Source organism: Sorex fumeus, unplaced genomic scaffold (genome assembly GCF_029834395.1).
Source record: "Sorex fumeus unplaced genomic scaffold, SorFum_2.1 ptg000095l, whole genome shotgun sequence".
Lineage (NCBI taxonomy): Eukaryota > Metazoa > Chordata > Mammalia > Eulipotyphla > Soricidae > Sorex > Sorex fumeus.
In genome coordinates this window covers 3097181-3199807 of record NW_026606152.1, presented here as the reverse complement: position 1 = coordinate 3199807, position 102627 = coordinate 3097181, and the positions used below count along the sequence as shown (strand labels likewise).

The following is a 102627-nucleotide window of genomic DNA, read 5'->3' as shown; positions in this document are numbered from 1 at the left end:
GAGGGACCTTGTGCTGCTGGGATCAAGCCCTAGACTCAGGTGAGCAAAGCATGAGCTCAACAGTTAGAGCTCTCTCTTCAGTCAGCCTTGGTGCTTTGTTTTTGGGATATACCTGGTCGTATGTGTTCAAGGCTTAATGCTGGCTTTGCACTCAGGGATCACTCCTGGCAGGGGAACCATGTGGGGTGACGGGGATTGAACACTGGTAGGCCATGATTCAAGGCAAGAGAGCACCCAGCCTGCTGTGTTCTGTCCAGGCCCCCTACTGCTTTTTGAAAGGTAGTTCTTTGACTTCATTTATTCCTTTGAAATTAGTTTGTTCACTTTTTTTTTTTTTTTTAGATTTTTGGATCACACATGGCGATGCTCAGGGGTTACTCTTGGCTCTGCACTCAGGAATTATTCCTGGCGGTGCTTGGGGGACCATATGGGATGCTGGGAATCGAACCTGGGTCAGCCATGTGCAAGGCGAATGCCCTACCCGCCCTTCTACCACTCCAGCCCCATCTGTTCACATTTTTTGTACTTCAACCGCACTTATTTTTTTTTTTTAAATTTTTATTAGTGAAACACAGGCTCCACTTTCCCACCTTGGGCACTGTGCTGAGTTTTGCAGGCAGCCACTGGAGAGCATCACCCGGAGGGTATCCGCCAGAGCACCATGATCCTGCCATTCCTCCAGCCCTGGGTGCTCCTCCTCCACCTTGGATACCAACATGCCCCAGTTGGCACACCAGCCACAGAGCTGGCTGTCAGGGAAATTCCTCAGTGTACTTCAGAGGTGGTGGGCAGCTATGGCTGGCCACAGACTGGCATCGCCATCTGGAAAGCCCCCATAGCATGGGAGAAAGGAGTACTCAGGCTGGGATTCAGTCCCATGGCATCACATGGGAAGGGAGATGAGAAACAAGAACAACAATAGGGGGACGCCCCCACCCCCAGAGGCCAACCCCCACTCCCAACGTGGTAGGGTTGCTGCCTGCGTGTTTCTCAAGCTGCCACAAGCTGTCACACCTCGGGGTTCCTGGGGTCCCAGCATCTACCCATGGCTTGTGCTTCAATGGAGGTGTCAGGGGAGACAGTTTGTATCCCTGGGGAAACAGTGGAGACTCAGCAGACTTGGAGCTGGGGCACATGTTTATTTTAAGTCACCATGAGGGCCTTTCTGGGAGGGTCAGTCTCTTGTTGCTCTGCAACTTTGTCTTCTTGGGGCAGGGGCTAAGGCAGTTCTGCAATTGGGCAGAAGCAGGGCAGTCACGGACCTGGGCAGGACCTCAGCCCCCCTTCCCAGCTGGGGCAGCGGAAACAACTGTGGGTTAACTTGACTGTTTTTAGTCCATTTAACTTGACTAACGTGACAACAAACAACTATTTTAATTCAGATGCAGAGGTCCTCAAAAAGATCCAATGCCACTGGGTCCCGGGACCCTCTGCCCTGGTGTCATCTGCATAGCCGTCAGAGGGGCGCCCAGAGAAGGATGAACCCACTCTGAGCAGGACATGCTGCGGCTCCATGTGTGGTACCACCGAGGAACAGACCACCCTCAGAAACTGGCAGGACAGACACCAGGTTCCCTGAGAAAATGTGGGCTTGTAAAAGAGCCAGAGATTTTCATCCCTGAGGCTTGGCTTTTTATTCGGTTTTGATTTTTGAACTGAAGTGTTCTGGGCCATTCCAAGCTCAGTGCTGGGGACAAAACGGAAGCATGTGGTTCCAGAGATCCTGCCCGGGGTTCCCACACGTAAAGCAGATGCTCCAACACCTTCCTGGCCATGAAGTTAGGCTTTTATGCTGTAGAAAGATAAGACTAGGGACAGAGAGATAGTAAAGGGTTTAGGAATTTGAACACAGCTGACCCAGGTCCCATCCCTAGGACCACACATGGTCCCCCAAGCACAAGGGGTCGCTCCTGAACACAGAGCCAGGAATAAATTAAGTACCTCCCAGTGTGGCCCTAAAACCAACCCACTTACACCCATAGCCCCAGTTAAAAAAAAAACAAAACCCTAGGGTGTTAATGGACAACCCTGAATACATACATGGAGAATGGACAGAGAACAACTTGGCATGAAAGGAAAAATTCCTAAGGTTAAGGCTGTTGTATAGTCTGTGCAAAACATCTTTCTATCCTGGAAGGAATCAGCACTTTACTGCAAAGGCAGTGAGACAAGGGGAAAAACTGGAACATACAGTAGAGCGATCTAGATAATGGAGGCTTTCGATCATTCTTAAAGATATGATTTCTGAGTCTAAAGTGCTTTTGGGTCACGCTAGCAGTGTTCTGTGGCTCTTTCTAGTTTGGTGCATGAGATCTGCTTCTGTGCAGTGCTGGGGACCAAAGCCAGGTTTCTCCCTGCAGAGGCTGCACTCTATCTGGCCCTTGAGCCATGTCCTGTGCCTTGTCATTGGCAGATGAATGTTCGCTAAAGCTAGTGAGTCTTCATACCAAAAGGAGCAACATGTGAGCATTTTTCTGGCTGAACTCTCCACAGTGTCTGCGGGCTGGCTCCTAAATCATGGCCAGTGCCTACCACAAGCAGCATGGCAGCAAGGAGGCGACTCAAAGACTTGAGCACAAACTTCACAGGCTGGAGGCCCCTAGTACAACTTAGTCCTCCAGGCACTGCTGAGAGTGGCCCAAATTTTTAAAAATAGTAAAAATAAGGTGCTGAAATAAAAAACATTCTTACTTTGGAAAATGTTACTTCTAACAAATTAAATGCACAAGACAACAAAACATGTGTGATGCTTACTCTACTTCTGAAGAATCTATAGAAGAAGCCTTTCTTTGATGAGGGAGATGCATATTTGTTCTCATCATCCAGGCCTTTCTCATTGTAGAGTTCATTTATGTCCTTGAAGCATTCAGATTCGATCATCTGCACCCCCAGGAGAGCAGAGAAAGGCCACATACGGTCAGGTGTGCACTCCAGTCACCCACCTGCTGCTTCTCTGTGCTTTTCTGCCACACCCAATGGTGCAGGAGCCACTCTGTGGCTGAGTTCTCAGGGCCACACCCAGTGTTGCTCAAGGACCATGAGGACAGCCCCCTGAGCCCCCTCTCTGGTCCCTGACCTCTTCTGTGGCTATCCTCTCCCTGAGGGTAACCCCAAAGCTGTTAACTGAGAGGATGCTGGGTGCTGGTCCACCTGCTTGGGGAACAGGAGTCAGAGACCAGAAAGCTCCCATCAGACTCAAGATGGTACCTTTTGTACAGGGACCGGAAGCAACTGCGGGCAAAACCTCATTTTCTTTGGATACAAACACACGGTCACCCCACATGGTCATATAATCACCCACGTGATCCCCACATAGTCCCAGAGTCACACAGTCACTGTCACACCCACAGTGCGTGGCCGTCCCCATGAGAAACGACAACAGCCGGGAAGGACACTACCTCATTCTGCCAGGGGATGGAGACAGAGCCTGTGGCAAACTGGGCGTAGAAGCTGGTGTCGGAGGAGTCAAGGTGGACGCCTTTCACTGCGGAGAACTGGTCGATGTCCAAGACATTCTTACAGTACACGGCTTGTGGCTGTGTGGCAAGAACCCAGAGGGCTGGGGGGCCTTTCCGGGCTGCAACCCCCCTACCGCACTTGAGCCCCACAACATGCAGCCGGAGCGAGATCCATGTGCGAATGCCCTGTTCTCATGGCATTCCCCCCTCTCCTCTCAGAGGGTCTCAGCTGCCAGGCTGCCCATTGCTTCCTGAGCCCCATTTTTCAGAAACTTTCCCAGTGCTTCCTGCCACCTAGCATGCTCCATGGATACCCACTGACCCCTGCAGGGTCCCCCCAGGCAGCCAGGACCAAGAGAAGTGAAGGGGCAAGTGTGTGGGGTGTGGTGTCAGGACACTTACATCAGGACAGAAAGGGGGCTCAAGCATATGTGCTTCCAGCCTCTTGAAGTTGATGTTCTTGAAGATGGGGTGTTCTTTCACTTCAGCTGCCCCTTTGCCCTGGCACCCCAGGCGATTCTTGGGATTCTTGGTGAGCAACTGCAAGAGGCAATGAAAGTACCATTCCACCACTCAGCTTCAAGAGAAAATGATCCGAGAGAGCTCCAGGGCTAAGCGCAAGCTCAGCATGGGCCTGGGGTGTGCAGGTCCCAGCTTGTCACCTGGGGGCTCACGCGATCTGGAGTAAAAGCCTCCTGCACTTTCTCCCACTACAGAATCACAGCATCAGTGCTGTTACAGTCAGGGCAAGGAACCACATCAATCTAGTCATTAAACAGACTGCTAAGGCCACAGGGAGACAAAGACTGGCAAGGGTCGGAGGCATAGCATGGGGGGCTGGGCTGGTGCTCGCCTTTCATGTGGTCAACCTGGATTTGATCCCTGGCACCACACAGAGTCTCTTGAGCCCTACCAGGAGTGATCTGTGGGCACAGAGCCAGAAGTATGCCCTGATTACTATGAACCAACCCCCCCCCCAAAAAAAAAATATCTATTGGCAAACCAGGGCCTGGGATGGCCCAAACCCTGCCTCCCAAAATATGGCCCTGACCGGGGAGGAGGCAGGGGGGCTTCCTTCCCAGAGGCTGCTGAGGTGGAGCAGAGCCTGTGAAGGCGGGACTTCCCAGAACCCCTGGCAACTGCCAGAGAGTGACAGGTTCCCCTGCCCAGCCTCTGGAACCCGACTCACCATCCTGCAGATGGATTTGGCATTCTCAGAAAACTTCTTGGAATACTCTTCAGTGTCATTCTTCACTCTTTGGTCCACCTCCTCCCGCTGGACTTTCTCTTTGAATTTTCTGAATGGAGAATGTCCCTGAATCATTTCATATATCACACAGCCAAGTCCCCACCAATCAGGACTAAACGTGTACTTTTCATTACTGAGCACTTCAGGAGCTACACAACAGATACAGGAAATCTCAATTAAATTAATGTTGGGGTTAAAAGTCTCCGTAATTAATTCCAGATAATAATACATATGAACTCTGTGAGTGTGAGGGTGTGTGTGTGTGTGTGTGTGCTGGTCATCAAGCCCAGGGCCTACATGACCGAGATGTGTGCTCTACTATATACTCAGACCCAGAAATTTCATATTCATTACAACCTGGAAATGATAGCAACTCAAAGATGCTAGATACAAAAAAGCAAATAGTGTATTATTTTATTGAAATTAAACAAGCACAGGGCCAGAGAGATAGTAAATTGGGGAAGGCACTCTTACACATAGTCGACCTGGGTTCAATACCTGTCATCCCATATAGTCCCCTGAGCCTGCCAGGGGTGTTCCCTGAGCACAGAACCAGGAATATGTCCTAAGCATTGCCGGGGTGGCTCATAAACCAAAATTAATTAATTAAAAAATAAATGTGCACAGGCTGCAGAGATAGGACAGGGATTAAGGTGCTTTCTTTACACTTGGCCAACCTGGGTTTGATTGCCAGCACTATGGATGGTCCCTCCGAGCATAACCAGGAATGATCCCTGAACATAAAACCCAGAATAAGCCTTGAGCACTGCCAGTTATGGCCCCCAAATAAAAACAAATTAAGTGGATTGAGTGTTAAGAATGGAAACAAAGTGAACTGTGGCGTTAGTCCAGGAGGGACAGAGCAATGGACATAGGAGGCTGGTGTCGGGCGTGATGAAATGTCCCAGCATTAGATCAGGACACCAGCCACGCAGCTGAGTATTCTGGGGCCCATGTGACTTCAGATGGTGCATTCTATGGCACTAATGGCAGGTCAGTCCAGAAACACTTTACACGTTCATAACAAACTGAATTGCCATGAGTAGCGAGTATAGGAGGCAGCTCCAGGAAGCCCCCTGGGCATCTAGTCCAACCCCCAGAAGCAGGTGGCAGCAGATACCCCAGTTCCCTCTGATCAGAGGCAAACTGTGGGTGGGGTCACGTACACATGCATCTTCCCTCTGCAGTCGTGCCAAGGCGGTCTCGGCTCCCTGAGGTGGGCATTTATCTCAGGCTCTGAGGCCTGTGAGGGTCAGGAAGGTGAGGCCAGGCCCCTTCTGTTCTCTCTTAACTGCACTGTCTCTGTGAGGCTGGCCGGGAGAGAGGAGGCTGGCCCAGCTGGTTGTGTGCTGGCTCCCAGGTTTAAACACATCTCCAGGCGCCCGCCCGGAGCAGTGTCTCCCTGAAGATGGGTTTCTAGAGAGAAAGTGCTGGTGCCAAAGCTTCCACATACCCATGTAGCCGACGGTTCCAGCTCTTCCTCGAACCATTGACCCCTCTGGGATCTCAATGGCTAACCCAAGATCTGAAATCCGGATGTGTCCTGTGTGTGTTCAAATACATCACACAAATTATGAGGCGGGGTGGGGGGGGAATTGACACTTAAACAACAGCGAGAAAGAGGACAGAAAGGACATGTGAGAAACACCTGATGGCTATGAGGGAACTATCTAGAATCACAGAGAGACATGCAAGTAAATGCTACAATGCGAAAATTAAACCAGGTGCCAGAGGCCAGAGTGACAGTACAGTGGGCAGGGTGCTTGCCTTGCAGTGGCTAAGGTTCAATCCCTGGCACCCCATATGGTCCCTCAAGCCCAACAGGAGTAACCCTGAGCACAGGGTCAGGAGGCAGCCCTAAACACCTCCAAATAAAAACTGGAGGCCATGAGATAGTATTGTGGTTAGGCTCTGTCAAGTTTGAATCCTGGTGTCACATGTGCTGAGGGACAGCCCTGAATCCCAAAGCACCACCAGGTATGGTTTCAGAACCCCCCCAGCACCCTCGGGTATGGTCTCAGAACCCCCCAACACCCCCAAGTATGATCTCAGAAGCCCCCCAGGACCCCCAGGTATGATCTCAGAACCCCCAGCACCCTTAGGTATGGTCTCAGAACACCCCCCAGCACCTCTGGGTATGGTCTCAGAACTGCCCCAGTATCACCAGGTATGTCTCAGAACCCCCCAGCACCTCCAGGTCTGGTCGCAGAACCTCCCAGCACTGCCGGGTGTGGCCCTGGAGCTCCCAGCACTGCAGGGCAGCCCTGATGAGCTGGGCAATGCCAGACCCTGCGGGATGGCAGGGCAGGCCAAGCATCGCAGGTGAGCTGGAGCCATAAGTCAGTGGGGAGGGCACTTGCCTCACATGTAGCCAACCCAATTTCAATCCCTGGCACCCAATATGGACCCCAAGCCTGCCAGAAGTAATTCTTCCGTGTAGGGCTGGGAGTTAGCCCTGAGCACCACTGGATGTAACCTACCACTAAAATTAAAAAAAAAAAAAAAAAAAAAGAATTGTAGGTGGGACCCCTGGACCTCCTGAACACTGCTTGGAAACCCCACCCCAAAAGAAAAAGGAAAAAACCCTTTCATTTCAGGTAAGGCCATGGGCAGGACCCTCGGACATGGTGCCAGCACGAAGCACCCCAGAGAAGCCCCAGACCAGGGAAGAGCCTCCTACTCCACCCAGTGGGACCCAAACAAAACATCCCGTGAACTGTTTCACACTGAGTAAAATCTGCCCAGGGCACTGAAACCCACAGAGCAGGCGGTGAGGCAGCCACACTTGATGGCCGCAGCCTGCAGACACTGCAGAAGCACTAGCAAGAGCTAAGCTGACAGTTCCCTGAAAATCATACTCTAGATTCAATACACTTTCAGCTATGGTCCTGGAACCTGGGAGATCCTGCAGATTGACTAGGGAACTGACAGGGAAGAATGCCAGTGTCGACCTGTGATGACAGCGTGTCCCCAGCTTCCTTCCTTCTCACTGTCCCCACCTCTACCCTCTCTCTAGATATGAGCAAATCCAAATGCATATGATCATCTTCCTTCTTACGCAGAGGCAGCCCCACCCCTGGCCTACTCTATACTCTCCCTTCCACAGCACAGCCGGGCACTGCCCCTTGCTGGTATAGGCCATGCCCCTATCTGTCTGCCACAGTGGCAGCAGGACTGAATGGCAGCTTCAGGGCCACAGCACTACCTTGGGCAAGATCCCAAATTGCGGCTCACCTCCTTGAAGAGAGGATCCTGCCTTTCCCCCCACAAGCCTTTCCCAGTTCCCTGGATGGACTGCGGACAGCAGGAAAGAGGCCACTTGGCCAGGAGGGAGGAATCTGTGCTTCTAAGTGCCCCACAGCCTTCCTCTCCTCGGCAGGAGTGGGTCAGCCTCAGATCACACTGTCTCCTGGACGTCGCCAAGGTTTCGAGACAGTGGGAAGGCCACCAACCAAACCGCTACGGCTGAGTGACCACCAGGCAGGCTGTGAACGCAAAGCCAGCCACAGGGCCCACACAGCCATCTGTAGTGCTGCTTGGAGATGGGTGCCCTGGGAACGGGGACCACCACCTGGGGGCTGAGGCTGAACGTGGATGCCTGGCAAAAAGCAGGAGAGAAAGAGGAGCTCCTGCTGGGTTTTCAACATGCTTCCGAGCGAAAGCAAGAATGTCTGCTGCGTGCCTCACAGAGGTCCCAGGCAGGCCTCGCAGTGGATCCTGTCCAGGAAGTGTACAGACTTCTCTCCAGGCCCTGCATAGCTGGTCTGTTGGACAGACTTACCACGATCATCCAGGAGAATATTCTCGGGCTTTAAGTCTCTGCAAGGAAAGAAGCAACAACGAAAGGCTTGGTTACAGAGGCCGGCACCCAGCAGGCATAGGAACGAATGCCACTGCCCGGCCCCTCCCCCTGCCATCCCACGAGGACAGTGCCAGGGGAAGCGTTGGCCCTACCCCTGCCCACAGTCAAAGACAAGTCTGTGATGAGCTGGGAAGTGCCCAGGACAGGAGGGACCAGTCCTGCGTGAGCGGCCCTCATGGTGTCACTGATACCCTGGGTCAAGACAGCAAAGGCTCCCACATGAGAAGAAGTCAGTTTGGGGGCTCAGGCAGATGTGGATTAAGTCCTCGCTCTCCCACTTCACAGTTATGCGTCCTTCGCCTCACCGGCCACGCTGTCCTTGCCTATAAGAGTGACTGACACCCACCCTCTTCCCAGGCTCTGCAGACTCCGGTGCACCCACCTTCCCCCACCCCCCTGTACTCCCCAACCCCGCAGGAAACACACTGTCAACATTAGTGACCGATTCAGCAAACACCCAATGGACATGCATCACAGAAGACTGAACTGCGGGGATGTCAGCTCTCTAGGGTTAATCATTTCTCTCAGAAGGAAAACACTTCCCAAAGGACAGAGAGACAGGGACTGAGTGTGTTCCAATGCCGGCTCAGCGCATCCGGACCACAGGCACTGAGGTGCTGCCCGCAGGAATGTGAGGAAGGTGCGCAGCCTGTGGGCACGGGGTCTCCCACAGCCTCTTGCATACTCCTGCTCTTCCTGGGCTGGATTTTTTGGTTTTTTTTTTTTAATTCTTTTCTGTGTTGTGAAAAGCTATATAAACGTTATGAAAAAAATGCAGTGGGGCCGAAGTGATAGTCCAGTGGGCAGTGCTCAGAGGTCACTCCTGGCACTGTACTCAGGAATCACTCAGGGTGGTGTTTAGGGGACCTTATGCAATGCTAGGCACATGCAAGCAAATATTACCCACTGTGCTGTCACTCCAGCCCCAGTCCCTAATTTTTACAGGACACCCAAATCAACAGTTTCCTTTTAGACGTTCACAGAATAAAGCAGTAGCATGTAGTGGAGCTGAGAGTAAGTGTTTGGCTGCACTGCACACATCCATACACGCTTGGTTGTTGGCCTTAGTTTTTTGTTTGGGGGGTTACACCCACGTGCTCAGGGCTATTATGAGGGCTTGTTGTCCCTTCCAGGGTGCTTGGATCCACACAGTCCCACTTTGGAACCCGAGGCACACATGTGAGAAGTCAGTGAAGGCTGGCGGGGCCTGGGACAGCAGGTTAGCACCACACCCCATGGCCCACCTACTCTGGAAGGACACCCCTCCCCCATTCCCTCTTGGCTCTCCGTTTCCCATGCATTCCGGCATTCACCCTGGAGGGATGTGCAGGTCAGGCCTTTTGTGGCTCACAAAGGGGGTGTGATGATTTTATACCCTTCCCACTCTGTGCTCTGGAGTCAGGGGTGTGGGGGTCCAAGGGCCTCCCTCATCCCCAAAACAGTTCCAGGCGGCCGCCAGCACCTGGACTCATCAAAGGCCTCCAAAAAATCCCAGACAAAGGAAATCCAGCCCAGGCTGGGCTAGGTTTGAAGCCTGGCACAGAACGGAGATTCCAAGCTCTGCACAGCATCTCCTGATCCCCACCAGGAATAGACCCTGAGCACTGCCAGATATGGCCCCATAGGCCCGTAACATAACAACAAAATCCAGGACACTGGATTTTGTTGTTAACACTGCCCTGGGGCCTTCTGACAAAAGCGGTGGTGGTGGGGGAAGCAGGGGGGGCTCTGGAATAAAGGGGCTGACAGCCATGAGGCCTGCTGGTGGGGACAGAGAGGACGCTGTCCCACAGCACCGCGCCCTGGTTGTCACCTTCAAGCCTTAGGGCTACGGGCACCGAAGCCCTAGCCTGCGCAGTTCCCATGCAGGCTGGGAACGGTGCCCATACTTGGTTCTGGGAGAGAAGTGGGAATCCCAGCGCCACAGACTTATTCCGGGTGAGGCTCGGGGCACCTAGGCCTCTTGAGGGACTTGCCAGACTCCTGCTCCTTGCACTGGGAGCCGTGCCAAGGCATGGGATGGCGAGGCTCCGGTGGGGGCGACCCGGCACAGCAGAAGCACAGACAGCTGCTCCAGGGCAAGCCGAACAGGGCAGAGCTGGGGACGCAGGCGCTAGAAACTCGGGCACAGCCTGAGTTCACTGCTCCTAGACGGCTGCACACAAGGGGCTCAAGGCAGGGCCAAAGCTGAAGGGGCGGGGCTGCCTGTCACCAAACCAGAAGGATCCTGCCCCACCGCTGCTGCCCAGAAACGGTTCCCAGGGCAACGAAGCGGGAGGAGGCAAAGGTCAGAACCCCGCACCACGAGGTCCCCCAGACAAAGCCAGGCGTGGCTCAGGAGCACCAAGAGCAGCACCACCTACCCTCCCTCCGTACCTATACACGATCCGCTCCCTCTGCAGGTCCTCCAGGCCGCAGCACAGCTCGGCCGCATAGAACACAGCACGCTCCTCCTCAAAGCCAGGCTTCCCCAGGTTGTGGATGTGGAACTTGAGGTCACCTCCGTTCATGATGGTCAGCACCAGGCACAAGAAGGCTTTGGTCTCATACGTGTAGGCTAAGCTGACCTAGGGAACAAGAGGCGGAGACTGGGCAGATGCCTGCTCCCCACCGCCGGCCACACTGCAGCCGCCTTGAGACGTGGCTTTGGCGGGGGTGTTTGGGGTGTGGCAGTGGTGCCACAGCCACGGCTGCAGACCAGGCAGTGACCTGGCCTCGAGACCGTCGCTCTGGCTTTGGAAGTCATGTAACTTGACTATAGGAGAGAGGAGGCAGGAGGAAGGGCCTCAGTTGGGGTGCTGGGATCCTGTCTCCCTTCCACAATCCAGAGGACTATTTCTATTGACTATTTTTTGTTTTGGTTTGGTTTTGTACTTTGTCAGTGTTATTTTTTTTTAATATTCTGGCCATGTTCAGCTCTGCACTAAGGGGTCACTTCTGGTTATGCTGGGGGACCCTCTGGGGTGCAGAGGAACAAACCAGGGTTGACCGTGTTCAAATTAATATAAACTGTGAACGAGTGGGAATTATAATATAACAACATATCAACATTTAAAGATATTGGTAATTGATATTTAGTTAAGAAAAATCTGCCTCCAGGTGGGAGCGATAGAACAGTGCGAAGCTGATCCAGGTTCAATATCTGGCATCCCATATGGTCCCCTGAGCACTGCCAGATGGGTGACCCCAAAACCAAAATAAAAAAGGAGAATCAGGAAAATAGAAATGACTGTATACTGATGCTCAAAATAATCAACAAAATGAAAGAATTTCCTGAAGCACTGTGTGTCTTCTAAAGTCCAGTGCGCTCTATCTATCTCCACATTCGGTAGCCTCGAGCCATTTCCCCGACCCCAGGGAGGTTGATGGCGATGGGCAGGCAAAGGAACGAATGAGGACCAGGCTGGTTGGTATCAATTGTAGTTTATTCCAATCTTCAATCTCACCTCTGACTCTGCCCTCTGGAGCCCGAGCTCCCAAGCCCGAGCCTGCGCCTCAGCCTGAGCCTCAGTCTCTGCTCTCTCGAGCCCAAGCCCCCTCCGAGCTTAGGTCTTAGTTTATATCGCAATCACATAGGGTGGTGACACAAAGGTGGGTTGAACATTAGCAAATCAGCAAAGAGAGGTAAGACCACTCCTTACTTTATCCTTGAGGAGACTAACTCAAGGATAAAATTTCATCTAAAGAGATTATTCCAGATTACTAGGAGTTCTGCTCAAGGTGGGATCCCAACAAGGGTGTATTCTTTACTCAGCTAGTAATCTACTTAAATAGTTGTAGTAAATCTACTTCCAATATCAATGGAATGTCATTCTGTATGAGCACAGTAAGAGATATAAACTTAGTTTGGTTCTTCCTGAGGACATCTCACTATGTATTCCACAGTCCTCAGGTCAGGTTAGTCTTCCTAGCCCCAGCAGGCTCTTAGTCTTGTTACTTACTTTTGGATCGTGACAGCATTTGTCCATGATCATGCCCTCAACTTAGAGTTGAGTATCATGGTGCTTTGACCTGGTCCATTTCGATGCCAGGGTAGCTCACAGCTTGCCCTGGGTCCATTCAGTCCCTCGTTGGGACACTGCTTTTGGGGTGCTAGGAACTAAGGGCAACTGAGTCAAGAAAGCAGATGCCCAGCAGTAAATATTATTAGAAATCAATCAACTCCCAAGTTACAAAGCATAATATAGCTATCTTCCTGTGTTCATACAGAAAGGATATTGCTTTAAGGTAAACTATCCAAAGAATATAACTTACAATACAAGTTCAGTGTCCTTAGAAGTATCTGATCTTACAAGCTAACAAAATCTGATTAGGGAGAAAAGGTGATTAGCTGGGGAGGAGAGCACAGAGAAGAGTTTACAGATAAACAGAGGAATGGGAGTGACTGTGATGGGTGTAACCTGATAAACCTAAGCTCACTGTGGCAATGTTATCCTAAAAAGCACAAAAAAAAAAGAACCCCATAAAATCCAGACCATGGAGTTGTTTCAGGTAGATACAAAAGTAGGTTTCACACAACTCTCTGATGCCACTATTTTGTTTTCTTCACTTACTAACGCTGCCTGCCCACGTCTGGCTCTGGCCGGGCCACTCCCTGGCGCCTTCCTGGCCCAGCATAGGGATGGCCAAGGAGGAGGTCCATGCCGTGACAGCGCAGCGGGCAACAGACTGGCCTGCCACTCCCCTGCCAGGGCTCAGAGTGGACAGGGCTGCAGTTGACTGAAGCTGTGCAGGGCAGCAGAGGTGTGAACAGAAGGGGAGGCAGGTACTTACCACAAATCTGCTGTGCACCTTTTCTAGAAGCCTCTTCTCATTCAGAGCCATGGCTTCCCCATTCCTCTGCTTGATTCTCTTTTTCTCTAGTTTTTTACAGGCGTACAGCTTCCCTGTAGCCCTCACTTGGCAGGCACAAACCTAGTCGAGAGAGAAAGGGTGTCGAGGCCTAGACCCAGCTGCCCAGCCGGCCCAGGGGAATGCAGGGGAAGGCAGGAGTGGGGGTGGGGGTGGGGGCGCAGGTGGGAGTGAGGATACAGGTGGGGTGGGGGCACAGGTAGAAACGGGGGTGCAGTTGGGAGTGGGAGTGCAGGTGGGAATGGGGGACAGGTGGGAGTGGGCGCAGGTGGGGGTGGGGATACAAGCAGGAGTGGGGGGTGCAGGTGGGAGGGGGCAGGCAGGAGTGCAGCTCAGCCCCATTCTGCACACACAGCACCGGCATTTTTCCGGTTACCGAGTCTGTGTGTTTAGTGGAGCCCCTTCTCCTTTCTCCCCACTGTGAGAACCAGAGCTAAAGACTCTTGTGGCTGATTACACTGACTGGGGGTTGGGGGAAGACACACCCAGTGGTGCTCAGGGATTACTCCTGGCTCTGCACTCAGGGATGGGGGGACCATATGGGGTGCCAGGGACTGAACCCGGGTCAGCCACATGCAAGGCAAGTGCTGTTCCAACTGTACTATTGCTTGGGAACTTCATTAATTATTTTTTTAAATTTTAACAACTAGAAACTGGAGAGACAGTCCAGCAGGGAGGGCCTTGCCTTGCATGCAGTCAACCCAGGTTTAATCCCGGCATCCCATACGGACCCCCAGACCCCCAGAAGTGACTTCTGAGTGCAAAGACAGGAGTAATCCGGAGCACTGCCGGGTGTGGCCCAGAAACCAAATAAAGAAGTAAATTAAGAATATACAGATATAGATGCCAGAGAACATGCCTCAAAGGGCTGGAGCACCTGAGGCAGGCAGGAGGCCCGGGTTCAACCCCTGCCACACAGCCCCGAGCACCGCTGGGAACGACTCCTGTGCGTGGTCAGGAGTGTGTCCCCAAAGTGATAGCACAGAAATATAAGAACATGTAATTTACGACTTTCCATAATTTTATTCTTAGATCTTTAGAGTAGTATTTACACAATAACTTACACTGAAAAAAGCATCTTTCTAAAAGTACTTTAACTATCTTGGATTGTTATCAGACCATATCTGGCAATACTCAGGGGCTACTCTCTGCTCAGTGCTCACAGTTCTCCCAGTACTAGTTGGGGGGCGTCCATGTGGTACCAGGGATAGACAGGCCTCCACATGAACTTAGCCCATTGAACTCTGCCCTAGCCCCTACAAAAACATTTTACATACACAAAAATGAGTCCCAGGACCCAGGGCCTGCATCACCAGGATAGGCTCCTCCCACCCCCACCCCCTTGGTCACTTTTAAGAGTCAAGAGAAGTACCAGCCCTTCCACTGGGGAATTCCTGGTGGCAGAGCACAGGCCCCCTAACACCTCTGTGTGTAGCCCCTGTAAAATTAAATTTTAATTGAAGAATAAAGCAGAGATGACACCATTTATCCCTCACTGAAAGAAGCTTGAAGGCAAAATACATGACTTGTGGGAAATGCCGTAAGTGCCGATGAATGCAGCGATATAACTCCCCAAGAGGCCTAGGGCTTGGTGGCCACAGCGCCCGAGCCCACTTAGTACATGCCCCTCCCTGAGCGGGCTTGCAAGGAAATCTGCACTGACAGAATCCAAATGGCGACTGCTGGAGGCACCAGAGCATCTTTCGGTCAGACTGACAATGACATTTCCTTCCTCCTCTTTGGCCCTTAAAGAAGCCTCTTCCTTTCGCTGCCCAGGTGCAGCCCACCCAGGTGGATGCTTGCCTGCTGCTCCATGGGAACCTCACTTCCCCAACAGCACTGGCACACCCTGGCGGTGTGCAGTGCTGTCTGTGCTGTGCCAGTCCCTGGGTTGCTGACATTGTGCTTGGGCCTGTGGGTGGCCACTGTGAATCCAAGCATCCCCAATGGTCTCTGGCCCAGAATTCATGTCTACTGATGACCAGTCTGACTGCTGGCGCAGACTCTCCCACCTCTTACTTTAGATCAACTGGACTGTTGGCACAGAATCTCACACTTCTTACTGAAGACCAGTCGTACTATTGCCGCAAAATCACCTCTTACTGAGGAACACTTTACTTGGAAACAGGCGCACATGAAGTGGTCTGTAAGCTGGAGAACACACTGAGTCCGTCACAGCTAAACTGCTGCCATCATGTCACTCACATGTAGCATGCTCTGTCAACACAAGACCCTGGTCTTGGTGCTTTCCATCTCTGTCCTGTAACAGAGCCTGACCCAGAAAGGTAGAAGAGTGGACGGGAAGGTGACTTACTGTCCTGCTTAGTATAAATGTTCAAGAGGTACTGTTCAGTAGTGACGGTGGGCAGAAGAGTGAGAATTTTGTTGTGATTTCGGGGCCAAAACCTGTGGTGCTCAAGGCTCACTCCTGGGGGTTCACAGGGACCCCAAGGGGTCCCAGGGATCAATCCTGAGTCAATTATGTGCAAGGCAAGCACCTTTTCTACTGTACTATCACTCTGGTCCCAAATATATACATATATAGTTTGTTTGTGGGTCACACTCAGTGGTGCTCAGGGGTTACTCCTGGAACATGCCCAGAGATCATGCCTGGCAGGGCTCAGGGGACAGCATGTGAGCATGTGGTGCCAGGGATAAAACTCAGGTCATGGGCATAGCAAGAGTATTACCTCTCTGGCCAGAAATATTCTAAAGACCCCCCCAGGACATGCTGATGTGCCCAATTCTCCTAAAGCAGTGGCTAAGGGGATCAAGTTCTCATGAGGCAGTGAGGCCGACCTCAGAGCACAAGGCCGCTGGGGCTAATCACCTGTCAGGGAGTACTGGTGGCCTTGGCTTCTGGAGAACCTCGGGTCCAGCATGGCTAGATCCCATGGGCCGTGTTGCTCGCTTCTGACTTAACATGCTCTCACATTCCGAGGCTTTGTGGCCTCTAGAAGCTTGAAAATCCTTGAACTGCCCCATTATCCCAGAGAGCCCAGGAGGCCATTTCTGCCTCTTTGATGCCCTGCAGCCACTGGAGTCTCTGCAGGAGCACCACCATGTCATGCCCGAGAGCCTCTCGACAAGCGCTGGCAGCCTCCCCTCCTCCCAGTGGCCGTGGGCCCAGACACCCACGCAGACTCGCAGGAAGGGCACGTGTTCAGTCTAATATTCTGGGCAACATGAACTCTGAGACTCATCTGAACTCAGGGAAATTCGGTACGAGAAGCCCCACAACAGGGACACAGAACAATTTCTTAGTGAGCACAACCTGCCCACAGAGACCTGCTGCCTCATCAGACAAGGGGAAGTGCCATCTTAGAGCAGTTCGAAGTGACAGGTGACACCACAGAGGCCAAGGGCTTTTCCGTACCGTTTGTTGCACCTTACTTTCACTGTGGGTTTTAATTATTTCCAGGAGACACAAGGAAATGCAGCCCCAGTGACGCCTTTCAGAAAGCACCATGATCTGGAGACGTACTGCTCATCAATTCTGGACATTACTTACCTCTCCAAAACCACCTTTTCCTAGAATCCTGTAATATCGAAACGTCTTCTTTGTTATTGGGCGCCTAGTTAGTTGAAAAGAAGAGAAAAATAGGTCTTAGCTCTCCCATCACACCAGTTTGTTTTTCCGCTTGTGTTCTTGGTGCTCAGGACTTACTCCTGGCTCAGTGCGCAGGGATTAGCCCTGGTGGGGCGGGCATAGAGCTTGGGTCGGCCACGTGCATGAGTGGCAGGTGCCCTGCCTGCTGTTCTCTCTCCAGCCTTCCCAGGGGGTTTCTAACAGCCCCCAGGAGCAGGAACTTGCTCTGAGCAGCAGGCAGGTTACCATCACTAAAGGCAAGCCTGCCCACTCTGAAAGATCTCTGCATTCTTCACAGCTTCTGAGCAGGGACTCAAAGTTGTTGGAGGAAAGAATGACTTATTTTCTGTAAGCTTCCCTTGAGAAAAGAAACAGAGTATCTCAAGGGAACATCTGAACTGGAATTCATCGGCAAATATTAGCTAGAATACAAGGTCAGTGGCAGCTATTATATCAGTTAGAATGTCCTGTGCTAAGAGCTGACTCGTTTCGCAGGTGCTTCTAGGGATCTAGTAGGGAAGGTCTATAATAACCTCCACTGCACACATCAGGGCCCAACACTGGTTGAGGCCAAGCAGGCCGTGGTGAGCACGGTGCACTGGGGTCTGGGATACACACTGCCTCCCAGTTCAGCACAGTAGGGCTCCCTGAGTGGAAACAGGGCAAAATCACTCACATCAGGAGGACCACAGCCGACTACCAACTCATAGCACTGCTTTGATAAATAGAAAATTATTTCCATACTATTTTGCCTTAAGAAAAGTTACTATTTTGGGGGCTGGAGCAATAGCACAGTGGGTAGGGTGTTTGCCTTGCACTCGGCCAACCTGGGTTTGATTCCCAGAATCCCATATGGTCCCCTACGCATAGTCAGGGGTAATTCCTGAGTGCAGAGCCAGGAGTAACCCCTGTGCATTGCCAGGTGTGACCTAAAAAGCAAAAAGCAAAAAAAAAGTTACTATTTTGGGGCTGGAAGAATAATAGCACAGTGGGGAGGGCATTTGCCTTGCACAAGACCGACCCAGGTTTGATCCCCAAAATCCCATACGGTCCCCCGAGCACCACCAGGAGTAATTCCAGAGTGCAGAGCCAGTAGTAACCCCTGAACATTACTGAGTGTGACCCAAAAAGAAAAATAAAGCTATCAGTTTGAATTTCAAATACAACATACCTTTCTAGCCATTTCCACTGTAAAAATCGATAAAAATATGCACTTTCTTGGTATTCTTTAAATGGTTCTCCACTTAAATAGTTATGGACAGATCTAGAAAAATATTTTTATGCAATTAAATATACTTGTTTAACTGCAATACAAAAACAATCATACCCAATACATTAACAGGCACTGAGAATGGATGATTCAATCTACACACTGAGCCTTGGACACCGAATAGTGACATTCTAGAACTTTAATGCTTTCATTGAAAATATGAAGGCAGGGGCTGGAGCGATAGTACAACGGGTAAGGCGTTTGCCTTGCATGCGGCCGACATGGGTTCGATCCCCGGCATCCCATATGATCCCCCAGCACTGCCAGGAGTGATTCCTGAGTGCAAAGCCAGGAGTAAACCCTGAGCATCACTGGGTGTGACCCTAAAAAGCCAAAAAAAAAAATGAAGGCAGGAAACTCTATCATTTAGCCACCCTTTTTATGTATATAAAAAGTTCAGAGGTTCTATTTATGTATATGGACATCAGAAAAGAAATGACTTGATAAAAACTCTATGAAAGTTTTTATAAAGCAGAAAGATAACTGCCCACATTCACTCCCAGTGTGTACAAAATGTGCACACAAGCATGGGTTTTAGAAGAGAATGGATCTTGTAACTAGGACTAGAGTGAATGTCTGAATGGAAGAGCCCTTTGGGAGAAAATAAGGGACCTCAGTTTTAATATTGGGATTAGGTAACCAATTATGCCAGAAATTTGTTTTGAGGTCATACCTGGAATGCTCAGGGGTTACTCCTGGCTATGCTTGTGAGACCACATGGGATGCTGGGGATCGAACCTAGGTAGGCTGTGTGGAAGGCAAGTGCCCTATCTGCTGTACTTTCTCCAGCCCCCTATGCTACAAATTTCTTGTTCTTTTTGGGCCACAGGCAGGGGTGCTCAGGGCTGACTCCTGGCTCTTTGTTCAGGGAACACTCTGCTGGTGCTTGGGGGACCACATGGGGTGCCAGAGATTGAACCCAGTTCTGCTGACGCCAGGCAAATGCCCTACTTGTTGTAATATCACTCCGGCCCTGCTACGAATTTCTTGCTGAGGCCTCATGGGCTTGGCCTTGTCTCCCAAGTTTTCCGTATCATATTATGGTAGAAGTAATGAAATTCTTTCTTGGAGAACAGATGCAGGAGGGAAAGATCCCGTTTGCAGGTGAGGAGCTGGGCACCATGTGGAGGAAACGATCCTCTGGGCCTTCTGGCTGGGGCCACTGTTGAGTGTCAGTGTCCGCCCCTAGCATCAGTGGCGCTGTCCCCAGGGGAGTATAAGTGGGGACTCTGGGCACAGCATCCCACTGGGTGGCAGAGCTCTGAGGAGCCCTTGTTCTGATGCTGCACTTCACTTTGGAGAAGGTTTTCTGGACCGCATCCTGACTGGCACCTTGACTGCTGGGACAGGAAAGTGATTTTCGACTGTGCTGCGACTTGGTGCGTGCCGAGACCTCCAGGGGTGTTGGAGAGTGACCCGTGAAATCTTCTGAACCCACCAAAAACCTGGTGCTCTTCGAGCCTCCCAGACCACACGCACCGCTGCTCTGGCACATGCAGGGGTGCAGCCACAGAGCAGGGGCTGGAGTGCCATGGCTCAGCGGGTGCGCACGCATGCGCGCGCACACACACACACACACACACACACACACACACACCCCACTTCCACACACACCACCTCTAACCCAGTATGAAGCCACAGAGACTGAGGGTCCCCTGCCCAGCAAGCACCAAACAAGCCTCCCTCCTACGTTTCCTCTGCACCTCCCCAGCTGCCTCTGGGTCACTCCCCTGGGCCCTCCCTACTCTGAGCCCGGAGAGAGCACTGCATGTCCTCGGGGGAGCGTGAACTAAAGGTCTGCATCCCAGGGCTCCTTGGACACTGGGGGGCACCGTGAGGACTCCTGGATGAGCATGTGGGCTGAGGACTGGGAGCCCGCTGGCCTCCCCAGATGGGGGGCACAGCACAACCCCCCGCCCTGGCCTGCTGCTCCTACTGAGCTCTCCTCCATCGTTGTCATGAACTCAGCTCTACTCTTCTCACACATCCCAGCTCCCATCTCTGGATGCCTCATCTCTGTCCAGCCACTGGGGCAGTGAGAGACAGTGCCCAGAGACCCGGCAGCCCGGCACAGGGTCACTCAAGTCCTTGGCATACTGTGGCCTGAGGTGACGGCAGGGCCAGGAGGCCAAGGCTGCAGTTCTGGAGCCAGGCAATCCCGAGCCCTCAGCCGCCCTGCTTAGACCCAGACTGTCAGAGAATCATGGGGTTGGAGGCTGCAGGAACAGATTCCATCTGCTCATGGCGCCAAGCTCAGGGAGTGTGGCACAGAGTCCATCCGTCCAGTCATTCCAACCCCAGTATCAGTCGTCTCTGAGTTCATGGAGGACATGGCCCTCAGACCGCCTCAGAAACCTCAGAAACCTTCCTCCTCCCTGTGTCCAGAAAGCAGTCAAGTCAGCTAAAGCACTCTGAGACAGAATGTGCCTGTCCAGAAAGCAAAGATGTGGAGGAAAGGCATCGGCAGCAAGGTGACCTCCACAGAAAACCAGTTCTAGAACTCTCCTCACCCCCAACACGGTGTTGAGTGGACAAAGCCATGTGGGGCCCTGACATGCGAGATCTCAACCGACACTTGAGCTTTCTGCTTTCGCTTGGGTGAGCTCTGAGGGAAAGCCGTCTCCAGCACGAAAGCTCTCCCCCACCCAAAGCCCCTTCCTCAGATTTAGCCCAGGAATGGTGCACAGGGCTGGGCCCAAGCCACCCACCTCGCACACTCCTCAAAGACTTCTCTGGAAGGTTTCTCCTTTAGCTTCAATTGACATTTTGACACCACAGGCTGAGGGATTTCTGGTAAAAGAACTGCAGGTGTCTTAGCACAGACAAATATATAGCAATTAGTGATTTCAGAATTTGCCAATTACAAACAGACTTAAGAATTACTATGAACAACTATAGGGCAGAAAACACAGCCTCAAAGCCCCGCCTTCAGACCCACCCCTAGCCTCATCTTCCCGAGTCCAATGTCCTGTCTGGTTTTCAGGCCCCACACTCCCAAATGGACCAGAGAACAAGCAGCTGAGAGACACAGGGACGATGTGCACCCACAGCCAGGCCACCCGTAGGCCTACAGGACAGACACTGCCAGGCGCCACTGCTGCAGTCCCCAGGGACACCTAAGCCAGGGGCAGGAAGGAGCTGGTGGGGTCAATCTCTGGCAAAGAAGATGGCAGTGAGTAAAAGAGGTCGGCAAGATGGGGGCTGATGGAGCCAGAGTGACAGAACAGCAGGCAGGGTGCTTGCCTTGCACACGGCCAACCGGGGTTCAATCCCCAGCACCCATGTGGTCCCCCGAGCACCCCTAGGAGTGATTCCTGAGCACAGATCCAGGAGTAAATCCAAGCACAAAACTGGGCACCTGCTTTGTCGTTCTCAGGCCCTGGATATGCTTTCCGAAGAACATCTGTCCGTGTCAGCTCTAAACCCTACCACCTGGCCTACCTTCTTTCCTGATTCTAGTAGCTTCTTTTGTGTCTGTGTGTGGGGCACCTTAGGGACTTTCCAGATAGTAGTGCTATTGAAATCCTAACCTCCAAGGTGACCAACATCAGGAGGTAGGGTTTCCGGTGCTTAGACAACGAGGATGGACAGTCAAGAACAGGGTTAGTGCCTTACAAAGAGGCTCTGGGTCCTCGCCTCATGCGCCCTGTAAGAATACAGGAAGAAGAGGCTTCCCAGAGCCATCCTGCCCCTTGTCTGAAATACCACCTTCAGAACTGTGCCAATAAATGTCTCTCATATACAAGCTACCCTTTCTGGGGCATTTTCTTCTAATGTCATGTCTGAGCAGGGAACCCAGGAAGATCACATCATCTGTAAGCAGGGCCTTTCATCACTTCCTTTTCAAATCTGACACTTTTCATCTCATTTTCTGCCTACCTGTGCTGATGAGAACTTTCAGTACAAACCCAAATACAAATGAGAAGAGCAAAGATCCCTGTCCTGGGCCTGATCTGAGGGCAATGAAGGCTGCCATTGGGGGCCGAAGAGAGCTCAGGATGCTGAGCACATGCTCTGCAGCAGAAACCCTGGGTTCAATCCCCAGGGTGGCATGATCCCCTGAGCACAGAACAAGGAGAATGCCCCAAGCACCACTGGGTATGGCCTCCAAAAAGTTCAACCAAATAATAGCATAGTGTTGGCTGTGAGTGGGTGTATTTGTCCCTTGTCAGGTTGAGCAATTTCTTTTCATTCCACTCTCCAGCAGGGCGTGGGGATACGTAGCGTCAGGATCAAACCAAGATTGGCTGCGTGCAGAGCAATCGCTATACTATTCTCCAGCCCCTCAGGAAGAAAACCATAGGCTCAGTCCAACAGAGACAAATACAATTGTTCACCTCTATACTCTGTTTGAGAAAAAAGAAGCTTTCACATTCTTTGGTTCAATCTTCTAAGAGACTTAATTGTTAATTTCCTCACTGAACAAAAAGAAAATACAGGGGGCTGGAGCGATAGCACAGTGGGTACGGCGTTTGCCCTGCACGTGGCTGACGTGGGTTCGATTCCCAGCATTCCATATGGTTCCCCCGAGCACCTCCAGGAGTAATTCCTGAGTGCATGAGCCAGGAGTTAACACCTGTGCATCGCCAGGTGTGACCCAAAAAGCAAAAAAAAAAAAAAAAAAGATAAAAGAAAATACATAGAGGATACTCCGGAGAAATTAAAAGATCTTAACAGAATCATAACTTATCCATCAAAGAAAATCTGGCCCTGCCCTCTAATGATTTAAGGGAGTTTATTTTTTACATCATGTTAGCTATGTAAGAAAACATACCTTTTTACCAAAGAAATTATCTAAGACGAACAATCCATAGTCTCTTTGGCTGTCGTCAGCAGTCACTTCATAATCTGCCTGATTGTAGAGATGGGCAAAAAGACAGCGTCAATTTTCTTTTTTAGCTTTTGCTTTTGTTTTTGATCCATACCCAGAAATGTTCAGGGGCTATTCCTGGCTCTGCATGCAAGGATTACTCCTTGGTGCTCAGGGGACCATGTGAGATCCTGGATCAAACCCGGTCGGCCACATGTAAGGCCAACCACTCCCCACTGTCCTAGTGCTCCGGCCTCTGGGGTTAGCTTTACTGAGTAGGGTATACTTCCTCACTGACCTGACCAGGCCTCAGATTCTTCCACTACTGGAGCTGACCTGGTGCCTCACGAGGGCCATGAGCAAGATAAAGGCCTTTAACCCCTTACTATCTCCCTTTTCCCTCATCTTAATTTTTCAACTTTAACATCACAGCAATTGGGTGGCAACAGCCAGGTGACTGGATTACCACTGCGTCCAGGAATTCAATGCAGCTCTTCAAGCCAACCTTGGATTCACAGAACTGCCGGAAGAGAAGGCGTCCTATTGGCTGCTTCTCACAAAGACTGTAATAATCCTTTTCTGGGTGAAGACAGAGAAAAAGCAAACAAATTTTTGGTTAAAACGCAGGGGCAGTGGGTAGGGTGTTTTTTGCCTTGTACACGGCTGACCTGGGTTCGATTCCCAGCATCTCATATGGTCCCTCAAGCACCACTAGGAGTATTTCCTGAGTGCAAAACCAGGAGTGACCCCTGAGCATCACCGGGTGTGACCCAAAAAGCCAAAAAAAAAAAAAAATGCAGGGCCTGGAGAGAGTACAGGGTTGAGGTGCTGGCCTTGCATATAGCTGCCTCTGGTTCCAGTCCCAGCATCACTTATAGTTCCCCCTTGAACACCACCAGGAGTGATCCCTGAGCACAGACCCAGGAAAATCCCCTCAGCACCACAGGAAATGGCCCTGAACTTCCAAATAAGTTCTCAGCCATGAATTTCCTGGACTCCACTTCCTAAGCATTTCCTGGAGGTGCCAGAGCCAGCCCTCCAAACCACGCCACTGACAGCTCTTGTGGACAATAGCCACAAACTCCCTCGGAGCCTTCCTACCCATCCATAATCATCCAGAAGAATGTAACAGGTCCTAACCAAACACACACCCAAGTCAACTTTGCCTGGACCCATGCCAGCATGGGAGAGAGAAAGTATACAACCCTTAGAGGTCACCAGTAAGTCAGGGGACCCTGGTCAGGGCTTTCAGAGACACCCCAAAAGCACAAGCAACAGTCACAAAAAAAAAAAAGAGAAAAAACAAAAACCAAGCAAAGATGAGCAACTGTTTATTAAAACAGTTGACGTTTGTCAGTTGATGTTTGTCAACTGACACCATAAAGAGGGAGGAAGGAGGGCCTGACAGAGGCTCCCCAGGCTGAGTGCAGCTATATGTTTGTAGGATGTGGGGTTCCATGCCCAGCGACCCTCAGTTCCCTAGCACCAATAGGAGCCATGCCCGAGCACAAAGTTGAGTATCCTGAGCACTGGTAGTGCTGAGCACTGAGCAAAGATGCCTCTAGATTGGTGGGTGGGAGGTAAAGGGGGCATTGGTAGATGGAAGTGGATACTGGTAAAGGGATCAGTGTTGAGACACTGTATCCTTCAAACCCAGACAAGAATAATACTGTAATTTCATGGTGACTAAAGGAAAAGGAAAAATGAAGTCACTATATGAAAGGGTTGGAGAGAGCAGATCAGCTTAGGCGTTTGCCTTGCATGCAACCAAACTAGGGTCAATCCTTGGGATGACATATGATTCCCTCAGGAGTGACTCCTGGCCACTGCCAAATGTTGCCCAAACCATCCCCCACACACACACAAAAAAAAAACCACCAAAAAACCCCAGAAGCCAACCAGTATTAGCACTGAAAAAAAATGAATGGGGGGGCATTTTGGGCCACACTCGGCAATACTCAGGGGTTATTCCTGTCTCTGCGCTCTGAGATCACTCCTGATGGAGCTTAGGGGACCATATGTGGATCGAACCCTAGGTGGCCGTGTACAAGGGAAACATCTTACCAGCTGTACTATCCCTCTGGCCCCTGACTTTTTATTTTAGGGTCACACTCAACTATGCTTAGGGCTTACTCTTGGCTCTTTGTTTTAGGGTCTCTCCTGGCAGTGCTGGGTGGGGGATGGGATGTGATGCCAGGAGTGAGGATAGCTGTGTGTAAGGCAAAAGCCATAAATAAAAGATTTGTTTATTGATTTATAGGTTTTTGGGCCACACCAAGATATACTCAGGGCTCACTCCTGACTCTTTGCCCAGGGATCACTCCTAGCGGGGCTTAGGGGACCATAAGGGGTCACAGGATGCAACTCAGGTCAGCTACGTGCAAGACAAATACCCTACCCACTTTACTATCTCTGAAGGGAACACTGGCTATAATTTTCATTTTCCTTCCCTTTTTCTCTGCTTGTAACTCAGGACAGGATTAGTCAGCTAAACTATGTTGGGCTGTGGTGGAACATTCTAGAATCTACAGCCCAGGATTGCCTTTTTAAAATAATCTTAGCGTAGGGCTGGAGAAATAGCACTAGTGAAGCTGATACTGGTTCAATACTTATCACATAAGGTTTCGTCACACACCACCCAGAGTCACTCGTGAGCACAGAATCCAGAATAGCTCCTGGGTGTGGCCCAGTCCCCAGCCCTGATTTAAAATCTAGAAAAAATACTCTAAGCCAAGAATTCTGGGTTCAATCCCCAGCACTCCTTGGTGCTCAGAGTACTGCCAGGGGATTTCTGAGCACAATGTTAGGAGTAGCCCCGTGCATGGCCAGGTACAGCCAGGAAACCAAACAGAAGAACATAACCAAAAAATACAATTCTGACTGAGCTACTGACTTCCTGATGCTTCCGAGGCTCCTACCAGCACCTGGAGCTAATGCTCCACCTCTGGATTCTAGAATGATCCACCATACCCCAACAGTTTAACTAATCCTGGCCTGAGTTACTAGTAATTCAACCCCTTATGCAGAGAAAAAGGGAAGGAAAATGAAAATGGTAACCATTCAGAGGGGGAACTGCTGGTTTACAGAGGAAAAACTTCCTTTCAGAGAGGGTGGACTGCTGGGTTACAGAAGAAATTTCCTACAGAAGGTGACTGCTGGGCTACTGGGAAGGAATTTCCCTTCAGGGTTCTAGGGAGGGAACTTCCCCTCAGATAGGGGACTGCTGAGTTACAGGGAAGGAACATTCCTTCAGTGGGTGCCTGCTGGCTGCCAGGGAAGGACGTTTCAATCTGCCAACGCTTCTGTTATGTGTGGACAATGAAATTACCACTTTAAATTTTTTTGGTGGCTCTTTGGGGCCGGAGAGACAGCTTTTTGGTGGCTCTTTTGGTCGAGAGACAGCAGGGAGGGTGCCTGCCTTGAATGCAGCTGACCCACGTTTAAATTCCCAAAGCCCGTATGGTCCCCTAAGTCATGCCAGGAGGGATCCCTGAGCACAGAGCCAGGGGTAAGTCCTGAGCACAGTCACGTGCGGCCCCAAAATCAAAATCAATAAATCAATAATTTGTGGTTTTGGACAGTAACCAGCAGTGCTACAGGGTCACTTCCAACTTGGTGCTTGGGGTCACTCCTGGTGGTTTTCAGTGATTATGGGTCGCTGGGGAAGATCATACCCTGGCTTCCTGCATGCAAAGCCTGTGCTCCTTCCTGCTGAATCCTGTTTCCAGTCTCTGAAAAAGTCTTAATGAAAGAGTAAATTGCTATATACATTTAACTGCAGAAGAAAAAATGCAGGGTTACTTTTCCTGGGAAAAATCACAAGCCCAATCTACTATACAACTTGGAAACAGATCTGTAAGTTGAAACAAGGACTCTCCAAATGGCACCTCAGCCATCTACTCACCAATGGAATGTCTCAGCTCAAGGCACTGAGACACAGGGGGGAGCTTCAGCATCTCCTTCCACTTCTTACTACGACCAGTTTTCCTGCCAAATGCTCCTAAATTTTAGAAGAGAGGAGGAGAGGCATTTGACTGGTCAGAAACAGTTCTATCAGATCCAGTAGTTTACAGGTATGTAAATCCCACTAAGGGACCTACCAGAAGCAACCACAATCACTAATCCACTGTGATTACTTCAATCCACTTAGAAATGTCCGTATCCATAAACAGTATTTAACTGTATTGGAACCAGATTCTTTGGAGGTGTGGACCACACCCAATAGTTCTTGGAGGCTAAGCATGGCTCTGCTCGGAATCACTCCCGGTGATGTTCAGTGTTGGGATCAAACCAGGCTTAGATGCATTTAAGACTAGCACCTTAATCACTATACTATCTGCCTGACCCTATTGTTGTTTGTTTGGTGCTACACTCAGAGATACTCAGGGGTTACTCCTGACTGCACTCAGGAATCACCCTGGCAGTGCTGGGGGGGGGGGGGGGACCATATAAGATGCCAGGGATCGAACCCAGGTTGGCTATGTATAAGGAAAGTGCCCTATTTTCTTTCTTTCTTTCTTTCTTTCTTTCTTTCTTTCTTTCTTCTTTCGCTTTTTTTGGGTCACGCCCAGCGATGCTCAGGGGTTACTCCTGGCTCTGCACTCAAGAATTACTCCTTGGGGCTGGAGAGATAGCACAGCGGGTCGGGTGTTTGCCTTGCACGCGGCCGACCCAGGTTTGATCCCCGGCATCCCATATGGTCCCCCAAGCACCGCCAGGAGTAATTCCTGAGTGCAGAGCCAGGAGTGACCCCTGAGCATTGCTGGGTGTGACCCAAAAAAGGCAAAAAAAAAAAAAAAGAATTACTCCTGGTGGTGCTCGAGGGACCATATGGGATGCAGGGGATTGAACCCGGGTGGGCCACGTGCAAGGCAAACGCCCTACCCACTGTGCAATCTCTCCAGCCCCTAGCGCCCTATTTTCTGTACCCTCTCTCCATCTCCAAGTTTTAAGGCTTTAAAACTGTGGCTGGAGCGAGAGCACAGCGGTCGGGCGTTTGCCTTGCACGCAGCCAACATGGCCGACCCGAGTTTGATTCCTCCGCCCCTCTCAGAGAGTCCGGCAAGCTACCGAGAGTATCTCGTCCACACGGCGGAGCCTGGCAAGCCACCCGTGATGTATTCGATATGCCAAACACAGTAACAACAAAATCTCCAATGGAGACGTTACTGGGCCCGCTCGAGCAAATCGATGAACAACGGGAGGGCCTTTACCTTTACCTTTACCTAAAATTTTTTTTAAAAGCTCTTCGTCTCTTTTGGATGAGTCATTTATCACATTACCTTTCCCTGTCTGTGACATATTTTATCATCTTTTTATAATATCTACAATAATATATTTAAACCTTTTAGTTCAGTGACATGGGGCGTCAGGAACGAGGCTGTTTCTCATAAACATTGTCTTCGTAAGATTCAGCTGTAGTCCTACCTTTCCACACTCACGGTCAAAGTCAGCCAGCATTTGTGCCGCTTGGCTGATGTTTGATGTTATTAAAACAATGTCATCAGCAAAGCGGAGGTGGTGTAGTTGCCGACCATCTATCTTCACTCCCATTCCTTCCCATTCCAGTCATCGCATGATGTTCTCGAGGGTGGCACTGAAGAGTTTCGGTGAAATGGTATCACCCTGCCGCACCCCTCTCTTGACATCAACGATCACTTCTTTGTAGAATGGTGAGATAGATCCTGGTAGTGAATCCGCAATACAGCTCACGGAGGATCCTGATGTATTGGGCTTGAATGCCCTGATTGGCTAGGGCTTCAATGACCGCTTCCGTCTCAACAGAATCAAAGGCCTTCTTTAAATCAATGAACATTAGACAGAACGGCATCTTGAACTCCCTAGAAACTTCGATGAGCTTGGTTATCGTGTGGATATGGTCGATGGTGCTGAATCCTTTGCGGAACCTGGCTTGCTCGCATGGTTGTCCTTCATCTAGTGTTCTGCCAATCCTATTTAGGATGACTCGAGTGAACAACTTGTAGATGACAGACAATAGGCAGATCGGGCGATAGTTGCCAATGTCATGGATGTCTCCCTTCTTGAACAGTAGTACGGTCCTGCTGGTTTTCCATTGGGACGGAACCTTGCATTCAGACAGGTAACGAGTGAAGAGCCGAGCCAGTGTATTGATGAGTACCGACGGCAGGTTCTTCAGGTGTTCAGGTCTGACCTTGTCTGGGCCGGGTGCTGTTTGTTTCTTTACTGACGAAATGGTGTGTTGGATTTCGGAAGGGAGAACGTTGGGAACGACATATCCATCCTGTGGAATTTGGTATGTAGGCAAGTGTACATGGCTATCAAAGAGATTTGAGTAGAAGTCATGGATAATCTTCTCCATTGCCGTTCTGGAGGATGTGATGGATCCATCAGGACGTCGGAGGGCAGTCATCTTGGTCTTGTAGTTGGTGAAGGACAGGCGGGTGTTACGAATACTTTTCCCGGCTTCTGCCGCATCTACCAGTACTTCTGCTCTTCTCTCTTTGAGGTCTTCCTTGATCGCATCTCTGCACTGCTTTGCAAACTCGGACGTTAGCTTGCGGTTGCCTGAGGCATGCGCCAAACCACGCTGGCGAATTAGCTCAAGAGTTTTCGAAGATAGGCGATTTTTTGTGGCTATCTCTCTCTTGGCGTTCCTCGCACATTCATGGAGGTGCTGAACCAGTCGATCGTATTCCTCGTCAATGTTGTCAACAATGGCATCTTCCCATGTTGCCGCAATAGTACCAAAGAGTTCCCAGTTGGTGGTCATTCTGGGAGTTCTCTTTTTGAACTTTGCAGCCCTTTCTCCCAGCTCTGTGAAGTAGAATTTTGCACGAAGGAGACGGTGGTCCGATCCCGTTCGAAATTTTGGGACAACAGTGACATCAGTCAGGCAAAACCATCGATTGAATATGATGTGGTCTATTTCGTTGTGGAATCGTCCACCGGGAGACTCCCATGTCCATCGTTTAGATTCTGCCTTCTGGAACTGTGAGTTACCATGAATGGTCTTGGTCGACATGATGAACTCAGACAGTCTCTCACTCTGTTCGTTCCATTCTAGGCCATGGGTCCCGTTGTGAAGTTCTTCAGCTGATCTTCTCGGTCCTATCTTTGCATTAAAATCACCCACAATGATCTTGTAGAAGGTGTGGTCTTCTTTATAGAACTTCTCTAGCTCCATGTAGAACTTCTCGATTTCTCTTTCATCATAGTGAGATGTTGGTGCGTAGACAACGAAGATAGAAACTGCAGGCAGTGAGCCACATCTATTCAAATGTAAACGTCCGATTCGGGTTGTTAGGCATTCGAATGAATCAATGCTTTTGGCCAAGTTTGTGTTGACAAGGACACAGACACCTCCAACACCTCTTTTATCGCATGTTCCGAGGAACAATTCTTCTCCAGTGTCGAAAACGGCATGGTGAGATTCGTGTCTTCTTGTCTCGGTCAGACCAATGATGTCGTACTTGATCATTTGCGCTTATACCATCAGGTCCTCGATGGATGCATCTGATGCTAGCGTACGTGCATTGAAAGTACAGACGATCATTTTTGTCTTCCTTCATTGTGGCAGCCTAGTTCGGCCTTGAGATTTTGTCGGCCTCTCCTTTCTCATCCTTCTCAGTGCTGCCATGTCGGTGAAGCCTTCAGGGTCAGGTGAATGAGACCAGTTGCAGTTATTGGTTTTGGCATATCGAATACACAACGGATAGCTTGCCAGGCTCTTCCGTGCGGGAGACTCTCGGTAGCTTGCCAGTCTTTCCGAGAGGGATAGAGGCTTTTGGGGCGGCCTCTAATCACCCTTGTAGGTGTTACCATATTTGAACCCTATCAAATACGGTACGACAATTCCGGAAGATGGGTATTTAGTGTCTTATGATGTGTTGCAGGGCCGCGAAGTGGCCGCACGGGTCCGGAAAGTGTCCTGGAGTGTGGCGACGGCTGGGTAGTGGAAGTAGTGTCGTTAGTAGTGGAAGTTCTCTCAACGGAATGACCATCTCCGAATGCAACAGCTATGTGTACCTAGGTCGAGAGGTCAACATGACAAATGACCTGGCACCCGAGCTGCGCAGGAGGAAGAGAGTGGCTTGGAACGCCTTCAAGAACGTCGAAGAAATAGCTAAGAGGACGAAGAATCTCCGGCTCCGGGCACATCTCTTTGATTCCACTGTTCTTCCTGCATTAACATATGCCTCAGAGACCTGGGCCCTTTGCAAACAAGATGAGAACGCTATTCAGGTCTCCCAAAGAAGAATAGAAAGAGCTATGCTTGGAATATCACGTTTCACTCAAATGAGAGAAAGAATCCGGAGTTCTGACATCCGTCGACAATCAAGAATCAGGGATGCTCTCATTTGCCAAGATATCGAAAATCAGATGGGCTGGTCACGTAATGAGATTTAAAGACGACCGCTGGACTAGAGCTGTTACCAACTGGATTCCACGGGATGTCAAAAGACCGCGTGGCCGCCCACCTACCAGATGGTCAGACTTCTTTGTCAAGATCATGAACGATCGGTTTGAGGCTCTTCATGTTCCCGGAGCAAACAGATGCCATTGGGCTACACTAGCACACGACAGGGACAAATGGAGACGTTACTGGCGCCCGCTCGAGCAAATCGACGACTAACGGGAAGTTAAGTGATTAAGTGTGATTAAGTTCAGTGACATGGTTACAATCAATTATTTCAGTTCTGACAATGTTACTGCATCACCACCAAAATGCCCAACCGCCTCTACCAATGAAAAAACTCAAAATTATTATATTTTAGGTTACATGCTAGCACTAGCATTGACATTTCTGGTTTTGGTATATAGTCAACTCACTTCACCACAACCAAAGTGCCCAAATCCCTCCATCACTGCCCTGAGTCACTTCCAGTACACTTCATTGTCGCCCTCCCAGCCCCGCCCACCAAACTGGTATTCTTGGTTCTATAATTCAGCACTCAGGGTTTATTATCAATGAGTATTTTCTATAACCTTGATTTGTTTCTCTATATACTGCAGATGAGCACCATCACTTCATACTTGTCTGTTTTTCTCTTGTTTACTTCACTCAACCTGAACTACTCCATCTGCATCCAAGGTTCCAAAACCTGCATTTCATCTTTTCTTGGGTCTGCACATCTTACCATTGTGTGTGTGTTTGTGTATTATATAATACGTATAAAATATATATCACAAATTCTTTATGCCTCCCAAAATAGAATGTAGTAAAGTCCAAAGTCCAAGTCAGCCCCCTAATCATCAGAGTACAATCTGCTCTGGGAACAGGTGGGCATGTGGGCAAAGAGCAAGCTCAGGGGGCAGAGTACAGAATCTGCATGCAGGTGGTCACATTCAATCCCAAACTTTGCCCCATCCCCCCAAAAAGATGTGATCCATATCCAGCAGGGCTATGTCGTTGCACAAAAACAGGAGAACATCATGTGACGATGGCAAAAGAGATGGGGTAACAGAACTTCGGTCCCTCAGAGCATATGTCCCGGGCAAGGGGATAGGAAGGGATCACCCCGGGTCACCCCACATGCAGCCTATCACACCCCCAGACACTGTGGATGAATGTGCCAACATTTATTTTTCAAGAGTCACACTGCATCATAACTGTAAGTCTCTGGGTGGAGCTCTGTTCAAGGCATCTGCAAGGTATGAATGAGCATGCCCACAATTTAGCCACAGCCTATCCCATGTTTTGCAGGAATGGGCACAATCCCCAGAAAAGACACAAGTGAAACACAGGGGAAACTCTGCTGGACAGGAAGGGGAACGGCCAGCAGCAGAAAATATTGAGGTGCTCTCTGCAGGAGGGCAAGACCAAAGGGGGCCCAGGTCATGCTCAACTCTGGAACCAATGTAGAGATTAAGGCCAGAGCGTGCTTCATGATGTTTGGCCGGGTTCAGCCGGGTTCACTCCTCAGCACCAACAGAAAAGCCCCCGCAAGTACCAAGCCCAGATGACGTCTGAGTGATACCAGGTGTGACCCCCCACCCCACAAACAGAGAGATGGCAAACTTGCATTTTTTTTTCTGTTTCTGGCTTTGGGGCCACACCCAGCAATGCTTAGGGGTTACTTCTGGTGGAGATTGCATCCGGGTTGGCTGTGTGTAATATAAACACACTCTACACATTGTGCTACTGCTCTGGTCAGCAAATTTTGTATTTAACTTCTTTTTAAAGTATTTTAGCGATAGCACAGCAGGTAGGGCTTTTGCCTTGCACACAGCCGACATGGCCGACCCAAGTTTGATTCCTCTGCCCCTCTCGGAGAGCCTGGCAAGTTACCCGTGACATATTTGGTATGTCAAACACTGTAACATGTCTCACAATGTTACAGGGTCCGCTCGAGCAAATCGATGAACAACGGGAGGGCAGTGACAGTGAAAATATTTTGGGATTTTGGGGTTAGCAGGTAAGGCGTTTGTCTTGTACATGGCCGACCCGGTGGCCCAGGTTCTATTCCTCCACCCCTCTCGGAGAGCCTGGCAAGCTACTGAGAGTATCTTGCCTGCATGGCAAAGCCTGGCAAGCTCCCTGTGACGTATTCGATATGCCAAACACAGTAACAAGTCTTACCATGGAGACGTTACTGGGCCCGCTTGAGCAAACTGATGAACAACGGGAGGAAAGTGAGACAGTGCTACAGCGGGATTATAGCAGGCAGTGTTGGGGGGGGGGGCACACCTGGTGGGCCTAGTTCTAATCCCCTCTGGAGGATGCAGAATCCCGGAGGGGGGCAGTTTGATCCCAAGGGTACAAAATCCCAGCAGGCAGCCCAGTCCCCCAGACGCTGTACCCCTGGGACCCAACTGTCACTCTGATCTCTTGGGAGGCAGAGTCTAGAGCAACTAGAGGAGCAGAGTAGAAGGGCTGTGATCACTTCAGCCTTAGGCTGGCATTCTCGGTGATTCTGCCATCTTGTCACCAAGCAGCATAAAACCCACCAGCCCACACCATAATGTCTGAGTCAACTACAGACCAAGAGGTCTTGTGGAAACCACTCCTAGGAAGCACTGTTGGGGACATATGACTGAAACCCAATCGTGAACCACTTTGTAAGTGTCTCTCAGGGGACTCGAACACACACGAAGACTAGTGGGGGCACGAGAAGGGGGGCAGCTGTGTAGGCACTTGCCCAGAGACACATGGCCAGAACGGATCCCTGACCGCAAGGCCAGGAGTAGGTCCTTCCCTGTGCCCTTTCTGTCCTTCAAAGGGCCAGCGCATGGCTCTCTCCTTCGAGGGGGCGGCTGGAGGCGCCGTGCACCAGGGCCACTCCGGGATGTTCAAGGGACCCACGGCTCCAGGAACTGAGCTCTGCGCCCAGGTCCCCTGCACCGCCTTTTGCCGCCTCACCGGGGGTCGCCCCAGCCTTTCGCTGACTCGAGTTTCCCTCGGGTCTGGGGGTGCCGGCCGGCCGAGGGAAAGGGGGAGGAGTCCTGGGGGCGAAACCAGGCCGCTCCTTCGGTGACGCCCTGGGCGAGGCGGGCCCCTGGGGTCGGGTGCCCGGGGCGCCCGCTCACCCACCTCGGCGCGCTCTCAGCAGCAAGGCGTTGGCCATTAGGTTCTGCAGCTCCAGGGCGCGCCGCCTGCGCCGCCGCCTGCGCCGCCGCCTGCGCCGCGGCGGGGAGTCGCGGGGGGCCTGCGAGGAACGCGGCGGCGGCGGCGGCTCCGGCTCGGGCGGCCGCTTCGGCTCGCGCGGCGGCTCCTCCCGCTCCCGCCGCCGCTCCCGCCCCTTCCGAGGCTTCCGCGGCCACCACCGGGAGAACCATCGCTCCGGCCACGTCAGGGGCCGCTTCCTCCGCCGCCCGCGGCGCGGCCTCCCTACCGGCGGCTCCGGCCCACGTCGCGCAGGGTGTCCGCGCTCAGCGCCGCCGCGCCCAGGCGCCGGGCCGCATCGTGCCGCCTCGGGGCTCGGCTCCCGGGCCGCCCCGAGCCTCCGTGGGGCGCCGCCCCGGGGACGGCTCCCAGGCAGGGTGTCCGCCCCCCGGCGGCCACGGCGGCTTCCCGGGCCGCCGCCGCCGCCGCCTCCCAGACGGGCCGGCGCCCACCAACGGCCGCCCCGCCCACGGAGCTCAAGCTCCGCCCGCGCCGCGCCCCCCGGCGGCTGAGGCGGCTGTGGCGCCGCGCGGGGCACTACAGCTCCCGGCGGCCCTCGCGGCGCCGCAGCTCCCGGGCGGGCGGGCGGGCGGGCGGGGGCCGGAAGCCAGACGCCGCGGAGCGCAGCCTGCTGGGAGATGTAGTCTTCCGGTCTGAGGGCGGGCGGGCGGGGTGGCGCGCAGCGCGCTGGCGCCGGCTGGCCCGGCCCCAGGAAGCGGCGGCTCTCGCGAGACCACGGCGGGCGGGCCGCGCCCCCTTCTTCACGTGTTCGCGGGTTCCGGCTCGCCGCAGCTCGGCCTCCGTTGGCTGCCGGCTCGGGGGGCGGGCGCACGCCATGGGCAAGGCCGGGAGGGCCGGGAGGGCCGGGGCGCCCCGCAAGGGCCCCGGAGCCCCGGCGGCAGCGCGGGCCAAGGCCAACGCCAACCCGTTCGAGGTGAAAGTCAACCGGCAGAAGTTCCCGGTGCTGGGCCGCAAGGCGCGCCACGACGTGGGGCTGCCGGGGGTGTCGCGCGCGCGGGCCCTGCAGAAGGTAGGAGGCTTGGCCTGGCCGCCCCGTCCCCGCCCTCCGCACGGGCCCTGCTCCGGCCGCACTCTCACCTGAACCCAAGCTCCCCCCCCCCAGCTGCTCGGCCTCTCCCCCCCGCCCCCGCCCGGCTCCTCTAGACTTGTCTCTGCTGCCGGCTGTTCCCCGCCACGTGTGGGTGGGACCGCGGGGACAGGTTGCTTTTCTGGGCGCCTGCGCCCAGGCTGCAGGTCAGCTGTGGCTTCTCCTGGGGCAGCCCGGTTTGGTGCCTGCTGGACGCCCGCCCTACCGTGCTAGCCCCTGTCTGCACCCCGCATGCTCAGTGACGTCCCCCTTTTCAGAGCTGCCAGCCTCGCAGCCTGGCGGGGCATGTTCCGGGCTGACTGAGCTGCCAGCGGCCCTGCCCACCCTGAGTGTGTGACGCCTTTCCGCCCCCAGTGCCTGCCTCGGGTGTTCTGCTAGCCAAGATCCCACTTCTTCCTGTCAACCTTGCCACCGCTGTCCACCCCGCCCCTGGGCTGTCCTGTGTGTGGGCTCCTTCCTCATGATGTCCCTGGGTGAGGAGCCGAGGAGTCAGGAGGGAGGCTTGCGAGGTGGCGCGGTACTGGTGGTGGGGCCACCTGGGCCAGGGGCCTTTGGAGGTATTAGATGTTGGAGGAGTGCACAGTAGGACAGCTGGGAGGGTGTTTGCCTTACACGTGGCCAGCCTGGGTTCGATCCCCGGCACCCCATATGTCGCCTGGCATCACCCAGAATGATCCCTGAGTGCAGAGCCAGGAGGAACGCCTGAGTATCGCCAGGGTGGCCCCAACCCCAAAAAAGGTCTGAGGAGTGTTGTGGCCCTAGGCTGGCACCTCCAATCTGGCCCCTTTACCTGCAGCCCCTCCAGTCCCTGGGCTCACTCGGGGGCAGTGTGGTGGGCACAGCTGTTCCTGGCACATCTCTGGAGCCCATGTCCTCGTTCAGAGCTCTCGGCCCTGGGCGTCGCTGTGTCAGCCTGTCTATGCCCCTGCTTGAGACTCGGAGAGACACAACTGGGGTCGGGCCCTGCAGTGTGAATGCCACTGAGAACTGCGAGCACTGCTTTGCACCACATCCACTTCAGAAGTAGGCACGGTGGGCACTCAGCCCCTGGAGCCAGGCTGGCGCTGTGCAGCGGGTGCACGCCCGTCTGGTGCCTCCCTGCCTTCCAGCCTGCCCGAGGACTCCTGCTTTCCCTGTTGGCTTTCGGGCCTGTCCCGGCGTGGCAAGCGAACCCAGACCTAGTTGTCAGTGCGTTAGCCCAGTGGGTGACGGTCAGCTTCCCGCCTGCAGCACAGTGCTCTCTGCGGGTGCGCCCTGTCCGGGCGAGTGCTGGGGACGGTGTGAGACCCCCCCCCCCCCCGCCCCGCTGTCTTTCAGCGCACCCAGACCCTGCTAAGGGAATACAAAGAAAGGGACAAGTCCAACGTGTTCGCAGACAAGCGCTTTGGCGAGTACAGCAGCAGCATGAGCCCGGAGGAGAAGATGCTGAAGAGGTTCGCGCTGGAGCAGCAGGTGAGTAAGCAGCGGGGCTGACGGGCACGGCCTCCTCACTGTGTGTGCTTTTGGGGGCACTCGCCTCTCACCCCCGGGTACCGAGGTGGTTCTAGTCCTGTCCTCGTCCGGCCTCTTGGGAGATGCGCCCTTCTCTGTGCTGTTGGCAGAGTGTGGGCTGACAGGATGGCTGGCACTGCAGCCTGGCTGTCAATTAACTGCCACCTCTGGGTTCTGATCATACTTAACTCAAGGCCACATGTCCCAGAAACTTCAGGCAGAGCGAACTACTCTCGTGTTTGGTGGATGTTGAAAGGAGAATTGGCCTTTGCTATTTCACGCTGTGGAAATATTAGGAAACTAAATGTTCTTTCTCACCAGCGACAACATGAGAAGAGAAGCATTTACAACCTGAATGAGGAGGAGGAGCTGACTCACTATGGCCAGTCTCTGGCGGACATTGAGATGCACAATGACATCGTGGACAGCGACAGTGACACGGAGGGGCAGGGAACACTTTCCGGTGAGGAAAAATGGGAGCGCTGCTAGGGAGGGGCTGGAGTTGTGTCCCGAGAAGGTAGGGAGCACGATCTTGTCAGGAGCACTGTTTGGTGAGGGGTGGGGGCACTGTCCTCTGAGGATGTGCAGAAGTTAACGGTTGGCATCCGCTGCTGAGACCTTGGGAAACATGGTGGGGAAGTGTTAGCTCAGGGACGGGTCTGGGTGTGCTGGGGCAGGTGGTGCTTCCTTTCAGACCGTGCAGGGGAGACGGAGACAGCCGTCTGTCCTGAACTTTTCTTTCTTGCTTTCTGTGCCCAAGAGTGGGCTGATGTGGCCGCCTCACCCAGCCTCATAGCTGGAGCCTGGTGAGGGCAGGGCTGCGGCTCGGGCCCCTGACCTACTGTAGGCAGTGACCAGGGAAAGGAAAGGAAGGACTCCACAGCCTGGTCCCCTTCTTCTTTTTATTTAATAATTATTGGTGGTTTTTTTGCTTTTTCTCTCTTTTTTTTTAATGTAGGAGCACTGCTATTTGGTCCCCTTCTTAAGGCACCTTTTCATTCCTGACTGAGGGAGTCCCGTTTGGGTCTTCTCTCACACAGCCTGGTAACGGGCAGGCCTTTCCCAGCTCCCAAGCCTGGGTCCGAGCTTGTCCATTTTCACCAGCTTGAGCCCAGCTAACTCTTGTCGCTGGTGCTGGCCATTTGCTCAGCTTGGCTAGGTGGAGTTTCTGTCCTGGGGTTTCTTGGGCTGGTCCTCGGATGTGTGTGAGGGGCAGAGAACTGGAGCCCAGGGCCCGCCTCACCTTACAGGGGGTTTCTGTTCTGTCTCCAGCTGAGCTGACCGCGGCCCACTTCGGAGGTGGCGGGTCTGTCCAGAAGAAGGCCCCAGATCAGCCAGGTGGGGAAGGCGACTCTCCGAAGTCCCGCCGAGAGCTGATTGAAGAGCTTATCGCCAGGTCGAAGCAGGAGAAGGTGGGCGTGGCTGCCTCGAGGGCACTGCGGCGGGGCTGTCTGGCATTGGCTGGAGACCTGTGGGGGTCAGTTCTGATGGACTGTTGAGGACTTGGGCGCCTGGTGATGGCACTAGGTGACGCTCTTCTCTGTCCCCAGAGGGAGCGACAAGCTCAGCGTGAAGGTGCCCTGGAGCTGACGGAGAAGCTCGATCAGGACTGGAAGGAGATCCAGGCTCTGCTGTCCCGCAGCATCCCCAAGGCCTGTAGCGCAGAGCGGAAGGAGAAGCCCCAGGTGCGTTGAGAAATGAGCCAGCTTGGCCCAGCCCCCTGTGTCCCCTGGCCAGCTTCCCAGAGTGACCCCTCAGCATCAGGTAGGGTGTTGAAACCAAACCAGACTCGCCCCACAAGTCTCTCCAGAATCTTCCGGACAAGATTTGTGAGAATCAATTTCTGGAAGTGCCTTGGAGAAGGAGCTAGAGAACAAGGATTTCAGAGTCCCTCGAGAGTCACTGGTGGGACCGTCACATGAGTGTCCGGGTCCCTAGCAGGCCCTAAACATCCACTGCACTGACCTTCACCCTATATCCCGTCTCTCAGTTCCTCCCCGGGCTGTGGCCTTCCCACCCTGTGCCCACTCACTCGCAGGCTCCAGGGATTCCCCAGGGCACAGCCCTGGGCACCTGCGGCTAGGCTGGACTCGGCCTTGGGTCGCAGCGCTCTGCTTTCCCACAGAGCTGTCCAGGGCCTTTGATGAGAACCCTGGGCATCTCTCCTCCGCTAGCCTGATGCATATGATGTGACGGTGCGCGAGCTGGGATTCGAAATGAAGGCGCAGCCCTCCAACAGGATGAAGACGGAGGAGCAGCTGGCGAAGGAGGAGGAGGAGCGACTCCAGCGCCTGGAGGTGCGTGCTCGTGTGCGAGGCAGGGACACAAAGCCGTGTGTGGCACTGCCTGTGGCGTGAGAGGCTGGCGGGTTGGACGCATCCTTTTGGACTAAGATTGCAGGTTCTGCCGGTCTGGTGCCAGGTGGAACCCTGGGCACTCACCAGGGGGCTGGGGCTCCAGCCTGGGCCACATACCCAGCTCAGCTGTTTACTAGGAACTCTAAATGGTTTCGGTTATTGAAAATTTCAAACCTGATCTAACACCCAGACACAGTGGGTTTGAAAACAGCATCTGTCTGTTTTCCCTGTCTCTTGAAGACAGCTCCTGTAGCAAGCCCCAGGCGTTCCTGGGCTGCAGGTGGGGCTCGAGTTGGGTTCCAGCACTGTCTGCTCCAGAGAGTCAGCACAGATAAGGCCTCCCTGCACCTACATGTCAGTCAGGATAGTTGAACCTGTTGTCCACAACAGTCACCCTCCACTGTCCACGACCGTCACCTTCCTACTGTCCTTGGTCATCACCTCCCCACTGCCCACAGTGGATGGACCTCCTCTCCCCAACTGCCCGAGGTGGATAGACCATTGCCCACAGCAGGTGGATCTGACTTCTCATTGCGTGTGGACCTTACCTCCCAGTGTCCACAGCAGGTAGATCCCACTCCCCACTGCCCATGGTGTGTGGGTCTCACCTCCCATTGTCCATGACAGTGGGACGTGGACCTGACTCCCAGAGGCTTCCATGGAGCAGGTTTCCCTCCTTTGTGATGGAGAAGCGTTGCTGCCACAGTTCCTTCCACTCTTGGTAGGTAACAAGTCATGATGAGGGTGGAGAGAGAACCCGCAGCCGATCCAGGTTTTATCCCTGACACTACATAAGGCCCACCTCCCCACCAGAAGTATCCACTGAGCACCACCAAGTGTTATCCCAAAACTAAACGACAGTCGCTTTTTGTCATATGTTCTTGCCGTGCCCTGGGGGCTGAGTCGCATGTGACCCCATCCCTGCACTCAGGCTGAGAGACTGCGGCGCATGCTGGGGAAGGAAGAGGGGGAGCACCCCGAGAAACCCAAACACATGTCAGCCGATGACCTGAGCGACGGCTTCATCCTTCCGGGAGATGACCGGCGGCTGCTGTCCTACACGGTACCGGCCCCACTGTCTGTCCACTCACGGGAAAGGAACATACCTGGGCCCTTCTGTGGGGTCACAGTGCATTAGGGTGGCGACTCGGGCCGCAGCAAGTCCCTCTGTGCCGCTCCTCAGTCTCCCCCAGAGCCGGGGTGGGATACTGCAGTCGTGCATCCCCTCCAGGGGCAGCCCCCTCTGGGGCCTCTCTGGCACCTGGGGAGGCGGGGAGGCAGGTGGATGGTGCTGTGGCGTGCGGCCTGGCGTTCCTCACAGAACAGGCCCCTACTGTGTCCTAGGATGGGAAGATGGACATGCAGGCAGAGCCTGACCAGGAGGCCAGTGATGACGCAAGCCAGGAGCCAGAGGGTGAGGACTCAGGCGAGGAAAACTCCAAGGACGGCAGCGGCTCCGACAGCCACTCGGACCTGGACTCTGATGGGGACAGTGAGGACGACGGTCTGAAGCTGAGGGACCAGCCATGCCAGCCTCTCAAGGGGCCAGCAGGCCGCCACCACCCTCAGGCCTTTGCCACAGCAGAGCTGCCCTACACGTTTGCAGGTGGGCACATGGGTTTCCTGTCTTGGGGACAGTTCCGTGGCCTGGACGTGAGGACACTCGCCCCTCCGAGGGGCTGCCTGGGAGGGCTGAGCTCAACCCACCTTTCCCGGAAGCCAAGACACCTCCAGAGATGTGGGGTTCCTCGGCGAGGTGCCTGCGAGGGGAGCCCTTCCTGCCGCCCGTCCCTGCCATGAGACCCTGTGTTGTTGCTGCAGCCCCCGAGTCCTCTGAGGAGCTCAAGGCCCTGCTGTGTGGAAAGTCGACGGCAGAGCAGCTGTTGGTGGTGGAGCGGATCCAGAAGTGCCACCACCCCAGCCTCGCGGCGGGGAACAAAGCCAAGCTGGAGGTGGGCAGGGGCTGGTACCTCCTGGGTGGCTGCCGCCGCCTCCCGAGGCCCAGGCCTGACTGCGTTCTCTGTTCCTAGAAACTTTTCACCCTCCTGCTGGAGTACATTGGGGATCTGGCTGCAAGGGATCCCCCAGACCTGCAGGTCATCGATAAGTTGGTTGTGTAAGTAACAACGGGTGGGGGGATGGGTCTGCCCTGCCCTGCTCGCCTCCTCTCTGCTCGTCTTGGCTCCATTCTGGAGTGACCGCCGCTCTGCTGTGCCATTCCTGCCTGGCCTGGCCTGAACAGTCTTCGCCTCCTGCAGGCGGCTGGGCTGGTCCAGTGCAACATGGTGCCTGGTGGCGTGTTTCACTCACCAGCAATCCAGGCTCAGCTCAGGTGGCCCGATGGGCCTGGTACAAGTGGCGGCAGCACCCGCTGCACCTCCAAACACCCAGTGCAGGCCTTTGTCCCCTTGTTGTCCTCGGGCTCCCGGGAAAGCTGAGCCTGACCCATTGGAGACTCTAGGCAGGGGCGCCTGAGAGCCCCGGGAACAGCTGCGGCCTCTGTCGCCACCCCCGTGGGGCTCGCGGGCCTAGAGCTTTCCAGGGAGGATGTAACCCTGAGCGCCTGTGAGGACAGGGTTTATGCAGGGCTTCCAGCTGAAGCCTGGTCACCCCGATTTCGACCCGCAGGCACTTGTACAACCTTTGCCAGATGTTTCCATTGTCTGCCAGTGATGCTGTCAAGTTTGTCTTACGCGACGCCATGCATGAGATGGAGGGGATGGTGGAGTCCCACGGTCGGGTGGCCTTTCCAGGGCTGGACGTGGTGAGCGGCCTCGAGGGCTCGGGGGCCAGTTCTGCCCATGTGTGTGGTTTGAGGACACGCCTCGGCCTGTGTTGCCGTGCCCCGAGTCCTCCCCTCACGGCACCTCTTTCTCCAGCTCGTGTATCTGAAGGTCGCAGGGACGCTCTTCCCCACCTCTGACTTCCGGCACCCAGTGGTAACCCCGGCACTGGTGTGCATGAGCCAGTTGCTCACCAAGGTGTGACCCCATGGGGAATTGCTGGGAGCCAGCGGTTCATGTTTGGGGGAGTGGGGGGAATGAGGCCCAAAACACCCCTTCCCAAGAGAGCATCCTTTGTCCCGGACCCCAGTGCACCTCCACCTGTCTGTGGCCCAGCTTGTGGTCCAGAAGGTTGATGTGAGCTGATGGCTGTGTGTCTCCTGTAGTGCCCAGTGCGATCCCTGCAGGACGCCGTGAAGGGCCTCTTTGTCTGCTGCTTGTTTCTGGACTACGTGTCCCTGTCCCAGCGCTTCATTCCAGAGCTCATCAACTTTCTCCTGGGGATTCTCTACATCGCAACACCTACCGCACAGAGCCAGGGTGAGTTCGGTGCTTCTGCATTTCAGGGATGAGGGTGATGGGCCTGGGGCCGGGCTGGGCTCAGTCCTGGGCGCTGGCCCCTCTTCCCTGTGCGTGTGCAGTGTGTCCCAGCGCCCCCTGCAGACTGGCCATCCATGGCATGAGGCTTCTCTAACCCTCAGGGCACAGCCCGGTGCACCCTTTCCGGGTGCTGGGGAAGAACTCGGAGCTGCTCGTGGTGTCAGATGAAGAAGACATGGCCACATGGCAGAGGAGCGCACTCTCCCTCCGCTGGGCCAGTGACCCAAAGGCCCAGTCCAGGACCAAGGCCAACCATATCAGGTGTGTCAGGGCGCCCACTGGCACCCACATTTCCTTTCCTTCCGACAGCTTTCAGAGACATCACTGTTAGGTCAAGGCTCAGGACACATACAGCTGGCCCTCAGAGTGACCCATGCCCAGCAGATGCAGGCCTTTCCCCTCCCCCCACCCATGCCAGGCTCATGCAGGCGTCTTCCCTCAGGGAGGCTGCGGTCTGTAGTTCAACGCTCCTGTCTTGGGTTTGTTTCACTGTTGCGTTCCCTGGTCCAGTTGTGGTTCAGGGGAGCAGTGTCCTCTCACAACATCATCCACCCAGAAACTCCTCTTGTAAGTCAGTCTCTGTCCCCCATGCCCAGCTCCTGGGCCACCATAGTTCTCCGTGCTCCCTGCAGCCCACATGACCCTGCAGTGCCACTCTCAGGCTCTGCCCTGTGCCCACAGCACCCACCTTCCGCAGCTGTGTCCCCACGTTCTTGGCAGTACTTTACAATGTCCTGGGGCTCAGTCATGTGTATTCCGGCACTGTGTCCTCTCTGGTAGTGTCAGGAGGAAAACCTGGAGCCCCAGGGGACCTGCTCTGTCCGAACTGTTCCTGACCTCCCTCAGTCCTTGCAGTACGTCTGGAGGGTCCCCCCAGCCTTCCTCGCGGCCGCATGCTGATGTCTGGGCCTGTCCTGCAGGCTGTCCTGCCTGGCCGCATGTCTGACCCTGGTGAAACGCTGCGTGCTCATGTATCACACACTGCCTGCCTTCGACGCCATCGCTGCACCCCTCCGTGCTCTCCTGGCGGAGCACCTGGAACCCCCCCAGCACCCCGAGCTGCAGGTAGGCTACTGGCGGTGGAACTGTGGGCAAAAGGCAGTGAGCTCCTTGCTGCAGCACTGGCTGCTCTGGAACCTGTGATGCGAGCCATGTCTCGTGCGCCTCCTGCCCCCAGGAACGAACGGCGGGACTGTTGCGAGTGCTCTGCACCCGTCTCCTGCCTGCCGAGAGGGGCAGTTGGGGTACAGGAAGGGGTCCCTGGGGGCAGGACCAAGAGTCTGCCGCTTTCCTGAGCCGGGCTGTTCCCTGTCGGGGGCACTGGCCTGCGGGGATAGAGATGTGGAGGATGGAGCTGGTTCCAAATCTCTTGGACGCCTATGGGAAGCACGGGTCCACCAGAGTCCCATTGTGTGCTCTAGAAGCTGTGTCGGAGCATTCTAACAGAAATGGGAAGTCAGGAGCGGCGCTATCAGCCCCTCATCTGTGAGAAGAGCAAACCGGTCCCCCTGAAACTCTTCACTCCACGGCTGGTCAAAGTGTGAGTGTGGAGTGCTCCCCAATAATCCCCAGTTCGAGGAGGCACCCTGGGGTGAGGGCTGCGGGGCAGTGGCTGTGTCCCAGCTTCAGTGCCCATACTCCTGCACACAGCCTGGAGTACGGGCGGAAGCAGGGCTGCAGCAAGGAGGAGCAGGAGCGGAAGCGGTTGATCCACAAGCACAAGCGTGAGTTCAAGGGCGCCGTACGCGAGATCCGCAAGGACAACCAGTTCCTGGCCCGCATGCAGCTCTCGGAGATCCTGGAACGGTGAGAGGCTGGCTGCGGGTGGGCTTGGTCCTGGGCCCCTGGGTCCCCAGTCCTGTGGTTCTGATCCCTGGGGGACCCGACAAAAACCAATGGGCCTGGTTCATTCTGCCAGGGACGCGGAGAGGAAGCGGAAGGTGAAGCAGCTCTTCGGCAGCCTGGCTACACAGGAGGGTGAATGGAAGGCACTCAAGAGGGCAAAGTTCAAATGATGATGGCTCCCCCGCACCACTGATGGCCAAGAAACTTCCCCTGGACCGTTGGCAAAAACCACCTGCCACCCAGTGCCATAAATAGGATCCTCAGACCTGTCGCCACACAGTGGCCAGCTCAGGAGGGGTTTTGGCCTTCATGTACAGGATTCAGGGCGGGTTTTTAACCTACTATAAATGGTTTCTCGTGATTGATGAAGTGAGTTTACATCAAAACTAACCATCTTCGAGCAGCCTGACCTGCCACTGCTGATCTGTCCAGGACCTGAGTTGGGATATTTGAGGAGAGAAGCGGAGATTGGGAGCTGCTGAGAGTCCGTGAGAGTCCGTGATCCAGGGGCCAGTAGCCTTTGGGGCCCCACAGAGCCCCTGAAGGTCCCTGCACGCTGCTGATGGGTCAGAAGAGCATGCTCTGCGCTTTATTAGGGCACGACTGTCCCAAGTAAACGGACAACTGGGAGAGGCACTGGCCCTGCACGTGGCAGACACTAGTTATTAAGTACCACCCACCAGGCATGCCCCGAAAAACCCAGAACATAAACATCATGAGAAGGTTGCGGGTGGTAGTGGGTCGCTCCTCCTTGCACGCGCCTACCCGGTTCAGGTGCCCAGTACCAGGTAGGACCCCGTGAACACGGCCCCGTGTGGCACCAAGCATAAGTCAAAGGACAAGAGTGGCATGGCCAGGCACAAGACGCAACCCTGGCCTCGGGCTGGAGCCAGTCTCCGGGTCCTGAGCCCGCTCGCGCGGGCAGGGGCCATACAGGGGCTGCGGGTGCCGGCCCGGACCAGAGAGGATTTAGCGCCGCGGCGGAAGGGGTGGGCCGGCCGCTCGCTTCCGGGACGGGAGGCGGGGCCGGCCGCCCCGCCCCGCCCTGGCCGCGTGCCCGCGGGTGCATTCCGCGCGAGCCCGGCCTGGCCCTGCATCGTGGCTCGGGGCGCGCGGCTGGCGCGACTGAGGGGTACGCGGCTCGGGCTACTCCGCCCTGATCGAGAGCCGGGGGGCTCCGGCGGGGGTTTCTTGGCGCGGACAGGGCGGAGCCTTGGGGCGCAGGGACGGCCCCCACGCGTGCGGCGGCGGCCGGAGACCACTCCGCTCCCATTGCCGGGCCTCGATTTGGGGGTATGAAGGTCTGGGGCAGGGGGGAGGTAGAGGCGGGATGGGGACGGGGCGGCGCCCCCGCTCTGGACGGTTGGCTGTGTGCGGGTCGCTTGCACAATCCGTATCCGGTGCTCGCTGCCGCCTGGGGCTGGGGAGCGGGAGGGCGCGCGCCGGTGATCCCGGCGTTGAGTGACGGCGACTCCCCTCCCCGAACCCGTCAGGGCGCTCGCTGGCCGCTACGGGGTTGCAGAGTCCAAGCGCGAGAGGAGGTGCCCGAGTTCCTGCAGCAAGCCGACCGCGCCCCCGCATCCCCCCGAGGCCCGCCATGGACTGGGGGGCCAGCGGGGGCTGCACCCCGCGCCCACCCATCCGCCCGCAGCCGGCGTCCGAGCGCCGAGTAGTGATCGTAGTCTTCCTGGGCCTCCTGCTGGACCTCCTGGCCTTCACCCTGCTGCTGCCCCTACTGCCCCGGCTGCTGGAGAGCCACGGCCGCGCCAACGTGAGCCCCCGCCCCCTGCCCCCCCTCTGCCCCCCCCCCCCCAGCCTTCCCCGAGCCTTCCTTCCCCATGTCCCTCGTCCCCTAGGACTCCCTGTACAGCTCCTGGCAGAGTGGGGTGGACAGGTTCGCTGCTGCCATCGGGATGCCCATGGAGAAGAGGTACCACACCGTCCTGTTTGGAGGTACGGCCCCCCTCATCTTTCCCTGGCCGGGCCCACCTTGCTCCACGCAGCGCACCCACCGGCCCCTCGTGGCACATTCCCTCTCGGGACAGCTTCGCTCCTGGCGCGGGTCCTGACTGCCTTCCCTCACAGGTCTCATCGGCTCTGTCTTCTCGGGGCTGCAGTTCCTGTGTGCTCCGCTCACGGGCGCCATCTCTGACCGCCTGGGGAGGCGCCCCGTGATGCTGCTGTGCCTGGTACGGCCCAGTGTGCCTGCCTGCTTGTCCTGGGGGATGCCCTGTTCTGCTCCCCAGTGACAGCGATGGTCCTTGGTGTCTCTCCGCAAAGACAGGGCTGGCCACGTCCTACGCTGTGTGGGTGGCCTCGAGGAGCTTCGCCGCCTTCCTGGCCTCCAGGGTTGTTGGGGGCATCAGCAAGGGCAACGTCAGTCTCTCCACAGCCATCGTGGCCGACTTGGGCTCCCCGGCCGCCCGCAGCCGAGGCATGGTGGGTGCACATCCCAGCATGGGCTCAGGGCACCCAGGGCTTCCGCCCAGCTCAGCCACCTTCTCCACAGGTGGTGATCGGGGTAGCCTTCTCGCTGGGCTTCACACTGGGCCCCATGCTGGGCGCCTCCCTGCCCACCGACACAGCGCCCTGGCTCGCGCTGCTCTTCGCGGCCGCCGACCTGCTCCTCGTCCTCTGCCTCTTGCCTGAGACGCTGCCCCCAGAGAAGCGGGTAAACGCATGGGGAGCCTGTCAGAGGCCTGCTGGGAGCCTGGGATCCAGCAGCTTCAGCCCACCCCTCCCTCCTCCAGGCTCCCTCTGTGGCTCTGGGGTTCCGGGCTGCTGCTGACCTGCTCAGCCCCCTGGCGCTGCTGCGCTTCTCAGCAGCTGCCCGTGGCCAGGCCCCGCCTTCGGCAAGCGGTAAGGGGAAGGGGCGGGTACCATTCACACCAGCTACAGATGGTAAGGGGCTGGGGGGTCCGGGCACCCCTCACACCGGCTGCTCCCCAGAGCTCAGCAGCCTGCGCTGCCTGGGCCTGGTCTACTTTCTCTACCTCTTCCTCTTCTCCGGCCTGGAGTTCACACTGAGCTTCCTGGCACACGAGCGCTTCCAGTTCAGCAGGTGGGTGTGGACCCCGATGGTGGGATGGGGTGGGCCCTCGGCTGTTGGACCCGCTCTGACTGCCCAGCCTCCAGCCTGCAGCAGGGTAAGATGTTCTTCTTCATCGGCCTCACCATGGCTGCCGTGCAGGGCGCCTACACCCGCCGCATCAGCCCCGGTAGGGAAACGGCAGCTGTGAGTCGGGTATGTGGGGGTGCCTGAGAGGGTCAGCGGGTCCTGATGGGCCGTGCATGTCGTGACTGAGGTGCCCTTCTCAGGCCATCCTGCTGTTGGTCCCCGCCTTTCTCCTCATCGGCTGGGGGTGCTCGCTGCCCGCTCTGGGCCTGGGGCTGCTGCTCTACGCGTTCGGTGAGTGGCTTGGCGGGGCCCAGGGTGGCTCTGGGGTGTCCCCCGAGCTGACAGCTCCTCCACCCCCCAGCTGCCGCCGTGGTGGTGCCCTGCCTGTCCTCCGTGGTCGCCGGCTATGGTGAGTGCCCCTTTGCCCAGGGCCCCGTGTGGCCGTGCCGCATGGGCCTGCAGCCACGGCCTGTCTCTCCCTGCAGGCTCACCTGCACAGAAGGGCACAGTCATGGGCACGCTGCGGAGCCTGGGTGCTCTGGCCCGGGCACTGGGCCCCCTGGCGGCCGCCTCAGGTGAGTGTGGCTCCAGAGGAGCAGGGGGGCTCCCTCCCCAGCCCCTGAGCATGAGCACAGGCGGCCCCTCTGCCTACAGTGTACTGGCTGACCAGCGCCCGGATCTGCTTCACCGTGTGCTCTGGCTTCTTCCTGTTCCCCTTCCTCATCCTGCGGACGCTCAGGCCACCAGCACCAGCCAAAGCCGAGTAGGCAGGAAGTGGAGGCGTGCTCTCCCCGCAGGCCCTGCCCACCTCCCCGCTGCCTGTTGCTGCCTCTACACCCAGCATCAGTCCCACAGGCTGCAATGTCCTCACGCGCCTCGTTTCCCCTCCGCACAACAGTGGGGGCACAGCATCCGATGCCCAGAACCCTCCCTGCTAGTCGGTGGGGACAAGGGTCAGGTGCTGTCACATGCTCAGGCCCTTCTGCCGAAGGTTCTGGGTCACAACAGAAATACTTTGGGACCTTTTGTGGGAACTGGAGACAAACTTATGAAAACCCTAATAAAGGAATTAAGAATTAACACTGCAGTTCAGACGAGAAAAGTGCTTAAAGAACTTTATTGTGAGTAAAACATGGTGGAAGGAGGCGCAGGCCCTGCCCTCACGCTGTGCCTGTCTGCGACTAAACTGGGTGTGGTACAAAGAGTCTGACTACAAAAGTGGAGGGAAGTGGCTGGGGTGGCAGGCAGGAAGGCAGAGTCGCCGCCCACAGCTAGCAGAAGAGCTGGGCACGAAGCAGTGGCCTCAGCCCCTGCCCAGCACCAGGCCCACCCTGGGACGCGGCAACCGTGGAAAGGGTCCCACTCGGAGGACTGGCGACGTGTGGACAGGTACCCGGTCAGGACTTTCCAGATGATGGGTGCTTGGTGGCCATACACAGTGGAGCTGGCAGAGAACAAGAAGCAAGATGGGACCCGAGGCAGGGCAAGGCAAGCAGATGGAGGAAAATTCTCGAAGGGATGCCCCGTCCCGCTGTTCCCTCGGTGCCAGGAATCCAGAGGCCCCATGAAAAAAAGCAGTGGGTCTGTCAGGGTGCAGGTAACGCAGCTGAGCAAGGCCATGCTGGGGGCTCCAGCTTGGCCCCGAAACCCTACTTGCAGTCTCCCACGTCTTGGTCTGGGCCCAGGCTTTGGAAAAGAGCCAGATGAGAGGCCTGCAGGAAGCCCAGTCAGTTTGTCACATGAGACCTTGGGGCGAGGGGGAGCCCAACAGAGCGGGGGTCACTGAGGCACAGGGGGGAGGAGGAGGGACAGAGTGAGTCCCAGGTCCTGGCAGTACTTGCAAAGGTGGGGGGCTCGCTATGCGGGGTCAGGGTGCATTCCGTGACACAAGACGACAGCACAGGAAACGGGGACAGTGATGGCGGCTGCTGACGGGCCTCAGGACTCGCCCTTCTTCTTGCTCTTCTTCAGGAAGGAGGGGGTGCGGAACTTCTTCTTCTTTTTGGACGGGGACTTGCCTGGCGACCCATCGCTGCTGGGGTCTGCAGCAACCCCCTCCTCAGCAGCTGGGGCTGGCTCAGGGCTGGCTGCCCGGGGGGATCCAGGGGGGCTGGGGGGACTACGGGTTCCCTCCTTGTTCAGCGTCGGGGAGCCAAGCACTTCTGAAGGCTCGTCCGGGGACAGGTCAGGGAGAGCTGGCTTGAAGGTGGCGGCATCACTGTCACCTCCAGACACTGGCTCCTGGGGCATGTCTGGGGGTGGGGCAGGAGAGATGGGTTATAGGGCGACTGTCCGGACCTGAGACCGGCTGGAAGGGGCTCCAGCTCCTCTGAGCGAGTAGGCCCCACAGCCCGCTGCTATCAGCAGTTCCAAAATTAGCCTCAGGTTTGGTTCATGGCACCTGTCCCCAACGAGAAGCCCCTGGAGCACCATTGTTTTCCCCAGCACACAGGAAGATGCGCACGCGGGCGGGGATGCCCCAAGTCAGCACACACTGCAGGAGAGCGCTAAGGGTGGCTCTGAGATGCAGGCTGCTCGCTTCGTCCAGTTTCGTTTTAGATTTGTTCCTAGTTTGGGGGCCGCTCCAGGCAGTGCTCGGGGGCCCTATGTGGTGCCGGGGATCACCTGCAGTCAGCGGCCCTCTACCCCCTGTGGCAACTCTCAGACCTGAGCAGCATGGTTTCAAGGACCAGCCTGATAACTCGGTCCCTGGGAGAGCCCTGCCAGGGGTCAGGAACCAGCCCACAAAGCGACCGGTCCCAGCAGGTTAGTAGACACGCAGAAGCCCCCAGCACCCCCAATCCTAGCCCGGGAGACCAAATTCTTCCTTCTGAGGCAGGAGGAAGATGCAGAGGTGGACAAGGGGCTTGGGAGCTCAAACAGCAACCCTGTCCCCATTTGTGCGACCCTCTTGCAGCAGGGGACGAAGCCCACCCCATCTGCCCCTCACCGAGACGTGTCTGACCCCTCTGGCTGGCAGAGTCTCAGTGCCAGGGTGGGGGTTACAATGGTCACCGGGAGGGACACGTGGGGTGCCTGGGTCTTAGGAACTGTGAGGTGTTGTCCCACTGCCCCTCCCAGGAAGGTCACTCACTGCCTTCTGAGGGACTGGGGACCAGAGGGCCCTTCCCTGAAGTCCTCTGAATGAACAGAAAACAAAGCTGAGTAACAGGAAAGCAGCGGGCGATGAGGCGAGCGAGGCGGGGAGGGGGCGGTGGCAGCGGTACTTACTATGGCAACAGGTACTCTCTAGCACAGCCACCTCCTGCTTGTCACGCACGCGGCCACAGAAGAGAGAAGCACAGGGAGAGAATCTAGGCATCGCGTCACAGCCAGTGGATTAGGACATGGGGGGCCACTCATGTGGACACAGACAGGGGAGGCGAGCCACAGGCTCCTGACAGGAAGCATGACAGGCAGACCAAGGGAGACACACACACACACACACACACACACACACACACACACGGCCCGACCCCACCATGCAGGGCCAACACTGCACGGACCGCAGCCCCACCAGGCTCCTGACAGGAAGCATGACACATAGACCAAGGGGCACACACACACCCGCACCCACACACACCAAGGGACACACACACACATACACACATGGCCCGACCACAACATGCTGAGCCAACACTGCACGGACCGCAGCCCCACCGGGCTTCTGACAGGAAGCATGACAGACAGACCAAGGGGCACACCCACACCCACCAAGACATACACACAGACACAGACACAGACACAGACACACACGGCCCGACCCCACCATGCAGGGTCAACACTGCACGGACTGGAGCCCCGCCAGGCACACACAGCCCTGCAGTCCGACACGAGAAGATCTGGAGGTGACCAAGCGTCAGTATGAGAGCTGTGTGCAGTGGCAGGACTGACACCCCAAAGAAGCGGCGCCAAGACCCCGTGTGCCTCCCACCTGGATCCGTCTCCCCCCCAGCCTGCTGGCCTCACGGTATCCAGGAGAGAACTGAAGTGGGACAGAGGGTGTGGACAGGTCCCCAGAGTCCCTCAGAACGGCCACACTGTGTGGCCCACAGGCCCTGGCCGCCTCCTTGGCACCATGCCAGCACATGGGCAGGCACCCACACAGGGCAACACCAGCCTCCCCACCATGACTCACCTTCCTCCGGCTTGACAGGGGTGCTAGGTGGAGTGTGGGGCACAGCCAGGCCCTCGGAAGGGCCCTTCTCTCTGTCTTCCCGAGCCATCTCCAGATTCTCTACGAGGCCACCAAGCAGAAAAACACTGGTCAACAGGCCCTCACAGGGCCTCCAGCCTGGCACGGGGCTGCCCCGGGGAGGACAGTGCGGATTCCTCGGGTACAGCCACATCCACTATCCACCTGCCCCTCATTCCTCTGCCCCTTCAGGACTGGGGTGCCGATCTGAAGTTCAGAAAGCCTGAAAGCGAGCGGCTCTTCTGCTTCCAACATGGACCTGCAGTTCCCTCTCTTCGCTGTGTGCGCCGCACACCAACGCGGTGCACACGGTCTGCAAGCGGGGCCCGGCCCAAGCCAGCACAGCCGGCAGCAAGCCCCGAGCAGCACTGGGGGGCTCCACGGCCATTTTCTGGCAAAGATTTAAACAGGGTGACCGTGAACATAAAATAAAGCCCAGTGACAAGGGCCAGAGAAAACTTGTGGGTACTTGCTCTTGTCCCTGTGTCCCGGGTGCTCTCTGCCTGTCGGTGCCCTCGCAGCCAAGCTTCTCGAAGTCCCTGCCTGGGACAGACCTTCAGAGGCCAGCAAGCGCCCACAACCCACTGTGTCCAGGAGGGTCAGAGGCACCTCCCATCTGTGACTGGAGCAGTCACGGGTCTACTCACTGCCACACACCTTCTGAGGGCACCTCTAAAATGTAGGGAACTTCCCTGTGACTTCACTCAGAATAAACCAGACAGCGGGTTGCAGCTGCCTACAGTTCAATCCCCAGAACCCCATAAGGTCCCCTGAGCACAGACCCAGGAGGAAGCCCTGAGCATCACTGCAAGTGGCCCCCAAACCAAACCAAACCAACCACCCAGATTTTTCGGCTGGCAGACACGGGCTGAGGGAAGGTCTCAGGAGCTAGCCATTGCCCCTCTCTGCCTGGGGTGAGTAGCCATGGCCACGGCTAACAGGGAGTGGACACACCAAATGCCACAGGGTGCTGGGCTCCTGAAGGGCAGTGAGAGCTGTGAAGCCACTGACCCGCCAGTCCCCAGCTGGGCCTCGCGCACATAGCGTGAATGGCAGCAATGCTCCTGGCCATCGGCTCCGTCCCCTCCCCTCCCCCAGGACATCTGGAGGTGCAGTTGGACCCTTGTTAAGTGTGAGCGCAGAGGGCGTGGATGCCCGGCTGCACGCGGCCTTGAGGCTTTCTCCTAACCAGAACCATCCTTGGTATGTCTGCAATAGGCAGCACCAGCTTCGCCTTCAGTGCCCACACCCCAGGAAGCCCTTCTGCACCCTGCCCTGGGCGGCCTCCGGAGCACCCACCTTCTGGGCCCTTCTGCTTGCGCTCTACTTCCCTGCGGTACTCCTCCAGCTCGCGGTCCGTGAGCGTATTGAAGGGGTTGGGGCCCGTGGTGCTGACAATGACATGGGGCTGGTATTCTTTCTCAATGATGGCCTTCGACGCTGTCACCAGCTCCCCCTGCGACAGAAGGGGGTCTGAGTCATCAGGAGGCTGCTGGGGGCGGGGGGAGCCATGCCACAGGCGGGGCGGGTCAGGTGGGGTGCAGATGTACCCAGGCCCCGGTTCTGATGCTCCCAGTGGAGCTCTGCTTTGGGTCTAACAGAGAAACATCGTCTCTGCAGCAGATCCAACAGCGCGGCAAGCACCCAAGAGAAATGCTTCCAGTTTCAGAACAAAGCCCCAAAAGAGCGTGGGCGTGTCTGCTCATGGACACCCGGGGGGAGGGAGGGACATCCCAGAGTCAGCGCCCACCTCCGACAAGGGGCACATGCTTAGAGAAGTCCAGCAGAGCTAGTTCTGAAGCCCCTGGCATGGCTTCCCAGACACACACGGAGGGCACTCTGCCCCCAAACACCAGGGCTGGGTGGACCCAGAAAACCAAAACCATCTCCGAGAAAAAGCAGAGCAGAGCAGAGCTCACAAAGCAGGCCTGGAGCACCACGGGCAGAGGGCACGCAAGAGACTAGCCACCCACACCCGCACCAGTAGGAGTGCCTGGCCCCAACTCCAAATGCCTAAGCCCCGATCCTCGGGACTCACTTTCCCAAAGCTAACATTCCACAATGAAGACTCCCGAACAGCCAAGAACAGAGGACAAAGCGTGTCGTGCCAAGACTGGTCAGCCAGTGGCCTCTACTGAGAGGTAGCACAAGAACATCACACATAAACGCACGCATGCACTCACCAACTCAAGCTCATACACTCAGCAGACACGCACACTGACTGCTACACGCTCAGACACACCGCGGGGGCGGAGGAGCACACTGGGCTGCGCAGTCATGGCCAAGGGGCCGGGGCACAGGCGAGGCGGCCTCCACTCGGGGCTCCTGGACAGTCCAGGGAACTCTTTCGCCTTAGTCCTGACTTCAGACTGTCTCCTTCAGGCTCTGTTCCTAGGGGCAGTGTGGAGTGCCCAGCAGGCAGCTCAGTTTCCTCAGACCTCCTGGAGTGCGCGTGTGCAGACGGCGCTATGGACACGTCAGCGCTCCCAAAGGAGCAGGACAAGCTGCAGAAGGTGACTGGGAAAGGGGCGGAGGCAGTCCAGGAGCAGCAGGAGGCATCCAGGCACACCTGCACCAAATCAGCTCAATGCAAGGGACAAAGGACACCCCTCTCAGCCAGGCAGCCCCGATGAGGCCCACTCAGGGGGCGCCCCCGGGCGGGCTCTGTGTGAAACTCGAGGCCGCAGGCCTTGGCCCATTCTGAAAGTGGGAGAGAATCAAAGCTAGTAGATGGCAGCGGGAGCCAGAGGGAGCGTGGCGCTCCCCGCTGACGCCTCCGGGAGTGGCCGCAGTAGGGAAACTGAGGCGAGGGAACGTGCCTGAGGTGGGTGTGCTTGCAGAGGGGCTCAGCCAGTAGCTGAGTCTCAGCACCCCTCAGCTTCCCTCCAGCACGTGGCACCTCAGAGAACAGCCCCGACACAGAGAGGAAAGACGGGTCTGGACAGGCCCGGCGAGGGGTGCGGAGACAGCGGCTGGTGCTTCTCCCTCACAGCATCACAAACAGAGCGTTTCACCGTGAAGGCTGAAAACACTGGCATGCTCTTGTTCCACTTCCTATTCCTGAGACCATGGATCTTCCCACAGACCTTCATTTCCACCATCCCGGGAGGCTTGAGGACCAACCCAGCAGCTGGCAGCAGGTGGCAGCAGGTGGCAAGTATTGGGGCTGCCCATGAGCTTTCTGCAGTTGGCATCTAGTAAAAGGCAAACTCAGCAAACCCTTCACACGCAGTCTCACAGGGCACCACACAAACCCCTCACACGCAGTCTCAGAAACATCACAAGGCAGGTCATTTTGCTCAAGCAGGTAAGAGGCAGAAACAGCACAAGCAGCCTCACCCCGAGGAGCGCTAGAGAACAGAGGAGCAGAACAGAACCTTCCGGACGGTTCTGACATCCCTGAGCGCCCAGCCCTGGGAGCTGAGGAGGGCAGCGAGTACCTTTCTAACAGAGCGAGCTCTAGCGGGACTAAAGGTCTGCTCTGGGAGCTCGAGCCCTTCGATTGTTTCCGTGCAGTCAGAGAGGGGCGCGTCCTGCAACAGTAAACTCGGTCAGCAGAGCCCACCGCGCGCCCAGAGGTCAGGGCTGAGAGCAGCGGGCCAGGCAGAGCAGAGCGGAGCGGAGCAGAGCAGAGCAGAGCGGGCAGGGCAGGGCAGAGTGGGGTGGGCAGGGCGGAGCACATGCAGGAAACAGGAGGCAGAGGCCCCTGCACCCCGGGCACCAAACGAGAAAGCACCTGGGCGTCAGAGATGGCCAATGACACACAGAGCCTCCGTGTAGCTCACATGTGCAGGCCATCCACAGGGGTGCCCGGACACGGGCGCACACAGGCCCCACAAGCAGCATAACACTGCAGACAGCCGCTGAGCCATCACAAACGGGTCTGAGGAACCTCCCCTCCTCCATCACCTCACACGCCCTGCCACTGCTCCAGGGCGAGGCCAGGGCCCAAAGCAGGCAGCACACGTTCTGCCACTGAACATGCACCCCCAGCCCCCCAGTGACAGGGCTGGAGAGGAGAGCCCTGGCATGCTTGGGCTTCACTGCCACCGAGGTGCCGGCACCCTCCTCACAGAGGCGTCTGTCAGACCCTACCTCGGGGTCACCCGCTCCCGCCCCCATCAGCACCCCTGCACGCTCACCTGGCCCACGCTCCTGTCCATGACCACACCGCACAGAACCTGGGACTGGGGCCCAGCCGTCTTAATGTCCTGCAGGTTCTGCTCTCGGATCTGAGGGTGAGAGAGACACACATCAAAAGCCGGCCCTCACACGCGGCACTGCTCAGTCTGGGGCAGGGGTGCGCCAGGAACTGGCCGGGGGAGGCTGCCCCACAGACTTGGGACATTTACCAGCCCTGTGCGTATGGGCCCCAAGCACCCTGCCCCGCCCAAAGAGTCGCTGCCACGAGGCTCCCTCTGCAGCCAGAGTGAGTGACACAGGCCCACCGCCCTGTCCACAGGGCGCCACCCGCATCCCCAGGCATCTGCCCGCACCAGCAGGACGCACCTTGTTCCGCATCTCCTGGACCTCTTTGGGGTCAGTGTTCAATGGGACAAACAGGTTGGGGACGGCAGAGGTGGAGCTTCTATGTCCATCCTCTTTCGTCCACTGCAATATCAAGAACAGGTAACAGGTCAGAATCGGGAGACAGAGGGCGACACCACAGCCTCCAATCTGTCCACCTCCTTTCTCTCACACCTGCTCATGCACCGACATCGCAGAAAATGAACCAATGCCCACACGACCTAGCCCCACGCCAGCCGGAACAGGGCCAAGAGCGTGGGGTGTCCACAGCACACTGGTTCACTGCCACGCGAGTCATCCACATCAAAGCCAGCTGGAAGCATGAGATGACAGGATCAGGAGAGCAATGAAAGGTCCTACTCGGATGGGCTGCGAGGCAGGAGTGGGCATCACCAAAGTCCAGCACTGAAACAGCCCCAGCACACACCACTGCCGGGACTCTTGGCCCAAAATCGTTGCACGAACACTTACAGAGGAGCAACCGGTGGAAGGATTTGGTGATGTCAAATATTTTATATAACTCCATTCTCTTGAGTGTTACAAAAATATCCCTCCAAGCTCAAGCGCTCATGAGTTCTGACTTGGGGGCCATTTTAGGATTCAGTGCGTGCTGCCAGCATGCTGCACCTCTCACTCAAACCCTGATTTGGGGGGATCTCTAGACAGAAGATGTCAATCACATCCTAACTCTTGGGCGTGAGGAGGAGAAGGCACTGATCGCATCAGAGGAAGCAAGGCTGCCCGAGTCTCTATGATGCAGGCAGGAGCTCTGTCCCCACCAACGCTAAGCCACTGCGAAGAGGGTTGGGTGGGCGTGGAGCTGTGGATACTCACTGGTGGAATCTTCTCAGAAAAACAACTCCGACCGTTTACTACAGAGAACTTTTAGTCAACACTGAAACAACCACCTCAGAGCTTGAACATGTTTGCAGAGTGAAGAACAGTCGCGTGTTACTGTACGACCAGGGAGTAGGCAGGAGGTGGCGGCTCAAGAGCAGCCGCGGACTCCGTTTCTGAACTGGCAGAGACGCTGCAGCGGTCTCACAGCCCGCCCTCGAGCTCGCGGGAGTTAGCGGAGAGCCGCAGTGTCACGCGACCTGGCCCCCAGCACGCCAGCACCATGGCTCCCGGGGGCCACCAGGCAAGAGACAGATACATGGCCACGCCCCATTCCGGCAACCACTGAGCCCCCAGGCTTGTGCCCAGTGGCACGAGGAGAAGCCAAGGACGCAGCACAGATTTCCTTCCGCCCTGGCAGGGGAGCAGGACACTGGGTGGCATCCGTGGGACCACTGCTGATTCACCTGGCCTGGCTTCATGGGAACCCTGAGGTACCAGTCATGCAGGGGCTGGCCCAACTCCGTTCCTCGCCAAGACCCGCCCCCAGGTGGGTCCTGGGCACGCTGGCACAGGGCCAACAGAGGATTCTCCCAAGCACAGAACCACTGAAGAAGCCGCCGTCGCGGGCCAGAGCCTCTCACTGGGCCCGCAGGCAGCCTGCGCTGCACTTGGGTCATGCCACACCCGGCAGGAGTCGGAGTCTCCCGCCATGGCCGCTACTCACATGCAACAGTCCATGCAGAAGGCAGCTGGCGGATGGCATTCGGAGGCTTTGGGACAACAAGAGGGGACGAGTGAGTGGGAGAGGAGGGAGAGTGACCACGAGCAAACACTCGTGATGTGTGAGGGGAAACTGCTTAAGAAAACAGAAGACTCCAAAGAGCAGACTCGAGACCCGCAGGAACACTGCAGGAAGCAGCACTGGAATACTAGGCCGCGCCCACCCTGCACTGCGCTCACAGGAGAGGCCTGGAGGAAGCAGGCCCGGCGGGACAGACAGGTCCTACCGCAGGTGGACCCTGTCGGCGAGTTAGTACTCCCGCTCCCGAGTCAGGAGTGCTGGAACGGCTGAAGGGCACAAAGTATCTTAGGCAGTTTCGAGCAGACTGCATTAGTGGGCAGTGGATGGGGCTCCGGCGGCAGAGCAGGGAGGAAGGTCTGCAGGGACTGAGGTCAGGGGGCTGGGTTCCCAAAGCCTCCGAAGTCCCAGCTGCCCGACTTGCTCTACATCTCTAACTAGGAACAGTAAGGTAGGCACAGACCAAGCAGTTGGTAATACAGCTTGGCACGCAGACACCGGACGAGAGAGACTGCAGCAAGGGTTTCACGTGATCGTGTGTAATGTTCGTCCACACCTTAGTCTTCGACTTGGGGCTGCTGCCGTTGGGCCCTTCCTCGGGAGCATCATCGGCTCGGCCAGAGTGCAGCCACCGTGTCTTCTCTCGCTGCTGCTTCTGAAAACTGTGTCTGAGAGGGGAGCCAGTGCCCGAGTCTCCATCACTAGCAAAGGAATAACCTGTGACACTGGCAGGAACCTCCACATCGCTGAATTTTTTAGATTTCTCCCTCAGAGCCGGGTACCGGTAGGGATAGCCAGTTCTGTAGCCCTGCAGTCAGGAGAGAGAGGGAGAGAGTCACCACCGTACAGGGCAGCTGACTGCCGACATGCGCAGACTTGGCTGTCAGGAGTTCAGAAATGACACAGAGCTAGACCCAAGACCCCACAATTGAAAAAATCCAAGTCCGCTCATTGACCAGAGCGAGCTCAAGTGAGAAGACCAGCCCTGAGCAGGCCAAGCCAGCAAATTTCATAAGCTTGATGCCAAGTGGGAGACCAGAAGGGTGCGCAGTGGGACCCTACGTACTAAAGAACTAGAGGCAGCACCAGCCTCTGCTGCTGGGCGGGTAAGTGGTCAGCCAGGACAGACTGAGGGGTGCTGAAGCCAGGGCTGTCCGAGGCTCCTTCCCGACTCAAACAGGCAGAGCAGGGCAGGCAGCGGGGGCCGCACTCCGTAACTGAGCACTCTGCCCTGGCCGGTTCACCTCGTGACGACAAACATCCCGGTTCAAGGCTTGGTCCCCGCTGAGTGCTGAGCAGGCAGGGAGTGGAGTGCCATACCGCTCCCCTGCAGTACCTCCAGGTGAGGCAGAGGGGACCAGATGGCCCCCGTGCCCCCAATCCCACAGTGTCCTCCCCATCCAGAGTAACCATTCTAACCTGCAGAAGTGTAAAAGGCTGCCCGTGCAGGCCATGACCCCCCGACACACACCCCCGATCTGATAGCTGGAAGCCAAGGTCCTCCCTTCTAAGTGCAGGCTGTTCGCACCGAGCCTCCCAAGGAGACCCAGAGCGTCTGCCCCAACTGCAGTCCATACGGCCCAGGCCAGCCTCAGGTCGGGCCCAAGTCACACTGACAGTGACAACACCATCAGGACAGGACATGGCTCCCAGTGGCCAGTCGAGCGTGGGCGATGGGCTGCTCATGTGCCCCATCTAGGAATTCCCTCTCCCCTGGCAACCCCTCTCTTCCACACACTGGAAGGAGGTGGGAGGGCCCTGTGGTCGTGGGGAGAGAAGGGCTCCTGTCCCTTGAACAGCTCTTTGGTCCCTGTGTTTATCCCTCACATCTTCCAGAAGACAGACTGGGGCCAGAGAGAGCGCACAAGGATCAAGACGTGTGCCTGTGTGCCCACCCCGGCTTGGCATCAACCGAGAGAGGGCACTTTATTGGAGAACAGGAGGCGTGCAATGAGCAGCTCCAACGTGGAGCTGAAAATACGACCCTTATTCATGCAGGCCTCTGGCTCAAGAGAACCAGGGCTCCCAACTTCAGGAGAAACCATCCAGGCCTTCAGACATCTTAGCCCGCAAGGATGCAGGTTTTTCTTCCCCTTAAATGCTGTCCAGGCAAAACCAGTGATACTAGGCAGAATCGTGGCTCACTGCAGTCACAGTTCAAGTACAGACGTGCTCCTTCTTGAGATGCAGTGACTATCTCGAGCAGAGAGGAACTAGTGCGCGTTCTGACTGCATCTGTATAGTCTCTTCTCCTATGTGAGAACATCTCTAATCGCTCCCTTCCCAACTCTATGATCAGCACACACATGCAGTTGATAAGTACTGAATCAAAACCTGGGCTATGATCAGGAATTAGTGATTCCTGTCCAGTTCATTTCTCACATACTGCCTGGCCTTCTTACACTAAAACTAACAGGGGCAGAGGACACAGCTCAGTAAGAGAGCACTTGCCTTGGAAATGTGAGACCCTGGGGTTTAATCCCAGACATCACCAAAGAACTAAAGAAAGCCCAACTGGGGCCCAGAGAGCTAGGACAGCAGTAGGATGCTTGCTGAACACGCAGCCAACCCAGGCTCCATCCCCGATACGACATCACCAGGCATGATCCCTGAGCACAGAGATACGAATAAGGCCTAGGCACAGCTGAGTGTGACCCAAGCGGAATACTTAAAATAATTTATGCACATTAAGGCCTATGAATAAAAGCCCAGTAGTGACCACTTCACTTCCTGCTCTTTCCACCTTTCCCCTTTTCCTCTGTCAATCAGTTGCTTCCTGACTTGGTTTCTCCCTCTTCACCCTCTAGAACTGAGCACACAAGTGTCCAGCGCAACCCTCTCTCCTATCCTTCTCAACTTCCAGAACGTCAAAGTGTAGGCAGGGAGGTGAGAGAGGGGGAAGGGCTCCCATCCTGCCGCCAGCTGCTGACACTTGGCCGCAGCCCCAACCCATACCTCCATCAGGCATGTGACTGCAAGGCCACGTCCCCCTGCGGAGCTTCTCCCTCTCCTAAGGAAGCGTCCTCCCCTTCCCTGTCCTCTCTGGCCAGACTGCCATCTGCCCATTGTCCATCTGCCCCTGCAGTGCCCATCGTGGCATCAGACACAGATCAGCATGGCTGGGATCACAGCATCGGGGACTCATCTGTCCATGTCCCTCAGTAGGTGACTCACTTGTCAGGGACCAGAATTGTGTCCTGCTCGTGGGGACAGGCTCCTGAGCAAATTCAGGAGTGAGGGGGCAGACCGCTTTCCTGCCTCGAGCACAGGCTCTGCTGTGGGAGGCATGGGTTCAATCCCCAGCACCATAGCTCCCGCACACACTTTCAGGAGTAACCTCTGAACGCCAAACCAGGAGTAGCCCCACTGACGGTGTAGCCCCCAAAACAGCCCTTCCCCTTCGCGCCCCCCCGACAGTACTAGTACTTCAAGACTTTGTTGTTTTGGGGTCACACCCGGCAATGCTCAGGGCTTACTCCTGGCTCTGCACTCAGGAAGTACTCCTGGTGGTGCTCAGGGGACCATAGGGGATGCTGAGGATTGGAACCCTGGTAGGCCATGTTCAAGGCAAGCACCTTACCCACTGTACTATTTTTAGTAAGAAAATTAATGCCGTATTTTAAATGTTATAATTGTCCTGAAGAGTCTTGCTATGTTTCACAGAATAAATACTAGATATGCTGTGCCTGCAGGTTGACTTTAGGTTGACCTTGCGACCACTCACTACTTTCGGACTAGGGCGTTTGCCTTACAAGCGGCCAACATGGCCGACCCGAGTTCGATTCCTCCGCCCCTCTCGGAGAGCCCGGCAAGCTACCGAGAGTATCTCGCCCGCACGGCAGAGCCTGGCAAGCTCCCCGTGACGTATTCGATATGCCAAACACAGTAACAACAAGTCTCACGATGGAGATGTTACTGGGCCCGCTCGAGCAAATCGATGAACAACGGGAGGACCGTGACCGCGATGCTGTGCCTAGAAATACTAGAGAGTCTGCCTGATAAAGCACAGGAATACTTCTGCACCGTCCTCTGGAGAATGAGAAGGCTTTCCTTTTACAAACACTAGGAATGCAGTTTAGGTAACCTGGCCACACAGTATCATTTTATGGCTTTAATGGCCAGTCACTGGGCTTCAGATCGTCCACCACTGCCTCTCACTTCACCTCTCCTCCCCACACTGTTGATACTATCCACTCCTTTGCTTTGCTTCTCTGTACACCAGACACCTTTCTTTCTCCCTCTCATTTATTATCCTTGGCACAATGCCCTCCATTTCCATGAGTCGCAATAAACGACCAGATTCCATGTTTTCTGAGAGCTGCATACTGTTCCACTGTGTCTACCCTCTCATCTGCCATTGGACATCTGGGCTGTTCCCAACCTGGCTACTAGGACGCAGCACTGCAAGAAACAAAGGTATGCATCATTTTTTTTGACTAATGAATTAATGTTTTTGCAAAAAGTGAAATCGCTTAGGTCGTATGGGAGTTCTATTCTGAATTTCTGAGAGAGGATCTACTCCTGGCAGTGCTCAGGGAGGTCACTCCTGGAAGTGTTCGGGCTATCGCTAGAGTCTGCAAGGGCTTAACCGCTGTAGTAGCTCTCTGGTTCCCTGTTCTGACTCTTGAGAAGTTTCCTAACTGCTTCCTCGAGGCTGAACGAGACACACTCTCACCAACAGTGAAGGAGTCTCTGTTCACCCATTCCCACCAACACCAGCTATGTCCAGCCTGTTTGGTTTTGGGGCCACAAATGGCAGCTCAGGGATCGCTCCTGATGGGGCTCTGGGGACCACATCCAGGTGAGCCACATGCAAGGCAAGCACCCTGCCTGTCATGCTGGCCCTTCAGCCTTTTTTGGTATGTGCCATGCTGACCAGTGTAAGACGGCATCTCATTGGTTGATTTGCATTTCCCTGACAACACATAGTAATTAACTTACTCATGAACTTGGAAAGGGAAAAAAATTTTAGATACATGGCCGGAGTGAGAATACAGTGGGGAGGGCACCTGCTTTGTAGGCAACCTGCTGCGGTTGGATCCCTGGCACACCAAATGGTCTTCCGAGAACCTCCAGGAAGAATTCCCAACCAAGTGCAGAGCCAGGAGAAACCTCTGAGCATTGCCATGTGGCACAAAAACAACAATCAAAAAATTCAGATACACCATAAATACAGCAATCACACACTATTATACATCCGGAAAAACACCCACAAAAAACAAGGGTGCTTTCAGAATACTGCACTGTCACCTGCAATAATGCTAATGTTCTCACCAGGTTATCCAGCATCCGCATGAGGGCTTCAAACTCCTGCTCACCAATCTGCCACCTGGGAGGTGAAACGGTGCCATCCTCTGATGGGGAGCCCGGGGAACGGGGTTTGGCTCTGTACTTCCCAGGATCCAGGAGGACTAAGTTGTCGGGCCCTCCTGAACTGGCCAGAGTTCGAACCTTTTCCAAAACAAGTAGACATGACAGTTTGTTTCTGAGAGCAAGAGAATCAGATGATTTAAACATGATGTGAATTTCAAAGGAAACCAAAACAGCAGCAACAGCCAGAAAAGTGTCGGCTGGATACACAGACTCATCACAACGCACCATACATCGTCCCTGATCCTGATCAAAATGCCAGGCATTCACACTTGGAGAAGGGGGGAGCCGACCCCCACTCAAGATGACCAGAAAAGGCCTTCAGGGACCATCAGCATGTCTGGCCTCTGCGCCTTTCTCAAGAAGAGGACAGTGAGGACCGAAGAAGGACAAGCAGTACCCAGGAAAGCCTTGGGCAAGGGCCAGGCGCACACTTGGTAGTGGCTTCCACATCTGAAAACTGGAAATATGAAAGTCCAGTGGTCCCGGTCATCTGAGTCCACGAACTGCGACTGGACTGGTCGGTCCCTACCCCCAGGAGCTGATCTTTGGCAATGAGACTTGCACTTGCAAAGCCAGCACCAAAGTCCCAAGAAGCTGCAGACGGAAGAAAACAGCCGCTGCCCACCTGGATCTCACACGCGACCACGAGGTTGTGGATGTAGTAGAAGGCCTCCTCGACGCTCTCGCCAACGGACACGAGCCCGTGGTTCCGCAGAATAAGAACCTGTGGAGAAGAAGAAAGCTCCATGGGCTCGCTTAGAGGATTCTACTGTCCTCGACCCTTGAAATACCATGGAGCGGCCCACTAACCTTGCTTTTGGGGCCCAGATTTTTCTGAATTAGAACTTTTTCCTCCTCATCAACCAGAATCCCATGGTAATCATGGTATGCCAGTTCTCCAAGGGACAGTGACTCCGGGGAGATTGGCAGGAGGCCACACTTCATCGCAGAGACCTAGAGACAAAGCGGTCAACAGGAGTGAGGGCCAGCCACATGAACTGGAGACACGGCAGGTACCTCCTCAAACATGTTGTAACAGGGACATGGTTAATCTCATTCTCATAAACAAACATGGCAACTGGAGATGAACTTTACTTCTGGGGCTTAGCATCAATCTCCATTGATAAAGGCCATGACTAAACTGGGGGTCTCAAAAGAAGTTTCACATCATGCAGTCAGCATGCTGTACCCAGGCAGGAGGCCCTGGGTCTGATCATGCACAGAACCCTGATGTCCCACAGGTGTGTGTGGCAGACAAAGAAAGGGCAGGAGGAGGAAACTAGGGAGCTAAGGAGGGAGGGAGGAAGGGAAAGAGGGGCGGATGGGAGGGAGGGGAATTTCACATCTTTCTGGATTTCTCACACTCATTAGAAACACCAGGTCAGCAAGAATTGAACAATAATGTAAGTCTGGAGCTAACACAAGGAGAGACAAAGACGTGTAAGTGCCATAAAAGTGCCATGTGTAACAAAAACACTACAAAGAGGTTTCTGTAGTGCTCTAAGTTTCTCTTAACTTTCTTAGGCGGCAAGTGAGAACAGAGCACCCAAGAAGGGTGGAGGAAAGTGCTCACTCTGGAGAAGCAAACTGTGCTGCTCGGAGGTTTGCCCAACCAAGGGGGCAGTCTGAGGGCTAGAAGGAACCAGGGACAGAATAAAGGACACTGGTGAAGGGCCGAACACGTCCACCTGGAACTCAGACATTGGACACTTTGGAATTCACAGTGATGCAATTTAAAATAATAAAATGAAAAGTGGGGCCAGAGCAATAGTACAGCGGGTAGGGCGTCAGCCTTGCATGTGCCTGGTTTGATTCTCGGCATTCCATATAGTCCCTGAGCACTGCCAGGAATAATTCCTGAGTGCAGAGCCAGGAGTAATCCCTGAGTATCACCAGGTGTGACAAAAAAAAAACAACAACATAGTCTTAATTTAAAAAAAAGGAATCTGAGGATATAGTGCTGCCAGCAGGTCAATCTATACCTTCGGGGAGATTGGTGCCTTCAGACTTCTTGATACCCCGAAATTGCCACTGTGCCTTTGGCCAGACCCCAACAACCTGGGGCCAAGTTTACCCAAAATTAAAAGGCCAACAGTTAGGTATGAGGGAGCCACACTCACAAACCACCTCCAGCTCAGCTATACAAGTTCACTTATTGGCCTTATTTCAGAGACCCAGAAATCTCAAAAGAGATCAAAAGCTGCAGTTAGGATCGCCCTACAGGGCATATGCTAATAGTTTATTTCCCTATAGTTTATTTCTCTGGAAAAGAATGGACACAAGGGGTATGATCCAGAGACACACAAAAGAATCTCCGAACTGAGCAGCGAACTGCAGAGACGCCTCCAGACTTCAAGCCAGGCCGACTTCACCAGGGGGCCTCAGACGGGGGTAGGTGTTGTCCCTCCACTTGACCCCTAAAAATTTGGGTGGCTGCCAACTGGCAGAACCCAACGAGAAGTGCAGGTATGCGGGTTCAGTGACCGCAAACTCCATTCCTCAAGGGATAAGGGGTGGGCTGGTCTTTCTCATTTCCCCCCACACACTCCCCATGGGACCCTGAAGGTGACACCCACAAACTGCCTTCAGCTGCAACTTAAGCTCCTTATCGGCCGTGATTCAGAGATACACAAAAGAAAACCAAGCAGCTCACTGCAGAGATTTCTCGTCCTCATCACCTAAATTTTAGATATCCAGGAGCATGCAGTTACTCTCAAGGCCGCATGACATCTTATGCTATTCATAACAAGCAATACAAAAGAGAGTATGGGAGAGATTATCTGCCATAGTGTCAGGGGGAAGGTTGGGATGGAGGGATCCTGGGGACATTGGTGGTAGAAGATGTGCACTGATAGAGGGCTGAGGGCTGGGTGATTGATCACTGTATGATTGAAACTCAAACAGGAAAGCTTTGTAACTATCTCAGGGTAATTTAAAAAATAATAATAAAATAAAATTAACATACTGAATAAAAAAAAAGAATAAAAAAAGAGTAATATGGAGTTCATGCCCAATTCAATCAGCTTTATCAATGGCTGAATAAGTAGCAGTACTCCTACGTTAAAAAAAAAAAAGAATCACCTGAGAATTTGATAAAAAGCAATTCTATGAAAGTTTAAGCTCTGAGCTAGAGCAATAACACAGCGGGCATGGGGCTGGAGAGATAGCACAGCGGGTAGGGCGTTTGCCTTGCACGCGGCCGACCCAGGTTCAAGTCCCAGCATCCCATATGGTCCCCTGAGCACCGCCAGGAGTAAATCCTGAGTGCAGAGCCAGGAGTAACCCCTGTGCATCGCCAGGTGTGACCCAAAAAGCAAAAATAAATAAATAAATAAAATAATAATAATAATACAGCGGGCAGAGCTACCTTGCACACAGCTGACCAGGTTCAATCCCCAGCACCCCATAAGGTCTCCCAACCCCCCCCCAGGAGGGATCCCTGAGCAGAGCCAGAAGTCAACTGAGAGAGAGAGAGAGAGGAGGAAGGAGGAAGGAAAGGAGAGAGAAGGGGGGGAGAGAGAGAGAGAGAGAGAGAGAGAGAGAGAGAGAGAGAGAGAGAGAGAGAGAATCACTATACTATACAACTTCTCTAAGTTTTAAAGTCTGTATTCTTAAATTTCCTTAAACTGACCAGAACTTGCTGACTTTAAAGGTCTCCTACCTAGACCAACAGATTCCAAAGATTAAACAGCATGGGTACAACAATTCCACACAGAAAGGCCATCTAGGGCAAGAACAGCAGGGTAGGTGCTTGCTGTGTAAGCGACCCAGGGTCAGTCCCCAAACCTCTCCAGGTGTGGTCCTTGATCAAACGGGTGTGTCACACACACACACACACACACACACACACACACACACACACACACACACACAGAGAGAAAGGCAATCTGAAATGGTAAGAAGACAGACACATAAATATCACAATTTCTTTCAGTTTCCCATTAAAAGAAATACTTTTATTAAGCAAAGAAGTTGTTTAGATAGGGGGTCAGAGAGACAGTATAGCAGGGCACCTGTCTTGCCACATGCCAACCTGGGTTTGATCCCCGGAACCCGAGCATCACCAGGCATAATCCCTGAGTGCAGAGCCAGGAATAAGCCCTCTGTACCACTTGGTGTGCCCCCCCACCCCAAAAAGTCTTGACAATTTTTTAAATGAGTGGCTACTGCTCTTGGCAGCTATGCTCCCAGTCTGTCACTAATGGTTACTGAAAAGCAGGGGTTGTTATGTGCATGATCTTGAGAGCATGAATCCTTCTGGGAAATAAGCCCATCACTCAGGAAACAATGTCTCTGTAATACTCTGATGCTGATGTCAAGGGCTATGTCTTCTGGGGCCAAGACAGTACAGGAGTTGAGGCGCTTGTCCAAACTTGTCCACACATATCTACTCTGGTTCAGTCTCCAAAGCCCCAGAGGGTCTCCTAAACAACGCCAGGAAAGGAGGGGTCCCTGAGCACAGAGTTGGGACCACGCTCTGAGCACTGCTGGGAACAGTCTAAAGATGGGAATGACCCAAAGACAAAAGGTAAAACCAAGCCACATGCCAATCGCTTTCAGAGAATACGTGAAGATCGTGAAGGTCAAACCACCCAAGTCAACATCCATTCACACAATACAAACATGCATGACAGTAAAACATCAAGACAGACGCAACTCCAGTGTGACTGAATCCATGAGGTCATCTGGGAAACAAAGACACAGCCCGCCAAATCATGAACGTCTGAAACTGGGGACAAAAGGCTGATCTGGAAGTCCGAGTGTCCCAGCGCCACAGCCTCTTCTCACGAGTGCCCTACTGTTCCCTCCCCAGCCCCTGGCCTCCGCCCCCTACTTGTCTCTGGCAGTCTGCGTTGCCCAAAGACACTCACAGCTGCCACCTAACACCCTCCACACCGTGACTTTCTCCTTGACGGACATTTCAGACCAGGCTGTTATGTGCGTGAACTTGAAAGCATGAATCCTTCTGGGATATAAGCCCATCCCTCAAGAAAAAATGTCTCTGTAACACTCTGAGGCTGATGTCAAGGGTTTGAAAGCAAACCACAGCTTTTCCCATACACCCTGAAAGCGATTCTTTCCCATGGTTTTGTATTGTTATCGGGACACACCCGGAACGCACAGCCGGCGCTGAGCCCGAGCACCAGTCCTCTCCCCAGTCCTCAGGGGATAAGTCTCCTCTCAGAGACTTGTGAGTAGTTTTACATTTCTCGTTCAGCCTGGAAAACTCAAGTTTTCTGACTGGGCTAATGTGGAGCAGAGGTGAGGCGCCCTTCCCGTACTCACCGCAGCCCCTGCGGGTGTGTGAATGTGCACCACACACTTGGCGTCAGGCCGCGCAGCGTAGATGGCGGAGTGCAGCGTGAAGCCGGCCTGGTTGACCCCAAGGTTGGTGCTGCCACGATCCACCACATCTCCTTGTAGGTTGATTTTCACCTGAAAATAAAACGTTAGGTGTCAACAAGATTCCACAATGCCCAAATCAGAAGCTATTCCTCCCACAGCTGAAGATGTTTCTAATTGATTTTGAAGGTCTTCCTTGGTCCTGAGTCATTCACACCGAGACTCTGTCCTCTCTCCGGGGCTGCGAGGAGGACTCTCACCAGGCTGGAGGCCGTCACTTCACTGTAGAGCAGCCCGAAAGGCACAATGAGGAAGTGTTCCTGCTCGGTGCTCACTCTGGCCTGTGGGAGAAATGACGAAGTCAGCTGCGGTTCCAAAGAAAGTTTTGTGGGTGATTTTTTGCTTTTTGGGTCACACCCAGGAATGCTCAGGGGTTATTACTCCTGGCGGCGCTTGGAGGATCATATGGGATGCCGGGGATCCAACCCAGGTCGGCTGCGTGTAAGGCAAAGGCCCTACCCGCTGTACTATCACTCCAGCCTACAGGGAAAGTTTTATATTTCTTCAATCCACCAACTCTCCTGCCTTTTTCTGGGTTTGTTTTTGGTTTGTTTGTTCTCTGGGCTACACCTTCTTCTCTGTATTCTCTCTCCAGCCCCAAACAGTCCAGGCTTGTCTCCAGTCCCTGTTCTCCCTCCAACACATCTATCTCGTTGGCTTGTCTGCATCTTTGCTTGCTTATTTCCACTCTGGAGAAGCATGTGTTCTCTTTCAAACACACACTTCTCTTTCTCTCCCCTCACATCTTTCCAAGTGAATTTCATTAAAGACTATCTTGATTCACACGAAAGTCCAGGATCTGCAGCCAGAGTGACAGGACAGCAGTTATGGCTTTTGCCTTGCAATGTGGCTGATCCAGGTTCAATCCCTGGCACCACATATGGCCTCAGAGCCCAGGCAGGAGTGATCTCTGACACTGGTGTGATGGGGCTGAGATCTGATTTCGGGAAAACTATACACACAGAATCTGATCATGGCTGATTATAAAAGTTGGGTGCTATGAATAACTTTGTAAACTACAATACCTCAATTCTTAAAGTCCAGGCTCCTAGAAAGCCCAGCAGGCTAGAGTGCGCACAGGCTACGGGGATGTGGGTCCAGGTTTTTTCTTGCCACAACGTTATTTACCTCCAAGCTGGGAGTAACTCTTGTGCACCACCATGTGTTATCCCTCAACACTCCCAAAATTTCATTTTGATGTAGAAAAGCAGACTGATTTTTGGGATCTGCCTCTCTACACTTGTAGGTTTGTGAGCCATGGGGCAGCAGAATCCCCCAGCAGGAATTTCTCACCTACCAGAGGCCCGGTGTAGATCTGGCTTTCCTTATAGTGACCAGGGACGGGGGCCAGAAGCACTTGAGAGCCCTGGTAAATTACTACAGCACAATGATGAGAACTGTCAGTGTCTGAGCTTTACAACAAGCTCTGTGTGTATACGCTCGCCTTGCATGCAATCGATCCAGATTTAATCCCAAGCATCCCATGTGGTCTCCTAAGCCTGCCAGGAGTGATCTCTAAGCTCAGAGCAAGGAGTAAGTCCTGAGCATAGCTGAGAGTGCCCCAAAACCAAATTTTTTTAAAAACCAAAAACTGTAGGATGATCAAATGATGGCCAATGGCATAAATCACAGCATAATTCCTTACTGTCGAACAATTTCAGAACATCTTTCCAGCAATATCATCACACAAACACGAGCTTATCACCACCATCACCACTATAGGAACCATCACCTATCAGCGCCAGCAGCACCAACACCATCGTAATCACCATCGCCACTGTCATCATTACCACCACCATCATTGTCCTTCTGTTATCTGCTCCTTTCACACATGTTCTCTCTACCATGGAGCCCCAGGAGCAGTTTCTGAGTACAGACCCAGGAGTAACCTCCCAAGCACCATCAGGTGTGGACCCCCGCAAAAAAAAAAAAAAAAAAAAAAAAAAAGAAGAAGAAGAAGAAAAGAAACCCAGACATTGCAGCTGCTTCTAAAGGACACCTGTGCAGTGGCCCTCACCCTGCCGTCATCCTGTCCTGCCCGAGAGCCTGCTCAATCCCGGATGTCGGGCCTGATGGTGAGGCAGGAGGAAGGAGAGTGACCTGAGGAGTAAGTCCTCTGGAGGCAGAGATGTGGCTTAGGTAGCACGTGCTGACACAGTGAGATCAAGGGCTCCACCACCAGCATCTGTGGAGTCCCAGTCCCAAGCCTCCAATTCAGGCCCCCCCCCCCCAAGACTGTCTTCCTGAGCTTTACTTCTGCTTCCAGAATGCATTACAGACCAACTCAAGTCTCTCTCCCACCAGTCTCAGGAACTAAACATGCCGAGTCGTCTGTTTTCCTCACCCTACACTCACCCGATGGCCATGCTGCTCTAGGGAGCAGAGCTCCAGGTTCCTCTCCAGCAACTGGGGGGATCAGGGTCGTATGTGAGGAAAGCTCTCAGGAAAAGCTTCTCCCCACTGTCAATCATGGCAAGAGGAGGAATGAAACTGTTGTCTACACATCAGCCCTCTGACATTCGTCTTGAGACATCTGGCCCCCAACTCTCACGCTCAGTAGCTTAGAAATGTACACACAGGACCGGAGAGATGGTACAGGAGTTCAGTGTGTGCCTAGCATGCAGCAGAACCCAGCTGAGGTACACAGCACCTCAGTACCACCAGGCAGATCCCCGCGGGCTGTGGGTGACCCAGTAGTCCCTGGCGCTGCAGGGGATGAGCAGCTGACCGGGCTTGTAATCCTTCAGAAAAGGAGTCTACGCAGTATACAGAATCAAGTATACAGAATCGTCCCGATCTGACTGTGCAGCACCAATTACTCCCTCTGTCTACACCCTGACTCCCCTGTCCCACCAGCCACCTGTCTCCCTTTGCCCAGGCACACCATTTTAATGACCATAACTTCATACTAAGTTTGACAATGGGGATGAAAGAGTCTACAGACCTAGTTATTCAAGAAGGACCACACGGTGACAGGGCTCAAACCCAGGTGGGCTCTGTGCAAGGCAGAAGTCTTAACCCCTGTACTGTCTCTTGGAGCTCTCCTGAGTATCTCTGACATGACTGCAGAGCAGGGGTAGGACTCATCCAGTAAATCACGTGACGTCTCTGCTTGTTACTGTAAGGCCGGAAATGGTATTAGATATATCCAAATGGCTCTTGCTAGAACAAAGGCTCCCCACGCTGTTGAGCAGAAGTGCTCTTTATGTTTTCTTCTCCAATCGTTGGCTTCTCCATATTCAACAATGCTCAGAGCTTACTGCTGCCTCTGCACTCAGGTAAGGGGACCCCAGGTGTGCTGAGGATTGAACCCAGGCCAGCTGTGTGCACGACAAGTACCCTGACCAGTGCACTATCTCCAGCCCGAGGAGATTAGCCCTGGACTATCTCTCCAGCCCGAGATTCACATCACTGTCACTGATCACTGTCTTCCTGTTGTTCATCGATTGGCTTGAGCAGGTCCCAGTAATGTCTCCTTCGTCCTAGCCCTGAGATTTTAAAAAGTGCCACATTCAAGGCTCTTTCAGGGTCAGGAGAATGAGACCCACAATTGTTACTGGTTTTTGGCATATTGAATATGCCACACGGAATTTGCCAGACTCTGCCGTGTGGGCAGGATACTTTTGGTAGCCTACCAGGTTCTCCAGAGTAAGAACTAGATGATAAGATGTGCGGGAGCAGGGGTTTATAGTCTCTGGATCTTGGCCATTGATGGGCTTACATGGCGTCAGGGGCAGTTGATGGGTGTAACGCCTATTTGATCCACATATTTGAATGGAAAAAGCGTCAACTAAGGAAAGTCCTGAGTCTTCCAGATGAGAAGTATTATAGATGTGTACGGAATGGAGAGAGAGGACAGTCCAGAGCCTCCTGACATGCGCAGTTCCCACAGAACAAAGCTGGAAGGGCACAGGGGTCCAAACTGGGCTGGCCGCCAATCCCTTTCACAAAAAGTCACTCAGTGCCCCCAGGAAATCTCCCTTTGCCAAGCAAATAAACAGTGTCCCACAGTTTCACCTGAGACAGTGATGATGTCCCAAAGTTCTAGCAGGGCAGATGGCTGGAGAGGTGGCGACAGTCTCAGCCACCATAGGCAACACTGGGTATGGCAGTGGACCAATGCCACCGCTACTTACTGGAAAGCAAATGTGTCCGACTGCACTCTTGCGCAGATCCACGCTGTACCCAGGAGCCTAGGCACAGAGGCCGACTCCAAAATGGTAAGGCAGGCAAGGGTGGGCACTAGGGGGCTAATTCACATGCTACCATCTTCCATCCTCCTGCCCAAAAGGTCTCCAGTCAAAACAGGCCACGCGGGGCTAGAGAGTCAGCAGGTGGGGCGTTTGCTTTGCATGCAGCCAACTGGGGTTCAATTCCTGGTATCCTTTATGGTCCTCTGAGCACTGCCAATGAGTGATTCCTGAGCACAGAGCCAGCAGTAACCCCTGAGCATCGCGGGGCATGCACACACGCAGGCAGGCCCGCACGGTGATGGGACGGCTGGCGTAGGAGACTGCACGAATGAAAGGGAGCCCGGGCCAGCAGTGCTCTTTCCCAGCACCCTCATCTAAGCCCAGACAGATGAGAGGACAGCAGGGAAGTTGCACACGACCATAGCCAGAGAGCCCAGGGCACAAATGGACAGCAAGCCATGGGGTACAGTCCTCGAGGGGCAGGTCCCAGAGCAGTGAGGTCAGAAAGATGACTCAGGTGACAGGGTTCCCACTGGAGCCTGCACATTAGGAAAGCGTGTGCTGGACGAGAACAGCTCAGGGACACGAGCGGCCATCAGCAGACGATGACGATGAGAGGTGGGGTGTCCTGCTCTGCACCAGAAATCGAGGGACAGGGCAAAAGAGAGATCTGGACACTGGGGAGGGATCCAGCCCCACCAACTAAAACTACACAATAATCTTTTTTCCCCCCTTTTTTGGGTCACACCCAGCAATGCACAGGCGTTACTCCTGGCTCTGTACTCAGGATTACTCCTGGCAGTGCTTGGGGGACCATTTGGGATGCTGGGAATTAAACCTGGGTCAGTCGCATGCAAGGCAAACACCCTACCCCTACACAATAATCTTTAACTTCTATTTTTTGTTTCTGTTTGGGGGCCATGCCTAGGAATGCTCAGGGTTACTTCTGGCTCTGCACCCAGGAATCACTCCTTGGGGTTCAGGGAAAACATACAGTATGCCGGGGATTGTACACAGGCCGGCCGGGTGCCAGGTACGCTCCTTATCCGCTGTCCTATTGCTTCAATTCCTTTCTAACTTCTTAAGCACCTGAGTCCGTGCGCACATCTTTCATACAATTCTCAAGACCCCACGAGCCCAGGAAGAAACCCACTTTTCACTGCCTGAGTGTTTAGCACCCTGGTACTCAAGTGACAACGAGGCACACTAGGGTTGGAAAGGTCTAACTGTCAGGTAAGGGCCACCAAGAAAGGAAGCAACAGATTCTAAGCGGGCCACGGGGCCAACTTGTCTCATATGTCCCCCAAATTCATCAAAAGCCACTGCAGTCTAAGAGAGAAGATTAACTCCAATAATCCTCTCTAATTATGTGATGTCTCCTAGTGTCAACTCGGGATCGAGTCCCTGGTACCACCTATGGTCTCCTGAGCACTATGGAGAAGAGGCCTGAGCAGAGCCAGGAATCTGAACGCTCCTGTAGAAGTCAGCACACAGAGTGCACTGTGAAAGAGCTACTGTTTCTATCGTGGTTAGGTCAAACTGGCTGACCCTCAGATGACCACACGCTGACATCAGGAATCTGGAGGGAAAGGCTCCAAAGCTGACCTCAGCTCAGCCCGCTGGGGTGGACACGCACCAGCCACACCAGGACAGTCACTGCTCCTTCGACACTCACTGTGATATGGTTATAGATGAGCTGAGACCACCCGAAGAGGTCCGCCAGTCTGTAAAAGGCCGCCAGCTTGCAGCGCAGCAATTTCTCCCCTTTGTCATAGGCAATCGAATCCGACCCCCTGAGGTCATTCACAGGAGTCACCATGCCAAGACCTATGGGGAGGAAAAGCAAGTAAAAGACTAACCATTCCTAGTCGAGCGCACACTGATCGACAGCTGTTACCGGCAGGTGGGAGCGGGCACTCTCGGGGCAGAAGCTCTGTGTCCAAATGTGAGCATTGTGTCCCACCCCTAGCCCCACATACTGAGCCTCCAAAGTTCCAGAAACTTTCAAGTTTTGCACTGAAAGCTTCTATTTTGCCAAGACTAACACAACTGTATTAGAAATTATTAGGAAGAAGGTGGGGAAAATGTGTAAGATACAGTATTATTAAACTGAAAAAAGAAAAAACCTTATTGGAATTACATTTTGTTTGATCTTGCTACATGAGGCAAATTCTTCAACATGCCCAACCCCCAAAAGAAAAGTTATTTTCTTTTCTGGTCCTTGTATTTGGTTATCGCCGGCAGTGCTCAGGGCTCAGCAGGGGACCCGTGGCACGAGGCAGGGAAACTGGGACTCCTGTGAGCAGAGCTCCAGTCCAAGCTCGCTCTGACCCAAGTAGAGGATTTCTTGAACCATCGTTTTTTTGTGTGTGAAAAGGGTTTATAACAATTGTCTACATTAAAAAACTAGAAACAGAAGAATCAATTTTAATTTTAAAAAGAGGGCAGAGTCAGGGGGATAAAATGGCTAGAGGTGACAAGAGACAGTGGTAGAGCTTCCCAGGTATGTGGGGGGGGGGGGGGTGCAGTAACTCTGTACATAAATGTTAACACTACTATAACCATGTTAAACAGACTTTAATAAAGATCATTTAAAAAGATAAAAGGGAACAATAAACATAAAAGCAGGTATCAAGTAGAAAGAGCTAGTTTTAAAATAAAGATAAAAATCAAATTAAATAAAAAAGTCGGCTCTTGGAGGCCAGAGAGATAGTGCAGGGATTAACACACTTGCCTTTCAGGACTGGAGTGATAGTACAGCAGTTAGGATATTTGCCTTGCATGTGGCTGACTCCCCGGGTTCAATCCCAGGCATCCCATAAGCTCCCCAGAACACTCACTGCCAGAAGTATTTCCCGAGTGCAGAGCCAGGAGTCAGCCCTGAGTTTGCTGGCTATGACCCAAAAAAAAAAAAAAAACTTGCCTTGCAGGTGCCAAAACCAAGGTTCAGTCCCTGTATCCTATATGGTCCGTGTTCCCCCGCTCCCCAGTCCCACCAGGACCACCAGGATCCCTGAGCACAGAGCCAGGAGGCAGCCCCGGGAACTGCCAGGTGTGGCCCAAAATCAAAAAAGACTGATTATTTGAGTAGATTAAAATAGAAAACAGTGAAGTGAAAAATTGAATTTAAAAGAAAGCACATATAATTTCTAGTAAGACTCACTAACAACCAAGTAACCAGAAGAAGACAAATGATGACTCCAAAGCAGCAGGGACATCCCTACTATCTGACAAACTGGGACCTTTCCGGAGTGTTCTCTTGAACACGTGTCTCCTCTCCCCTTACACTTCTCTATTTCTTTCAATAAAAGCAATTTGCTTCACTTAAATAAAGGCAGGGCTTGAGCTCACCTGGAAGAACTAACAGAGGGTGTGTCCCCAGAACGAAACAAAACCAAAGAGGAAGGCTTCGCTTCACCTTCCTCCACTGGCAGGCTTTCTTTTCCTCCCTCCACACCAGGTGTTACAAAGCTGTGCGCCCATCACAGTGAACGTGCTAAACGCCGTCTGGAGGGGCATGGGGCAGGAAGTGCCAGCAATACACACACATATCTTTTGGTAATGTGTATTTTATTTTAAGCACTGCGGTTTACAGTCCTGTTAATGGCAGGGTTTCCTGCATAAACCATTCCAGCACCTGTCCCCTCTTCTATTCCCTCCCCATTCTGACCCTCGGATGGCATTCTACTGAGGTCCATTCTCCGTTCCTGCTGCCTGTGGGTGTATTTCTCCCCTACTTCAGTTCTTTAGGTCCTGCACATGAGAGCCACCATCCTGTCTGCCGCTCTCCCTCCGGCTGGCACAGTCCTCTCCAGGCCCATCCGTGGAGCAGTGGCAGCCGAGCCCAGAGCTCCCATCCCTGGTACTCACTCATGTTCAGGGCAGCCATCCCTCCCTGTGGGGCTGCTGGGTAGACGTTGGGGACATTTGCCGTCATGAAATCTGCAATCTGCTGTAACGCCAGCAGGCCTGTGGGGTTCTTCCCCTTCTTAAACTGCTCTTGTATCATTGACTCCAGTTCTTCACAGAAAGCCTAAAATGTAGCAAATGAAACATAAGACACCAGTTCTTCTCTGTCCCTGGAAAGGGCAGGGTAACCATCACCAGGACTGATTTTATATTGTCTTTACCCAGTGCCAGGAAGACAAGTAGACCTTCTCACCTGGCAGAGTCTTCCAGAAAAGTAGCTGTACAATGTAAAGGTTGGAATTTTTTTGTTTGTTTTGGGTTTGGAATTTTTTGTTTGTCTGGTTTTTGGGGCCACATCTTGAAATGCTCTGTGGTTACTCCTGGTTCTGCACTCAGGAATCACTTCTGGCCATGCTCAGGGGATCATACAGAATTCTGGGAATCAAACCTGGGTTGACCGCAGGCAAGGAAAGCCCCTTACCCACTATACTCTCTGGCCCCCACACAAGAATCTTGAAGATGCATTCTTTTCCTAAAAACCAATTCTAAAGCAATAATTAGAGATATGCTCACAGCTGTCTCTTCACAAAACTGTGCATTCCTCAATTCCCAGTGAAGGTGGACAGGCACATCCTCCTGTCCACCTGTCCTCCTGTCCATCCTCTTCAAAGCAGAAGGCCGACTAAATGCAGAGTGCACTTGAGATGGACTCTGAGCACACAGTCAACGCAAAAGGTCCAAAGAATTAGATGCGTAACTGGTCCTGATATGCTTATTTTAAGTGAACAAGATTAGAATGCAACACATCCATTTTTATAAGAGTAAATATCCATAGAGTAAAAGTAAACAAAAATGTCCACTGCAATTCTCTGAGTGACTGTTAGGATATTTTTCAAGTTCTGCATTTTGTGCTTCACAGTATTTCCTTTCATATACATTTTTAAAATGTGTATTATACAGAGATTGGAACAACAGTACAGCTGGGAGGGCTCTTGCCAGGCATGCAGCCACCCAGTACCATTTCCACATATGGTCCCCAAACTCATCAGGAGTAATTCCTGAGCGCAGAGCCAGGATAAGCCCTGAGTACCACTGGGTGTGGTCCAAAAACAACAGGCAGAAAGGTTAATAAGTTGAGTTGATGGTGATTTTAACATTAAACTCACTACAGAAAACTACAGTGGTAGGAGCAAAAATACAGAGGTCAGGTCATTTCCACAAACTGTTTTAGAACAATTTTTTCACAGACTAGGGATGTTATTCAGTAGTAAAGCTGTCCTGTGTAAGTGAGGCTCCCGGGTTCAATTCCTAGGACCAAACACAGACAAATAATAGAAATTTTCTCACCCATCCTATAAGGAAAGATCTCTTCGTCAAATAATTATGAAAGACAATGATTATACATCTCTGATTATAAGCACTCCAAAATTTGTAGAGGGTTCAATACTGACTGCAGCTTTTCACTGCTTGCACTGGAATTATATTAAGCACAGTCCACCTTCACTTGAGTAGAGCAAGGAACAAACCAACACGCTACTGGAATGCAGCCAGGTGCAGAGTCTCTCGGAGACCCTCTCTCCCCCAGCACGATGAACTGTTGCAGATATAGTCTGCGGTGGTCAAGGGGAACCGGGAATTGAGCAGTGCTTTGTAAGGGAGCGACAAATCAGCAAAAGTGGTTTTCATCCATCTGTTATCAAATGTGGATACACGGAAAGGGAGCATGCACAGCCAGAAGGAACACAGTCAGAGATACAGAACCTGGATCATGGGCAGGAATGGCTCAACAGGCTGGTCCTTTAAGCAATGCCTCAAGCAGCCCTCAAGCATGGAGAGAGGAGTGTCGCCTGAGCACTGCCAGGGTGGCCCTGAAACAAAGCAGGTTCTTTCCGAACAACAGGAGATACAACACGGACTCCAGCCATGGCCCAGCCGGCTGGAGACAAGGCTCAAGCGCTGAGCAAATGCCCCACATGCCATGTCCCCAGTTCTACCCCAAACACCCAAAAAGTAAAAGAAAGGAGCTCCTTGCGCCTGTGGGTTCACAGTCTGAACATTCCAGCCACCTACTACAAATCCACACACTTTACAACATGTCCCTCAACACAGCTTACATACCAAGCAGGTGTGAGCAGAACAAGAAGAGACAGGCCTCCCACAGAGGGAGAGGAAGCTTAGCTTAAAAAAGAACCAAAAGTTGGGGCCAGAGAAAAAGTATAGTGAAGGGGGAGCTTGTCATGCACACAGCCAACAAGGTTCAACTCCCTGCACCCCATATAGTCCTCCGAGCACCGCCAGAGGAGATCCCTAAATACAGAGCCAGCAATAAGCCCCGACACTTCTGGTGTGGCCCCAAAACAAAAATCAACAGAAAGTGGTAAGAGCACAGTGGATAAGGTGCTCGTCTTACACGTAGCTAACCCAGGTTCCATCCCAGAACCACATGTGATCCCTGAGCATGACCAGGAGTGACCCCCAAGCATCACCTGGTACCCACCCCCCACCACCCCCGGCCACAGCGGTGAGCATGCAAGCAGCAGCACAACAGCAAGGGGCCGTGAGTCAAGCACAGGTGCTCTGCAGCAGCCATGTAGCCGGGCCTCGGGCCACCAACCTGTATCCCATTGGTCTCTGCCCAGCAGGCACCAGCCAAAGCCGAGAACGTGTCCTTGGGCTGACCGCCTAACAGCTCCAAAGGTCACTGCCCGCTCCTGTTTCAGGGGCAGGCCCAGTAGCCCACACACCCTTTCCGGGCCTTCCCAGCCTCCTGCCGAGATCCTGGGTCCAACCACATTCCCTTGTTTAGCTGCCGGCACTCCACCACTTCATCCAGCCAAACCCCAGCCCTGGTTCATGCAAGACTTCACCCTCCACCCAGGCCACCAACCACTGCGCAGGAAGCAGAGAGGACTTACCCTGACCATCAGGGTCGGGGACCTGCTCGCTCTGCCTCCATGAGCCTGCACCCTGCAGCCCGTCCCCCCACCCCCCAGGCCTGTTCATGGAGAGCAGACAAGTAGTCTGATAGCATTTCTGAGAACTTTCCCACCCCCATTCTCAGTGCTCACTGGGCTCTGCGCTCCTTCCTCAGGCGGACCAGCCATGCCGGAAGGAGAAACCTGGCAAGGTGGCAGAGCGCCTGGCCTCCCATACCCTCCCCCCCCTCTCTCCAGCCTGCTCCATGGGACTGGCACACACCCAGGGCCACGGGGCATCCACGTGGTCTCTTGTACTCTCCCCGCGCTCATGTTTCCAGCTCAGCCTGGATGGAACACTGGCTCTGTTACTCCCTCGCCTCTGCCGCTTCACCCACCAGCTCCTAGTATATTCAGAAGAAACTCACAGGAATGCCCATCTCTCCAGCCAGTCAAGTCACGTCCTCTGAGGGCATCACTTGCCCTCCTGCCATCCACAATACTCTCTACCAATTGAGCCTGCCAAATGTGCCCAGCTCGCGGCCCCTTGAGGCCTCCTACTGAGGCAGAGCCCTGCACCACCTCCCTCCACCATCCCCGGATGAGCCACCACTCACGGCCCAGCGCAGAAATGGCACATGAGCAACTCCCTCCAACAGGGACGCCTCCCCTTCAGCTTTCTGCTGGTTCCTTCCTGCCTCTCAGAATTCAGATCATGACTAACTTCCACGGAAAGGCTGCTCTAGCCTCGTTCAGTCTGATCATCCGATGCTGCTTCCTGCTCTGTGCTTCAGTTTCAAGTCAGTCGGATGCTGGCCTGGGCGCCGCACTCCTGTCGAAACGCATCAAGCTAGAACTCCGGATATGTGCCATTTTCTCTGAGCTATCCTCAATAACAGGAGGCAGTGACCAAACAAAACCTACAAGCCAGAGGCCTCATCCATCTCGCTCACTGTGAATTCCAGCTCTCAGACGAGAACACAGAGATAAGTCATGTCTTTGTAACATACAGGGTACGTCAGTGCCCATCTGCCAATCAGGAATGCAGCACACAAGGGAGCGGCATCCACATGAGGCAGTCACCTGCTGGACAGCAGCCCTTGCCCTAGAGGGGCAGGACAGTGACCACAGGGAAATCTATTCCTGATCAGGTACCCTACACCAGGAGATTGAACAGGACTGTTTCAGAGAGAGGCACTGAAACCAGCAATGCCTCAAAGGTTCAATACACAAAACCCTTCCAGAGAAGGAGCGAGAGGTAACAAGAGAACCAGCACTTCCAACCCATGCTCATACCAAAGACTTTCCACTTACTAGAGCTGAGAACCTAAATGAAATGAAATGCTCTTAGTATTTTTAGTATTTTTCTTAGTATTTTTAGGAAACCCAAGCTTTTTTTGGTTTTTGGGTCACTAAAGAGCTCCTCCCAGCAGTGCCAAGAATCAAACCCAGGGCCTCGCACATACCAGAGTTCTCTCTCTCAGAGCCCCATCCCGACCCTGACCCAGATTCTTCCCACAGCCGCTTGGGGCAGTGCAACTTCCACGTTAAGAAACTGTCTCGGTGCCCAACTCAAGCAGCCTAATCAGTGGCTGAATAGCAGTACTCCTACAATAAAAAAAAAAAAAGAAAAGAAAAAAGAAACTATCCAGAAACAGGGCTGGAGCGATAGCACAGCGGGTAGGGCGTTCGCCTTACAAGCGGCCAACATGGCCGACCCGAGTTCGATTCCTCCGCCCCTCTCGGAGAGCCCGGCAAGCTACCGAGAGTATTTGATATGCCAGACACAGTAACAACAAAGTCTCCAATGGAGACGTTACTGGGCCCGCTCGAGCAAATCGACGATCAACGGGAGGGCCTTTTATCCAGAAACAGCTGCTCGGAAGCACAGCGGGAGCTGTGTGGAGGAAGCCACTTACAGGACTCTGCAGGATCATGGACACCCTCTTCTTCTGCTCCATCATATTGAAGTCCTGGCGGAGGTCTGGCGCCATGTTCCGCTCTCGCAGATATTCTGGGTTGTTCTCATCCACCCTGTCAAAGTACCTCTCTTTGTGAGGGGCTGTGGTCGGGGGTGGTGAGGTCACCACTGCAGCCCGAGTATCACCATTCATGGCACAATCTTTCCGGATTCCTGCAAAATAGAAATAAAAGACTTTCTGAATCAGTGTAGAGGAAGGACTGGGCTCAGCTAGCCACGCGGAGCCACGACATGAGAGGGTCCTTTGTGGCCCGAGATACAGGCTCTCAGCCCTTTTCCACCTTCCCACGCATGGACGCACACATGCCGAGCTCTCGCCCAGACAGCAGAATGACCTGCCTGCTTGTACAAAGTGAACGAGTTATCGATAGTCTACCCGCAAAATGCAAAGTCAAGATTGTCCTACACTGACAGCCAGCAGCAGTGCTTCCTGCTGAATGTAATTAGGTGTATTTTTACCAAAAAGCACAGGGAATGATGGCCTGCACAGTGTCCAGAACGTGTCACCAGGCGAGAGGTGTTTGGACGTTGGGAAAGAGTTCATCAACATAGGGCCGGAGCGACAGCACAGTGGGAGGGCTTTTGCCTTGCATGCAGTCAACTGGGTTCAATCCCTGGCTTCCCACAGGGTCCCTGGAGCCTGGCTAGGGGTGGTTCCTGAGTGCAGAGCCAGTGCAGTCCACATGGCTCACATCCCTGACCATAGTCTGGTGTGGCCCAAAAAGCCAAAACCCAACATGACCTTCTTGGTTCAACGAATGGTGCTGAAAATGGGAACTCAGACCTCTTTCTAACGCCACTAGAGAAGTCAAGTCAAAATGGACTAAGATCTTGATATCAGACCTGAATCCATAGGTACAGAGGGGAAAACGTAAGCAGAACCCTCCATGAAACTGAAGCTAAAGGCATTTTCAAGGATGAAGCACCACTGACCAAGAGGAAGCAAAGACAAGATGACATGGAGCTAAGAGGCTTCCGCACCTCAAAGTAAATGATGCCCAGGATATACAGACAACACACACAATGGGATAAATTATTTACCCAACATGCATCTGATAAGAGTTAATATCTAAGGCACTGATAGAACTTGACAAGAAAAAAAAACACCCAACCACATAAAAAAATGGGAAGAAGAAATCAACCAAAACTTTCCCAAAGAAGAAATACAAATGGTCAAAAGGCACATAAAAAAAATGCATTATCAGGGAGATGCAAATCAAAACAATAATGAGATGAATGATTTAATTTTTGTCTCAATTATTCCCGCCGGGGCCCCTTGGAGGGGAGTGGGTTGAGTTTTCCTCCCCGCCCCGACCAGGGCTCTAGCAGCCGAAGACCTCCAGGATCAGCCACCACCATGCTGAGACCACTCCCCGCACACATGAAGGTACTGGCAGAGGGACAAAGCCACGCAGGTTCCGGGGCCGAGATCTCCAAGCCTACTCGGATTAGGGCCGAGCATCCTCCACCCAGATCCTCCAAATTCCAGTAGGCGGGGGCCACACCCACCAACTGGCCCCCTGGCGTCGTGTAATCTCATCAATGGCCAAGACTCAGAGACTATGAAAACCAGCTCCTGGAACCGTGCGGCCATGCGACATCTTATCTCATTCCTACTTTGGACAAACTGGCAGGCTACCGAATGTAGCCTGCCCACACGGCAGAGTCTGGCAAACTCCCTGTGGCGTAACCAATATGCCAAATACCAGTAACAATGATGGGTCTCATTCTCCTAAAGAGCCTGAATATAATCTCAGGGCTAGGATGAAGGAGACGTTACTGGGGCCTGCTCGAGGCAATCGACGAATAACAGGATGGTCGTGATTCGTGAATGAGATATCATCTCACACCATAGAGACTGGCACACATTCAAAAGAACAAGAACAAGCAGTGCTGGTGCGGGTGCAGGGAGAAAGGGACTCTTATTCACTGCTGGAATGCTGACTAGTCCAGGCCTTTCAGAAAACAATATGAACATTCCTCAGAAACTAGAAATTGGGGCTGGAGCGATAGCACAGTGGGTAGGGTAATTTGCCTTGCATGCAGCCAACCCAGGTTCAATTCCCAGCATTTAATAGGGTCCCACGAGCACCGCCAGGGGTAATTCCTGAGTGCATGAGCCAGGAGTAACCCCTGTGCATCACCAGGTGTGACCCAAAAAGAAAAAAAAAAAAACCACCTAGAAATTTGAGCTTCCATATGACCCAGCAATAGCACTCCTAGGAATATACCCTGGGGGCCCAAAAACACACTGCAGAAAAGCCATCTGTACTTCCATGTCCACTGCAGCGCTATCCACAACAGCCAGAATTTGGAGACAACCCAAGTGCCTGAGAACAGATAAGAGGATAAAGATCATGGTCACAGTCCTCCTGTTCAGAGCGGGGCCCAGTAACGTCTCCATCATGAGACTTGTTGTTACTGTGTTTTGGCATATTGAATACGTCACAGGCAGCTTGCCAGGTTTTGCCGCACGGGCGAGATACTCTTGGTAGCTTGCCAGGCTCTTCAAGAGGGGCAGAGGAATAGAACCTGGCTCAGCCGAGCCGGCTGCACGCAAGGCAAATGCCCTAATGCTGCGCTACTGCTCCTGCTCTAAGTGGATAAAGAAACTATGGTATATCATCTACACAGTGGAATACTACGCAGCCATCAGGAAAAAATAATAGATGGACACGGAGAATATCATGCTGAGTGAGTCAGAGGGAGAGGCACTGATGAAGAATGATGACATCATTTGTGGAATTAAAAAATAAAAAACATAGAATGAGACTAATACCCAAAGACAAGAGAAACATGGGCCAGGAGGGCTTGTGGACCCACGGTAAGAAGCTTACCACATGTGGGACTGGGGGGTGTTTGCAGAGCAGACACACACCCTTACTTCTTAGCCACCCCCATGGGTCCACACACCCTTACTCTTTAGCCACCCCCACGGGCCCACATGGCCACATACCCTTACTCCTTGGCCACCCCAAACGGACCCACGTGGCTCTCACTTTGTATCTGTCAGAGCCAGGCTTTCATTTGAAAGAAGTTCAAAGCACTAAACTATGTTAAGCCTCATGAGGCGTCTGTGCAGCCTAGTCCCTAATCACAAGTTCCATGTCTGCCAATAAAAAGTCCAGCCTAAAGGACACATCTGGAGTGTCTACTTATTCCCAGTGCTGGGGGAGTTGGACCACTAATCCAGCAAAGGGACAGACACTTCGGGAGAAAGAGGTCATCAGCACACGGGGCAGGTGGGCAGCCAGGAGAGGGAAGCTGGACAGCAGGCTCAAATGCTGACAGGAGGGAGCAGAAACAGCAACAAGAGTGGTTTCTGGCAAACAGTAGACATGTAAACATTTGTTTCCATAAATGAGAAGCAGTTTCTGTCATGTAGCAAACATGTAAACACACATTTTCATAAATGAAGAGCAAGAAGGAATGAATGAAAGGAGATGAAAAGAATTCTCAGATGCTACAGCAGAGGCTTCACTTTGGTTTGGCTTGGGGCCATTTTAGTCAGTGCTCAGGGGCCTGAAACCAGGCCTCGCCCATGGAGAGAACTCACCGCTACACGATCTCTCTAGCAGAGCTTTGCTGACAAGTGAGTGAGGAACAGTTCAAGTCCTCAAAAGCAAGCAATGTAGGAATTCGAGAATTAAATTAGCCAATGAAAAAAGGGTCTCTTCCAATTCAGTATGGATAAAAAGATTAATTCCAGATGGAACACAGACCTAAACACAAGTGCAAAAGTTAATTCTCAGATCGTGAGATTTTTTTTTTCTTTTTCTAAGAGGAAAAGCAAATCTGCAACACTTAGGGTGAGGCAGTCTTTTTGATTTTGGTTTGGGGGGTGGGGGTCATGTCCAGCAATGCTCAGACACCACATAGGATGCTGGAGATCAAACTCAGTTGGCTGCATGCCGGAAAAGTACCCTCTTCACTGTACTGTCGCTCTGGTCACAGGGCATAACAGCATATCTGATATGACAGCAGGAGTAACTGGACCTTCTAAAATGGAAATATTGGCCAGAGAGATAGTACAGTGGGCAAGGCGCTTCCCTTGCCTGTGGCCAACCCGGGTTCAATCCTTGGCATCACATATGGTCCCCCATGCCCCAAAAGGAGTGACTGCTGAGTGCAGTGAGTAACCTCTGAGCATCACTGGCTGTGGCCAAACCCCCCCCCCAAAATTAAAATGTTTCTGGGCCAGAGAGACAGTTCTGGGGTTAAGATCCTTGTCTTGCATTCCACCAAGCCCACTTCAAGTCTCTGGCACCACACAGGGTTCCCCAAGTTCCATCAGGAGTGGTCCCTGAGCACAGAGTCAGGAGGAAACCCCAAAGCACAGCTAGCTGAGTGCAGCCTAAAAACCAAAAGCAAAACTTAAAACGTGAGCAACAAGAAAAAAAGAAACATCTCATGAGCACTGTCAGTGATCCAGAAGAGCACAGAACTGGCCTGCTGAGCCTTGCCTCAATTTCCGACCCCAAAAATGTGTGCAGGAGTAAGCCCTGAGCACCGGCAGGTGTGGCCCAAAAAAGAAAAAACAAACAAAAAACCAAAGGCACCATCACATCAGTAGCGCTCTTAGTCTTTAACAGATACCCATCCTGGGTGAGTTCGATGGCTGGGTGGAGGCTCTGAAAGCCAGAACGCCAGTTCCAATTCCAGCACCGCATGGTCCTGAGCACCTCTGGGTGTGGTTGTGACCCACAACCAAAACAGAATTAGAAACTCAAATATGATTGCTACGATGAGTTCATAGCATGAAAAATGCCTATGGGAAAAAGCATGAATCCCAGCATCAATTGTGTTTGAACACACAGGCACAGATGGACAGACGAAAGGACACAGACACACAAACACATAGTGCGAGCATGTCCCACAGCACATCTCTAGAGAATGCTATTTCTAAATGTATTTCTAAATGATGAAATCATAGATGACTGCCATCACACACACACACACACACACACACACACACACACACGGTGCGAGCATGACCAACAGCACATCTTTGGAAAATGCTATTTCTAAATGATAAAATCATAGATGACTGCCATCATCTTGTCCAAAAGTGAAGGGTTTTAAAGTAACTACTGGAAGATGAATGTTAAATAAGATTAACACTGCTCCTCTAGGGACCCAGGAATAATAGTCTGCCAAGAATGCGGTTCGCTGGCCTGGAGATAACCAACTGTGCCCCAGAACATTCTTGCTCACCCAAGTTACTTATTTCATACCCAGGAGGAGTAACTAAGCCTCAGATCAGATACCAAAGTTTGGTTTCTCTGAAATATCTGAGTTCGTTGTAAAGTTTTTGAATTTGATCCCAGCTGGGTATATTCCCTCTGACACAGATATTTTGCTAATAACTAAAAACTATTCCCAATATTCATATGATTTACCTTTGAATCCCTAAAGGCAGATTCTCAAACCAAAGCAGGAAACAGGAAAGTACCCCGTGAGGCCAGGGTTGCAGCTCAGTGATGAGAAGCAGATCTTGCACATGCAAAGCCCTGGGTTCAATCTCTGGCACCACTATCAAAACCAAAAGGAAGGGGCCGGAAACATAGTACAAAGGGCAGGGCACTTGCCTTGCACATAGTGAACGTGTTTCAAATCTCCGCATGGTCTCCCAGCGCCACCAGGCAGGATCCCTGAGCGCAGTGTCAGGAGTAAGCCCTGAGAACAGTTTACTTGTGGCATGACCATCACCCCTAAAATAATACCCTAACTTAGTACCCCTCCCTCCCCTATAAAAAATCTTTCTGGGGGCTGGAGCGATAGCACAGCAGGTAGGGCGCTTGCCTTGCATGTGGCCAACCTGGGTTCGATTCCCAGCATCCCATATGGTCCCCCAAGCACCACCAGGAGTACTCCTATTCCTGAGTGAAGAGCCAGGAGTAACCCCTGTGCATCACCGGATGTGACCCAAAAAGAAAAAAAAATTTTTTTATTATTTGGGGGCCAAGTGTGGTGGATGCACAGGGCTTCCTCCTGGCTCTGTACTGTCATGACTCCTGGTGGGGCTCTGGGAACTCTATGAGGTGCCAAGGATCAAATCCGTCAGTCATGTGCAAGGCGAGTACCCGCTGTACCATTTCTTTTTTGTTTTTTGGGATCACACCCTCAGGAATTACTCCTGGCGGTGCTCAGGGGATCTTATGGGATGCCAGGAATTGAACCCGGGTCTTCCACGTGCAAGTATCACTCCAGCCCCCACAATACAACTTTTGAGGGGCCAGAGCAATAGTCAAGTGGGAAGGGCACTGCCTTGCACACAGCAGACCTGGGTTTAATCCCCAGCATCCCTGACTGCACAGCTAGGAGCAAGCGTTTAGCACTACCAGATATGGCAGTAAACACCCGCTTCTGAAGCCCTGGCAGAGGCCCAGCTTGTGCTCAGTTTCCAAGTGTCCCTACAGCATTTCTCAGAAACCATGGCTGCCAGGGGCCACAGATGAGAGCTCATGGGAAAGAAGTGAGGAGGCACTGAATATGCTTAAGGAGGCACTGAATATGCTTAAGTACAATGCTGGGTCCCTGCCTGACAGTCTGGCATCTGTCCCACAGGAGAACACGGAAAGGGGTGCTCCGTCAACCTGTACAGAGCGTGCGGGGCAGCAAGAGGAGCCCAGGGCTAGGGAACAATGTGCCACCAGGATGTGGTCACAGATCAGCAAAGAAGCTTCTGATGTGGAACAAAGAAGGGTGGAGAGGTGGTGGAGGAGTGATTCCTGAGTAACCACTGAGCATCTCCAGGTGCAGTCCATAATCATAGTCTTGAACTGGAATGAAACCTTACTTGGAGAAGAGGGAGGCTACAAGCCCCCGGAGCAACCTGGATTGTGGAACGGGCACAGTGCCAGCCAGTGAGAGGCAGGGAGTCCAACCTGGGCACTGCCCTCAACTGAAGTAGAACACACCGTTGAGTATGCCCCTGGCCTTCCATCCCCAGCAAGTCTCCACCCGCCAAATCGAGGCCAGACACCCACCTGTGCTTCCGAATCTTCTCTGCTCTGGGCTGACTCAGCCTGTCCTGCTTGTGCCCTTAGAGCTCAGGAAAAGCCTTTAATTACTCTGATGGGATTATTTCTATTCCTGCATCTCTACATGTTCACCTGCAGATAGAACTGTTCAAAAGTCCCTTTTAAAATAACTAACACACATACAAAAAAACTTAAACATAAAATAATACTGGGGCCAGATAGATAGTACAATAAGTAGGGTGCTTGCCTTACACACAGCTGGACAGGGTTCCACACCGGCATCCCATATGGTCCCGAGCACCTCAGGAGTGATTCCTGAGTGCAGAGCAACCCCTGAGCATCTCCAGGTGCTGTCCATATAACAAAATCAAAATAAAATAACCAATGCTGGGCTGGAAAGATGCCTCACTGACTCGTGCTCGAGGCCCAGGTTCCCTCCCCAGCTCCACGCAATCCCCCAGCACAGCCGGGAGAGATTACCCGCCTCCCAAGCACAGGGCCAGAAGCAGTTCTTACGCAGTGCCAGGTACAAAGAAACGCAACGATCACTCTTACTGTAAACTTCAATCTGCATCTACTGACTCACTTCTATGAGCAGGTGCCAGATTGGGGTTGCAGGGCCTGGACCTAACAGCAGCTACGGACATCTGCTCACTACACACCTAGGTCCTAGCCCAGCTCCAAGCACTTCCGGTGTGGCTAAGGGGTAGCCCCGAAAGCCCTTGAACCATGAGACACCTCACCACTGCCCACACTGACACTAACTACCACCAGCAATTAGAGGGGGGGAAAAAAAAAACAAGAAGTCATGGTGAATCAGAGCATCCCAGCTGAGGCACACTCGCCCTGCTCTCCTTCATGGGTCTCCCACGCCTTCTCCAGCCCTGCAAGGGTTATCGCACTACTAGGGGGTTTGAACTGAGCTTTTATCAACCCCAGGTCCGATCATCAGGGAGAATGTAGTTACTAACCACAGGCTGCACACCCACCTCAATGAAGAAGTCAAGATTTTGAAACTTTGAGAACTGTTTCTCCACCTTTTTCTGACCAAGGTCCGTGTTTCCTTCCTGTGCCCATCTCATACTTCACCCTCCCCATTGGGGCCCTGGTTTTGTGTCCAGGGCTCCCATGACCCTCATGGAATATGGCCCTGGATGGAGAAACACTGATTCAGACAACGGTTCAGAGTCTACGCTCGACTGTCCCTCAGGAAGGGGCCTGACGCTGGGGGAAGAACGGTCACCGGGCCAGGATCAGCGTCAGTCCTACTGTGTAACTCTGACCTGCGGTGAGTCTATCACAAAGCAACAGACCCTCTTTGGAGAAGTGCAGGCCAAATGAGACAGCAGCAGCGAGAGCAGCCTGGAGAGAATGCAAGAAAACAAGACAGGTAAAAGCATCCTCTCTGGGACTACCAACCCCACACGGAATCTCCCCCCAGCTGTGCCACAAGAGCAGCAGAGCACGCCCAGGGCCTGTTTTACTTTTCTGTGGGGACATTTAACAGGGTAAGAAGGAAGGAAGATTTAAATACCGACCACAAAACCTGGCGATTTTTTCTCAATTTAATGCTCAGTAACTAAATGTTTCTCTTTATGAAGTAACTGGTTTCCAAGGAAGAAAAAAGTAAAAGCTTTGAAGATTTTGATGAACTAAGAACAAAACAACTGCTGAGCGTCTAAGAGATAAACATTCTGCACACGCAAAAGCTGAAATCTGAGCTCCTTTAGGAACTCTGAAACTTCCTAACATGCTACCAGGTTTTATTTCTTGGAGCTAAACAGGAAGCACTCAAATCACAAAGACTCAAACTGCCAAAGGTACAGTTTCTGAAATGTAATTATGAAAACTTCTGGGAACAAGAAGACTATAAAACCCAGCTCCCGGAAGAGAACAGCGCAGAGTCTCCTGCCCCCGCGCCTGGCTGTCCTCACCGGGGCCCCTTGGAGGGGGGCGGGTTGAGTTTCCCTCCCCGCCCCGAGCAGAGCCCTGGCAGCCGAAGACCTCCAGAACCGGCCACAGCCATACTGAGACCACTCTCCACACGTCCGGACAAGCCTCATGCATGAAGGAACCGGCAGAGGAACCCAGACATGTGGGTCCCGAGGTTGAGATCTCTAAGTCTGCTCAGATCGGGACTGGGACTTCTCCACCCAGATCCTCCATCTTCCAGTAGGTAGGCATTACACCCACCAGCTGCTGCCGGCGCGAGGTGGTACCATCAACAGGCAAGACCCAGAGACTATAAAACCCATCTCCCGGAAGCATGAGGCTGCGAATGTGATATCTTATTATCTCATTTTTACTTTGGAGAACCCAGCAGGCTACTGAAAGTATCCTGCACGCACGGCAGAGTCTGGCAATCTTCCCGTGTCATACTCGATATGCCAAATACCAGTAACAATGATAGATCTCATTCTCCTAGCCCTGAAAGAGCATTGAATATGGCTCCTTAAAAATCTCAGGGTTAGGAAGAAGGAGACGTTACTGGTGCCTGCTTGAGGCAACTGACGAACAACAGGATGATCGTGATCTGGGAACAAAAATAATTTAGACTATGGAACACAGACATGTTTAAGTGGTCGAGCTTTCTCTAAGGGCTGGAGAGACAATTGAGGGGGTTAGATGCTTGCACTGCACACAGCTGACCCTTGTTATATCCCCAGAATCACACAAGATACCCTGAGTACCACCAGGATTGACCACTGAGCACAGAGCCAAGAGTAAACTCCAAGCACTACCACATGAAAGCTCAGACCAAACAAAAAGGAGAGAAGGAGAAAGGGAGGGAGAGAGAGAAGGAGAGAGACAGAGCGGGAGAGAACAAGAGAGAGAGGAAGAGAGAGAAAGAGGGAAGGGGCAGAAAGGAAAGGGGAAAGAGAAGGGAGGGGGAAGGTGAGGGAGAGAAAGAGCTTAACAGGCTGAGCTCAAGCTCTGCATTCAGGAGGCCGGATCAGCCCCTTAGCACAGAGCTGGGCGTGCCCCTAAAGAGGCTGTAGGGCCTAGGAGGGGCCGAGGAGCGCAGTGTCCACCTTGCAGGCCCTGCTATTGAGGTGCCCAGCAAACACTGCAATGAAAGAACAAAATGGACTGTGCAAGGACCACAGCGATGTGTTCAGTGATCCTGGAAATCATAGCACAACAAGAAAGGAAAGGGAAGAGGGAAAATTTAAAGAACAGTATAAAGGTATACTGTCAAGTGAAGAGCTGAGGATGATGCATGCGTGTACGTGTGTGACATGGATGCGATAAGAAAAAATTTAAATTAACTTTAAATTAAATTACAGATATTAAGGGTGGCACTCCTGGCAGTGCTCAGGAGACCATGTGAGTGGTGGGATGGAATCCAGGGCTCCCGCATTCTGAGTCTTAGCATCCACCATCTATTCAAGAAAAATGGCCCAAAATACATCTGGACAAAAGAAAAAAAAATCATACCCCAAATTGCATCACTATTAGCTTGTTTGGTTTGTTTTTATTTTACCCTTTGTTTTTTTCCGGGGAGGTGGTAGTCACTCTTGACAGTGCTCAGGGCTTACTCCTGGCTCTGTGTGCAGGGACCACTCCTCGTCATGCTCAGGGGACCATATGGGATGCCAGGGGTTGATCCAGGTCGGCCCAGGTCAGCCACATGAAAGGCAAGCACCCTATTCACTCTACCACTCCAGCCCCTGAGGTTATTTTTTAAGCTCACTCTTTCCTTTTATTTTAATTTAGGCACCATGATTTGCAAAGTTTTTGAACGTTATATGGGCATTCAATGCTCCAACTAGTTAATCGATTTTCCCTAATCAACAGACATAACAGGCAGAAACGAAAACTCAGACTCAAGAAGACCGTATTTGGCTAATCTCACCAGATGTCTTAGAAGCACCAGAAGCAGACGCCAGTCTTGGTAAGACTATCTTTACCAAGCACTAAGCCCTAGAGGCATATGGTCCCCTGAGCACCGCCAGGGGTAATTCAGCCTCACAGGGAATCTGCAGGCAGGGCAGGAAAGCTGCAGTGGAGAGTAGATGGTTGTGTGTGTGGGCAGGGGAGGCCAGGAAGCAGATAGGCCCTTAGAAGGGTGGAGGAGCACTCTGCTGGGGGAAGAGAGAATGGCGACCAGGAGTGAGGTCTGCCCTGCATGTGGGGATGGGAGAGCGAAAAAATCAGATGGCCTATCACTTTATTTAGGAACTGATTTTATTTACATTTGGTGAAAACCAAAAAAACATTCAACCCCACTTACCTAAAAAAGAACTTAGTGGCTTCCACAAACATAAAACCCAAGGACTAAAGGGCAGAACACTTACCTTTCAATGGTTGACCCGGGTTCAATCCCCAGCACCACAGATGGTTCCCTGAGTCCTGCCAGGAGTAATTCCTGTGCACAGTGAGGTGTGACCCAAAAATCAAGAATCAAATCAAATGTCCTGCCCCTGCTTACTGGCACCGGGAGATGAAGCTGCCCAGGAGGCCTGTGGTCATCTCAGACCCAGAGGTACCTGGGGTACACAGCAGTTTCTGCACCTCCTCACTGACTATCTCTGCCCCAAGCAAATAGCTCCTGGGAGGAGACGCTTTTCACTGGACCCCAATCAGGATAAAGATCAAATTTCCTGCTCATACTGAGACAGGTCAGCCTCTCTGGCCCCTTCAGAGAAGCTCCCACTTCTCCTCCCTCAAATCCCGTGGGTCTCTGCATCTGGCTTTGGTTCCCCCCCACTTCAAGGTCCTTGTGGAGCTCAAACACTGCCATCCGATTGTATGAATTCAAATTGCAGTCAAGCTTCGGTAATTATTTTCTCTTGTCTCCACTTCCACCTGGGCAATAGTGCAGCTAACACTGGCAGTACCAGTACAGGGGCCAGAGTGATGGTACGGTAGGTAGGGTGTCTGCCTTGCACATGACCAACCCAGGTTTATCCCTGGTATCCCATATGGTCCCCTGGACACTGCCAGAAATGATTCCTGAGTCAGGACTAACCCTGAGCATCACTGGTGTGACACCCCCCCCCAAAAGAAAACCAACCCACACTGGTACCACCTCCTATAGTGAATGCCTGCAGGATGCTCAGAATGCGGGCGTGGGTGCTAAGAATTACAGTCAAAAAGTCAGGGTCACCTGTGCATCGCCAGGTGTGACCCAAAAAGCAAAAAGCAAAAAAAAAAAAAAAAAAAGAAAGTCAGGGTCAATCTTGTTTACTGTTATCTCCAAAGGCCCTCCATAAACATCCAGGTCATGGTCTCATGTTTTAGACTGGCAACGCCAATCTGTGAATTCCCAAAGCAGATTGACTGTAAGGAAAGAAAAGCCCTCCCTTTGTGGCTTCAATCTTACTGACGTGTGACTGAATATGCCCCAGAGAATACAAGCAGCTAAAGAAACTGACTCCAAGTCATAACCCCTGGCTCCCAAGGACATTCCAGGCTGCAGAGAACAATCTGTGTATCAAACTGGGGCTTGTGTTTTCAGTTCCCTGGATTTTATGTTTCTAAGAATTACGTCAACTCCCAAAGCTGGCATACCAAGAAAAAGCAACTCTATCTATCAGGCCCTGGCTGACAGGTTTCAGAGACTCAAGTGTAAGTCCTGGAAGCAGACAATTAAGAATAGGGGGGAAAAGGAGAATTCTAGACCCCACAGAATCAAGCTCTGAACAAACTATGTTTGTTTTGATACTTCAGCAATGATGTTCGGCTCTGCAGTGGTGACCATGACCCCTCCCTGTCTTGTCCCACCCAGTGAGCACCCCAAGGTCTACAGAGGAAAGAATGCAGAATTCCCTAAGGTGAATAAATAGGCTGTTTCTGTGTTGGAAAACATAGCTAATGGAATATGATTAACCAAATTACTCACTTTCAATACCTGAAACATAATAAAACATATGCAACATCATTTAATAAATGCTGAAAAATTAACCTTTGGTAGTTAAACTCTATAGAATTCTTTTAGTTCTTTTAGTTTTAATGACTTCCAATCCAAGTCCCACTTTTAAAAGATACTAAAGGTTTTTGGGTTTTTGGGGGGGCCACAGCTAGAGAAACTCAGGGATTACTCCTAGTTGGGCATTCAGAGATCACTCTGGCAGGGCTCCAGGAACCCTATGTGGTACAGGAAATTGAACTTGGGTTGTTCATGTTCAAGGCAAGCACCTTACTGGAGGTAAGTACTATCACTCAAGCTAAAGTACTAAAGTTTTGGAGACAAAGAAAACTTCCTAGGGTTTTGCACACTTCTTTCAAGGAAAAAAAAACAAAGCAGCTAAGGGGCTGGAGCAATAGCACAGCGGGTAGGGCGTTTGCCTTGCACACGGCCAACCCAGGTTCGATTCCCAGCATCCCATATGGTCCCCTGAGCACCGACAGTGGTAATTCCTGAGTGCAGAGCCAGGAGGAACCCCTGTGTGTTGCTGGGTGTGACCCAAAAAGCAAAATAAAAAAACAAAAAAGAAAGCAGCTAAAAACATGGGCTACCCAAGTTCTATATATGCATAGGCGCTTCTAAACCTAACAATTCTGAAGATATATTCATGGCCAGGGAAAACAGAAGTTAGGAGGACTGGTCAGTGGCTGGAATGAAGCACAAGTAGGTAAGAAAGAGAAGAGATCAGTATTACAATAATAGCTGGGAATGATCACGCTGGATAAGATCTGAGGGTTAAAAGTAGGTAAAGGGGGCTGGAGCAATAGCACAATGGGTAGGGCGTTTGCCTTGCACGCAGCCAACATGGCCAACACAGGTTCGATTCCCAGCGTCCCATATGGTCCCCTGAGCACTGCCAGGAGTGATTCCTGAGTGCATGAGCCAGGAGTAACCCCTGAGCATTGCCGGGTGTGACCCCAAAAGAAAGCAAAAAAAAAAAAAGTAGGTAAAGGGATCACTGTCACTGTCCTCCCATTGTTCAACAATTTTCTCGAGCGGGCCCAGTAACATCTCCATTGTGAGACTTTGTTGTTACTGTGTTTGGCATATTAAATACATCACAGGTAGCTTGCCAGGCTTTGCCGAGCGGGCAAGATACTCTCAGTAGCTTGCCGGGCTCTCCAAGAGGGGCAGAGGAGTCAAACTCAGGTTGGCCATGTTGACTGCATGCAAGGCAATCGCCCTACCCGCTGTGCTATCGCTCCAGCCCAGGTAAAGGGATATTTTTGTTGTTGTTGTTGTTGTTTAGATTTTTATTAGTGAAACACCATGAAGTACAGTTGTAGATTTACAAATTTTTGTGCTTGGGTTTCAGCTATACAATGACTGAGTACCCATCCCTCCACCAGTGCCCATTCTCCACCAGTGCCTCCACCACTGATCCCAGTATCCCCCCCGCCCCCCCCCCCATCCCACTCTGCCTCTGTGGCAGGGCATTCCCCCTTGTTATCTCTCTCCTTTTGGGTGCTGTGGTTTGCAAAAGAGGCACTGAGTGGCAATCATGTTCGGTCTACTCTCAGCACGTATCTCCCATCTTGGGAGGATCCTCCCAACACCAGTAAAGGGATATTCTTGATAACCTTTCAGTATCAATATTGCAAACCAAAATGCCTAAAAGGGGAAACAGAGAAACAGAAAGAAGTGGAGGGCAAGGGGAATGGGAGGTGATGGGAGGGAACCTGGGGATACTGGTGCTGGGAATTGTACATTGTGGAGAGATGGGTGTATTCCACTGTATGACTGAAATCCAATCATGAACAGGTTTGTAAGTGTCTATCTCACAGTGACTTAATAAAAAAAGTCACAAAAATTCTGAGGATATAGATTAAAATTTCAGAAATAAAGCCCTTTAAGTTGGGGCTGGAGCGATAGTACAGATAGTAGGGCGTTTGCCTTGTCCACGGTTGGCCTGAGTTTGATTCCCAGCATCCCATATGGTTCCCCGAGCACCACCAGGAGTAACCCCTGTGCATCGCTGGGTGTGACCAAAAAGAAAAAAAAAATAAAGAACCCTTTTAAGTTCAGGTTTAAAAAAAAAATTCTGAATTAGTTTGCAGGGGTGCTGAAGAGATACTACAGTAATCAAAGCATTTGCCTTGCATGTGACCAACCCAGTTCAACCCCCCCACCCCCCCATATGCCCTGGAGTCATTCCTGAGCACAAAGCCAGGAATACCTCACTGAACACTCTGGGTATAGCCCAAACAAAACAAAACCTCCAAGAGCAGCAGCAATGTTCAGTCCTCAAACCCTCAAACCACAGCGGTGCTTGGTGACAAAGCCATTGACCACTGTGGAAGGGATCTCAAGATATAAAAGTGACCATAAAAAAATAACAAAGGGGGCTAGAGCGATAGCACAGCGGGTAGGGCATTTGCTTTGCACACAACCGACCTGGGTTCAATTCCCAGCATCCCAAATGGTCCACTGAGCACTGCCAGGAGTAATTCCTGAGTGCATGAGCCAGGAGTAACGCCTGTGCAATGCCAAGTGTGACCCAAAAAGCAAAAAAAAAATAAAATAAAGGGAGAGGAACTCAGGGTCCTCCCATTCACATTCATCTCAAAAAGTTATTCGCACTTCTTCCGAGAACTGAATGACAGGGAAAAAATTCTTATTTTTCGTTAAAAATAAATAATAAACTTCAATTCTATCTAAATCCCCCCAAATCTATATTGACTTTGCCCTGTGGCAGCACCATCACCCTTCTCCCAGGAGAAGACTTAGAGGGCTGCCATCTCACCCGCCAGGCCCCAAATGCAGACCCACTCTGCCCCATCCTGGGACTGCCCGAGCTTATGATCTCAGTAGCATCTTGGTAAGTAGCATCTCAGTAGCCTTGTTCCTTTCCTCATGTGTTTTTTCTTTTGGTGTATCTTTAGAAAGATGTGAGGGGGGTAGAAAGAGAGGAAGTATGAGTTGGAGGGAGAAAACCAGCTTGAGCAAGCTCGTCTCTAATCAGATACACTCATGCTCCAGGGATGCTGGGGCAAGAGGAAAGAAACGTAAAATACCTAGCACAATTTCTGACATGTACTACTCTATAAGTAGGAAGCAGTTCAATTATCTAAAGTCTGATGAGAACATAAAAGGAATATGCCAAAAACTGCATTTGAAAAACTTCAACCCAAGTTTGATTCCCTGCACCCCATATAGTCCCCCTGAGCACTGCCAGGAGTGATTCCTGAACGCTGAGTCAGGAGTAACCTCTGAGCATCGCTGGGGATGGTCCAAAAACAAGTAAAAATTTTAAAAGTAAAAAACTTCAAGAGGTACAGGAGAGATAGGCGGAGGAGCAGGCAGAGCACTTGCCTTGCATGTAGCCACATATGGTCCCCTGAACCCCCCCCAGGACTGATCCCTGAGCACAGGAGCAGAAGCAAGCTCTGAGAACTGCTGGGCGTGGCCCAAAACCAACAACCAACCAAAAATGTGCCACTTAACTTCAGGAGGCCAGGAAGATGACTCAAGTATTAGAGCACAGGCCTGACACATGCAGGCTGAATTTAACCGGGAGAAGCAGCACCACTGGGAGTGACCTTAGACACCCCTGCCCAGCCCCCTAGCACCAGCAAGTGTGTTCCTTATTTAACAAAAAAAAGTTCAAACAGATTCTTTCAATGAAAACAGTATTCTATTACAAGCTCATCTTAATTCACTCATATTTTAGGTAACACCACTCAATTCTATCTGAATCAACACAAGCAAGAATTATTTTGTGCGATTTCTCACTTTAACTCAACCACCATTCCAGCTCAGCTCCCTCAAACAGACGTGTGGGTGTGGTTGTGAAAACAACTCAGGGTGAGGCAACTAAAGATAAGCAATCATCTGTTTAAAATGAGCAAACTCAAGTGAACTTTAGTGCACTGTATCCTGTTTATATTTCTGAATCTCTGTAATCACATTGTTGCAGAAGAGAATCTAGTTTGGGTCTCTACCAAAGTTCCATCAACCTCTTGATGCTGATGAATCAATGTGCTTGAATTCAAGCTAACAATCAGACTGCTGGGTCAGCACTCCTGAGCTCCAATCCCAGTTTACTACTACTAGCAAGGCAAACAGTATTTTGCCAGCTGCCTCTCAGGCTGCAGTTTCCTCATCTGTAGCGGTAATGGCACCTTACCTACTCCCTGATGTCAGAGCTCCTGAACTCACCAACATGCACTGCATTACAGACTGCCTAGCACACAGCAACCACTCAGCACACGGAGGCTGCCCTTGTCTGCAGCAGCTTTGAGGAGGGCAGGCAAGATGGGTGTGAACACAGCAAGAGACAGCAGCCACACAGTTTTAGAGACACCCCCCGCCCACCCCCCAGACTGTCGCTGTTCTGCACAACCCAGTTCTGTCCGGTTTTGTTTGGGTGCCACAACCAAGATGCTCAGGATCACTCCTGGGGAGGCTTGGGGAACATATGTGGTGCCAGGGGTGGAAGTTGGTAGGCTGCATGCAAGATGCACTATCTCTCGGGCCCCTCACTGCACCCTCTCCTCCAAGTCTAGACTGCAGACAGCTGGAAGGCAGGAGCTCTGCCAACGCTCCGCACTGTCTGCCTGCCCCTTCCATCTGTAGCTTTTATAATCACCTTCCACTCAATATACCTTTCCTAGGTTTTAAACAGTATACAACCACCAATTCCATTACTAATACCATTTGAAGACCACAAGTAAGGCAGAAATTTGAGTAGCCCGATCACTCAAACAAGACTTTCCATAAAAATAAACTTACTTGCACACAGGAAGTTCATGCGATTTCCAAAGACTGAACAAAAACAGGGCCTGAAATCAAAAGAACAATACTAGAACTCTGAATGGAAATCACTCAAAAAAGGTGCCAATTACCAGAGATCAAATGCTAAAAAAATCAGCCCTGCAGCAAGGTGGGGAGGTGATGGGCTAAATCTGGGGGGGATGGGGGGGGAGCGGCTCCAGCCTTGGAGGTGCGAGGACCTGGGCAGAAGTAAGCACAGTGTTCTCTAGAAAGAATGTCCTCAGTGTTGATTCCCAGATTTTTCTACAATCTAATTATCAACCAAGGACCAAGGCAGAGCTCACTGGCAGATGCCTGCTGAGCGGGTGTGAGGTTCTGAATCTAATCCCTGGCACCCAAAAAAAAAAATCAACCAAACCTCATTCAAAGAAAGTGCGACAAACCATGAGGCACTTTCCATGAGGGCAAGTACCAGGAACAATAAGCCACAGGCTTATTAGGTCATCAAAGACTTCACATGCCAAAACGAAGATACAAAGGGGCTAGAGAGAACAGAGCGGGTAGGGTATCCTGCCTTGCACGCCACCAATCCAAGTTTGATCCTGGCATCCCAAATGATCCCCCAAGCACCGCCATAAGTAAATCCTGAGTGCAAAACCAACAGTAACCCTGAGCATTACTGAGTGTGGCCCAAAAACAAACAAAAAAGAAGATACAGAAAAAAAATTACTACATATAAAATATTTTTAAATACATCACAAATACAAAAGGCCACAGACTATAAAAATATAGCAGCTAAAAACAAAACCCAATAGGATTTTTAGAATGTTTCAAAACATTTTAAACTAATCTGTAAGTTAATAGCTTCTACACAAATAGAGGATTTAATAAGTGAAATGCTAAATTTGAAAAACTGACACCGAAATCAACACAGAGAAACAAGGAGAAAAAATGACAGCAGACTAGATAGAGATAAAGGCCTGATTATACTGGGGATTCGGGTGAGAGACTCAATAGGCTCAGAATGGCTGAAAAACATAAATCCACAAATACGTATCAAGAGAAACATGTAACACTGCAATAAACCAGAACAGCAAAGGTACACACACTCACACAAATCACTAAAAACAAATAGTAAATAAAGACAAAACACCTACAAAGGAAAAGACAATTAGATAATGGGAAACAAGTAAATAGTAAAGGTGGAGGGTTAAGAGAGCTTCAAATTCTAAGCCTGAGAGAGAGAACTTAAGCACTTGCCCATCATGTGGCCAACCCCAACTGGATCACCAGCACAACTGACCATATGCTCAGAGTCAGGAGTAGCCCCTGAATATCACCAGATTCGGCCCAATAACAACACGAGAAATCCTCAAAATCCTAAAAGAAAATAGCAGTCAATCTGGATATCTATATCAAGAAAAAGTATCTTTCTAGAATGCGTGTGATGGGACCAGGGAGAGAGTACAGCGGGTAAGGCATTTGCCTTGGACGCAGCTGATCCAGGTGTGATCCCTGGTATCCCATATGGTTCCCACAAGCACTGTCATGAGTGACACCTCCGTGCAAAGCCAGGAGTAACCCCTCAGCATGGACAGGTGTGCCCAAAAAAATCCTAATAAAAATTTAAAACTTAAAAAATAGAATGTGTGAAGTTATTTCAAATTTTTTTTAAAAACACCTACTACATACAGAAAAGGAACTTCTAAAGAAATAGAGTTCCCTGGGAGTAGGGGGGAAAAAATGCAAACAGATTGTGTATAAAGTAAAATCCAAGATTGGGGCATAGAACAGTGGAAATGATGCCATGAAACTGCTGTCTGTGGACAGGGTCCTGGTGGTCCTGCAGTTGGGAGTTAGCAGTTCTGCTCTTGAGACCCCACAAAGCAACTAGAGTGTGTGACCCCAAGGAGATAACAGAGGCATAGACACACAAGTACTCTGCCAGGAGTGAGACACTGCATGGATGAGCCCAGCAAGGTCTGCCAACATGCATGTGTACATGGCCTTGGTTACTGTAACAACAGAGGGAAGAGAAGGGAGTGAAAAAAAAAAAAAGAGTGCTGGGTCTGGAGCAATAGCACAGCAGGTAGGGCATTTGCCTTGCACGCAGCCAACCCGGGTTCGATTCCCAGCATCCCATATGGTCCCCTGAACACTGCCAGGGCTGATTCCTGAGTGCAGAACCAGGAGGAACCCCTGTACATCGCCAGGTGTGACCCCCCCCCCAAAAAAAAGAGTGCCTTCAGAAGAAACGCAAGATGAGCCTCATGCATCCACTCCAGCAGCTAATACGCAGCCTTGATTTTTCTAAAAGTAAATGAGTTCAGGGATGAGGGATGTGGCTCAAGTGGCAGAGCATACATATTATGGCCTGCGTGTGCAAGATACCCGGTCCCATTCCCAGTACTGCATGCCTCCAACCTCATGATAAGTCCCTGAAAATAATGGAATCTGCTCTGAATGGCCCCAGAGCAGAACCACTGCCCACTGTCAAGGCAGAGACAGGGCTGCAAGGCACAACACAGTTCTGGGGAGTGTTGCTCCAGAGCCCCACGGGAAGTTCTCAGGGCAGAAATCATGCACCCAAGAAAAAGAAAAATAGTCTTAAAGCAGGGTGTAACAGGAAGCCCTCAGGGCAGAAATCACCCACCAAGAAAAAGGAAAACAGACTTAAAAGAGAACAAAGGGTGGGGGTATGGTGCCGCCAGCGGGTCAATCTGTACCTGTGAGGCGAGTGCATCAGCAGCCTGATGGCGCCTTCAGACTTCCAGATACCCCAAAATTGCTGCTGTGCCTTTGGCCAGACCCCAAAAACTTGGGGCAAAGTTTACCAAGAAAGTAAACGGCCAGAAGTTAGGTATGTGGGAGACACACCCACAAACCACCTCCGGCTTAGCTATATAATTG

At 52.9% G+C, this 102627-nt stretch overlaps 4 protein-coding genes across 14 annotated transcripts; 2 read left to right on the top strand and 2 right to left on the bottom strand.

Annotated features, from left to right (window-relative positions):
- Positions 1–1584: 1584 nt before the first annotated feature.
- Positions 1585–34735, bottom strand: GRK4 (G protein-coupled receptor kinase 4). 4 transcript variants are annotated; one of them, XM_056132805.1, is made up of 16 exons: positions 28531–28618; positions 26994–27089; positions 23556–23668; positions 23054–23131; positions 20988–21091; positions 18181–18273; positions 16932–16995; positions 13343–13483; positions 10946–11136; positions 8489–8526; positions 6161–6250; positions 4648–4856; positions 3861–3998; positions 3399–3536; positions 2755–2880; positions 1585–1808 (listed from the first exon to the last, which is right to left on the bottom strand). In XM_056132805.1, exons 1-16 carry the CDS (start codon positions 28547–28549, stop codon positions 1788–1790), a joined length of 1659 nt encoding a protein of 552 aa, XP_055988780.1. In that variant the 5' UTR covers positions 28550–28618; the 3' UTR covers positions 1585–1787. The 4 variants fall into 4 exon arrangements, with proteins under 4 accessions (XP_055988780.1, XP_055988783.1, XP_055988781.1 ...); XM_056132808.1 differs by lacking the exons at positions 2755–2880; positions 28531–28618 and adding an exon at positions 34602–34735; XM_056132806.1 differs by lacking the exons at positions 6161–6250; positions 28531–28618 and adding an exon at positions 34602–34735.
- Positions 34736–35506: 771 nt separating this feature from the next.
- On the top strand, positions 35507–45212 carry NOP14 (NOP14 nucleolar protein). The gene is made up of 18 exons (XM_056132818.1): positions 35507–35703; positions 37099–37233; positions 37594–37735; positions 38545–38684; positions 38823–38957; positions 39447–39569; positions 40561–40692; positions 40974–41235; positions 41451–41581; positions 41660–41745; positions 42258–42393; positions 42509–42610; positions 42799–42952; positions 43114–43273; positions 43933–44077; positions 44434–44552; positions 44663–44818; positions 44931–45212. Exons 1-18 carry the CDS (start codon positions 35509–35511, stop codon positions 45025–45027), a joined length of 2550 nt encoding a protein of 849 aa, XP_055988793.1. The 5' UTR covers positions 35507–35508; the 3' UTR covers positions 45028–45212.
- A 1209-nt stretch (positions 45213–46421) lies between these two features.
- MFSD10 (major facilitator superfamily domain containing 10) lies at positions 46422–48897 on the top strand. Its single transcript, XM_056132755.1, has 12 exons — positions 46422–46628; positions 46714–46810; positions 46943–47046; positions 47138–47296; positions 47367–47528; positions 47608–47716; positions 47807–47918; positions 47993–48101; positions 48176–48266; positions 48337–48384; positions 48461–48550; positions 48630–48897. Exons 1-12 carry the CDS (start codon positions 46455–46457, stop codon positions 48740–48742), a joined length of 1368 nt encoding a protein of 455 aa, XP_055988730.1. The 5' UTR covers positions 46422–46454; the 3' UTR covers positions 48743–48897.
- A 179-nt stretch (positions 48898–49076) lies between these two features.
- On the bottom strand, positions 49077–82265 carry ADD1 (adducin 1). Of its 8 annotated transcripts, XM_056132750.1 has the most exons (16): positions 82049–82265; positions 77176–77338; positions 74981–75132; positions 69313–69393; positions 68996–69145; positions 64520–64663; positions 64335–64433; positions 63611–63787; positions 58800–59144; positions 56680–56781; positions 56313–56402; positions 55611–55703; positions 53470–53626; positions 52114–52212; positions 51207–51240; positions 50089–50227 (listed from the first exon to the last, which is right to left on the bottom strand). In XM_056132750.1, coding segments are annotated over exons 1-16 (2082 nt in total). In that variant the 5' UTR covers positions 82244–82265; the 3' UTR covers positions 50089–50226. The 8 variants fall into 8 exon arrangements, with proteins under 8 accessions (XP_055988721.1, XP_055988723.1, XP_055988722.1 ...); XM_056132746.1 differs by lacking the exon at positions 51207–51240 and having other exon boundaries at positions 49077–50227; XM_056132748.1 differs by lacking the exon at positions 51207–51240 and having other exon boundaries at positions 49077–50227; positions 58893–59144.
- Positions 82266–102627: the final 20362 nt, after the last annotated feature.

Bases quoted from the DNA above. Each gene is read 5' to 3' on its own strand.
- GRK4 (XM_056132805.1), bottom strand. The intron at 21,092-23,053 runs GTATGTTTTCTT...GTCTGTGCTAAG, and splicing joins ATAATTTCTTTGGTAAAAAG to ACACCTGCAGTTCTTTTACC. The intron at 16,996-18,180 runs GTATGTTGTATT...TCAACTAACTAG, and splicing joins CAGTGGAAATGGCTAGAAAG to GCGCCCAATAACAAAGAAGA.
- NOP14 (XM_056132818.1), top strand. From the start codon at position 35,509: ATGGGCAAGGCCGGGAGGGCCGGGAGGGCCGGGGCGCCCCGCAAGGGC. The intron at 42,953-43,113 runs GTGAGTTCGGTG...TCTAACCCTCAG, and splicing joins ACCTACCGCACAGAGCCAGG to GGCACAGCCCGGTGCACCCT. The intron at 44,819-44,930 runs GTGAGAGGCTGG...TCATTCTGCCAG, and splicing joins CTCTCGGAGATCCTGGAACG to GGACGCGGAGAGGAAGCGGA.
- MFSD10 (XM_056132755.1), top strand. From the start codon at position 46,455: ATGGACTGGGGGGCCAGCGGGGGCTGCACCCCGCGCCCACCCATCCGC. The intron at 47,047-47,137 runs GTACGGCCCAGT...CTCTCCGCAAAG, and splicing joins CCGTGATGCTGCTGTGCCTG to ACAGGGCTGGCCACGTCCTA. The intron at 48,267-48,336 runs GTGAGTGGCTTG...TCCACCCCCCAG, and splicing joins GCTGCTGCTCTACGCGTTCG to CTGCCGCCGTGGTGGTGCCC.
- ADD1 (XM_056132746.1), bottom strand. From the start codon at position 82,243: ATGAATGGTGATACTCGGGCTGCAGTGGTGACCTCACCACCCCCGACC. The intron at 59,145-63,610 runs GTGAGAACATTA...TCCTGACTGCAG, and splicing joins TGCGGATGCTGGATAACCTG to GGCTACAGAACTGGCTATCC. The intron at 53,627-55,610 runs GTACTCGCTGCC...CTTCTGTCGCAG, and splicing joins GAGCTCGCTCTGTTAGAAAG to GGGGAGCTGGTGACAGCGTC.